Here is a 144,179-nt window from a genome sequence, read left to right on the forward strand (position 1 = left end):
AAGTACTGAGTAAAGGGTCTGAATACTTATGTAAATGTGATATTTCAGTTTTTTGGCAAACATTTCTATTAAAACACTTTTTTGCTTTATCATTATGGGGTATTCTGTGTATATTGAAAAAACAAAACAATTTAATCAATTTTAGAATAAGGCTGTAATGTAACAAAATGTGGAAAAAGTCAAGGTGTCTGAATACTTTCCAAATGCACTGTATATAGCTGCTTGTCTGTGGTATGGGCTAGCAGGAACTGCAGCAGGGACAGGGACAGCTGGTTAGCGTAAAGGACTTAATAAAAGAGAGAACATCCTGACATGCAATGGTTTAGTAGTGAATAATAACCATGTAACATACATCAGGTCCAACCTCTAGTGACCCTATTATAGCCATGTAACATACATCAGGTCCAACCTCTAGTGACCCTATTATAGCCATGTAACATACATCAGGTCCAACCTCTAGTGACCCTATTATAACCATGTAACATACATCAGGTCCAACCTCTAGTGACCCTATTATAGCCATGTAACATACATCAGGTCCAACCTCTAGTGACCCTATTATAGCCATGTAACATACATCAGGTCCAACCTCTAGAGACCATATTATAGCCATGTAACATACATCAGGTCCAACCTCTAGTGACCCTATTATAGCCATGTAACATACATCAGGTCCAACCTCTAGAGACCCTATTATAGCCATGTAACATACATCAGGTCCAACCTCTAGTGACCCTATTATAGCCATGTAACATACATCAGGTCCAACCTCTAGTGACCATATTATAGCCATGTAACATACATCAGGTCCAACCTCTAGAGACCCTATTATAGCCATGTAACATACATCAGGTCCAACCTCTAGAGACCCTATTATAGCCATGTAACATACATCAGGTCCAACCTCTAGTGACCCTATTATAGCCATGTAACATACATCAGGTCCAACCTCGAGTGACCCTATTATAGCCATGTAACATACATCAGGTCCAACCTCTAGAGACCCTATTATAGCCATGTAACATACATCAGGTCCAACCTCTAGTGACCCTATTATAGCCATGTAACATACATCAGGTCCAACCTCTAGAACAGCCAAGGAGATAAATTAATTATGCATAGAGTGGACAGGGCAAGACAGTTTTTATTCCATTATAGTCTGAGAATTCTACAATTGGACAGTTGGGTGGGTGGCTGAAATGTAATAAGCCGGGGGCTTGACGTACTACTGCATGTCTATAGCTCACCAAGTCTCACAGGAAAGCAAACAGTCTTTTGCAGATGGTCAACTGTGTAAAGTAATATGTCTCATCAGTCACTCAGGTCCAGGAACATGGTGGGAATGTTATGGCAGCTGCATGGTGGTCATGTACTGTAGGCTACAGTTCATCCACATGGACTTGATCCATCTCTACCCTGCCTAAGACCCCATTCAATATATTAACAATAAAATCTCAAGCTGCTGCCAACATCATCTGAATAGTATCTTTGGGCTGTAGAGAGTTAAAGAAGGGCTCTCAGGTAGGTGAGGAGGGAGTAGACACTTACTTGAGCACATGTGTGGAGCCGTTGATCTGTGTGGCCGAGCAGGGGGGCCCCGGCCCCAGTAAGGATGGCCGCCTGGCACTGTAACGCTTTCTCCCACAGCAGAGGATGATGAGGAAGGCACGGCGGAAGGACTTGTTCAGGAAGGCATAGAGAATGGGGTTAAGCATGGAGTTAATGTAGCCCAGCCACAGGCATGCTGCCCATAGCTGGCCCGGCACTGTGTAGTTTATAAAGGGGTCCACCACGTTGGTGATAAAGAAGGGGGCCCAGCACAGGCAGAAACAGCCCATGATGATGCACAGAGTTTTGGCCGCCTTGGTCTCTGTACGCATGCGGTGGTTGCGCTGGTGGTCGGCGCTGTCTGCCGAGGCAGCCCCCGCCCGCTGCAGCATACTGATTTGGCGTGCGTGCGCCCGTGCAGTCACATAGATGCGCTGGTAGGCCAACACCATCAACCCCAGTGGGATGTAGAAGGCCACCACGGAACACGTCAGAGCGTACGGCTTGTTGACCATGAAGACACACGCCGTCGAGTTGGCCGCGTCACCGCTGAACTTCCGTTCCTCTATCTACCAAGGGGTTGAGATGTGGTAACACCACCACCACACACACACCCACAGAAACACACACACAGAGACACATCACAGAAGAAAAACACACACATAGTTAATGTATCAGTTCATGAAACATTAGTTTCACGGACACAGTACAGTAATCATTCTGAGAATAATCCTATGACATGGCAAGTTGATATGGATCAGGTCAATACAGTTCGATGAAAGATGTGTCAATTAATAACATCCATGGTAAGAGCACTGAGCTTGTCAGGGTTGTCTACCATTTACAGTTGAGTCCTGTAGGCTCCTGTTCATTAAGTAGATTTTCTAAACCCTTAAACTTATCTAGGAGGGCAATAATGAATGGTGCACAAACCAAACTCCAATCAATGCTATTTCCAGAGAGTAGTGACTAGGTCCAGAGTGGGAAAGATGAGGGCTTTGAAACGGATCATTAATCACTGTCCTCCACCAGCACGCTTCCAGAACCTCAGGCCACCTCCGCTTACACCTGTCCCTACTCTGGAGTAAATAAATTACACTAGTCTACGATCGATGGGTATACGCACTGCATATATACAGTACACATTGCGTATGACTGCCCTGCTAATGTGCCTTGCTGGACCTTGTAAACTATCGAAAGTAGACCCATAACTGATCCAAATGTTTTACTAATCAAACATGTATTCAAATCACTGGGATTTTGAACGATTATCCAAATGGGTGTTTGGCAGAAAGTCTAGATCTTTATTCATTGTTTAATTATTCAAGGCACCCTTTGTTATTTCATTTCAAAATAAAATGCTTGTTTGTATTTAAAGGTACACTCAGCGATATAACGTACATGCAGAAAGCATAGTGGGTCAATTTCTGCAACAACTAAGAGAGTTGAAGCGTGAGACTCAACCTCTCCGCTGTTTTGGTGCCCTGGCTACCACTCGTGCACATGCACAGATACTGTGTGTGACTGTGTGAGAGCGAAGTCTTGCATCTCGCTCATCTCAATATTTGCAGTGCTGCTCGTGGCAATGTCATTTCGCTGAGTCTACCTTTAAATTATGAATGACTCGTATGCTGTGTAATGACATGAACGAATTATTGATTGATTATATTGAATCAGGCTAAGTTAGGTTAAGACAGATAAAACAGGACATGCCCTCAGCTTGATGGTGAATAGATTATATAAGACTACTACGTGAGTCAAGAGCAAAAAAATACACTTGATTTAGGCTACACTATTGCATTTTCGCAGCTATGTGGTAAATTTTCACAACTATGTGGTAAATTTTCACAACTATGTGGAACATTTTCACAACTATGTGGAACATTTTCACAACTCTTAGTGCACAACTCCAAACAGATCATCAAGGGGGCAGTTGTTTCAAAACTCTAAGCACATCAAATCAAATCAAATTTTATTTGTCACATGCACCAAATACAACAGGTAGACCTTACAGTGAAATACTTACTTACAAGCCCTTAACCAACAATGCAGTTTTAAGAAAAATAAGAGTTAAGAAAATATTTACTAAATAAACTAAAGCAAATTTTTTTTGAAAATACACAATAAAATAACAATAACGAGGCAATATACAGGGGGTACTGTTACCGAGTCAATGTATGAGGGTACGGGTTAGTCGAGGTAATTGAGGTAATATGTACACGTAGGTAGGTGTAAAGTGACTATGCATAGATAATAAACAGAGTAGCAGCAGCATAAAAGTACAACACAAAATCATGCAAAATCTAATCAACAATTTTGCTTAGAATCTGTGGACACCGTAGATCAAAATTCACTACAGGTCAAAGGTTTTAGAACACCTGCTCATTCAAGGGTTTTTCTTTATTTTTACAATTTTCTACATTGTAGAATAATAGTGAATACATCAAAACTATGAAATAACACATATGGAATCATGTAGTAACCAAAAAATTGCCACCATTTGCCTCCATGACAGCTTTGCACACTCTTGGTATTCTCTCAACCAGCTTCATGAGGTAGTCACCTGGAATGCATATCAATTAACAGGTGTGCCTTCTTAAAAGTTAATTTGTGGAATTTCTTTCCTTCTTAATGCGTTTGAGCTAATCAGTTGTGTTGTGACAAGGTAGGGGGGGTATACAGAAGATAACCCTATTAGGTAAAAGACCAAGACCATGTTAAGGCAAGAACAGCTCAAATAAGCAAAGAGAAACGACAGTCCATCATTACTTTAAGACATGAAGGTCAGCCAACATGGAACATTTCAAGAACTTTGAAAGTTTCTTCAAGTGCAATCGCAAAACCATCAAGACCCAGAGTTACCTCTGCTGCAGAGGATAAGTTCATTAGAGTTACCAGCCTCAGAAATTGCAGCCCAAATAAATGCTTCACAGAGTTAATGTATCAAACACATCAACTGTTCAGAGGAGACTGTGTGACTCAGGCCTTCATGGTCGTATTACTGCAAAGAAACCACTACTAAAGGACACCAATAAGAAGAAGAGACTTGCTTGGGCCAAGAAACACGAGCAATGGACATTACACCAGTGGAAATGTGTCCTTTGGTCTGGAGTCTAATGATCTCCGCATGTGTATTTCCCACCGTAAAGCATGGAGGAGGAGGTGTTATGATGTGGGGGTGCTTTGCTGGTGACACTGTCTGTGATTTATTTAGAATTCAAGGCTAACTTAACCAGCATGCCTACCACAGCATTCTGCAGCGATACGCCATCCCATCTGGTTTGGGCTTAGTGGGTCTATCATTTGTTTATCAACAGGACAACGACCCAACACACCTCCAGGCTATTAAGAAGGAGGACTATTTGACCAAGAAGGAGAGTGATGGAGTGCTGCATCAGATGACCTGGCCTCCACAATCCCCCGAACTCAACCCAATTGAGATGGTTTGGGATGAGTCGGACCGCAGAGTGAAGGAAAAGCAGCCAACAAGTGCTCAGCATATGTGGGAACTCCTTCAAGACTGTTGGAAAAGCATTCCAGGTGAAGCTGGTTGAGAGAATGCCAAGAGTGTGCAAAGCTGTCATCAAGGCAAAGGGTTGCTATTTGAACTCTTTTTTGGTTACTACATAATTTCAAATGTGTTATTTCATAGTTTTGATGTCTTCACTATTATTCTACAATGTAGAAAATAGTAAAAATAAAGAAAAACATTTGAATGAGTAGGTGTTCTAAAACTTTTGACTGGTAGTGTACATAAAGGCTTAATGATGTAAATACATGTACAGTGAGGAAAACAAGTATTTGATCCCCTGCTGTTTTTGTACATTTGCCCACTGACAAAGACATGATCAGTCTATAATTTTAATGATAGGTTTATTTGAACAGTGAGAGACAGAATAACAACAAAAAAATCAAGAAAAACGCATGTCAAAAATGTTATAAATTGATTTGCATTTTAATGAGGGAAATACGTTTTTGACCCCTCTGCAAAACATGACTTATTACTTGGTGGCAAAACCCTTGTTGGCAATCACAGAGGTCAGACGTTTCTTGTAGTTGGCCACCAGGTTTGCACACATCTCAGGAGGGATTTTGTCCCACTCATCTTTGCAGATATTCTCCAAGTCATTAAGGTTTCGAGGCTGACGTTTGGCAACTCAAACCTTCAGCTCCCTCCACAGATTGTCTATGGGATTAAGGTCTGGAGACTGGCTAGGCCACTCCAGGACCTTAATGTGCTTCTTCTTGAGCCACTCCTTTGTTGCCTTGGCCGTGTGTTTTGGGTCATTGTCATGCTGGAATACCCATCCACGACCCATTTTCAATGCCCTGGCTGAGGGAAGGAGGTTCTCACCCAAGATTTGACGGTACATGGCCCTGTCCATCGTCCCCTTTGATGCGGTGAAGTTGTCCTGTCCCCTTAGCAGAAAAACACCCCCAAAGCATAATGTTTCCAACTCCATGTTTGACGGTGGGGATGGTGTTCTTGGGGTCACAGGCAACATTCCTCCTCCTCCAAACACGGCGAGTTGAGTTGATGCCAAAGAGCTCAATTTTGGTCTCATCTGACCACAACACTTTCACCCAGTTGTCCTCTTAATCATTCAGATGTTCATTGGCAAACTTCAGACGGCCCTGTATATGTGCTTTCTTCAGCAGGGGGACCTTGCGGGCGCTGCAGGATTTCAGTCCTTCACGGTGTAGCGTGTTACCAATTGTTTTCTTGGTGACTATGGTCCCAGCTGCCTTGAGATAATTGACAAGATCCTCCCGTGTAGTTCTGGGCTGATTCCTCACCGTTCTCATGATCATTGCAACTCCACGAGGTGAGATCTTGCATGGAGCCCCAGGCCGAGGGAGAATGACAGTTATTTTGTGTTTCTTCCAATTGTGAATAATCGCACCAACTGTTGTCACCTTCTCACCAAGCTGCTTGGTGATGGTCTTGTAGCCCATTCCAGCCTTGTGTAGATCTATAATCTTGTCCCTGACATCCTTGGAGAGCTCTTTGGCCTTGGCCATGGTGGAGAGTTTGTAATCTGATTGATTGATTGCTTCTGTGGACAGGTGTCTTTTATACAGGTAACAAGCTGAGATTGGGAACACTCCTTTTAAAAGTGTGCTCCTAATCTCAGTTCGTTACCTATATAAAAGACACCTGGGAGCCAGAAATCTTTCTGATTGAGAGGGGGTTAACTATTTATTTCCCTCATTAAAATGCAAATTAATTTATAACATTTTTGACATGCGTTTTTCTGGATTTTTTTGTTGTTATTCTGTCTCTCACTGTTCAAATAAACCTACCATTAAAATTATAGACTGATCATTTCTTTGTCAGTGGGCAAACGTACAAAATCAGCAGGGGATCAAATACTTTTTTCCCTCACTGTACATAGACAGGGTTACCCCATCTCTACCAATACTTTTCATTACATCACCCTCTCCCCCAGTCCATTTGTTTTGGATTGGTACATAGTATAATTGGGTCTGACATTTCAATGCAGACTCCTTGTTGTTTCATTTGAGCATCATCATCACACAGTATCAGTCAGCCAATGTATTTCATTGAGTTTTCACTTCCAGCCATTGTTTTCATATGAGTAGCAGCAGGAGGTGGGTTTTACTGCTTCAGGATTGGCCCGATGCTTATTATGTACTCAGTATAATACCCTAGACACAGTTTCAATCTCAGTCTGGGGGGAGGTGATCCCATGAAACAGGTAGCATATGTCCTATAGCACATGGAACAGATCTACACTAAAACCCTTTTGGTTGTGTGAAGGTGTCATTGACATCTGTCACGCCCTGGCTCTGGGGACTCTTAAATGTTGAGCCAGGGTGTGGATTTGCTATATTTAGTTTTTCTATGTTTTTGTTCTAGATCGTTTTGATCTATGTTGGCCAGGGTGGTTCCCAATCAGAGGCAGCTGTAGCTCGTTGTCTCTGATTGGGGACCATACTTAGGCAGCCTGTTTTGCACTAGTCTTTGTGGGATCTTGATCCGTAAAGGTTTGTTGTGTTATAACCTCAGGACTTCACGTATCGTTTGTTTGTTGTTTTTGTCGTTAAGTAAGTTAAATAAAAGTATGTACGCTTATCACGCTGCGCCTTGGTCCGTGTCTTCAGTCAACGATCGTGACAGAAGATCCCACCATAAGAGGACCAAGCAGCGTGCCCAGGAGGAGAAGATGGCGATGTCGCAGGTGGGCAAATGGTGGTCTTGGGAGGAGATATTCGTGGGGAAAGGGCCATGGGCAAAGGTGAATGCCCAGGCAGGAGAGGAGACTGTGGAGGCGCGCTACAGAGAGGAGCAGCGGCAACGCAGAGGGTACCGGCCTGGGAGGAAGCCCGAGAGACAGCCCCAATAAAAAATTTTGGGGGGGCTAAAAGGGTGGTTGGCGGAGCCACGTACTGTGCCGCGAGTGTTCCGGCACAGTCCTGTACGTCCTGTGCTAGCACCACGCACGTGTCGTGCTAAGGTGGGCATGCAGCCAGGACGGGGTGTGCCGGCTCAACGCTCGTGGCCTCCAGTACCCCTCCTCGGTCCCGTATATCCTGCGCCAGTGCCACATGCTGTAGCGCCAGTACGAGTGCACAGCCCTGTACGTCCTGTGCTGATGCCTCACACATATTGTGTGGAAATAGGCATTCAGCCAGGACGGGTTGTGTCAGCTCTCCGCTCGAGACCTCCAGTCTGCCTCCACAGTCCGGCCCGGCCCGTTCCGGCTCCCCACACCAAGCCAATGGTGCGTGTTCCCAGTCCGGCCCGGCCTGTTCCTGCTCCCCGCACCAAGCCAGTGGTGCGCGTCGCTAGCCCGGTCCAGCCTGTTCCTGTCCCTCGCACCAAGACAGTGGTGCGCGTCGCCAGCCCGGTCCGGCCTGTCCCTGTCCCTCGCACCAAGCCAGTGGTGCGCGTCGCCAGCCCGGTCCGGCCTGTTCCTGCTCCCCGCACCAAGCCAGTGGTGTGCGTCGTCTGCCCGATCCGGCCTGTTCCTGCTCCCCGCACCAAGCCAGTGGTGCGCGTCGTCAGCCCGGTCCGGCCCGTTCCTGCTCCCCGCACCAAGCCAGTGGTGCGTGTGTCCAGTCCGGCACGGCCCGTGCCTGTTCCACCGGTGCCTGGTCCGGCACCGGTCAGCTGCTCCACTCTGGGGCCAGAGCAATCCGCTCCACCGGTGTCCAGTCCAGCTCCGGCCAGCGGGACCAGATCAGGGGCGCAACGGGGGGGTGGAGAGAGAGTGGTGGTCACGCCCGGAGCCGGATCCGCCTCCGAGGCGGAATGCCCACCCGGCCCCTACCCTCTTGTGTTTGTGTGGCGCGGTCACAGTCCGCGCCTTTGGGGGGGGGTACTGTCACGCCCTGGCTCTGGGGACTCTTAAATGTTGAGCCAGGGTGTGGATTTGCTATGTTTAGTTTTTCTATGTTTTTGTTCTAGATCGTTTTGATCTATGTTGGCCAGGGTGGTTCCCAATCAGAGGCAGCTGTAGCTCGTTGTCTCTGATTGGGGACCATACTTAGGCAGCCTGTTTTGCACTAGTCTTTGTGGGATCTTGATCCGTAAAGGTTTGTTGTGTTATAACCTCAGGACTTCACGTATCGTTTGTTTGTTGTTTTTGTCGTTAAGTAAGTTAAATAAAAGTATGTACGCTTATCACGCTGCGCCTTGGTCCGTGTCTTCAGTCAACGATCGTGACAACATCCTATGGAATTAGTTATGATATAGGTAGCATAGTCAAAACAACAAGTTTAATTTGACCCTGTTTTACTGCATGGTTTATGAAATATTACACATAAAACAGAAAATAGTTTTAACTCACCAAATGGTCTATTCCAATACTATTCCATCCTTGCATAATGGGTAGGAAGGATATAAAGGTGGGGATTACCCAGCATCCTCCTAACATTAGAGCCACTCTCAGTGATGTCATCTTTTTCCTGTAGACCAACGGCTGGCAGCAGATGGCATAGTACCTGGAGAAGGAGAGGAAACACTTACAAGGAAGATTTGATAGAGGAAATAGATATGATTAGATTCAATGAAAGCTTTTCTTTCAGCGGACAAAATCCTGGTCAACAAGTGTATCTTGCATGTGAAATTGACACCTTGTGAAAACCACATGATCCTTGTGAGAAACTCAGATAAAAGTTATATTTGTGATCTCAAAGAGTTTGATGCTGCTGTCTGAGATCTGTTTAAAGCTGTGTTTATGATGTTCAGAGCATAGCTGAGAGATTTGCTTAATCTCTGAGATTTTCAACATCAAACATCTCTACCTCTCTTCTGGGAATGTGATATTAGAGTGTACGTTTCATGATCATTAAATTATTTGCAACGAGCCAAAAAATCCCTGAAATGGCATCAGCCACAAATTGCTACTTGACCTGGCTGAACCCTCTGTGGAGCTTGAGAGGGTAATGTCCCAGAGGCCTCATTTGACTTGCTCTTCCTCTTTAAGGGACTTCTGGTTACTATGGCAACATGAACACACAGTAACCAGGTCGAAGCTCTCATTGTCTGACATAATTGCTTTCTGAGTGGTATTTAACTGTTTGTTGACGTTTGACAGTTCTATTAATTCCTATTCCACTAAACACTGATATCGATCATTCTTTGCGTACGTCGGCACAATTTCACTGTGTAAAATGACACAGGCTATCCACAATGGATTCTGATCAGACCCTACACCCAAATGAGGGCACTATGTTCATCCACCTCTGGCTTGCTAGCTCCCCTACCTCTATGGAAGCACAGTTCCCGCTCAGCCCAGTCAAAGCTATTCGCTGCTCTGGCACCCCAATGGTGGAACAAGCTCCCCCACGACGCCAGGACAGAGGAGTCACTGACCACCTTCCAGAGACACTTGAAACCCTACCTCTTTAAGGAATACCTGGAATAGTAGAAAGTAATCCTTCATCCCCCACCCCCCCTCCAAAATAAAGTATAAAAAAAAGAAAATAAAAAAAGGGGTTGTCCCACTGGCTATCATAAGTTAAATGTAAATGTAAATGATTAGCTGAAACATCACATGAATCGTCAACAGGATCACAGCGGTGGCCGTCCGGTGGTGGGTATGGGTCTCCAGCTTGTCATGTCAGCTTTGATACACAGTGGTTATAAAGTGTAAACCTTTCCCTCTCTGCATAACCTGGTCTCAGATCTGTTCTGTCTTGCCAACTCCTATGGTCATTGTCAAAGGGAGAAGACTACAGCCCTCTCTTCCAGAACGGACCTCCCCGCTGTAGTCGCTCGCCCCTAGGCTCGGTGTTACATTCCTGGCATGGGTTCCTCACACCGTGATTTCTCCTGGCAACACTGGCGCTGCCCACTGCAGCCCATTGCATTCTGTATCACTGTGCCACAGCCCATTGCAGTCTGTATCAGTGTACCACAGCCCATTGCATTCTGTATCACTGTGCCACAGCCCATTGCAGTCTGTATCAGTGTACCACAGCCCATTGCAGCCTTTATCACTGTGCCACAGCCCATTGCAGCCTGTATAAGTGTACCACAGTACATTGCAGCCTGTATCAGTGTACCACAGTACCACAGCCCACCATGTCTTCAAGGCACTACTATGTTTACTCTCTCTGTCAACCTTCATGACTCAGAGAGATGTTAACTGGAAACCACATATCCTGAGGCTGCATTTATTGTAGCCGGGGATTTTAACAGGAAAACCAGCCACGTCGCCAACACCAACGTCTCGCTTCCAGACAAGCTAAAGACCTTCTTTGCCCGCTTTGAGGATAACACAGTGCCATTGACGAGGCCCACTACCAAGGACTGTGGCCTCTCCTTCTCCATGGCCGACGTGAATAAGACATTTAAGCATGTTAATCCCCGCAAGGCTGCCGGCCCAGACGGCATCCCTAACCACGTCCTCAGAGTATACGCAGACCAGCTGGCTGGTGTGTTTATGGACATATTCAATCTCTCCCTTTCACAGTCTGCTATTCCAACATGCTTCAAGATGGCCACCATTGTTCCTGTACCCAAGAAAGCAAAGGTAACTGAACTAAATGATTATCGCCCTGTAGCACTCACCTCTGTCATCATGAAGTGCTTTGAGAGACTAGTCAAGGATCATATCACCTCTACATAAAAAATAAAAAAACATTTTTAGTCATTTAGCAGACGCTCATATCCAGAGCAATTTACAGTTAGTGAGTGCATACATTTTCATACTGGCCCCCCTGGCCCCCCGTGGGAATCAAACCCACAACCCTGGCGTTGCAAGCGCCATGCTCTACCAACTGAGCTACACGGGGCCTACCTTACCTGTCACCCTAGACCCACTTCAATTTGCTTACCGCCCCAACAGATCCACAGACGATGCAATCGCCATCACACTGCACACTGCCCTATCACATCTGGACAAGAGGAATACCTATGTAAGAATGCTGTTCATTGACTATAGCTCAGCATTCAAAACCATTGTACCCTCCAAGCTCATCATCAAGCTCGAGGCCCTGGGTCTGAACCCCGCCCTGTGCAACTGGGTCCTGGACTTCCTAACAGGCCGCCCCCATGTGGTGATGGTAGGAAACAACATCTCCTTTTCGCTGATCCTCAACACTGGGGCCCCACAAGGGTGCGTGCTCAGCCCCCTCCTGTACTCCCTGTTCACCCATAACTGCGTGGCCAAGCACGCCTCCACCTCAATCATCAAGTTTGCAGACGGCACAACAGTAGTAGGCTTGATTACCAACAATGACGAGACCGCCTACAGGGAGGAGGTGAGGGCTCTGGGAGTGTGGTGCTAGGAAATAATCTCTCACTCAACGTCAACAAAACAAAGGAGATGATCGTGGACTTCAGGAAACAGCAGAGGGTGCACCCCCCTATCCACATCGACGGGACCGCAGTGGAGAAGGTGGAAAGCTTCAAGTTCCTTGGCATACACATCACCAACAAACTGAAATGGTCCACCCACGCAGACAGTGTGGTGAAGAAGGCACAACAGAGCCTCTTCAACCTCAGGAGGCTGAAGAAATTCAGCTTGGCACCTAAAACCCTCACAAACTTTTACAGATGCACAATTGATTATCGGGGGCAAAACAACGCATTATCGGGGGCAAACTACCCACCCTCGAAGACACATACAGCACCCGATGTCACAGGAAGGCCAAAAAGATAATCAAGGACATCAACCACCCGAGCCACTGCCTGTTCACCCCGCAATCATCCAGAAGGCAAGGTCAGTACAGGTGCATCAAAGCTGGGACCGAGAGAATGAAAAACAGCTTCTATCTCAAGGCCATCAGACTGTTAAATAGCCATCACTAGCACATTAGAGGCTGCTGCTGCCTATTGAAATCACTTGCCACTTTAAGAAATGGAACACTAGTCATTTTAATAATGTTTACAGTCACTTTAATAATGTTTACATATCTTGCACTACTCATCTCATATGTATATACAGGGGCGGTGTGTTCATTAGGGCGATATGGGCGACGCACTGCCAAACGGGAAAAGTAAGGGATTTTTTTTCTAATCAATTATATCACGGCAACAGTAGTTATCAGTGTTCTAATCTAGACGTCTGATCTGCCACTAAATGTCCAATCAGGCTAAAGTCGTGCTTCAAATGGCCCCGCCCCTTTTGGGGCGATTTCAGTCAGGTTGAAAATCGCCCAGGAGTCTCTCATAGACTATCATGTAAAATATATATTTTTTCAAATATCAGAGCTTTCAATACAATCTCTATGGGTTCCGGGAGGGCTTGCACTTACGCGCTTTCGTCATACGTAACATAAGTAACCATGAACATAACTAAGAAAAGAGCGGGTAGCAGCGTCAATCAATTCACGTACAACTGTCAAGATGGCTAGCTTTGCGAGGCAAAGATGAAACTGAGGGCTCCACCAACCCTGGTATTTTTCTTGGACTTGTCAACTTTGTGGCACAATTAGATGAGGTGTTTGATGACCATCTTAAAAATGCTAAAGTTTTCAAGACCATTCAAAACGAGCTACTGGAGTGTATGCTAGCGGTCATGAGGGAACATATTGTGGAGGAGGTGAAGTCGGCGAACTTCGTAGCTATCCAAGCTGACGAGACCACGGACGTTTCTACACAGACACAGCTGGTGCTTGTGCTGAGGTACATAGATAGCAACCACAAAGTGCAGGAGCGCTTTTTTGAGTTCCTTCCCATCTCGGAATCAACCTCAGTCTCAATCGCCAGTGTGCTTTTGGAGAGACTGAACGGTCTTTTTGCCGACTACGAGAAAGTCAAACTCATTGCGCAAGCTTACGATGGAGCCAGTGTGATGAGGGGAGAGAAGGCTGGTGTGCAGCAAAAGGTGCGTGAGCATTTCAAGAATGCCCATTACGTGCATTGCTATGCGCATCAGCTGAATTTGATCATGCAGCAAGCTAGAACAGTTTCAGTACAAGTAATGTAGCCTCTCTCTCTCTTTGTCCCTCCCTGTCTGTCTCTTTAACACACACACGCCCAAATCAGTTCACAGTTGATGTTGTTTAAAATAGTTATTTTTCATTTTAAAAAAAGTTTAAAAAAAAAAAAAATCTGTTCATGTTCATTTTTACAAATCTATACAATTGGCCAGAATATGGTTGTTCATATTTACAAATCTATACAATTGGCCAGAATATGGTTGTTCATTTTTACAAAGCCATACAGATAGCTGTGTTTACCTTTTCTATAAATTATTTTCAAATTCTGTTTTCAGGCAAAATGTCTATCACTGTTCATTTTCACAAATCTATACAAGAGGGCAGAATATGGAAGTCTATAAAAATGTCTTATTACCAATAACTTGCATCAATGTTTTCAGTAGCCTCTATCAAAAGCTCCTGCTTGCTTGTTGTGAATTATGCTCAGGTGCACATATTTCCAATTCAACCATGAGGCCTTTTTGAAGCAAGTAATGTGTATATCAGTATTGACTTGTATGCTGCCCCTGTCTTCATGTTGTTGCTGGACATATCTTTTTTAAAATGTGTGTAGGTCACCTAAATCATCAGAAAAATTGCCCCCCCTGAGAATTTTTTCAGGAGCCGCCACTGTGTATATACTGCATTCTATTCTATAATATTCTACTGTATCTTAGTCCATGCCGCTCTGTCATTGCTTGTCCATATATGTATATTTTCTTAAATTCCATTCCTTACTAGTTTTGTGTGTATTAGGTATATGTTGTGACATGGTTAGATATTACTTGTTAGATATTACTGCACTGTCGGAGCTAGAAGCACAAGCATTTCGCTACACCCGCTATAACATCTGCTAAACACGTGTATGTGACAAATACAATTTGATTTGATTTGATTTGTTAGTGAGGTCATTTCATATTTCATTGCAGGTCAACTGAACTGGAGCCCACCAACTGTTAACAACATAAATAAATAAGGAGACTGCTGCACAAAGCTGACACATCAGAAAGAAAATAGTTCCAGGCCAGTTTACCTAGTGTTTCCAGAGTTCAAAGAGGCATCTTCCATCAATTTCAGAAGACCAGGATGTCTTGTGTGCCTGCCCTGTATCTCTTGAGTAGTGAGTAATACGGCTCTGAAGCAGCATGACTGTATTAATAACATGTTTGTGAGTCTAGGTTAGATGGAGCATTGCTGTGTGTGTGCACTGTGTTGCTTTTCATCTCAGCTAGCCAAAACCCAGCCTGTCTGTCAGAGGGCCAGAGGCACAGCAGCCGTGTGGTGTGTTGACACCAGGCCAACCTTCTACATCTGTTCACCTGGCTTATTAAGCTAACTTTGGCCACCAATAGCCACTTAAAGGACGTACAACAGAGCCTCAATGGAAAACAGGTGGGATCAACAAACCAGGCACTTAAACTTCAATTCCATGTGATCCAGAATGCTGCTGTTAGTAATTCAGATTTAAGAGTTTTAACAATCCATCATTCATTTGAAATGTAAGTGCATTTAATCTTTTTTTCACCCAACTTTTAACCTAAATCCAATGACATGTTAAATGTTTTGTTGAGTTTACATTGAATTGACGTTAGTTGACAACTCAACCAAATGTAAATCAAAATTAGACGTTGAACTGACGTCTGTGCCCAGTGGGGGGCATTATAGGAACTTGTGTAAAACTCAATTCCAAGCTCTGCTGGCACCGCACAAATGTACATTATGGAGAAATTAACCTGAAGGCAAATGAAAAGCAGACATATGTGCTGCAAGAGCAGAGACCAAAGCGCTAACTACGAACACTTTATTTCAACCCTCTTCTATGAGAAACAGATTGTCCATTCAGGTTCACTGCACTTTCTTTCCCCTGTTAAATACACCACTCTTAGCAAAACAGTACTGCTCATCTAGCCTTTCTATTGTTCTGATACAGAGATACAGTATTTACTGGAAGACTGCTCCATTAAGAACGCACAGCAGTCTTTCTACACTCTTAGAAAAAAAGGTGCTATCTAGAAAAAAAAAGGTTTTACCTGGAACCAAAAAGGGTTCTCCTACGGGGACAGCCGAAGAACCCTTTTGGAAGCCTTTTTTCTAAGAGTGTAGTGTGCACTGTAGCTGTTTTTAGTCCTTTTCATTTGTATTCACTCACAGACAAATGAATGGCTGTATATCCTGAAGCTTTTCTCTATCTTTCTTGGCCAATGTCAAGGCCTTACTGTCACAGTAATATATGGTACCAGAAAAACGACGTATTGATAAAAAGTACAAGGTACAGTGGGGAAAAAAAGTATTTAGTCAGCCACCAATTGTGCAAGTTCTCCCACTTAAAAAGATGAGAGAGGCCTGTAATTTTCATCATAGGTACACGTCAACTATGACAGACAAATTGAGAAAAAAAAATCCAGAAAATCACATTGTAGGATTTTTTATGAATTTATTTTGCAAATTATGGTGGAAAATAAGTATTTGGTCACCTACAAACAAGCAAGATTTCTGGCTCTCACAGACCTGTAACTTCTTGTTTAAGAGGCTCCTCTGTCCCCCACTCGTTACCTATATTAATGGCACCTGTTTGAACTTGTTATCAGTATAAAAGACACCTGTCCACAACCTCAAACAATCACACTCCAAACTCCACTATGGCCAAGACCAAAGAACTGTCAAAGGACACCAGAAACAAAATTGTAGACCTGCACCAGGCTGGGAAGACTGAATCTGCAATAGGTAAGCAGCTTGGTTTGAAGAAATCAACTGTGGGAGCAATTATTAGGAAATGGAAGACATACAAGACCACTGATAATCTCCTTCGATCTGGGGCTCCACGCAAGATCTCACCCTGTGGGGTCAAAATGATCACAAGAACGGTGAGCAAAAATCCCAGAACAACACGGGGGGACCTAGTGAATGTCCTGCAGAGAGCTGGGACCAAAGTAACAAAGCCTACCATCAGTAACACACTATGCCGCCAGGGACTCAAATCCTGCAGTGCAAGACGTGTCCCCCTGCTTAAGCCAGTACATGTCCAGGCCCTTCTGAAGTTTGCTAGAGTGCATTTGGATTATCCAGAAGAGGATTGGGAGAATGTCATATGGTCAGATGAAACCAAAATATAACTTTTTTGGTAAAAACTCAACTTGTCGTGTTTGGAGGACAAAGAATGCTGAGTTGCATCCAAAGAACACCATACCTACTGTGGAGCATGGGGGTGGAAACATCATGCTTTGGGGCTGTTTTTCTGCAAAGGGACCAGGACGACTGATCCGTGTAAAGGAAAGAATGAATGGGGCCATGTATCGTGAGATTTTGAGTGAAAACCTCCTTCCTTCAGCAAGGGCATTGAAGATGAAACGTGGCTGGGTCTTTCAGCATGACAATGATCCCAAACACACCGCCCGGGAAACGAAGGAGTGGCTTCGTAAGAAGCATTTCAAGGTCCTGGAGTGGCCTAGCCAGTCTCCAGATCTCAACCCCATAGAAAATCTTTGGAGGGAGTTGAAAGTCTGTGTTGCCCAGCGACAGCCCCAAAACATCACTGCTCTAGAGGAGATCTGCATGGAGGAATGGGCCAAAATACCAGCAACAGTGTGTGAAAACCTTGTGAAGACTTACAGAAAACGTTTGACCTGTGTCATTGCCAACAAAGGGTATATAACAAAGTATTGAGAAACTTTTGTTATTGACCAAATACTTATTTTCCACCATCATTTGCAAATAAATTCATTAAAAATCCTACAATGTGATTTTCTGGATTTTTTTTCCTCATTTTGTCTGTCATAGTTGACGTGTACCTATGATGAAAATTACAGGCCTCTCTCATCTTTTTAAGTGGGAGAACTTGCACAATTGGTGGCTGACTAAATACTTTTTTTCCCCACTGTATATTGGTTTTAGGAGGAACAATTCAATTTGCATATTCAAAAAGTAATGCTACATAGCCAATCTCTGAAAAATGACTATGATTCTTCATCTTCTCAAAGCAATAGTGGACATGCCTTAAGATGGCTCCCCCCATGTACTTACCACAAATTCCTGGTTTTGCTAAATTTGCTGTATTATACATTGTTATCCGTTACTCTTTTTTTGTATCGGCATTAGCACAGTCTACATGATCCCAATTTTAGCTTCAATCCTTCCGTGGATAATTGTAAAACAATGACATTATATCTGAATTCTTCCATCTTTATGCACGATCGCCATTGTTCTAGAAAGAGTATGGCTGTCTGAGCATGTGCAAACACGGGAGACTAATAGTATACAGAGAAGCACAGAGAGCAGGGGTATGTGAACTAATAACATTAATCTACTATTCATGTACTGAACTACAAGACCCAAAATAATTTGGAAGCTCATTGAAATTCCTATACAAAAAAACACAACAAGAAAGACAAGAAGACCATTTGGAGAACAACACAATGACTCCAACCTACAGTAAACACACTACGCTTTCTAAAACAGTTTCATCGAGGAATAGAATTTGAACATTTAAGTTTTGAGAGGCAGATTGGAAATATGAGAGGACAGAGCCGTTTGGATTCAGGGTAGTCCATGTTTTACGCCATTGACATAGCTAATATTGTTTTATGCACTAACTAAGTGACTGCCCAAAGGACTGGCAGGCGAGAGACCATTTCTGTTGCATTTTTCTTCCTCATTGTAAACACTTGCAATGGTAAATTGGTTGTGAAATAGCCAAAAATAAGCTTCCTGCAAGATTCATGATTGTAGTAACTGGCTGCTAAAGGTCGTAGCTTACTGGAACTTCTCCAGGTGCCTGACGCACGCCACTATTAATCCACACACTGGAGTTGTGTAACGTACAGGACAAACGTACTTCCCTTCACTGAGCATTGAGGGACAAAACAATGAATAAATGGAACAGTCACACGTCCCACCGTTCATTCTCAAATAATGAAATCCGCTTTTCACCTTTCTTTTTCATATACACTCTTGTCTCTAGGGAATGGTGTTGTCTCTAGGGAATGGTGTCGCTCTCCCAAAAATATGTAGAATGGGACAGTGGTTTAAACTAACATTTAATTGAAGAGCTATCAGTGGTTTAAAATGCTTCTCTTCTCTGAGCTAAGGAGAGAGAGAGAGAGAGAGAGAGAGAGAGAGAGAGAGAGAGAGAGAGAGAGAGAGAGAGAGAGAGAGAGAGAGAGAGAGAGAGAGAGAGAGAGAGAGAGAGAGAGAGAGAGAGAGAGAGAGAGAGAGAGAGAGAGAGAGAGAGAGAGAGAGAGAGAGAGAGAGAGAGAGAGAGAGAGAAATGCACTTTTCAGGCTAAATCCTCTTTCTCTCTTTTTGTTTCTCTCTTCTCTCTCTGTCCTACGGTTTGACCTATGACCCCGGTAAGAACCATTATTATTGTAACATTGCTTTCATAATAATAACTGCAGGGGACGGAGTGACGCAATCCTATCTATCGCTGCACTCAGAGCTCAGCTGTCGTAATCCGGCCCCCTCTGTTGATAGAATACACTAATACTCAGCTCAGCATGGAACGCACTTTGAATGAACTAGCTACTATGCAATGCAGTGGAAATCATGGATCCTATAGTTGAGTATGATTAGAATCCTGAAACGCCAATTTATGCTTGATCCGAAAATGTGGTCAGAGGCTCCATATGGAGAATGTGACTCAATTGTGGAGCCTCCGGAGGCATGCAGAGGCCAAATTGAGCTCCCTAGCGCCTCCCAAATGTTGTAACAATGAGGAGGGCTCCGTGTAGCTCCGCATTGACATGATTGGTTGACAGTAGGTGGGGGCGGGAGGTCAAGTATAAACACAAACTCACTTCCTTGACAACTTCCTTCACAACAGCTCTGCTCAACAGCTATGCACTGCTCCATGAAGAGCAACAAGTATGAATGCCCTGACTTCTACAGAGGCCGTATCACCGTAAATGCTGCACGGCCAATGCAGACGTCAGATTGACCATGCAACGCGTTTAAGAGCTCATCCAGCTATTACACTGACGTGTTATCCACCATTTGATGTAAAACCTTGATTTTCCCAGCAGATTTTTTCAATACATTACATTACATTACATTTACGTCATTTAACAGATTTTTATTTTTTGTTAAATTTTTCTTGTAATTTATTATTTATTTATTTCGTTTTTTTTGTTGCTTTAATTAATATATTAATGTAATTCTTTAAAATAATTCTCTCTTCATGTCCCATTCACTTTCATCATCAGACTCATGAATCATTTTAATGTGGTCAATAAGGATGATAAATAAAGTGGGTCGTCACTTCAGAGGAAATGAAATCTAAATCATTTATGGCCAGCACATTGTGTTTCTCCACGCTGTAGCCAGTCAGTTACTATGAATGGCTGATAGTGCTGCCTATACACTCTGCACAGGCTTTGCTCTCCATCCATATCATTGAATAAAACAACAATTTCCTATTTTGCAGTGAGACAAGACCAAGAACACACGGGTCTGGTTGGAGAGCTGACGCATTGGGAAACAGAAACATGTAGGGGGGTGTTCGTATGTGAGCCCAGTAGACATTTTATGTTATCATAAAGCTGTTTCAATCTCTCATACGGTAGCCCTCCACATCTTGATAAAGTCAATTACATGAAGTGCTATCATAAATCAGTTAATTAAATAGTATTTAAAATGTGTTGATAGTGTTAGTACGATATTGAATACTATATCTACTGACTAAATGTTGACTGGAAGTATCTTTCCAAGCCAGGTGTTGAGCAGTGGTGCTTACCTGTCCAAGGCTATGCAACATAGGTGTAATATGGAGGCTGTTGTCAACAGAACATCTAGAGATGTCCGGACCAGGCAGAAGGTTTCTCCATAAATCCAGTTCTTGTGGATGAGTTCAATGGCACCAAATGGCATCACAAGCACCGACACCATCAGGTCTGCAAAGGCCAGCGATACTATGAAGTAATTGGTCTTGATTTTTCTGGGGGAGAAGTGAAATGAGAAGTATCTTATTGACTATATATCTAAATATGATTGCCATTGCTCACTTGAATCATAAGTGTATCATGTGTTAGAATGTATCGGCTCTGTTGGATGAAAACCTCCTAACTCTACTTTTGCCAAAAATACAGATTTTGTTGTATTTTTTTTTACATGAAAGCAGTAACGCCCCTCAATGTACTCTGAACATTTCATGACTATAGGACCAAGAACATTTATAAAAAATACTGTAGCTTTTGAAGTTTCGTAATTGTATGTTCGTTAATGGAATAATATGGCCTTTTTATCTATTTCCTGAAAAGGTTCTGTTTTGGAGATAAGATGTTTTCATCCGACGGCTACAGTATGTTAGAGGCATTCTGTGAAAAAATTCTACAATAATTCATAACACACTAAAAAGAAGAGAGCATACTGTCTACTAGGGGTAAATGCACATAAACATACCATTTTACAGGGATGTCAGAGTATGTACTGAGGTATGTGCTAAACAACATCACTGTTTGAAGGACCTGTTACCCATAACAACACATTCACCATATTTAGCCAATGGAACAATACTGTATAAGCATTCACTGTAAACACTTTAAATCGCCACCTTGCAGTAAATATCCGTGATAACTGTATGAGATTGAGGAAAAAGCATAAGAACAGAGAGAGAGACTCAGAGAGCAAAAGATATGAAATGAGAAGAGGTGAGAAGGAGAGAAAAGAGAGAGAGGAGGGAGAGAGAGAGAGGAGGGAGAGAGAGAGAGAGAGAACAAGAGAGAGAGAACGAGAGATAGAGAATGAGAGAGCGAACGAGAGAGAGAACGAGAGAGAGAACGAGAGAGAGAGAACAAGAGAGAGAGAGAAAGAGAGATAGAACGAGAGAGAGAGAGTGAGAGAGAGAGAGAGAGAGAGAGAGAAAGAGAAAGAGAGAGAGAGAGAGAGAGAGAGAGAGAGAGAGAGAGAGAGAGAGAGAGAGAGAGAGAGAACGAGAGAATCAGTGATGTAGAGCCACCGGGTGAGCCTCTGGTGTGGCGGCGTCCCCCCTCTCAGTCTGTTTGATATAGACCAGAGTCCTGGGCCATTAATGACTAATACAACTCTGGTTGAGGCAACCGCTCAGAGCCCGCTCAGCTAAAAATAGCTGACTGAGAACGGCTAATGGCTGTCAAATCAAATCACGTTGTCATTTTACAAAAACATGCAATAAAAGTTGTTTAACAGCCAGCTGTCTGTTAACAACATGCCTTCATGCTAAGCACAACATATAAAACATGTTCTACTCCACTAGCTTTCATTCAAAACTGGATGGACTATCTAATGAATGGAAGATCATGTTTGCATTGATGCAAATTTCTTAAATAAATCAGAATTTTTAAACATAAAAAGCTATCATCTTGTCACCAGTAGGGTTGCATGGGGAGGCTATATTACCGGAAACTTTGAAAGTTTACCAGTAAACTACCAGAATGTTGGTATCTTTCAAGGATCTTATGTAATCTATCACAATAGAACTAGTGGCCCTTTTAGGTACTTCAGATTATAACAGCCAGGTATCTGCAATTATCTCTGGCCCTCTGTGTGGCCTTATCACATGTAAAATATATGAAATAATTAAATATTTTAAAATAAAAAATAGAATGACTATGTCAATATGTATTTGTTGTCAATGTTTTGGATTTAAACTGGTGGCAGTTGTGAAAAAAGTAAATAGGGTGGCAGGTAGCTTAGTGGTTAAGAGCGTTGTGCCAGTAATCGAAAGGTCGCTGGTTCTAATCCCCGAGCCGACTAGGTGAAAAATCTGTCGATGTTTTCTTGAGCAAGGCACTTTACCCTAATTGCTCATGTAAGTCGCTCTGGATAAGAGCGTCTGCTAAATGACTAAAAAATAATAATAAATAAAAAATATTGGGACAAGTTGCAGAGTTAACTTAAAATAATGCCATTGTTGATTAGATGCTTTTTTCATTAATTAGGCAAAATGTGGGAGAGAGACAGAGAGAGAGCGAGAGAGAGAGAGAGAGAGAGAGAGAGAGAGAGAGAGAGAGAGAGAGAGAGAGAGAGAGAGAGAGAGAGAGCGTGGGAGGACAGGGCAAAAACAGGTCTAGATTGATAGTGTGGCATGATGATGATTTGAATTGCAATGCAATTCAATGTGTCAATGTCAATTAGGCCATCTCCAGTTTTCCATTTTGGTAATCAAAGGAAGTCACAGAGGTCGTCCAAATATAGGCTTGGCTCTGTGGCTCTGTGGCTCTGTGGCTCTGCCTCCAGCTGCACAATGTCTTCAATTATGGCTAAGCCGTCTTATGACAGCTCTCATTTTATAGATGGCTGTAACAGGTGTGCTATTAAAGGGTAAATTGGTGATTGCTGATTAATTCCCCAGGGTACGATGGTAGAGGTACTGCTTCACGTCACTGTTATTCTGAGCTGCTGGGAAGTCTTGGTGGGCAGTGTATTGGCAAAGTGGGGTTTTCAAGGTTTCTCTTATTCGAAGATGGTGTGATCTATGTGGTACAGTAGCATTTCCATATCAAAGATGATATCAACAGAACAGATGTGTGATCTTTTGGGGGCTTAACATTTTAATGAATGGGGATTTGAGGTTAACACTACCTGGAATCCCTTCTGGTGCTGTCATTTCCTGAGTGTGTGTGTGTGAGTGTGTGTGTTGTTGTGTGCATGTGTTGTGTGTGTGTGTGTGTGTGTGTGTGTGTGTGTGTGTGTGTGTGTGTGTGTGTGTGTGTGTGTGTGTGTGTGTGTGTGTGTGTGGGCTAAACTCTAAATGTCACAGCTACTTAACTTCTCTGAGGGTGAAATACTGTTACTCTAACTCTACATGTCTCCCTATGGAATACTGTCACTCTCTTTATCTCTACATGTCTCCATATGGAATAGTGTCACTCTCTTTAACTCTACATGTCTCCCTATGGAATACTGTCACTCTCTTTATCTCTACATGTCTCCCTATGGAATACTGTCACTCTCTTTAACTCTACATGTCTCCATATGGAATACTGTCACTCTCTTTATCTCTACATGTCTCCATATGGAATACTGTCACTCTCTTTAACTCTACATGTCTCCCTATGGAATACTGTCACTCTCTTTATCTCTACATGTCTCCATATGGAATACTGTCACTCTCTTTATCTCTACATGTCTCCATATGGAATACTGTCACTCTCTTTAACTCTACATGTCTCCCTATGGAATACTGTCACTCTCTTTAACGCTACATGTCTCCATATGGAATACTGTCACTCTCTTTAACGCTACATGTCTCCCTATGGAATACTGTCACTCTCTTTAACGCTACATGTCTCCCTATGGAATACTGTCACTCTCTTTATCTCTACATGTCTCCCTATGGAATACTGTCACTCTCTCTAACTCTACATGTGTCTCTGTGGAATACTGTCACACTCTCTAACTCTACATGTCAACACAACCATAAAAAAAAGGTCACGTACACCTACAGTAAGTAGAGGGAGAATGAAATAGCAAAAGTGACTCACTTTTAAGACGGTTGCCCACACAGCTCTTTATATGTACTGACACTGGCTTGGTGATTGACAGTAAATTCTACAGTAGATATATTCTAGTCTGAAGTATAAGCTGCAAAGCACAAGGGTGCTGAGGGATGATACTGTCCCCAGGTTATCAGACAGCCTGAACAGCCTTTCAGCATCAGAGAGTGTTGTTATGCCATAGTCACCGCATGCCATGCTGCTAACTCAACTACCAAGGGACTGGGATCACAATCGACCACTCAGTAGGAGGCTCTCTTTTAACGAGAAAACAATTACTCTATAATACTCTCAGAGCAGGATTATTCAAATTGGGGCTGATTTATTTAGTCTAGTGCAACCAGGTGATAAGGTGCTAATCAGAAGAAAGAACAGTATTTGCTTTGGCTAGAGCAGAATGAGAGAGAGAGTTAATTCAGAGACCACACTGTTCTGTTCACAGACAGACAGACAGAGAGGGAGAGAGGGAGAGAGACAGCTCTAATGAAGAAAGAGAGACAGAGAGACAGGGAGACATAGAGGGAGAGAGAGAGCTCTAGTGAAGAAAGAGAGACAGAGAGACAGAGACACATAGAGGGAGAGAGAGAGCTCTAGTGAAGAAAGAGAGACAGAGAGACAGAGAGACAGAGAGGGAGAGAGAGAGCTCTAGTGAAGAAAGAGAGACAGAGAGACAGAGAGACAGAGAGACAGAGAGACAGAGAGGGAGAGAGGGAGAGAGAGAGCTCTAGTGAAGCAAGAGAGACAGAGAGGGAGAGACAGAGAGACAGAGAGACAGAGAAAAATATATAAAGCAATAGTTGTACTAACCTGAGCTGGCGGTCATTGCAGACAGACACACAGACAGAGGGAGGGAGCAGAACGTAGGGAGAGACTAACCTGAGCTGGCGGTCCTTGCAGACAGCCGTCATGACCAGGAGGTTCCCCAGGACACTCATGAGCATCACCAGGGACAGGAAGCAGATGAGAGCAATGCTCTTCGGCATGCTGTTGCTGTGGTTACGACAGGAGAGGGGACAACCACTCAGTGAATATATAAAAAACAAGCCAAGATGAATAACTGATTGTAAAATTATTTCCATGTGGAATACATAACCTTCCATTTCTGAATATACGTCAATGTAAACTAGACAAATTAGTACACATTCTGGGTTATTGGAACATCATGATATTACAGTCACCTGTTACAAGGAAAAGTTTGTTTTGACACTATAATTTATACAGTGAGTTGAAGGAACATATTTGTTCAGAATTGCAGAGTGTACTGTAAATCAGGGTTTCCAAACTTAGTTCTGGGGCCCCCCTGGGTGCACGTTTTGGTTTTCTCTTTAGTGCTAGGGCAAGAAAAAAATACAACTGATTCTGTCATCTTTTTCCCCATGGTAACATGACTGTGTGGGCAGGCATTGTCCAGAAAACACTGTCAGAATCCAGGCTAATTTGTCATGTATGTAATATAAGGTAAGTAGCTGTCACGATGATGATTTAAAGCCCTCAAAATGACTTGTATGCTTGTGAATGTTTGACAACTGTAATACTTTACTGTAATCCCCTGACGTTTGTGGTTTTCACACTCCAGGTTTTATAGTCTACAGTATTCACACAAGATGTCACTCCTACAGTAGTCACTCCTGGTAGTTTATACAGAAAATAGTAGAATACATTTATCAACCCAGCAGTACAATATTAAAACATTTTTCAGGTATCAGTTTCAGATCAATCTTATCTGCTGCCTTCATTATGTTATGTCACTTTACCTCAAGTTACCTCAAATTTAAAAGCACCTCCATTAAGAATTTGTCTATCACCAAATTGTTCATGTAGCTACTTCCCAAGTAGGAATGCTGACAGCATTACAGCAACTTTCAAAGGAAATGTATTCCTGAACAAAAATATGAACGCAACATGTAAAGTGTTGGTCTCATGTTTCATGAGCTGAAATACAAGATCCCAGTAATGTTCCATACGCTCAGAAAAGCTTATTTCTCAAAAAAAAATTGTGCACAAATGTGTTTACATTCCTGTTAGTGAGCATTTTTCCTTTGCCAGGATAATCCATCCACCTAACAGGTGTGGCATATCAAGAAGCTGATTAAACAGCAGCATCATTGCACAGGTGCACCTTGTACTGGGGACAATAAAAGGCCACTCTAAAATGTGCAGTTTTGTCACACAACACAATGTCACAGATGGCTCAAGTTTTGAGGGAGCATGCAATTGGCATGCTGACTGCAGGAATTTCCACCAGAGCTGTTTCCAGAGAATGTAATGTTAATTTCTCTATCATAAGCCGCAACGTCATTTTAGAGAATTTGGCAGTATGTCCAACCGGCCTCACAACCGCAGACCACGTGTAACCACGCCAGCCCATGACCTCCACCTCTGGCCTCTTCACCTGCAGGATCGTCTGAGACCAGCCACCCGGACAGCTGATGAAACTGAGGAGTTTTTCTGTCTGTAATAAAGCCCTTTTGTGGGGAAAAACTCATTCTGATTGGCTGGGCCTGGCTCCCCAGTGGGTGGGTCTTTGCCCTCCCAGGCCTACCCATTGCTTCGTCCCTGCCCAGTCATGTGAAATCCATAGATTAGGGCCTAATTTATTTATTTCAATTGACTGATTTCCTTATATGAACTGTAACTCCTTGAAATTGTTGAAATTGTCGCATGTTGCATTTATAATTTTGTTCAGTATAATTTCTCAGAGATGAAGCATCCCTTTGATGTCAGCTCATACAAGTATGTTTTAATCAGAAACATTGTGAATTCTGACAGTTACTCAGCATCCAGTTCCTCTAGCATTACAACAACATGCACTAGGCCTAGAGGTGGAGAAAGATGCCGCATGCTGACGAGAATTTACATTCACATACAGTAGCATTTGCATTGTTTATCTAACGTCTAGCTGACTATGAAAGCAGACAAATAATACTGCCTTTCTTGGGATAGGTTTTTCATCTATCCTCTAACTAATACAAGTATTGTTTAGCAAGTGTTTGATTTCCATTTTAAATGTAGTTCTGATATTCTAAACGCAACTAATATGACGCCACACCCTTAGAAAAAAAGGGTTCCAAAAGGGTCCTTTGGCTGTCCCCGTAGGAGAACAGATATTGGTTCCAGGTAGAACCATTTTGGGTTCCATGTAGAACCCTCTGGGGAAAGTGTTCTACATGGAACACAAAAGAGTTCTACATGGAACCAAAAAGGGTTCTCCAAAGGGTTCTCTTATTGGGACAGCCAAATAACCCTTTTAGGTTCTAGATAGCACCTTTTTTTCTAAGAGTGCATAAATGAAGTCCTACCCAAACCCCCTCAGATTAACTGAGGTTGAAGCCTATGAATGTCAAGCCTTCTTACCGTGATGCAGCTACATGTGTGTGATGATGACACCTGAAACGTTTTACCCTTGACCCTACAATTGAGCTATACGTAACAGGCAATCAGTGAGCAACAGGCTCAATCAACGTTCCAACTCCAAGACAGATGACCTAAGGCTCAATGAACACACCAGCCCAGTTGTATATATTAAGTGTTCTTTGATTTATGTAAAAGCTTAAAGGCAGAAATGCTTGGTTGATTGGGTGTTCAACATGGTGGTCTTTAAATCTGAAAAGCTCTCAAGTTTTGACCCCAGAATCTAACTCTGAGTGGCTTGTTTAACCCACATACTGTGCTCACGATACGGACAAGTGCAATTGGGTACCCTGTCACAATCAACCGCAATATGGTACTTTGCATATTCCTTTGTTATTATCACACCTAAGCCAGAGGCTTTATAAAAATTCATGTGGAAGTGACTTGGTTTATATTGGGGAATTTGGTCAATTTCACAAGCCTATCAAACCACAAATATACCCTTGGCCTTGCTGATGTCCTCGATGCAAATTGTTTATTATAAACAAAAGGTGTCTGGGCTTGAAAATTGAATTAGTTCTCCCTCTCAGCGGGAGTATCCTAGCGACCTATTATGTGGACCTCTACTGCAGGGCCAAATGTCTGTCTGTCGGTCTGTCTGCTCCAGATATTCACTCACTCACTACTGCAATCGACAGCGGCAAAAAGGTGGTCAGAGCCACACAAACTGACCATGCTTTAATGTTATACTGGTGTGACGTGGAGAAATTGAGGGCAGTACGTTCTCCTTAATTAAAAGTCCAAAGCAGCTGTTTTTATCTCAATATAAAATCATTTCTGGGTAACAATTAAATACCTTATTCTGATTGTTTTTCATTCAAATGGTCAAAAAGAAACTAAAATAGCTTCTTAGCAAAGAGCAATTTCTAAAGCAAGAATGTTGCTAGGACTGTCTGGGAGTGGTCTGAGTGGAAAACTGAAAACTATCAGATAGGTTTGGAACTTTCTTTCTTATTGGTCTATTAACTCATTTATCGCCTGGTGATGTCACCAGGCAGGCCAAAGCTTCATCCCACCAAAACAGGCTGACATTTCAGGCAGTCTTTTCAAACAGCTCTTACACTAAAAGGGCATTATCACCATTTTCACAATTTCACAGTATATTTCCAACCTTATAATGTGGACATATATATAAAACACAGGAAAATCAGGTTTTTGACTGCACTGGACCTTTAAGCTTAAAAGCTGTAAAGTAAAGTGCATTTAAGCAGAGAGTGGTGTATTTTGACAGAGAAATATAACTGAAATATAACTGAAGTCAATGAATCAAAGGGTAAGTGCTTGTTTCAACATGAACCAACCAGAGAAACTTCTAGACAAACTATCAGACGGAATCACTACCCTATTTACTCATACAGAGAGATTTCTCACAACCTGTCAGGAACAATGTATGTCAACACTAGCTAGGGTGATAAAAAATATATATATATAAAACCAACAATTTTCCTCTAAAATACCCCAAATCATTTTTTTGTCTATTTTCAGGAATGTTGCTATCTGTACAACTCAATATATACAACTCAATACATTCATGAATGTTTTTATGAGAAACATCAATCTGGGTGGTCACAGACATTGACAGATAAAAACACAAGAAGGGTAATCTTGCATTTACAATAGAGCCATGTTATTTATAGCTATAGTCAATCATAGTTTGACTCAATCCTTTATTTTTATAACACTTGTTAAGTTAAGTGGCCCCAGGCAGCAACCTATGTTATTCTAGTCCCAATGATTATTTTCTTTTCAAAGACATGGCCTTTCTGTGAGACCACTGCTGCTTACATTTTCCTCTTGTGGCACATTTATGTTCACACATTTAAGTGATGGAGAATGCTTCAGACAAGTGTTATTCTAATTTCCTACTGTTATCTTTACCTCTCGTCAAGTTTTCAGGCAAAAATTGTTTAGGAGGGGAGAAAATCAATGAATGCATGAAATACAATTTTGTAGAAACATTTTAAATGTCAAGCACACCAGAGCAAATGTATCAAAATACATGGTTCTGACTTTGAAGAGGTATATGGCTAAGCAGTTTTCTAGATGAAAATATTAAACCTCTGGCTCATAAAAAAAACAAAAAAAACTAAGGGTAAGAACTTAAATGAGAGATTCAGTCAAAACATTTGATACAAAATAAAGGTTTATGGAGAAAGATTACTATAGGTCAGCATATTGCTTTTAATGAGAGTTTATTCAAACTTAATGTCTATTTGCTTAGTGTTATGATTGCAAATGTCAAGTTTGAAAAAGACACGTTGTTTCTTTCTTCATTTGGTATTTTTGTATATATATATATATATATATATATATATATATATATATATATATATATATATATACAGTGGGGAAAAAAGTATTTAGTCAGCCACCAATTGTGCAAGTTCTCCCACTTAAAAAGATGAGAGAGGCCTGTAATTTTCATCATAGGTACACGTCAACTATGACAGACAAATTGAGAAAAAAAAATCCAGAAAATCACATTGTAGGATTTTCAATGAATTTATTTGCAAATTATGGTGGAAAATAAGTATATGGTCACCTACAAACAAGCAAGATTTCTGGCTCTCACAGACCTGTAACTTCTTCTTTAAGAGGCTCCTCTGTCCTCCACTCGTTACCTGTATTAATGGCACCTGTTTGAACTTGTTATCAGTATAAAAGACACCTGTCCACAACCTCAAACAGTCACACTCCAAACTCCACTATGGCCAAGACCAAAGAGCTGTCAAAGGACACCAGAAACAAAATTGTAGACCTGCACCAGGCTGGGAAGACTGAATCTGCAATAGGTAAGCAGCTTGGTTTGAAGAAATCAACTGTGGGAGCAATTATTAGGAAATGGAAGACATACAAGACCACTGATAATCTCCCTCAATCTGGGGCTCCACGCAAGATCTCACCCCGTGGGGTCAAAATGATCACAAGAACGGTGAGCAAAAATCCCAGAACCACACGGGGGGACCTAGTGAATGACCTGCAGAGAGCTGGGACCAAAGTAACAAAGCCTACCATCAGTAACACACTACGCCGCCAGGGGCTCAAATCCTGCAGTGCCAGACGTGTCCCCCTGCTTAAGCCAGTACATGTCCAGGCCCGTCTGAAGTTTGCCAGAGTGCATTTGGATGATCCAGAAGAGGATTGGGAGAATGTCATATGGTCAGATGAAACCAAAATATAACTTTTTGGTAAAAACTCAACTCGTCGTGTTTGGAGGACAAAGAATGCTGAGTTGCATCCAAAGAACACCATACCTACTGTGAAGCATGGGGGGTGGAAACATCATGCTTTGGGGCTGTTTTTCTGCAAAGGGACCAGGACGACTGATCCGTGTAAAGGAAAGAATGAATGGGGCCATGTATCGTGAGATTTTGAGTGAAAACCTCCTTCCATCAGCAAGGGCATTGAAGATGAAACGTGGCTGGGTCTTTCAGCATGACAATGATCCCAAACACACCGCCCGGGCAACGAAGGAGTGGCTTCGTAAGAAGCATTTCAAGGTCCTGGAGTGGCCTAGCCAGTCTCCAGATCTCAACCCCATAGAAAATCTTTGGAGGGAGTTGAAAGTCTGTGTTGCCCAGCAACAGCCCCAAAACATCACTGCTCTAGAGGAGATCTGCATGGAGGAATGGGCCAAAATACCAGCAACAGTGTGTGAAAACCTTGTGAAGACTTACAGAAAACGTTTGACCTGTGTCATTGCCAACAAAGGGTATATAACAAAGTATTGAGAAACTTTTGTTATTGACCAAATACGTATTTTTTTGCAAATAAATTCATTAAAAATCCTACAATGTGATTTTCTGGAATTTCTTTTCTCATTTTGTCTGTCATAGTTGGCGTGTACCTATGATGAAAATTACAGGCCTCTCTCATCTTTTTAAGTGGGAGAACTTGCACAATTGGTGGCTGACTAAATACTTTTTTCCCCCACTGTATATATAATATATATATATATATATATATATATATATATATATATATATATATTACATATTTTTTCCACCCCAGATACAAGCATACACATATGAACAACCACTTACAGACGGCCACAAACAACAACTACATCTCCTCTGCCCAGACCCGCATGCTCACACCCCCATCCCTAGTGCTGCATTATTGTTTGCCACACGGCCTTAAATTGTACAAATGTGTTTTTTTCAGTCGCCATGCTATTTCAATATTTCAATAATAAATCATTTGATTTTTCCATTGTGTTAACGATGGCGGATTGATTTCCAAGTTTTTACTATACGTCTTTTCAAGATGAGTGATGAGAAGAGAATCATCCAGCCCATTGGGTATCTCACTACACCCCCATTTGTCACGTCTTGAAATATGCAGACAGACGGATTCAAAGTAAATTTACATTTTAATACTTCTGACAGCCAACTTTCTAGGTCCGCCCATAACCTTTGGACTTTATAACATTCTCAGAAGCTATGGATTATTGAGTCATTATTAGTTTTACACTTAAGACATGACTCTGCATTTGTGCTGTAGAATTAGGGAATTTTGTCTCTTGTATAATAAATTCTATATATTAGTTTACACTGGATTAAGCGTACATTTTCATTAACTGTAACGTCGTTAGTTATGCTCCAACATTACTAAGAGATTGTCAGTTGGATAGGCTCTCTGCAAGGTTTTGTATATCTTCCCTATTATATGAACATCCTTTTCTGACAAATAAGATTCCCTTAAGGTTGCTCTGATTCTAAAATATTTCAAATCAACATTTCATGATATCTAACTTTTAAGTTGCATGTATTGGAAAATATTTACATTGGTCAGTCCAAAATTGCTTTTTAATTCTGTCATGGAAATAAATGTGTCGGTTTCTATGCCTTTAGTTTTCCATGTGGACCAATTTATAGGTGAATTCTGAAAAGCTATCCAATGATTGTTCTATAGGGTTGTGTTTTTAGGGAGTGATAGTGGTTCTTGTAGAATATGTTTCATTTTCTTCCATATTTGTTTCTTTATGTCATCACTTCATACAGATGAAAGAGAGAGATCTATATAATTTAGGTCTAGGAACTGATAAAACAGTCCAATTACATCACTGCTTGTTCAGATTTTAAGCCCTGGCAGCCAAAGGCAATATTCTAAAATATAAGATATGACTTGAGATTAGCCCTCAAAGGTCAAAGTTAGAATTTGACATCAATTACTAAAAGTGATCCAACTTCTTGTCCAAAAAACGATTAATGCAGTGTCTCTGTTACTATGGATGTTTAAATGGATGTCCTGGACAGAACTTTGTCCACATCCCAAATTGTACCCTATTCTCTACGTAGTGCACTACAGTGGGCTTTGGTCAAAAGTAGTGCAATGGAATAGGGTGCCATTTGGGATGCACCCAAATTTGATTCATATTTCCCAGTGCAGACCCAACAAAAGGACACAGGACAAGACCATAGGCATTCCATCCATAATGTCCCACTCTGTTAACTTGTGCTAGTCCTCTTCTCTGTAAAGACAGTTGACAAAGAGCCTATTCAAGTCACAGGGCTTCTGGCCCCCAAACCGCCACATGAAATGGTATAGCAGAGGCCATGTGCCAAGGCTGTCTTCCTATCTGTCAAGTGTGGCAGGCATGCTGGTTAAAACTAATGAACTGTGACTGAGAAAATCAACCTCTTGTATTTCATCATGCCAGACACTAAAACCGGCTAGCCATCTCACAGACAGACTGGTAGATAAGCTACATCTGATCTCTACTTTCTGTGAAGTGAATGTAACTGACTGACTGTAATAAGTTATTTGTTGTGATGAGAGCACTTTGGCAATTCTGTCTACAGAGGGAAAAATCTATGCGTTTTTAACTTTATAATACAAATTACAAATAATGCAACTGCTTTTGAAAGATTGATATTTAAATGTTGAGCATAATTCAAGGAACATAGTAATTCCAGGCACATGATTTATAAGAAAATACTCTCATCATGAGTAAAACTTCCAGCATTCAGTGAAACTAAATTTAGGTCAATTGAGCTGAACTCCACCAATCATATACGACGGATTCTTAGTAATACATTTATTTCCTTGCAATTATCCACTACTTATTTGCCTTATCCTGTTTGCAGCGTAGCATGTAATGGAAAAGAGATCTGTAAATGGCTTGCACCTGTGATGGGATTTCATTGCTCCTCATTTCATCTGTCTGTGAATGTGACTTATTCAGTCCCAGTGGACAAAGAGGTCCTTTAGGGGGAAACTAAATTAGTGTTGATGCTGAAAAGATGATTGGCACACTTTTAAATGGAATTATTTCTTATTTTAAGCCTTCCATTCTCTGTCTTCTATTGCTTTTTTCCGGATATAATTACCAACTGAATTCAGACGTAGCCAAGCCTACTATACCCCGTTATTCCACTACACCAACCTTATAGACACTGAACACAGTCAATTTGTTCACATTACTGTGTGAAATAAACATGCATACTTCACATTGTTGATGTTTTGCCAAACATTTCAGCAATGTGTCAAAATCCACATTTCCGCCTCTACTGTGATCATTATAAATGATGATAATGATGATGGTGATGTTTATGATTGACAATGATGATGATCACCATTCCTTAGCGATGTCATCCAGTGTCGTCAGTAGCAGCAGTGAAAGCAGCAGCATGCAGCGGAGCAGGGCTTTACAAGATCATACTGGACAGAAGTATATGGCAGTAATAAGGCAGTTTGTATACAGTGTCAGTGATACATTCTTTTATCACTTCAATGCTTGACATTCTGGTGAAATCACATCTATGTTGGCCATCATCATAAACCAGTATGAGTTGCCTAGCAACATTGCATGTTTGACATTGTGAAATGCAAGGCTACACTCTTAGAAAAAAAGGGCTCTTCATTTGTCACCCATAGGAGAACCCTTTGTGTTCCAGGTAGAACCCTTTGGTTCTCACGTCACGCCGCTCCTCCGCACACTCCACCGGCTTCCAGTTGAAGCTCGTATCTGCTACAAGACCATGGTGCTTGCCTATGGAGCTGTGAGGGGAACGGCACCTCCGTACCTTCAGGCTCTGATCAGTCCCTACACCCAAACGAGGGCATTGCGTTCATCCACCTCTGGCCTGCTGGCCCCCCTACCTCTGCGGAAGCACAGTTCCCGCTCAGCCCAGTCAAAACTGTTCGCTGCTCTGGCACCCCAATGGTGGAACAAGCTCCCTCACGACGCCAGGACAGCGGAGTCACTCACCACCTTCCGGAGACACTTGAAACCCCACCTCTTTAAGGAATACCTGGGATAGGATAAAGTAATCCTTCCCTTACCCCCACCCCCAAAAAAAAAAAACATATTGTAAAGTGGTTATCCCACTGGCTATAAGGTGAATGCACCAATTTGTATGTCGCTCTGGATAAGAGCGTCTGCTAAATGACGTAAATGTAAATGTAAATGTGAAATAGGTTCTACTTAGAACCTTTAAGTGGTGAAAGGGTTCCATGTATAACCTTGTATTAGTGAAAGGGTTCCACTTGGAACCAAACATTTCTTTCCAGATGGTTATCCTATGGGGACAATTGAAGAACCCTTTGTGGTTCTAAATATCACCTTATTCTCTAAGAGTGTACTTTACTACCCATACAATGCAAGAAAGACCTCACCATCCAACAGTTTGCCACAAGTCTGTCTACAGGGACAATCCATACACATTCTGCCTCTATTCCTGGCCTATCTGGTACCGTCTGCAGCTCAACATCATGAACTAGACACACATTAAGAAGACCTCCTGCCATAAAGCCCATCCAGAAAGTCATCACGATGAATACTGGACAACATGGTATCATTGCTATGCATCACATTTACATGGTTTTACAAAAAGGAATGCCCCATGCCAGGCTGCAGATCGTACAATACTCCTGGGTGGGAAAAACAACTCGAGCCAATGATAGGAGGAGAGACCAAGGAAACCGCTTCTGCTCTCTCTGTGTGGAAGGACATCATGATCAAAATAATGACACTAAACTCAGAAATCTGTGTGTGCTGAATGTTAGGTATCAGAGTCTGAGCAGTCACATCCCTTATGGTAAAAACATGTGAAGTGTTCCAAAAACACATGATTGCTCATGTGATTTACCACATGTGAAATCATGGTTATTCTGTAAGGGATTACAGCTAGTGAGTCATATTCTCCAAGAGAATGGCTAGATAAGACAAGGGCTACCTTTCTGTTGCTTGGATACGTCTTCACCTTGGTAAAGGACAGACAGAGTTAAACCAGCACTTTCCATTTGTCCTTTTAAAATTGGATAATGTGCTTAGTGCTTGTCTCGATCGGAAAGTTCAAGCATATAGTCAAATGAAAACTGAACTGGGTGTGTTGTTCCCACTGACCTGTTCTAGACTGTACTGGCCTCTAACGACTTTCCATATTCTATTAGGAGTTATCTGCCAATGGAAACACTATCTCTTTAGTTTTTCACCATCCTGCTTATTATTAACCTACAAAGCAATACATGGACTTGCTCCTACTTATCTCTCAGATTTGGTCCTGCCGTACATACCTACTCGTACGCTACGGTCACAAGACGCAGGCCTCCTTATTGTCCCTAAAATTTATAATCAAACAGCTGGAGGCAGGGATTTCTCCTATAGAGCTCCATTTTTATGAAATTGTCTGACGATCAATGTGAGAGACGCAGACTCAGTCTCAACCTTTAAGTCTTTACTGAAGACTCATCTCTTCCGTAGGTCCTATGATTGAGTGTAGTCTGGCCCAGGGGTGTTAAGGTGAACGGTAAGGCACTAGAGTGACGAACTACCCTTGCTGTCTCTGCCTGAACTATACTGTAGATTAAAATCTATAGTTGACTTCTGAAAACCTCAAAGGGGGGAAATAACAAGTGGAGAGGGGAACTGTTTGCAGGGGATCCACCACTAGGATTCTCTGCCTCTGACCCTATTACATGGGCTGAGTCACTGGCTTGCTAGTGCACTCCCATGAAGTCCCTGAGTGGATTGCATCACGTCATGCCAGGCTTTTTTTTTGCAATACTCGACTTGAGTGGGTTGAGTCCGGCTGATCTTCCTGTCCCCTCGGGCTCATGCGGTTTGGGAGATCTTTGTGGGATATACTTGGCCTTGTCTCAGGGTAGAAAGTTTGTGGTCTGTTGATATCCCTTTGGCAGTGTGGGGGCTGTGCTTAGGGAAAGTGGGTGGGGTTATATCCTGCCTGGTTGGTTCCAAAAGGGTTCTTTGGCTGTCCCCACAGGAGAACCTTTTTTGGTTCAAAGTAAAATCATTTTTGGTTCAAGGTATAACCCTTTTGGGTTCCATGTGGAACCCTCTGTAGAAAGGGTTCTCGTTCTCTCTCTCTCTCTACCGCACCTGCTGTCTCGACCTCTGAGTGCTCGGCTATGAAAAGCCAACTGACATTTACTCCTGAGGTGCTGACCTGTTGCATCCCTTTATAACCACTGTGATTATTATTATTTGACCCTGCTGGTCATACAATTTTGAACATCTTGAAGAACGATGTGGCCTTGTACTCTTATGGCCATGTACTCTTATAATCTCCACCCGGCACAGCCAGAAGAGGGCCCGCCAACCCTCAGAGCCTGGTTCCTCTAGGTTTCTTCCTAGGTTCCTGCCTTTCTAGGGAGTTTTTCCTAGCCACCTTGCTTCTACATCTGCATTGCTTGCTGTTTGGGGTTTTAGGCTGGGTTTCTGTATAAGCACTTTTGACAGCTGCTGATGTAAAAAGGGCTTTATAAAATAAATGTGATTTATTTGATTGATTGATGCTAATGGACTTTCAAATGAACCCATTTTCATGAATAATCACACCAATTAATTTAACCAATACAATTTCCATTTAACGTAGACAGGACATATACAACTGCATATTTGAAAAGCTTTGTTCAGTAATGCACAACACAAATTATACTATAAAAACTGATTAGATTAATTTAAATTAACATTGGCAATTCCATCAATTCCTTGCATTCCTTATGTTCCATAGGAACAAAAAGGAATTAACGTCCCTTATCTGAGTGTAAGCAGACAGACGATACTGAACATGTATGACGGCCGCCAGAAGAAATGACTCTGTTGTCTATAGGGATAATCATGTCATAAGTGACTAAACAGCAATTATCCCCCCCAAAAAACATGGATAATTATTCAACAAACATGCCTTTGCATAATCTAAACATAAAGGTTCAATTTGATGCAAGCCTTTGATTATACTCCTCTTTTCTCCTATCATTCCAACACATGAGAAACTCTCTCTCTGTCACATTTCAGGAGTTATTGACTTGGAACCGGGTCTCTGTTTACATAGAGCTGTGTTGGACCTCTACACACTATCATTCCAATGACCCACACATGAACTCCCACTGCAATGTCCATAGAGGAAGGAGACAGAGCAAGTTCACTGCATTCAACTGCTCATTGAATCCATTAACTGGATCTTAGTAATAATGTGTGATATTTCAGGATGAGACTAAATAAGCATACAATATAGACTGTTAGTTTCATAATTGTTGAGGAAATGAAAGATTAAGAAAAGGAACACAAGAACAGATTGGCTACCTACAGTATATAATTACTGGGAAACAGCATGAGTTGTACTATGGATATGGACAAATCAGCATAGGTTTGACCTAATGATTTAACTTTATTTTAAATGAAGACAATAATAATTTGATACAGATTTTGAGGTACATGTAATGTTAGTGTCAATAATGAAAAAGCTGACAAAGCAAACATTGTGGCCTCCAGAAATCACCAAGTCAGTTGGTATGAGCAGCACATACTGCCAGTAGGTAGAGTTACTGTAATAGTATGAGCAGCACATACTGCCAGAAGGTAGAGTTACTGTAATATCATGAGCAGCACATACTGCCAGGAGATAGAGTTACTGTAATATTATGAGCAGCACATACTGCCAGGAGATAGAGTTACTGTAATATTATGAGCAGCACATACTGCCAGGAGGTAGAGTTACTGTAATGTTATGAGCAGCACATACTGCCAGGATATAGAGTTACTGTAATATTATGAGCAGCACATACTGCCAGGAGATAGAGTTACTGTAATATTATGAGCAGCACATACTGCCAGGAGATAGAGTTACTGTAATATCATGAGCAGCACATACTGCCACGAGATAGAGTTACTGTAATAGTATGAGCAGAACATACTGTCAGGAGATAGAGTTACTGTAATATTATGAGCAGCACATACTGCCAGGAGATAGAGTTACTGTAATATTATGAGCAGCACATACTGCCAGGAGATAGAGTTACTGTAATATTATGAGCAGCACATACTGCCAGGAGATAGAGTTACTGTAATGTTATGAGCAGCACATACTGCCAGGATATAGAGTTACTGTAATATTATGAGCAGCACATACTGCCAGGAGATAGAGTTACTGTAATATTATGAGCAGCACATACTGCCAGGAGATAGAGTTACTGTAATATCATGAGCAGCACATACTGCCAGGAGATAGAGTTACTGTAATATTATGAGCAGAACATAGTGTCAGGAGATAGAGTTACTGTAATAGTATGAGCAGAACATACTGTCAGGAGATAGAGTTACTGTAATGTTATGAGCAGCACATACTGTCAGGGGATAGAGTTACTGTATTAGCGTACTATTATCTACCTCTAGTCTTTTACTCTGATTAACTCACAAATAATCCCCCCTCCTGGTGCGGCAACCCAACCAGTTAAATCTCAATAATCTGAACACAGGGAAGTCACAGTGGTTAGACAGGCATTAGTGTGTGTCTCTATCTGCAAGATCATTAACATTCACTCAGTAATACAGTAAGGCTTTATAATACAGTTGCAGTCCTGAGAGGCTGTATCAAATACATCTGGAATAAAAACATGCAGCAGACCATTGCATAACTTCACTTGTCACCAACACCTTAGTTAGAGATGTAGGATCTTAATTTGATCACTATTTTCTTGCTAAAATGTAAACTTGTAGTGTATTCGAGGTTTAAAAAGGCTTCTAAAGTTTATAATTTCCACTTTAAAATGTCAGACTTGATTTACCCTAACGAAAACTGTATAAACCCCTAATAACCGCCACATAATAATTAACATTTCCTGTTGCTGCAGGATTATTTTCCTGCTGTAGCAAACTGGCTCAAATTAAGATCCTAGATCTGTAATTGATCTGAACAGGAATGATGATGAATCGCAGCAAAGTTGTTAGTCTGTGTTCAAACTTTCTCACAACACTAGCTTCTTGTACTACCAAATGTCTTAGATGGGTTCATTTTTCATTGCTTACCCATTTCTGAAAAATTGAGAGTGACTCTCCCAAAAAATGTAAATAAATAACTAGAAAAAGGAATGACGATACCGTACATGTGGTGTACTCTGATATCACTGACAGATGCCATAAATCATGCCACAAGACATGAATAAAAATGTGTCCTAAACAATGTCTAATGGAACACTCAGCCCTCCTCTACCTCTGTCTTCTCGCCGCTGCTTGAGATGATAACAGTTTGCTAGCTGAGCCCCAGGGGACATGCATTTATCAATGGAGATTTTGACAGTTTTGTTAGCCACATTCCTATAGCGATTCAGCACCTCAGGCTGGACCCATGGTTGTTGTTGTTGTCTCATTCTTCGATAGGTTTCAGCTTATCAGGACCACATCAACATGAGCTGAATGAACACAATGTCTATGAAAGCAGACTCTAGAGAATATGTTTCCTACACACGTTTCAAATCAAATCAAATTGTTTTTTGTCACATGCTGCGTAAACAACAGGTGTAGACTAACAGTGAAATGCTTATTTCCCAACAATGCAGAGAGAAAAATAGAAAAAGAATAGAAAGATAATAACATGAGGAATAAATCCACAATGAGTAACGATAACTTGGCTATTGCCGTGCGGTAGCCGAGAGAACAGTCTATGACTTGGGTGGCTGAAGTCTTTGATAATTTTTAGGGCTTTCCACTGACACCGCCTGGTATAGGTCCTGGATGGCAGGGAGCTCGGCCCCAGTAATGTACTGGGCCATGTGCACTACCCTCTGCAGCGCCTTGCGGTTGGATGACAAGCAGTTGCCACACCAAGCGGTGATGCAGCCAGTCAAGATGCTCTCATTGGTGCAGCTGTACAACTTTTTGAGGATCTGAGGGCCCATGCCAAATCTTTTCAGCCTCCTCAGTGGGAAGAGGCGTTGTCCTGCCCTCTTCACGATTGTGTTGATGTGTGTGGACCATGATAGCTCCTTAGTGATGTAGACACCGAGGAACTTGAAGCTCTCGACCTGTAGTCAACGATCAGCTCCTTTGTCTTGCTGACGTTGAGGGAGAGGTTGTTGTCCTGGCACCACACTGCCAGGTCTCTGACCTCCTCCATATAGGCTGTCTCATCGTCATTGGTGATCAGGTCTATCACCGTTGTGTCGTCAGCAAACTAAATGATGATGTTGGAGTCGTGCTCAGCCACTCAGTCGTGGGTGAACAGGGAGTACAGGAGAGGACAAAGCACACACCCCTGAGGGGCCCCCGTGTTGAGGGTCAGCATGGCGGACATCTTGTTGCCTAACCTCACCACCTGAGGGCAGCCCGTCAGGAAGTCCAGGATCCAGTTGCAGAGGTACGTGTTTAATTCTAGGGTCCTTAGCTTAGTGATGAGCTTGGAGAGCACTATAGTGTTGAACGCTTAACTGTAGTCAATGAACAGCATTCTCACATAGGTGTTCCTTTTGTCCAGGTGGGAAAGGGCAGTGTGGAGTGCAATAGAGATTGCGTCATCTGTCGATCTGTTGGGGTGGTATGCGAATTGGAGTGGGTTCAGGATGTCTGGGATGGTGGTGTTGATGTGAGCCATGAACAGAATTTCAAAGCATTTCATGGCTACAGATGTTAGTGCTAACGGGCAATAGTAATTTAGGCTGGTTACCTTGGCGTTCTTGGGCACAGGGACTATGCTGGTCTGCTTGAAACATGTAGGTATTACAGACCTCGATGTGGGCATTGAAGGTATTTAGCTGGTCTGGTAGGCTCGTGTCACCGGACAGCTCGCGGCTGGGTTTCCCTTAGTAATCCGTGATAATTTGCAAGCCCTGCCACGTTTTCTACTGTACACATGATTCTGGAAAGCCATTGCAAGCGCATTTTTTCGATGCCAGCTATTTCTAATACCAGCCATGTATACAATTATTTATATGTCATACAGTCAAAAAAGATGACCAGGTCGAGAGGGCAATGGGTCTATTTGTAACATATACTCTTGTCATTTAAGGTTTATGTTCTGTGTAATGCTATTTTCTATAGAAACCATTCCTCCTAATAGGAAGCCTGTCACAGGATACCACATGAGTACAGTGAGAAGGCAACCAGATATAAAATACAAAAACAGGGAAAGATGATTCCCGGGTAAGAAGCCTCTGGTTCCTGCAGAGCTGTTCACAGTGCATGTCCTTCCCCAAGGACTATAGTCTGCGTCCCAAATGGCACTCCTTTCACTATATAGTGCACAGAGCCCTATAGGCTCTGGTCAAAAGTAGTACATGATGTAGGTCAGTGGTTCTCTCCTCGGGGACCCCCAGCCATACCATGTATTTGAACTATTCCAGAGCTAGCACACCTGATTCAACTTGTCAACTAATCATCAAGCCCTTGACTAGGTGAATCAGGTGTGCTAGTTCAGGGCTACAACAACATGATGAAATGTCTGGGGGTCCCAGAGGAGAGGTTGGAGAACCACTGATGTAGGGAATAGGAAGCCATTTTGGACGCAGGCTTAGACTACCCATAGCACCACCATCCCTCACGCTACCTTATGCGTGTATGACACCTAGCCACTCCTGTACGTGTGCCAACACCTGAATGAATGAAAGAATTATGAATTTACCTTTTCATTTGAACCGTTATCCCTTTTCATGCTGATGCTATCAAGGATTCCTAATTCCATTCCATTGACTACCATAAAAGTCATGTGTTCATGGATGGAGTGTACTGTCCTTACCTCTCACTGTTGCTGATATCTACTTCCTCCATCACAGGCATCGGGCCCCCGGAACTTAGATTCATGTACCCATAAATGCAGAAACTCCCTATGAAACAAGGAGAAATAGAGGTTACTCAGGCAGTTAGGATTCATTCAGATATGCCCCGGAAATTACTCACTACACCACATTTTGTAAGGCTGTCAACAGCGATTTATTGTTGAACAACTGCACAGATTTTGAACCTATGATTTAATTGATTTAGGAGACAGAGGAAAATAAAATAGTGTTCTTTAATCATTGTAACAAAAAAATCAAAATGAAAATATGCCTCTAATTACTCTACAATAACATATCCACTAACAGCATGTGGATTCAACAACATTATAGGCAGAACATAGCCTTGGATTTACTGAATGGAATTAATATGAATATGACACTTCATGTGAGCCAATGCTAAATGATTGTGCTTCATTGTTTAAGCGCATGCAAGAATAATGTAGCAGATATTGTATTATGCTTTCACTTGCCATAGTCGTATGAGCTATTGTTTGCATTACTGGTTGGGTCACATAATCCCATTTTGTTCAAGAAATTCATTGCGTTCACGTCTCCTTTTGGGATACATGAATACAACAGGCTGCCACAGGGGCTATGCAGCAGTCCTGCAACACAAGCAACAGCAGGAGGTAGTGGTTAAAGATGCGGAGAGGACACTTCACTTCTGTTTTTTCACCTTTAGTGGAGTGAACAGATAAATATATATCTGTACCATCGCTGATATGTTCTCCATGTATTAAAATATCAGCAATTCCCTTTTGGGAAATGGACAAGGAAAATCTCCAGATGACTTGTCACAGTGTTGCACATCTGCATTGACCGTGACTGCATCTGGCCACTTGGGCTTTGCCCTGTACAGTGTGTAAATATATCCCTATGGACTTTGAATGTATTTACATAATATGAATATTTTCATCATACAGAGTATTTCCATACTATGTCGTCAGAAGGATTACCTCTTGAGTAATAATGTAGGTGTGTGTAATTTATCTCCATTTCTTGTAATCGTGTCAGTTTGATTTCTGAAAACATTATTCAAATACAATTTATACAAGGTCCCTTGTCGCTCAGTTGCAAGGCCAGGGTTGTGGGTTCGATTCCCACGGGGGACTAGTACGAGAAAAAATAAGTATGAAACTGTATGTTCTCACTACTGAGTGTCTGCTGGATGACTAAACTGTAATGTAAAAATGAGTTTAAATATTCCACAGTTCACATTGTGTTTGATTGGTGCAATTGCAGTTCTACTGAATATACCAGAAATATAGTAAACCCTTTTCATGAACTTCAGTAGTGCTCAGGACATCATCACAGGCTTCTGAAATGATTCTGAACAGAATGAGGATGCACCCCAGACAACTGGACATTGGACTGAGGAGGTCAGTGGGTTGATGATGATAATGATGCTATGGTTTGTGCAACTCATTCTAATTATCTCCACAAATGTATGAGATTAAATGACCAAGGTCCATAGTGCTCTGCTTCATCTGCAGTATAATCCATTTTTCTCTCATTCTGCCACTGGTTTTGCCTTACTATGACTAAGCCTGAATAATTCAAATGGTTTGTTGCTGGCTCACAGTAAACAAAGTACAAGTACCTTGTAGTACTGTTGACATTAAAACTGACCATGTGATATTAAGATAATCTCTTCTCATTCATACATAAACAATTGTTACTGTTGTTTATGAATGAAACACTGGTGTAAGGTTTGATTAGAACTGACAACCGATGACACCCTTCCACCTTGAGAGCTGATCTGATTGATTCTCCTCTGAGCCCCGAGGCAGCAGGCAGGTCTCGAAGAAGGACCCCACTCTGATATGTGTTTTTGGTTTAGAATGAAGTGATGTGTAGCAGTCCGCAATAAACACCTGGCTCCACACACAAACACATCAGTTAGCATCACTGGGCCGTTCAGCTCGAAAATTGACATCTCTGATGTGCGTGAAAGGCAATATTTACAAGGAAACACATGAGGCTAATGGCTTTCTCAAAGGGACGGTATGGGCCGGAATAGCGTCATTCAACGCTCTAGGTGGAGAGACTGTCCAGCGGGGGTCTCTGACTCCATATCCTCCAGACGGAGTGGAACTCTCACAGGTGGTCTCTCTCCAGACACATTGAGGACGCAGACAGACACACTACACACATGTATATGTTACAAACCCACACATGCTGCGCACACACATTGCACACGTGCACACAATCCACACACACAGACAAGAATGGACCTGCCACAGAACCAGCTCAATACACACAGATAAACAATAGTCAGCACACTGAAACTGTGTCAGCTGCAGCACTGTTAAACCAGCAGAAGGATACCAACACTGAGTGCTGCTAGTTTGGCTGACTGTCTGCATGGAGTCTGGACTGTCTGCATGGAGTCTGGACTGTCTGCATGGAGTCTGGACTGTCTGCATGGAGTCTGGACTGTCTGCATGGAGTCTGGACTGTCTGCATGGAGTCTGGACTGTCTGCATGGAGTCTGGACTGTCTGCATGGAGTCTGGACTGTCTGCATGGAGTCTGGACTGTCTGCATGGAGTCTGGACTGTCTGCATGGAGTCTGGACTGTCTGCATGGAGTCTGGACTGTCTGCATGGAGTCTGGACTGTCTGCATGGAGTCTGGACTGTCTGCATGGAGTCTGGACTGTCTGCATGGAGTCTGGACTGTATCAATTTGGGAAAGAAAAGGTAGAGCAGACAGGGTTTTGTCTACAGTCGCATCACAGACCATTCTGCTCTTGTTTTCATTAAACATGTTTTGTCACTTTCAAGATCATTTTCAGAATTTCTTTATTTCTCTTCTATTTTAATAAGTGAAAACCATTCGGTATGAGCCTGATGTATTTGACGTTTGAGATCCTGTGATTTTATAATGTGTTCATCCCTTTTCTTCACCATACAAACACATCTGACAGAGTGAGCCTTGCAGCATTCTTTGACTTCATTACCAGTCTGTCTGAAAAAATGTCAAATGTGTTTGCTAACACAGTGTGCCCAAGCTACGTTTCTTTGCTTACATTAATAATTTAAGAACTGACATAATGTATACCCATTTCATACATTATACTGTAGGTATAATTGGAACTTCTGAGTGGTGAGGTCAAAGGTGTCAAAGTGCTTAATTACTTATCCTATAATAACCAGATATCAAAAACCTTTTGAGGAGCAGAGAGAAATTTCTTTCATTTTAAGATGAAGACCAGTTAAATACTAACACCCTTTGATCTAAATCACCCATTCTCTTTTACAATTACACATTTCAAACTCCAATGTGTTTTGTAGATAATGTCTGTCTCATCTGCTTTTCCATCACACCATATCTTCAGTCTTTGAAAAGTTCCACACTAACTGAAATATTATGCACAAAACCCATATGTCAAAAGCCATATATACAGCCATATATACATGTAAAAGTGAAATCTCACAAGTTAGGATGTGTCTTTGTAGTCTCATCTGAGTGCAACTCCGACCTCTGTTAGTTGATGCTGGAAATAAGATCATCATTACTGAGTTTCCAGACTGCAGCCAATGTTTATCATATTTGAGAGCTAAGAGTCTGACTGACGGTGGTCCAGCGGTGTGTTGTGGAGGACACCTTGCCATCTGGGTCAGGTTTCTCATGTTGGTACAGAGCTCATTAATCCCCCATCCTAATCAGGGAACATGACGTCTGACCTCTGACCTCTTACCAGACTCACACTTGCCACATATTTCCAAACCATTGGCTGTTTCCTGTTCCTGAACTGAGGTTTGTCCCAGACAGCGTATCATTTCGACCTCTGACTGATCTCTGATTTCAAGTGTCCCCTTTACTAAATTTCTATATTCATTCAATCACTATTAACAATTTTCTGATATTCATAACTTTTCACTTACCATGATATAATGATATTTAATATATTACGACTCAACACATTTAAGACACTTTCCTTTCAACTTTTCCCTAATCTAACTCTGTGGACTAATGCACAGAGGGACCCATGTGTGTCAGGTAGAAGCCAGCCTGTTACTGTTGGAGGTGGGTGGGGAGTGCCGCATGCCAAAAAAGCAGCATCATTTCAAGGAAGCTTTCTCATTATACTGAAGACTACACACACTCTCCCTGATGGATTTCCAATGTAATTTAAATGCTAATTTGGGTTTAATGATGGTTTTGGGGCTCCTAACGCTCTTCTTTGTGCTCCTCCTGATGTCATATTTACTGAGTTCTCCTGCTCGGCACCAACGCCCTCAGCTCTGCTCTGGGCATGTGGATGCAGCCGAGTATTAAAATAGCAATTTGCCAAACCATTAATAATGCACATCATGTGGATACAGTGTGCAGCCATGCCTCCAGAGTGTCTCTTTATACCCCAAAACAGACATTAATTCCTCTAAGTATAGAACAACTATTTAAAATTAATTAGGAGAGTATAATGATTGATTATGGAATCTGTAGGCTAACCAATAATCCACTCAAGTCATGGGGAGAGATTACAGAGAGAAGTTTCTGCTATGACTGACTTTCTAAAACCCCTCTCAGGTTGTTTATCAGAATGATATTGATTAATTATAATAGAAATCATTAGATTATATTTCATAGACCTTTGCCCCCCGAATGTCAATGACATACGGTTCAGGGCACCAAAAAGAGTGCAGGAGATTTTAGAAAACAGAAAGAAGCTAAACATGGGGCTTGAAAATGCTTTAGCAGGTATAAATACAACACCTGAGATGAATGTCAAACCATTCACTAAAGCAAACACTCAGATTGAAGCGATCACCAAATGTTCAAACTAGCAATAAACTGTAGTAGTGTGTTTCAACAGTATTACCTAGAGCTGCTAATATTAGAGAATGACTCTTCTGTTGATAGAATACCAGCTACAGGAGTAGGGCCAATAAAAACACTGGACTTTCCAGAAGTGCTTTGATAGGAATAAACTCATTGTAGGCCTCAATATTCTGACTCAGAGCCTTTACAAATTCAAAAAAGTTAAACTGCACCTCTGGGCTTGAACGCAAGGGCGGATTTTGATGACCTGGCTGAAGACACCTTAGAGTGGTTTTGGAAATGTGGCTATTGTTGAAGGGATTGTGGTGATGGAACAACTAAAGCGGTCCCATTCAGAACTTGGTACCCTCTCATTCCAAAATAAGTTATGCTTATTGCCTAAGGTATGCTCATTGCCTTGACTACTGAAAAGCCACACATTCAATTCAGAAGTATAATTTATACACACACACACACACACTCCAAAGCACCCTCACCACTATAGTAATACAATCTATTGTATATATCCCATTTATTGTTTGCATGTCAAAGTGGAAGAAATCCAAAGAAAAGTGACATAAAAAAACCAGAAGGTCTAAGAGCACGGGGCTGGGTTTCAACTAAGCTAACATATGGAATTGCTTAAAAATGGTCAATTTTAGGACCCCTGTAGATATTTTTTAAAAATATATTTAAAAATGATTTGATGAAACATTGAATTTGGCCTTACTGCTATTAGCCAATAGAAACGCATTGAATAACAGACTCATACATGGAAAAACAGATAGTCCAAAAATAAATAAAAAGGAAATATGTTTTGAAGTGTCTGTATTATATGTGAGAGATATAAGAAAGCTAGAAAAAAAAGGAAAAAATATATACTGTGGAATTACCCGTATACCTTTGACGTGGAAATGCCCTATTCACTTCCATTCATTTTCCGGTCTGGTACCAGGTTACCTTCAGACCACAGGAGGTTGGAAGCACCTTAATTGGGGAGAACAGGCTCATGATAATGGATGGAGCGGAATTGGTGGAATGGTATCCCAGCTGTTTGATGCCATTCCATTTACTCTGTTCCAGCCATTATTATGAGCCGTTCTCCCCCTCAGCAGCCTCCTGTGCTTCAGACGAGTCCCATGACGCTTGTGGGGGTTGTAGAGCAAAACGGAGAGCACCATCGTGTTCGTGAGAGTCTCATATTTCCATAGAGGGGTTTTTAGCCCAAACCATTTGGACACTACAGACGTTTTCATGAGAAGACCGATTTTCGGGATGTCTCCAGGTCTAATAAACAGCGCTGTAGCTCTGCCACCTTCCACCGCAGATACAAAAGGCCGACGTCCGCAGATGCGGTGGATTGAAAGGCAGCCCATGCATAAAAACAGATCTCTAGCTTAAACAGACGGATTTTGATGGGTATTGTTGTATTATGCTAAATATATTTCTGAAGGGTCACGGACATTGACTCTAGTGGGTTTTGGAACAGCAAGGTAGTGCTAAAGTTATATATCGTTAGGTTTGAATTGGGCCTCCCATCTGGAATGCAGTATCTTTATGGGTAATTCTAAAATCCCTATAGGTCCCTCTCATGTCTACGTTTTTAAAACCTCCACAGACATAAACACTAATAACCTCAGTAATATTCCCAGTAGATGGTATTCCTGTCTAACCATTTGAGTGGTGTTGACTTGTACTTTCACCAAGACCATAAAAGGGTGTAAATCCAAGAACTCCTACTAATATGGCATACGATATCATTATAATGTGGTGCTGATCGAGGTGGTCTTACAGTAACACGTTAACAAGAGCACAGTGGCAACTTCACAGACCTGCTCACCAATACAGTGGAGGGAGAATGCCTTGTAAAGGAATTTCTATTTAACCACAAGCTGACTGCTTCACCTCAGAACAATACAACCTCCTGTCTCACACTGATTTGAATGGATGACATATTTTTACAACCTAACACGCCCTACAATTTTGCGATTCACTAAGAAACAGTCTGGGTTCCCTTCTCTGCATTCAAGACCTCTGAGCAAAGTCCAAAGTCTCCCAGATTTTCGATCATTTCCTATTCAGTATGACCGTCCTATAGGCCATACATTGGCCATATTCTAATTATTTCAAAAGCAAGCAAATCATTATTGTGGTCCCTGACTGTTCTGAATAAAGCAATCCGAGAAGCAGTCAACAAATAAACAATCAACTTCCCTCAAGGGTTAAGTATCTTTAATAATGATGTATGCTGTCAGAGCATCTTAAGAGCCTGCACATTAAATGTATAAAAAGGCTTTATCAAGTGTGTAGGGTTTCTAAAACCCAACCTGGCATCCTGAAATGGGAAAGATACTACTTTGTTTATCCCATTATACTTTATTGCCCATTACATCAGTAATAATTGTTTGATAGCGACAGACATAAAGGTAGCCCCTACACTGCATTATATGATATTACTGGGCCATATTCACAAGTACAATGACAACCATTACACTGATTAGCGTAACAAAAAAGTAACAAATAAGAGTTGTAGGGTCTATTACTTGACAATTACATGGTGCTTGATTTAAAGGGCTCCAAATAAAATGGAAAAGGGGAACGGCAACAGCAACGTCATAACATTCATATTCATATACACTAGTCGTCAGGTTGCCAGTTTGATGTAGACATGTTGACAAGTATGTGAAATCCCTTGATCCTGTGACACAAACAGGTATGTAGGCTACACTAACAATCAAATTAATGTGTATTTCTAACCTGACTGTATATAATACAAAGCCATATAATAAAGCAATTGGGGGCAAAGATGAATGAGTCGGTTTATTGGTGCCATAATCCTGGTGACATTATGCAAGCAATACAAGTGTTGCATGACTGTGCGGCTGGCTTATAGACCTAATTAAAGACAAATGACTAAAACGGGAGATTCATGTGACTGTCTGTCCAAATGTCATGTAGTGTGCAGTTATGAATGCACTAATAATCCCAAGACTAGAAATAACTCCTTTGGTAAGTGTTGGAAACTTGTAACAATGAACCAATGAGGCTCTGGCCCGTTGGACTGTGCCAGCTGGTTTAACATGGAGAAGCAGGAACTGGAAAGATAATAGCTAATCCTGATGACTGCATGAGCACCCAAAAACATTCGGTTTCCTGTTTGGTTAAAATTAAATATTAACATATAAACAAATGTCTTAGTATACATTTTTCTGTCTTCATACTGGGGTGAATGTGAACCTTTATGGACAACATTTCAAATTGATTAATAGAACATTTATGGAAAGTATGGTTTCTGGTCTATGTCTGTCAAAAATGTGCAGTATTTGACCATAAAACTGACTAAAGGACAGGGAAAGCTCAAACGGAGGATCAGAAAATACCACAGCCTTTCAAACACAGACACAGGTGGTCTGAATAGTGAATTGTATGACTCAGCCAATGTCAGCAGCGTCACCATTCACCACAAAGCCTCTAAAATCAGTGGCTTAAACAAATCAATAATGGCAGCTGGCATCAGTATCACTCCCATTGGGAGCATGCTGAGGCTCTTTGAGCTTCATAAAATGAAACAAGTTTGCTATTGATGTGAAATTTAGACATTTCCTTAGACATTTCCTCTAATAGAATATTTTCTCTTTCCCCTGAACCTTTTTTTGCTAATCAAAAATAGAACAGAAAAATGAATCGTACATACAGCAAACCTTTCTCATGGGCAAACCATATTTATTAAAAAGAACATGAGCACATGATAAGGATATTGGGAGCATTCGCTATTTAATATGTTTCATGTGTCCGGATGTAGGATGGATCCACCACCATCTAGGTCTAGTCAGGAGCTGTCCAGACAACTCTGTTGCATTGATCACTTTGAAAACAAGCAACATTCTTCACAATATTAAAAATAATACTAACAAATGAAAGCTTCTTTTTTTTTTTTTTTTTCAAAGAAACACAATAACATGACAGGAATTTCCACAGAACTGACCAAAATAAAGCGCTTGCCTATTTTATATGTATCCTGCACACTACATCTTACACATCTATCAACATGATATCCTAAGATAGCACTCTGGGATCTTAAGCACAACAAATTTGTAACATATTGCACAAATTGGATTTGTAACATATCACACAAATTGCAAAATTTGACGTAGTACACAAAAAACGGGGACCCACTTTCAAAACTAATGGCTGTGTGCATCTTTAACTTTAACTTTTGATAATTGTTAAATAACTGTAAACAACTCCAGCCTCCTCTAAACTCTTTATGGGAACTGACATTGAACCTGTGTCATCCTGAATCAGACTAGAGTGGACATTTTCTCTCAAAATAATGTCCCATAACCTTTGTACAGTAGGCTACAGTGCATATTTGTGATATTACTGATGCAGCTCACAGGGGAGAATGCTGTGGGTTGAAATTGAGTTGAACAGTCCAGGGAGGACATAGCGATGTGTATTTATAGCATAGTTCAGAGGTCATGGGGTTGAGGACAGAGTGATAGGCATCTCATCTTGGGGTAATAAACTAGCATGATTTCTCACTTGCATTGCATTAAGGGTAAACACAGCTCACAGTTTGCTGTCTGGGTTTCATGGACTCCTGTCTATGTCACGACTTCTGCCGAGAGTGCCTCCCCTCCTTGTTCGGGCAGGTTTCGGCGTTCGGCGTCACCGGCTTACTAGCTACTGCCGATCCATTTATCATCACTCCATTTGTCTTGTCTTCAATCACACACACCTGGTCCTTATTCCCTCATTAGTCATTGTATAAGTGTTACCTCTGCTTCCTTGTCTGTGTGGGTGATTGTTTATTGTGGAGGTTAGTGAAGCTCGGTGGAGCTTGTGTATTTTGTATCGACGGGAGTATTTTCCCGTGTGCCTTGTATTTTCCAGTGAGCCTGTTTTGTGCCCTGGAGTATGTTTGACGCATTTCTGCGTAAACCTGTATTTTGTGGATTAAAGCCTGTTATTCTGTGATTTACCCTCCTGCGCCTGACTCCTTCAACACCACCTCATTACAGTCTAACTGTTATTCTGATGTTGCAAGGCCAAGGAATTTAGCCTGATCTCTACTCTGCTCCGTGCCTCCTGTGCAAATTTATACAAACCATCCCACTGAGCAGAGCAGAGCAGAGTAGAGGGGAGAAGGTTGTGATGGATTATAGAAAGAGGTACTCTGCCTCTGTCTGCTGTGTATGAAGCCCTGTCTCTTCTGCCGGGGTCTAAGAGAACTTGGGAGACTTGTCCTGGCCAGTCAGGGAGTAGAGTAAATGAGTGGTTTGGAGTCTGGACCAGAGAGAGAGAGAGAGGGGGGGGGAGATAAAAAGAGCGAGAAAGAGAGACAGAGAGAGAGAGAGAGAGAGAGAGAGAGAGAGAGAGAGAGAGAGAGAGAGAGAGAGAGAGAGAGAGAGAGAGAGAGAGAGAGAGAGAGAGAGGAAGATAAAATGAGCGAGAAAGAGAGACGGGAAGAGAGCAAGAGCGAGAGAAAGAGCAGGAGGCAGCTGCTGTTGCTACAGCTTTGTGCCAGGCATTTCCTTGAAAACTTCAGCTCATATTTCGGCATATAATTTATTTTTACACTCGGTGTAGTTAATGCTATTTCACATAGCATTAAATACACTGAGTGTAAAAAAAGGTGTATTAATCTAATGTATGACTGGTCTCCTAACAACAAGCTTCTGATGTATAAAAAGAGCTATTCACGCTCTGGTACAACTTTTCATTAAAGGATTGTCAATACTATTAAATTGCTGATGTTCTACATTGAATAAATAATGTATTTACTTAATGTAGAGAAACTTCTTTCAACTTTCAAGATAGGGGAAAAGATAAGAGCCATTTGTTTGGGTGAATACATCACTGACTAAATGTTTAAGTTTATGTTGCCATTACTTGACGTCAGTATAAGAGCAGGTGCTGTAGAAACAAAGCTGATTAATAAAGGCAATGACGTGTATAACGAAAATCAGATAAGGTTCTCCTTAAAACTTTGTTATCCCTGTGGCATGCTATCCCCGTGGCATGCTATCCCTGTGGCATGCTATCCCCGTGGCATGCTATCCCTGTGGCATGCTATCCCCGTGGCATGCTATCCCCGTGGCATGCTATCCCGTGGCATGCTATCCCCGTGGCATGCTATCCCATGGCATGCTATCCCTGTGGCATGCTGTCCCTGTGGCATGCTATCCCCGTGGCATACTATCCCTTGGCATGCTATCCCGTGACATGCTATCCCTTGACATGCTATCCCATGGCATGCTATCCCTTGGCATGCTATCCCGTGGCATGCTATCCCTTGGCATGCTATCCCGTGACATGCTATCCCTTGGCATGCTATCCCGTGACATGCTATCCCTTGGCAGAGTATTTAGCTCCAGCTCTAGTGCTCCCATTGGCACTTATCTCTCTCTCTTATGAATTTCACCAAATTTACATATGAATTTCAGAACAGCTGACAAATGAATCTGGCACATAGCATAACGAACGCTTTAACATTCCAGACAAACCTATAAACTGGAGATTTGTTCAGTCAAGTCTAGCTCAGACAGAGCACAATAGATCTCAAGAGAGGAGAGTGAATCACCCGAGTTTATGCAGGACTGGGCTCTGAGAGTCTATGGGCCAGGCTCTGGGAGTCTATGGGCCAGGCTCTGGGAATCTATGGGCCAGGCTCTGAGAGTCTATGGGCCAGGCTCTGAAAGTCTATGGGCCAGGCTCTGGGAGTCTATGGGCCAGGCTCTGGGAGTCTATGGGCCAGGCTCTGAGAGTCTATGGGCCAGGCTCGTGGAGTCTATGCAGGGCCAGGCTCTGGGAGTCTATGAAGGGCCAGGCTATGGGAGTCTATGCAGGGCCAGGCTCTGAGAGTCTATGCAGGGCCAGGCTCTGGGAGTCTATGAAGGGCCAGGCTCTGGGAGTCTATTCAGGGCCAGGCTCTGGGAGTCTATTCAGGGCCAGGCTCTGGGGAATACATGCGGAAGTACAAGTACTTGGTTCCTGAGTTTGTTTTCTATCTACTGGCTATCTGAGGCTGACAGCAGCACTGTTTTCTCCGTATTTGCCCTGTTATTTTCTTCTCTCCCAGTCATTCCAAGTAACTAATGTTACACAGTGAAGTGGACAGATTAGCACCACTGCTGCTCTTCTGCTCTGCTCTCACTACTGGATGTTATTGGGCTAGCAGGCTAAAAGCTTAGGTTCCCTTTTATTTCTACAGTATAAACAATCCCTAGTGGTTTTTAACAGGGACTCATTTCACATACTAAATTCCAAAGTTCATTACACCCACGTATTCAGATGCACCCTGAGAGTACTTAGACTTCCATAGAGAAATCAATATCATAATCTGAATTGGCTGTTTTTCCACACGTGTTGTCATTGATTTCCATTATTTACACGTTGAAAAACATACACTGCTGAGTCTCTAGGGCTTAGATCAACTCTAGGAGAAAGTCGATAAACAGTCGATACCAATATGTCCACCATTCCAACCCCAAACGTCTCGAAAAAATACATTATTTGCAATAACATATTATTTGCAGTAACATATTATTTGCAGTAACATATTATTTACAGTAACATATTATTTACAGTTACATATTATTTTGGAACTCTGAGAAGGTTCTAATGGCAAAAACATAGTATTACCCTCATTACAGTCTACACCGCCTGCTCACTCAGGTGTACTGTGATGGTTAAGTGACATCATTATATTTATGTGTGATAAGCATTACTTAGAGGTGTCATACAGGACTTGTTTTATGTCAACAAGGGCCTCAATTCATTATTTTCATTCATAACATTTACAGTAGAACTGTAACTCTCTATCATAGCATATCATATTATTTATGTATATGTAAATATACATATTATGTTAATTCAGTGTGTGTGTGTGTGTGTGTGTGTGTGTGTGTGTGTGTGTGTGTGTGTGTGTGTGTGTGTGTGTGTGTGTGTGTGTGTGTGTGTGTGTGCGTGTGTGTGTGTGTGTGTGTGTGTGTGTGTGTGTGTGTGTGTGTGTGTGTGTGTGTGTGTGTGTGTGTGTGTGTGTGTGTGTGTGTGCCAGCTTATCTGTTTAGTGCAAACATCTCTAAAAATAGGCTTTTCATAATAAGGACAGTGCCTGTGGCGATCCACTACTTACTTGCTTGTCTGAGTTTTAGAAATGCTCACTAAAATAACATTTTTCTCTCCACCCAGGGCAAATACAAGAGATGGAATCAAAACAGGAAAGCACTCAGGGATAGTACAGCACTGCCATAACGGAATAAAAAAAATCATTGTCTGTTTATTCCTCAGTGCCTGATTTTGGTTGCTCCACAGGGATGGAAATGATTTAACTTAATCAATTACTGAATATGTTTATTGAGGATTAACAAAAGGGACTGTTACAGTGTGCTAGCTAAATAGCTACTGTCCCCTCTTGTGGTTTTCCTACAAAATGTGATTGGGTCATGACATTCTCTTTTCTAATAAATGAGCCACAACTAATGTATTATTTTAAAGCTGTTTTCACAAGCTTTATGGAATATTTGAAATTGTTTATGAAAACTTATTTTCTTTTTGAAAGGTTCTCCAGTCTCTCAAGTAATCTTATGATAATTGCTTCAGTGACACAGTCAGTAGAGGCTCAGTTCAGTAATTATAACCGATAGTAGGAACACTTTTAGTAAACAATTCATAGCAGCACCTTCACCCAGCAAATCTGTCTACAGTACTGAGGTTGTATCAATAGGAGAAATTGTGAGAAACCGCAGAGACAGGAACATCTCTAACTGTTCTCTCACTGTTCATTTCTGGGGTCAGCACAAATGGTCTATAATTAGCAACTGGGGTGAAACAAAGTCTCATATTCAGCTTTCATGTTCCACTCTTCACACTGATAACGGTATTCAGGAGTAATTGTGGAAGAACTGGCCATGCAGAAAGTCATCAGACAAGCCATTCTTATTACGAACTGAGTATAAGGAAAGGAATCACATACTTCCTCTGCCATATCCATGAACTCACTTCTACAAAGTGGACATGTGGAGTAGTTTCTGCAAGTCCTCTACCTATCAAATAGACATTTGATAAAGCTTGATATGTCTACACTGAGTCCTGTAATCGAACAGAGAGAAATCTCCCTTTCTCCTCAGCTCAACTCATGGGACAGGACAGGACGGTGAGAGTCTTGGCTATGTACGTGCCATGAGACAGACAGAGAGCTTCAGATTATATAGAACTTCTCAGGGAGTTCTGGGACTGGGAGTAAAGTGTATATAGGAATGGAAGCTGTCAGAGTTTGTTTTCATGTCTAACCTTCAGCTCCACAGAGTTCTAATGTGATGTGAAAGTGGAGACTATTGATCCTCCAACAAGGCCCTCTCCATTCCGTGCCATTAATCAGGACACATCCTCTCTCTAGTATCTACCATGCCCCTCGCCTGGCACCGCCACCACCTTATTGACTGGCTCATGGATAGTTGCGTAAGCTCACTTTGACCAGGCAGACAGGCAGTCAGGCAGATAGACAGACAGACAGACAGACAGACAGACAGACAGACAGACAGACAGACAGACAGACAGGAAGGAAGGAAGGAAGGAAGGAAGGAAGGAAGGAAGGAAGGAAGGAAGGAAGGAAGGAAGGAAGGAAGGAAGGAAGGAAGGAAGGAAGGAAGGAAGGAAGGAAGGAAGGAAGGAAGGAAGGAAGGAAGGAAGGAAGGAAGGAAGGAAGGAAGGAAGGAAGGAAGGAAGGAAGGAAGGAAGCTCACATTGGAGCAGAGATGAACACCCTTCTAGTCATCCCAGCTAATCATCAGAACACACTTGCCTTGCCTTGACCCCTGGCTCTCAGTCTCAGCTTTATACACCTCTGATCTCTGTCTGTCTGGGAGAATCAGCCAAACAGACATGACCACATGTGATCTATAACCCCAGCATCATCAGAAGCATGGATGCTGTAGATACTGATTAAGAATTCATGAACAGCGCCCAAAGATCTATTTTGGTTTGTCAGAGGTGTACTCTTGTGAAGCTTTTAGGCGTAATACATTTTATTTGATGAGTCAGAGAGTGGAATTACTGCCCAGTGTAGCATAGGGGGGGTAATATAGACCTGCATTACAGATAGATACGGAACTAAACTAACAGGGTGTATGATGATAATCAGGATGTTATCAGAGCCAGGTGAAGAGAGGCATGTCTGTAGAACCTTTGATCAAGGTACATTGGTTAACCTTGATTGCTCCATCAAATAGCCTGCATGGCTAACAGGGCTAACATAATGTGTCAGTGTACATTTGTCAATGTTAGTATCAGATGTAATGTTACTGCAGTGTTCATATAAATACATTTTAAAAAACACACTAATAACAATTAGTTATTACATAGTACTGTAGGCAACATGTGGACAAAATGTGTGTAGTTAAATTAAGAGGGTTTTGCTACATTGAAACCATCTAAAATGTGACTATTCTAATTATTGATTTTAAGTAGCTATTGGCATGCAGTGCTGTTTTAATATTTTTCAATATAGATAGTTTCCAGTACTCCTTGTATACATTTGGTCTGGGTTTTTAATAACTATGATACTGTGATGGTCTAATGTAACAGCAGTCCATAATCCATAACCCATCAATATTTGTGCTATCTACAGTAGGCTAGAACACCTTATGTCAGTGCTGGAGGCCACCTCCAACATACAGTAGCTCTCACAACATGTGTATGAAAAGCTGGAGCAATACCACAGCATGATTCCTAAACAAATCAATAAATGGATGTACAACTTTAGCATAATGGCAATTTCATAATTAGAGTGTAAAGGTTGGGGACAACAGCAAATAGTAGCTGTCCTGTCCTCCTTCCTTAAATTAACTTTCATAATAATGTATATATAGGCGTCAATAATACACACTTTATACAATACAAATATGACTTAAGCTATTTCCATATAAAGGGCTAACTAATAATGTACAATTATAATCCTACAGTACACTTACCATGTCCTTGTGGAGACGCCGTGTTCCAAAACCATGGTACGACGCTATATCCCCATGAGAGAAATCACATTTTCGACTTGTATCAAAACACAGTTAAGAAGTGAACAGTTATTCTGTGACTACAATTTCAGAGATGTTCCCTGCTGACATTCACAAAGCGAAAAAGTTGTCCATGTATCCTGAGCGCAGTCGGAAGTATGAGCGCAAATGTGAACGGCTGGACAGTTTCGTACGCGTGGGGCACCGCGCGCTGTTCTGTGGATGAAGTAATGCTTGGAAAGCGAGACCTCGGTATTCCCAGCAAATTGCACCTTCAAGTCCCTCCTCTTTCGCTTGGTCTTTATTGATGTGGTAAAATCGGCTCGGTTTAAAATTGTTTGCTGCAGGTAGGCCAGGCTATAAATGGCTGTGAGTGACATTCATTGTAAAATTAATTGCTTGAACATGTGGACTTGCAAGGCAGATTCCCAGAGTAAATTGCTCTGTCATATCACTTTTTTCTGATAATTTTGTATCTCTTCATCTTTCAATTAAAATAGGTTAAGCCTACTATTAATCACTGTGATATGGACTGCTGGAAAAGCAACCCTTATGTAAGATTTAACTAAGAATATGATGTATTCTCAAAATAGAAGAGCCTTTGGCAAGATATTGTTTATATAATTGTGTTTCCTTGTTTACACTTTGACTCATCATGACTGAAAAACCTGGCTACCAATTATTCAAAGTAAACATTATTAATTAGTGTTACATGTATGGATCGAAATGACAAAATATTCAGACAATGTGAGATGTGATCAGTGCAAGCTGAAATAAGTCTTCAAGTAGTAGCCTAATTACAGAAGCTTAGTCATTCACTTGTGTAATGTACAACTTAACATACATACTGAAATAAGTCTTCAACCAGTAGCTTAATTACAGAAGCTTAGTCATTCACATGTGTAATGTACAACTTAACATACATACTGAAATAAGTCTTCAACCAGTAGCTTAATTACAGAAGCTTAGTCATTCACATGTGTAATGTACAACTTAACATACATACTGAAATAAGTATTCAACCAGTAACCTAATTACAGAAGCTTAGTCATTAACTTGTGTAATGTACAACTTAACATACATACTGAAATGATTATTCAACCAGTAGCTTAATTACAGAAGCTTAGTTACTAACTTGTGTAATGTACAACTTAACATACATTAGCTGTTGTGAAAGCAGCAGCTACTCTTCCTGGGGTCAACACGAAACATGACATAATACAAAACATGAATAGAGAAGAACAGAACTACATCAATAAAAAAATGTCACATGTAGTCTAAATATCAATACATACACACAAACTATCTAGGTGAAATTGCATGAGTGTGAGGTGTGATTTGAAGGAGTCAGGCGCAGGAGGGCAAATAAAAGGTTTATTATGAACACAGTAGTTCGCAGCAACGCGTCAAACACTTAAGTGCGGAAAAGAGGCGCACTGGAAAACAACGTAGCACACGTGTGAAAATAACCCGGAGATACAAAATAACAAAGAGCTCCACCAAGCTAATCCAACCTCCACAATATACAACCACACACAAAGACAAGGGGGCAGAGGGAACACTTATACAGGTACTGACGAGGGGATATGAACCAGGTGTGTGGAATAAACAAGACAAAACAAATGGAATGATGAGATGAGGAGCGGCAGTGGCTAGAAGGCCGGTGACGACGAACGCCGACGCCTGCCCGAACAAGGAGAGGAGACAGCGTCGGAGGAAGTCGTGACAGTGAGTAATAAAACCATACTCATCTTGGAGAAATAATTACTACTTTAGTAATTGTGAGATCAGACACACATCTTCTTGATGTGTTAAAAACATGTTTCTATATCATGACTCTTACAATTATCATACAGATACAGTTCCTGATTCCCCAGTTAGTGACTATTTAGAATGATGTAAATGATGTGAAATAGAGAGGGCCGTCAGTATGTAAACTGCTATCCTCCTGATGACGTGGCCATTGAAGAGAAACGAGATCACACGAAGCCATGTTCTCCCTGCATATTCTGTTTCAGGATGACGCACACAGGCTGCATCCCAATTAAATGGCACCTGATTCCCTATAGTGTGCACTACTTTTGACCAGGACCCACTATATAGGGTGCCATTCCGGACGTAGCCACAGAGAGGTAACTCTGGCGGCCATCAAGCAGCCACATAGTGTTTTTCGTTCTCTGCCTAATCATCTTGCATAATGCCCTTGATTTGTCCTCCCTCTCCACTAACAATGCATTGACATGGAGATGAACTCAGCCGGCAGTCTCAGAGACGAGAGGTCTTGTTTTTGTCTCATAACTGCCAATCAGTCTGAGAAATCAGTCACTGTTCAGATTCCAGCGCAGTACGTAAAAATACCATTATTCTGTTTCTAACATCCCATCTCCAGCCCCTGTGCAAATTGGAAAGTGCTTCTTACTATGTAAACCAAACAGGAGGATTGGAACAGTACTGAACTTTTTCCTCAAGTCACCATATTGCTAATTTTCCTGGGTCTTGGTAGTCCAGTGATTAAGTGGCATGGTTGATGTAGCTCTCGCTCACACCTTGTCCTCCTTTCTAATTTCTCAATTTCTCTCATACCTCTCTTTCTCTCTCTGTCCCCCTTCTCTTCCCCTTGATAACCTCACACAGAGGAAGGCATGCTCATTTGCACAATGTCAGCGAGATCTAATTTATCTGGTTTTCCATCTCAAGAGCACACAGAAAGTTGCTCACAGCCAGTCAACCAATCCTCTGTCCCTGTAAATTCTCATTCTCACTCCAGAAGCAGTGGTGACAGTGAAGAGAGAATGATCACCCTCAGAACCAGTCCTTACTTCACCTTTAGTGTTATGAGAGGTCCAATCTGAATGCTTCAACGGTTCCTATTCCATGTCTATCGTCATGATCAGTTCTCCTGTGTGCTGCGAAATGCGTTAGCTGAATAAAACAAGGAGGATGCATAATATAAATAACATCATGACAGTACAAGCACATAACCACGTCTGGAATGCTGTACACACTCTTGTGTGTAAAGATAGTCATCCAGGAATCCCAGGCCGTCCTGGAAAGCAGTAGCACTTGTTACTGAGTGGACTATCCTGACTCATTAATGAATCCCAGGACTTCCTGGAAAGCAGAAGCACTTGTTACTGAGTGGACTATCCTGACTCGTTATTGAATCCCAGGACTCCCTGGAAAGCAGTTGTTACTGAGTGGACTATCCTGACTCGTTATTGAATCCCAGGACTCCCTGGAAAGCAGTTGTTACTGAGTGGACTATCCTGACTCGTTATTGAATCCCAGGACTCCCTGGAAAGCAGTTGTTACTGAGTGGACTATCCTGACTCGTTATTGAATCCCAGGACTCCCTGGAAAGCAGTTATTACTGAGTGGACTATCCTGACTCGTTATTGAATCCCAGGACTCCCTGGAAAGCAGTTATTACTGAGTGGACTATCCTGACTCGTTATTGAATCCCAGGACTCCCTGGAAAGCAGTTATTACTGAGTGGACTATCCTGACTCGTTATTGAATCCCAGGACTCCCTGGAAAGCAGTTGTTACTGAGTGGACTATCCTGACTCGTTATTGAATCCCAGGACTCCCTGGAAAGCAGTTATTACTGAGTGGACTATCCTGACTCGTTATTGAATCCCAGGACTCCCTGGAAAGCAGTTATTACTGAGTGGACTATCCTGACTCTTTAATGAAATGGCATTAATGTCAAATAGATGTATTTTTTCTTTTCATTTAAATGTTTTGTCATTTAGCAGACACTCTTAACCAGAGCGACTTACAGTAGTGAGTGCATACTTTTTCATTCGTACTGGTCCCCCTTGGGAATCGAACCCACAACCCTGTCTTTGCAAGTGCTATGCTCTACCAACTGAGGCAAACAGTTCTGGATATAAATAGGAGTGTTGACCTCTTGAACACACCTCTGAGGAAGACAGATACCAGTGCTACCGTCTCCCAGATGTTTATTGGATCCTTACTTAACCAACAGAGCCCCCCACCCACCCAGTAGATTGACAGAGGCCTCGTATATGCCACCCAGTAGAGCTGACAGAGGCCTGTATATCCCCCAGTAGACTGACAGAGGCCTGTATATCCCCCAGTAGACTGACAGAGGCCTGTATATCCCACCCAGTAGACTGACAGAGGCCTGTATATCCCCCCAGTAGACTGACAGAGGCCTGTATATCCCCCAGTAGACTGACAAAGGCCTGTATATCCCCCAGTAGACTGACAGAGGCCTGTATATCCCCCAGTAGACTGACAGAGGCCTGTATATCCCCCAGTAGACTGACAGAGGCCTGTATATCCCCCAGTAGACTGACAGAGGCCTACAGTATATGCTAGAGGATGGCTGAGCTGTAGCTCAGAGACTCTGAGTGGACACGCTCTCAGGCCTGTAAATTGGCTAAAAATGAAGAAAGTTCCCCTATCTGCAGTCAGAGCCCTGGCAGTGAGACTGAGGAGAGGGACATTCACAGGCTGCAGGCTGCAGTACAGCGCTGGTCAGCCAGGCACAGAACCACTTCTCCAGACCTGGCTGGCTGGAACACACACTTCCCTCTACTCTTTCCAGGCTATCGAGTGGACCGAGAGTCTCTTTATTATCCACACCTGGCAGAAGTGCACTCAATGTGAAAAATAGAATGATGGCAGCAGTGAGAGTGCCATGTGATTCTTGTTGAACCGTAGGAGAGGTTTCGGCTAAGGATAGCCTAGCTGTACTATATTGATATATAGTAGGCTGTAATGCCAACACATAACTTAGTGTTTTGTGCTTGTTTTAATTTAGGGGCGTTGTTGGTTAAGTAAGGGTCCAATAAACATCTGGGAGACGGTAACACTGGTATCTGTCTTCCTCAGAGGTGTGTTCAAGCGGTCAACACTCCTATTTATAGCCGTATTAATAGTTAAGCAAAGGAGGTAACACATATTTTACATAAACATTACAAAGTCAACCAGAAACATGCCACAACATGAATGTGCTGTTACTCAATGGACCATTAGTAACTGATACCAACTGACACTTTTCTTAGATGACCCAAAGCACAGCTCCAAACTATGCAAGAACTATTTAGGGAAGAAGCAGTCGGCTGGTATTCTGTCTATAATGGCGTGGCCAGCACAGTCACCGGATCTCAACCCTTTTGAGCTGTTGTGGGAGCAGTAAGAAGTGCCCATCAAGCCAATCCAACTTGTGGGAGGTGCTTCAGGAAGCATGGGGTGAAATCTCTTCAGATTACCTCAACAAATTGACAACTAGAATGCCAAAGGTCTGGAAGGCTGTAATTTATGCAAATGGTTGATTCTTTGACGAAAGCAAAGTTTGAAGGACACAATTATTATTTCCACTAAAAATCATTATTTCTAACCTTGTCAATGACTACATTTCCTATGCATTTTGCTATATTTCCTATTCAAACTCATTTCATGTATGTTTTCATGGAAAACAAGGACATTTCTAAGTGACCCCAAACTTTTCAACGGTAGTGTATGTGTACTGACTGCATTGATTCCACATTTCGGCAACAATTAGACAAAACCAAAAAACAACAGATCAGATTCGGAAAACTAGAAAGGCACCTGACATCTATACTTCTCTGAACATTGATTGGCACATAAAGCATGTCTATAAACATCATTATAGTCTTTTTTTTAAACTAAATATCTTCCTCAACAAAACAACCTTTCTAATTCTAGCTGTCTGTTTAAGCTTATCTAACTAGGGCTGGCAGACATAGGCGGTAGACATACTGTGGAGGTGGTATCGTATTAACAGTGATAATGACTTTCGGTTTGTGTGCTGGAAGACGAGCCAGTTAGCTTTGATCGTCTGTTCTGAGGCCCACCAGCTCTCTCTCCCTCTCTCTGTCTGGCATGATGGCCATGGAGCTGCACCCCACAGACTACACCAACTCAACTCAACACATTAAAACTAACAGAAAAACATCAGTAGAATGACAAATAGGAATAGTTTACTTTAGATCAAAGTAAATATAATTACAAAAAAGGTTCACTTTAGAGTGATCCATATACACTTTGGAAGCATGGTCCTTGCTCAACAATCCTAGGACCTAGTAATAAACTCTTCACCCAACTATGACCCCAGCTAAATAAAAGCCCAAAACATCCCTACTACGAGTCCCTGCTTTCTGCTTCCTTAGTTGAATCAGCAGCCATTTTATTTTACAGTTTCTTTGTCTCGTGTGACTACATTCAGTTTACATTTTAAACCAAGAGACACTCTGAAGAAAGAAAAGAACAGAGTGAAGCCGTCCTTTCCAGCTGATGAAGAGGGCTGATTTATATTCAACCACAGCAGTGACAAAAATACCTGACGTTAAAGTGGAACTGACAGCATTTTAGCAACATGAAATCTTATCCAAATCTGTCAATATACACCCCCAGGAAGAATATGACACTTGTTTAAACATTTTCTGACAAGCGAGCACTTAGATATGGTCATTTTCACGTTTTCATAAATTCTTAGAATGTTTGGGAATTACGTACAGTGGGGAAAAAAAGTATTTAGTCAGCCACCAATTGTGCAAGTTCTCCCACTTAAAAAGATGAGAGAGGCCTGTAATTTTCATCATAGGTACACGTCAACTATGACAGACAAAATGAGAAAGAAAAATCCAGAAAATCACATTGTAGGATTTTTAATGAATTTATTTGCAAATTATGGTGGAAAATAAGTATTTGGTCAATAACAAAAGTTTCTCAATACTTTGTTATATACCCTTTGTTGGCAATGACACAGGTCAAACATTTTCTGTAAGTCTTCACAAGGTTTTCACACACGGTTGCTGGTATTTTGGCCCATTCCTCCATGCAGATCTCCTTTAGAGCAGTGATGTTTTGGGGCTGTCGCTGGGCAACACGGACTTTCAACTCCCTCCAAAGATTTTCTATGGGGTTGAGATCTGGAGACTGGCTAGGCCACTCCAGGACCTTGAAATGCTTCTTACGAAGCCACTCCTTCGTTGCCCGGGCGGTGTGTTTGGGATCATTGTCATGCTGAAAGACCCAGCCACGTTTCATCTTCAATGCCCTTGCTGATGGAAGGAGGTTTTCACTCAAAATCTCACGATACATGGCCCCATTCATTCTTTCCTTTACACGGATCAGTCGTCCTGGTCCCTTTGCAGAAAAACAGCCCCAAAGCATGATGTTTTCACCCCCATGCTTCACAGTAGGTATGGTGTTCTTTGGATGCAACTCAGCATTCTTTGTCCTCCAAACACAACGAGTTGAGTTTTTACCAAAAAGTTCTATTTTGTTTTCATCTGACCATATGACATTCTTCCAATCCTCTTCTGGATGCACTGTAGCAAACTTCAGACGGGCCTGGTCATGTACTGGCTTAAGCAGGGGGACACGTCTAGCACTGCAGGATTTGAGTCCCTGAAGGCGTAGTGTGTTACTGATGGTAGGCTTTGTTACTTTGGTCCCAGCTCTCTGCAGGTCATTCACTAGGTCCCCCCGTGTGGTTCTGGGATTTTTGCTCACCGTTCTTGTGATCATTTTGACCCCACGGGGTGAGATCTTGCGTGGAGCCCCAGATCGAGGGAGATTATCAGTGGTCTTGTATGTCTTCCATTTCCTAATAATTGCTCCCACAGTTGATTTCTTCAAACCAAGCTGCTTACCTATTGCAGATTCAGTCTTCCCAGCCTGGTGCAGGTCTACAATTTTGTTTCTGGTGTCCTTTGACAGCTCTTTGGTCTTGGCCATAGTGGAGTTTGGAGTGTGACTGTTTGAGGTTGTGGACAGGTGTCTTTTATACTGATAACAAGTTCAAACAGGTGCCATTAATACAGGTAACGAGTGGAGGACAGAGGAGCCTCTTAAAGAAGAAGTTACAGGTCTGTGAGAGCCAGAAATCTTGCTTGTTTGTAGGTGACCAAATACTTATTTTCCACCATAATTTGCAAATAAATTCATTAAAAATCCTACAATGTGATTTTCTGGATTTTTTTTTCTCAATTTGTCTGTCATAGTTGACGTGTACCTATGATGAAAATTACAGGCCTCTCTCATATTTTTAAGTGGGAGAACTTGCACAATTGGTGGCTGACTAAATACTTTTTTTCCCCACTGTATACTAAGGCATTTGTGAGAATTATATAGCAATATAGAGTGGGAAAGTGGCCGTGCATTTGGACAATTAATAGACACTGCAGTAAATAAAATCTAATAAAAACATCTGTTTTGTCCAAGACCGGAGTCTACGCAGACCAGTGCACTATAGCCAATCAGAGCTACAGTAGGCCTTTATACAAACAAGCCATTTGCCACACGGGCCTGCCATCATTCAATTTGAACTGGACTGTGTGTTTACAGGCAGTTGCAACATCGCGACTTTAGATCATTAGAACGCATTCCCCAAAAGCCACAAAATACACCTGAATGGATTTCTGCAAATATATAAATACCACGGGAGTCATCTTACATTTGGGAACAGTACAGTCCTATTGATCAAACAACAGTGCTTCTACATCTGCATTGCTTGCTGTTTGGGGTTTTAGGCTGGGTTTCTGTATACCACTTTGTGAAATCTGCTGATGTAAAAAGGGCTTTATAAATAAATGTGATTGAACCATGAAAAGATGGGCACTCAGTTATGCACATAAACAACAACAAGATCAACAACTAATGCTAGCCAGAGCAAGATGAGCTAAAATCTAACGAAGGAACATTAGATAAACCCTCTCAAACTTTTTCAGCTAGTTGGCCATCAAAATTTCACTGATAACGATGGGGAATTGTAGCCTACTCGTCCTTCTGCAGCTTGTCTGCCGATACATGCTTGTCCCAAAAAAGCACCCACGCTAACTGGCTAAAGTTGGCTAGCTTGCTAGCTAGCTACTTCCAGACACAAATGAGAGAACACCTCAATCTGACCATTTTACTCGTTGTAGCAGAGCTGGTTAGGCTGTTTACATGTTATCTAGAGCGTTCTTGACTAACTATTACTTTTTTTGACACCGCTCATATTCAGCAGGTGTTGTGCATTCATAAATTCATGAGTTATTCTGCGCTTTGGCACACTCAGATGAGAGTGCTCTGAAATCGGAGTAGATAGCCAGAGTGAATTTGCGAACGCAAGAGATATGCTAACTGGATAACAGTTGCTGAAGTTCTTGCTAGCTAACCAAATGACACCTGCATCTCTAGCTTTGTACAGCCACCAAAAAAACGATATGAGGGGAAAATGTCAGTCACTCACCCACTCCTCCAATGGCATGACATGACATCCTCCTAGCTAACGTTAGGCTCCGTGTTTTTAGCTTGCTACATAAATAGATATGCTAGCCTATTAGCCACGTTATGACTGACTTGTGATCATTGTCCTTGCTAGTTTGATTGTATTGACATTCTTAGCCTTAGTTCAATTTGTCAGTTTTTGTCCAAAATATTGAGTCATTGAAATTGAAACAGTGCATCCCGAATGGAGGAAGCAAACAATGTACCTGGCCAGATGTGATTTACAACCTGATAGCAATATTTTTGGGAATACCAAGAAATGTATTGGTGAATTATATTAATCATGCATTGAACTGCAATCATCTATTCTGCCAACAATGCCTTCGTGTACGTCATGGAATGTTGAGTCAACTAGAACCTATTTTTAAAACCTCTTATAAAGTTGGTTGTGTAGCATAAACTTAGAATTTGATATTTTTGACTGATATTATGATTGTCTGTTTGTTTAATATCTGCAGTAGTTAAAACACTGTCAGTTCCACTTTAACACAGCAGGGTGCCGCTAATGGTTATGCACATAGAAATATAATGAATAGAATCGACGTATTTCTATGGTTAAGCACTCGCCGTTCAACATCTGCAGCTGGTGGAGGCTCCCTGGGAAATAAACCTTGTGTTGTCATATTTGCAATTAAAGTATGTCAGTTAATATTCTGAACAATCCTACCATGAATTACTTAAGCAAATACAATATGGCTGATTAGGCCTATACCTGTAATTATTACTGTAGCCTATGATTTCTGTAACTTCATCTATCAGATACACTAGGTCATTGCCATCACTAGCCGGCTACCACCTGGTTACTCATCCCTGCACCTTAGAGGCTGCTGCCCTATATACATAGACATGGAATCACTGGCCACTTTAATAATGCAACACTAGTCACTTTAACAATGGTTACATACTGCTTTGCTCATCTCATATGTATATACTGTATTCTATTCTACTGTATTTTAGTCAATGCCACTCCGACATTGCTCGTCCTAATATTTATATATTTCTTAACTCCATTCTTTTACTTTTTGATTTGTGTGTATTGTTGTGAATTGTTAGATACTACTGCACTGTTGGAGCTAGGAACACAAGTATTTCGCTACATCCGCAATAACATCTGCTAAATATGTGTATGTGACCAATAAAAATCTATTTGATTTGATTTGATTTTACCTGTGAAAAAATACTTCCAGTAAGTGATTAAAAAATAACAATAACCTTGTATCATTCTCCAAAAAGCTGTGTTGTCTAATCAGAGTAGATAATGGTGAAGGTGCATGAAGATGGAGGAATTCAGATATATGGTCATTGTTTTTAGCACTACCCACAGAGTTCTTAAACTACGGCACGCAACATGGTCCAATGTGCCAGTAAATCAGCACCATCTACTGTTTCAGTTTTTCAAATTGCCGCTGTCTTAGAGCAAGAATTGGGGTCAGTATACGCTCCTAATGCCGATACAAAAAAGGGTAACAGAGAGCAATGTACAATACGGCGAACTTAACAAACTAGGAATTTGTGGTAAGTACATGGGGGCCGACATCTTTATGCACCTTCATCGTTGTTGCTGTATACTGTCTCTGTGTAGAACAAAATGTCCTATCTCAATATCCACAGTCCACAGTGCTGGTGTAAGCTTCTCTAAAACCCATTCTGCTGACATATCTAGTCGACGCAATGATGGGCACCAGCTAGGATGGATAATTAGCTCCTTAATCTGATGCTCTGTACTGAAATGCAGTAGCAGTGCGTGAGTAAAATCACCGGGGAAGCCAAGCCAGAACAAAAAAGCCATATTACAACCTATGTGTTGTGATAATTGCGTTGTTTGCTATATAAACTGTTAGTTCATATGCCTTGACACCGTGATATATAGGCCTAAGGACGAGACAATAAGAAGACACAGTGGCAGAATAAATTCAACCACACAGTGTCCGAATAAATTAAACCGGTGAGCAACATCTGTCCGGTGGAGTCCACAAACCATATTGCATGTAACAAACAATTACATGACCTACTGCATGGTCAATGTTTCCGACATCTTCGGACTACTAAACAACTATTGATTTAGAACACCGGACTGTTACCCAAGTCACAATGAAAACAGGAGCTGCTTCCACTATTCCAGCACCATTTCAAGTTCAACATTTCAATATCATCAAATCACCTAAGCTTAGACTAATACACGGACAACTAAAAGATACCAAAAACAATTTAGTCCAATCAACGTAAGCTGAATATCATGTGGCTGTCCATGGTAATGATTTATGTGTGTGTGTGTGTGTGTGTGTGTGTGTGTGTGTGTGTGTGTGTGTGTGTGTCTGCGTAAGTAGAAATTACATGTTGACTCAACCTACTTGTAGAGAAATGCCAATGCCATCCTCCTCTCTTTCATGTTGCCGAAACGGTCTATCACTCTGTCATACAGTACACGCTTTTAGTTTTTGTTGTCCTAGGCTACCTGGCTAAAATGCTTGCTCACTAGCCTAACTTCCATTCATGGGCAACATTAGCTAGTTAACATTAGCCTTCTACATCTAGCTACATATTGAGCTTCCATCCTCTCAGGCCAAGGGCACAATGTATGAATTAATGGTTGGATTAGAATCGCCGTTAAAATCATTGGCCAGTACGGAGAATTAAGTAAAACCCCAAGTCCAATTCCCTATCGCCATCCATGGCTAATTTAGGAAAGGGACAATTTTAGCTAGCTAGCCACCAGAGGACAACAACACAACGAGATACAACAATTTAAGTTGTGTCTGTCAATGACGTATTGCTCTCGATGTGACGTGAATCAAATCCAAACTGGTTTCCCTTGACACTGTATTTTGGTGCACCAGGACCATTCACAGTTGAGATCGCTCAGTTTAGATCAATGCTGATTGGATATTATTCTATACTTTTTTTTATCAAGGGAGGCCAAATGCTCGCTGGCTTCCCTTGGATTCAATGTTACGGGCGGCAACAATATCATACTCTTTTTGACCAGACAGCCTCAGATAGATGGGCTACACATACAGAGACAGAGGGGCACTGTTTTGCTCGCTCGGATACTTTCTCCAAAGAGATACACTACATGAATAGAAGTATGTGGACACCTGCTCGTCGAAAATCTCATTCCAAAATCATGGGAATTAATATGGAGTTGGTCCCCCCCTTTGCTGCTAAAACACCCTCCACTCTTCTGGGAAGGCTTTCCACTAGATGTTGGAACATTGCTGCGGGGACTTGCTTCCATTCAGCCACAAGAGCATTAGTGTGGTTGAGCACTGACGTTGGGCGATTAGGCCTGGCTAGCAGTCTGTGTTCCAATTCATCCCAAAGGGGTTCGATGGGGTTGAGATCAGGGCTCTGTGAAGGCCAGTCGTCAAGTTCTTCCACACCAAACTCGACAAACCATTTCTGTATGGACCTCGCCTTGTGAATGGCAGCATTGTCATGCTGAAACAGGAAAGGGCCTTTCCCAAACTGTTGACACAAAGTTGGAAGCACAGAATCATTGTCATTGTATGCTGTAGCATTAATATTTACCTTCACTGGAACTAAGGGGCCTAGCCCGAACCATGAAAAACATCCCCAGACCATTATTCGTCCTCCACCAAACTTTACAGTTGGCACTATGCATTGGAGCAGGTAGTGTTCTCCTGGCATCCGCCAAACCCAGATTAGTCCGTTGGAGAGCTTTACACCACTCCAGCCAACGCTTGGCATTGCATATGGTGATCTTAGGCTTGTGTGCAACTGCTCGGTCATGGAAATCCATTTCATGAAGCTCCCAACGAACAGTTATTGTGCTGATGTTGCTTCCAAAGGCAGTTTGAAACTCGGTAGTGAGCGTTGCAACCGAGGACAGGCGATTTTTACGTGCTTCAGCACTCGGCGGTACCGTTCTGTGAGCTTGTGTGGCCTACCACTTCGCGGCTGAGCCGTTGTTGCTCCTAGACGTTTCCACTTCACAATAACAGCACTTACAGTTGACCGGGGCAGCTTTACCAGGGCAGAAATTTGATAAACTGACTTGCAGTGGTGGAAAAAGTATTAAAATGTCATACTTGAGTAAAAGTAAAGATATCTTAATAGAAAATGACTCAAGTAAAAGTGAAAGTCACCCATTCAAATACTACTTGAGTAAAAGTCTAAAAGTATTTGGTTTTAAATATACTTAAATATCAAAAGTAAAAGAAAAAGTATTAATCATTTCAAATTCCTTATATTAAGCAAACCAGACGGCACAATTTTCTTGTGTTTTTAAAATTGAAGAATAGCCAGGGGCACACTCCAACACTCAGATATTTCTTTACAAACGAAGCATTTGTGTTTAGTGAGTCCGCCAGATCAGAGGCAGTAGGGATGACCAGGGATTTTTTCTTGATAAGTGCGTGAATTTGACCATTTTCCTGTCAAAATGTGACAAGTACTTTTGGGTGTCAGAGAAAATGTATGGAGTAAAAATAAAATTATTTTAATTAGGAATGTAGTGAAGGAAAAGTAAAAGTTGTCAAAAATATAAATAGTAAAGTAAAGTACAGATACCCCAAAAAACAACTTAAGTAGTACTTTAAAGTATTTATACTTAAGTACTTTACACCACTGCTGACTGGAAAGGTGGCATCCTATGACGGTGCCACGTTGAAAGTCACTGAGCTCTTCGGTAAGGCCATTCTACTGCCAATGTTTGTCTATGGAGATAGCATGGCTGTGTGCTCAATTTTATACTCCTGTCAGCAATGGGTGTGGCTAAAATAGACGAATCCACTAATTTGAAAGGGTGTCCACATACTATTGGTGATGTAGTGTACATTCAGCCTCCTGCGAATTGAAGGAAAATTATGAAACACATTATTTTACATGTTGTTGTTGTTGTTTTTTCTGTGTTTTTTTTGTTAATGGCTTCCATTGGCACCATGAATACACGCCACTGCTGAAATGACCGAGATTTGAGAAAGACCGGCCGTTCCATTTGCTCCATTTGTTTGTTGATTCGAAAATAGAAACAAATCTGGTATTCTCTGATAGTTCTGCTAATTGTCATGCAGAACATTCATTATGAAACCTATGCATGGCATTATATGAGCAACTACAGATCACTGTTCCTATAGTGATCACATCTGCAGGGAGATTGGCTCACTCTAAGTGGTTAATTATGATAACTGCATTAAAGCGGAGTGCACTGCATTATAAAGTTTAGGATGATGAATAAGAGAAAAATCTATCCATCTCAGTGAGGACAACTGTAGCGTTACTGAATTTACCACAGGTGGACTCCAACAAAGTTGTAGAAACATCTCAAGGATGATCAATGGAAACAGGATGCACCTGAGCTCAATTTCGAGTCTCGTAGCGAAGGGTCTGAATGCTTATGGAAATGTGATATTTTGACCTGTTTTTGCTTTGTCATTATGGGGTATTGTGTGTAGATTGATGAGGGGGGCAAACCATTTAATCAATTTTAGAATAAGGCTGTAATGTAACAACATGTGGAAAAAGTGAAGGTGTCTGAATAGTTTCCGAATGCACTGTAGATGAATGAAGTTCAACTTTATGGCATGACTAACCTTGCAGGAGGGCTAAAAGTTAACATAGTGTCATTGTTCAGCCGTGGGTAGTGATAAATAACGATGTGACGCAACAGAATTAGGCGGATCCTGACTGCAGGTCTGGCACCCTTTCAACTTCAGTACACTACACCCACAGTACCAGAGGACTTAATGTGCTTTTAAATTAAAATGAAAAAAATGGCTGCCACAGAGAAAACATACAAGAAAAGGCAGTGAATAGACACCAGGATTACAGGAGGGTTCTTGAGTTCTTCTGTATATAATAATAGGACAATGTTAGACCTCTAGTCAATCAATGCTCTATTACTGCTCCTCTGTCTGTCAGACACAATTTATTTAGTGAAGTCACATCACTGTAGTACACTGATTCATCACCTGGAACAACCTGGTGGATGCCTGAATGAAGGACAATACCAGCTGGCCAATGGGCTATGTGTCTTTGTGTGTCTATAAATTATGTTTGACTCCATTTCGATGAAGCAAAGTGCACCATTAGGGCTTGTATGCAGCACAAATACTTGTTAATGACCTTAGTAAATATTGAAAAGTCTTAGAATGTTTGAGAATGGTGACTTCTGGACTTTGGCAATGTGCTAAGAAGTGTTTGAGAAAAAAGGAGCGAGAGCAGATGTAGATTTTTTCCCCACATTTGTTTAAAGGCCCAGTGCAGAATTTTTTTTGTTTTTCCTATTACAGTAAAGTACTTAATTGTTACCCAGAAATAATTTGATATTGATATAAAAATGGCTGCATTGGGCCTTTAACCGAAATGCATTGTACAAGGACACAATACTTCCCTCATAACGTCTAGTCCAGTCACTCACAATAGTGAGAAAGAAAAGGATGCTTCCTTTGTGGTTGGACAGGAAGTGGTAGTGTTACATAGTGGATTCTCTATGAGATCACTTGTTAGACAGGAAGTGGTAGTGTTACATAGTGGATTCTCTATGAGATCACTACAGTGACCTCTCTACCACTCCTGTTGCTGGAGCTAAACAGGTTCCTATTTACACATTATTTATTGGAGGATTATCTGTAAAAAGCTAACGCATGCCTATTGTCTAACCTGTTCCCATTGTATGAACTATGTCCAGCTCCATAGTATATTCCTCCCATCCCTGTAGGGAGATATGCCCGGGTTGGATATTGAATTATACGACGGCTCACTCCCACATAGTTAATGGCATAATTAACCCAAAACTGGTTACGTCAGAGGAGGTTACAAAGTTGCCTTAGGGGAGGATTAAACCTTACTATATTTAGAATCCAAAAATGAATAAAATAATTAATGGAAAATGTGAACAGTTGTCCAATCAATGAAGTGTATTGACCTTTGTGCCATAGCCTCTTAATGAGTTTTTCTATTCCACTGTATGCATTCTACTGTATGTTTGTAAAGTAGCAGCATCAATATATTTGTTGTTATAGTGTGTTGAGTCTCTAGTGCGGAGCGGGGTTCTCCAGGCCAGCTGTAAACAGGCTGACATGCAGGAGTGATCAGGCCTTACCGCCTTCAAACTGCAGGGGAGGAGAGACGTCATGCAGGCAGGGAGGGAGGGCAGCTCAGACACCGGGCCCAAGCTCCCAAGCTCCTGCAGCCCAGACACCAGGCTTAAGCTCCTGCAGCCCAGACACCAGGCCTATGATCCTGCAGCCCAGACACCAGGCCTAAGCTCCTGCAGCCCAGACACCAGGCCTAAGCTCCTGCAGCCCAGACACCATGCCTAACCCCAGGATCCTGTTGACCCACTGCAACCATGCAGAAAATGAGAAAGGACTGATAGTTACTGAAAACAGGAATTGAATAATTTATTTGTTTTGACCAAGTGCCTACGACGGTGGGAGAACAGTTTTTAAAGGACGGCGGGCTGCTACTTACTTGGACGCACCTACTCATTCAAGGGTTTTTCTTTATTTTTACCATTTTCTACATTGTAGAATAACAGTGAAGACATCAAAACTATTAAATAACACATATGGAAGCATGTAGTAACCAAAAAAGTGTTCAACAAATCAAAATATATTTTACATTTTAGATTCTTCAAAGTAGCCACCCTTTGCCTTGATGACAGCTTTGCACACTCTTGGCATTCTCTCAACCAGCTTCACCTGGAATGCTTTTCCAACAGTCTTGAAGGAGTTCCCACATATGCTGAGCACTTGTTGGCTGCTTTTCCTTCACTCTGCGGTCCGACTCATCCCAAACCATCTCAATTGGGTTGAGGTCGGGTGATTGTGGAGGCCAGGTCATCTGATGCAGCACTCCATCACTCTCCTTCTTGGTCAAATAGCCCTTACACAGCCTGGAGGTGTGTTGGGTCATTGTCCTGTTGAAAAACAAATGATAGTCCCACTAAGCTCAAACCAGATGGGATGGCGTATCGCTGCAGAATGCTGTGGTAACCATGCTGGTTATGTGTGCCTTGAATTCTAAATAAATCACTGACAGTGTCACCAGCAAAGCACCCCCACACCATCACACCGCCTCCTCCATGTTTCACAGTGGGAACCACACATGCGGAGATCATCCGTTCACCTACTCTGTGTCTCACAAAGACATGGCGGTTGGAACAAAAAATCTCAAATTTGGACTCATCAGACCAAAGGACAGATTTCCACCGGTCTAATGTCCATTGCTCATGTTTCTTGGCCCAAGGAAGTCTCTTCTTCTTATTGGTGTCCTTTAGTAGTGGTTTCTTTGCAACAATTCGACCATGAAGGCCTGATTCACGCAGTCTCCTCTGAACAGTTGATGTTGAGATGTGTCTGTTACTTGAACTCTGTGAAGCATTTATTTAGGCTGCCATTTCTGAGGCTGGTAGCTGTAATGAACTTATACTCTGCAGCAGAGGTAAATCTGGGTCTTCCTTTCCTTTCCTTTGAGAGCCAGTTTCATCATAGCACTTGATGGTTTTTGCAACTGCACTTGAAGAAACTTTCAAAGTTCTTGAAATGTTCCATATTGACTGACCTTCATGTCTTAAAGTAATGATGGACTGTAGTTTCTCCTTGCTTATTTGAGCTGTTCTTGCCATAATATGAACTTGGTATTTTACCAAATAGGGCTATCTTCTGTGTACCACCCCTACCTTGTCACAACACAACTGATTGGCTCAAACGCATTAAGAAGGAAATAAATTCCACAAATTAACTTTTAACAAGGCACACCTGCTATTTGAAATGCATTCCAGGTGACTACCTCATGAAGCTGGTTGAGAGAATGCCAAGAAAGTGCAAAGCTGTCATCAAGGCAAAGGGTGGCTACTTTGAAGAATCTCAAATATAACATTTATTTTGATTTGTTTAACAGTTTTTTGGTTACTACATGATTCCATATGTGTTATTTCATAGTTTTTATATCTTCACTATTATTCTACAATGTAGAAAATAGTAAAAATAAAGAAAAACCCAGGAATGAGTAGGTGTGTTCAAACTTTTGACTGGTACTGTATGTCAACAGTGTCCGGCGATTGATTTCAGCTCAGGTATAGGGAATCAGGGGGTCTGAAAACGACCCAACTTGTCTACTTCTGTTAATAGATACCAGTCCGTGCATTGGCGTGAAGAGAGAGCAGAATACATGACTCCCAGACATACTGTATCAAGCCCAGAGGTGTATTATCCCCGTTATTCATTCAGTAATCAACCTGTCAACTCTCTCTACCCACACTTATCCTAATGCTCCGTACCGTAATGTAGGAAACCGTCCTTAACCTTGTTTGGAATGTGGCTGCTGCTCACCAAATGGCCAACATCTATTAACTTCAATGTACAAAGGCTCCTTTTCTTACTCTGCCATGACTTTAAAAAAACTCATCCATGCAATTTTGACCACTTTTACCGCCGCCATTTCAAGTGGATCAGGTTTTAACCATTACACCCCTCACTTTTTATTTTCTTCAGTTTTTCCAGTTATACAAATATTTTTGTACTTAGAGGCAATCACTTTCTATGAACTGCAGGAGGAAAATATTGGAGTTTGACATGGACCAGAAGCTGACATGCACCTGATACAGTTGATTGAGTATTGGCATAAGAGATTTCCATTCAATTTAATGTATTGTTATAGTAGTCTTTCAAATATGGTTTCTCTTGTTACACTGCTGAAGTTCTCATTTTCAAAAAACATTTTGATAACTTATGTTCCACCCTTGAATTCTTTGTAAACACCATCTTTGCAGTGTAAGTGGTTGGATAATACATTTGAAACGTGACATTTATACATTTTCCATTTTGAGAAAGATGATTGAGAACATTGGTGACTCAGAGTAGTGTTGCTTCCTCATCAATCCCTCCTGATTCCTCTTCCCTCAGTTTCTACTTTTATGAGCCTGGCATCGTCAGCACTGTGTAACACTTCAAAACAAGTAAATTATACATTATTTCTCAAAAGAGTACAAATGCTACATCTATGGGAAATCACCAGTTATCTGGACACCATGATGGACCATAGAGACAAATGAGTCAAATATTCAATGCAAACAATGTAAATGTTCCCTAGATATTTTTGTATTGTATTGAGATAATGAAGTTAAAATGACTTGTTTTGAGTTTATCCTGCTCACCAACAAAATGCATGTACTTGTTGTGAGTCGATTTAGCATACCCAGAAAATGCATCCAGATCATTTGTATTGGTTTAAGATATTCTGAATTGTTTCAAGTATTTCTTTAGGTTAAAGTCAGCAAAATTATCTGCAAGTGCACTAAGATAATTTACCTTGGTAAGACGTCAAGTCAATGCATTCTAATGGTAAGATTTTTTTTTAAATGCAGTGCAGTCATGTATTCAGCCGGTGTTGATTTATTTTCCCATATTCAACTCCCTTGAAAATGTATGTCCAGTTTCACGGAGGCACACTAGCTACAGTGCCTTTCTCCAGGGCAAACAGCCACCGCAACATAGGTGGAGGTCACAGCTCAGCCCCCGAGCACTGGTCACATCCCCACCAGGACTACCGTTATACCACATCCTCTACTGCTGCCTGCCTGGCCCAAATGGACACCATAAAGTATTATATGGGCCCACAAGGCATTTCTATTCCTAGTTTATTCAGCCAAATGTCACTGATAAAGGGTTACTATACAGTGAGGGAAAAAGTATTTGATCAACTGCTGATTTTGTACGTTTACCCACTGACAAAGAAATGATCAGTCTATAATTTTAATGGTAGGTTTATTTGAACAGTGAGAGACAGAATAACAAAAAAAAAATCCAGAAAAACACATGTCAAAAATGTTATAAATTGATTTGCATTTTAATGAGGGAAATAAGTATTTGACCCCCTCTCAATCAGAAAGATTTCTGGCTCCCAGGTGTCTTTTATACAGGTAACGAGCTGAGATTAGGAGCACACTCTTAAAAGGAGTGCTCCTAATCTCAGCTTGTTACCTGTATAAAAGACACCTGTCCACAGAAACAATCAATCAATCAGATTCCAAACTCTCCACCATGGCCAAGACCAAAGAGCTCTCCAAGGATGTCAGGGACAAGATTGTAGACCTACACAAGGCTGGAATGGGCTACAAGACCATCGGCAAGCAGCTTGGTGAGAAGGTGACAACAGTTGGTACGATTATTCGCAAATGGAAGAAACACAAAATAACTGTCAATCTCCCTCGGCCTGGGGCTCCATGCAAGATCTCGCCTCGTGGAGTTGCAATGATCGTGAGAACGGTGAGGAATCAGCCCAGAACTACACGGGAGGATCTTCTCAAGGATCTCAAGGCAGCTGGGACCATAGTCACCAAGAAAACAATTGGTAACATGCCGTGAAGGACTGAAATCCTGCAGCGCCCGCAAGGTCCCCCTGCTCAAGAAAGCACATACAGTGGGGAGAACAAGTATTTGATACACTGCCGATTTTGCAGCTTTTCCTACTTACAAAGCATGTAGAGGTCTGTAATTTTTATCATAGGTACACTTCAACTGTGAGAGACGGAATCTAAAACAAAAATCCAGAAAATCACATTGTATGATTTTTAAGTAATTAATTTGCATTTTATTGCATGACATAAGTATTTGATACATCAGAAAAGCAGAACTTAATATTTGGTACAGAAACCTTTGTTTGCAATTACAGAGATCATACGTTTCTTGTAGGTCTTCACCAGGTTTGCACACACTGCAGCAGGGATTTTGGCCCACTCCTCCATACAGACCTTCTCCAGATCCTTCAGGTTTCAGGGCTGTCGCTGGGCAATGCAGACTTTCAGCTCTGGCTAGGCCACTCCAGGACCTTGAGATGCTTCTTACGGAGCCACTCCTTAGTTGCCCTGGCTGTGTGTTTCGGGTCGTTGTCATGCTGGAAGACCCAGCCACGACCCATCTTCAATGCCCTTACTGAGGGAAGGAGGTTGTTGGCCAAGATCTCGCGATACATGGCCCCATCCATTCTCCCCTCAATACGGTGCAGTCGTCCTGTCCCCTTTGCAGAAAAGCATCCCCAAAGAATGATGTTTCCACCTCCATGCTTCACGGTTGGGATGGTGTTCTTGGGGTTGTACTCATCCATTCTTCCTCCAAACACGGCGAGTGGAGTTTAGACCAAAAAGCTATATTTTTGTCTCATCAGACCACATGACCTTCTCCCATTCCTCCTCTGGATCATCCAGATGGTCATTGGCAAACTTCAGACGGGCCTGGACATGCGCTGGCTTGAGCAGGGGGACCTTGCGTGCGCTGCAGGATTTTAATCCATGATGGCATAGTGTGTTACTAATGGTTTTCTTTGAGACTGTGGTCCCAGCTCTCTTCAGGTCATTGACCGGGTCCTGCCATGTAGTTCTGGGCTGATCCCTCACCTTCCTCATGATCATTGATGCCTCACGAGGTGAGATCTTGCATGGAGCCCCAGACCGAGGGTGATTGACCGTCATCTTGAACTTCTTCCATTTTCTAATAATTGCGCAAACAGTTGTTGCCTTCTCACCAAGCTGCTTGCCTATTGTCCTGTAGCCCATCCCAGCCTTGTGCAGGTCTACAATTTTATCCCTGATGTCCTTACACAGCTCTCTGGTCTTGGCCATTGTGGAGAGGTTGGAGTCTGTTTGATTGAGTGTGTGGACAGGTGTCTTTTATACAGGTAACGAGTTCAAACAGGTGCAGTTAATACAGGTAATGAGTGGAGAACAGGAGGGCTTCTTAAAGAAAAACTAACAGGTCTGTGAGCCGGAATTCTTACTGGTTGGTAGGCGATCAAATACTTATGTCATGCAATAAAATGCAAATTAATTACTTAAAAATCATACAATGTGATTTTCTGGATTTTTGGATTACGTCTCTCACAGTTGAAGTGTACCTATGATAAAAATTACAGCCCTCTACATGCTTTGTAAGTAGGAAAACCTGCAAAATCGGCAGTGTATCAAATACTTGTTCTCCCCACTGTATATAATAATAATAATATGCCATTTAGCAGACGCTTTTATCCAAAGCGACTTACAGTCATGTGTGCATACATTTTTACGTATGGGTGGTCCCTAACCCACTACCCTGGCGTTACAAGCGCCGTGCTCTACCAATTGAGCTACAGAGGACCACAAGTCTGAAGTTTGCCAATGAACATCTGAATGATTCAGAGGAGAACTGGGTGAAAGTGTTGTGGTCAGATGAGACCAAAATCGAGCTCTTTGGCATCAACTCAACTCGCCGTGTTTGGAGGAGGAGGAATGCTGCCTATGACCCCAAGAACACCATCCCCACCTTCAAACATGGATGTGGAAACATTATGCTTTGGGGGTGTTTTTCTGCTAAGGGGACAGGACAACTTCACCGCATCAAAGGGACGATGGACGGGGCCATGTACTGTCAAATCTTGGGTGAGAACCTCCTTCCCTCAGCCAGGGCATTGAAAATGGGTCGTGGATGGGTATTCCAGCATGACAATGACCCAAAACACATGGCCAAGGCAACAAAGGAGTGGCTCAAGAAGAAGCACATTAAGGTCCTGGAGTGGCCTAACCAGTCTCCAGACCTTAATCCCATAGAAAATCTGTGGAGGGAGCTGAAGGTTCGAGTTGCCAAACGTCAGCCTCGAAACCTTAATGACTTGGAGAAGATCTGCAAAGAGGAGTGGAACGAAATCCCTCCTGAGATGTGTGCAAACCTGGTGGCCAACTACAAGAAACGTCTGACCTCTGTGATTGCCAACAAGGGTTTTACCACCAAGTACTAAGTCATGTTTTGCAGACGGGTCAAGTACTTATTTCCCTCATTAAAATGCAAATCAATTTATAACATTTTTGACATGTGTTTTTCTGGATTTTTTTGTTGTTACTCTGTCTCTCACTGTTCAAATAAACGTACCATTAAAATTATAGACTGATCATGTCTTTGTCAGTGGGCAAACGTACAAAATCAGCAGGGGATCAAATACTTTTTTCCCTCACTGTATGTACATGTCAGTCAGCCGCAAATGTCTGCATGTTTTAGTTTAGTCAACGTGAAAAGAGCAAGATGAAAATGCTTCCTCTCCCCAGAGAGCCTGATATGATGCCAGTCCATTAGTGAATGTCAATGTCAACCACATTCTAGATCTACACTACTGTGAAGAGCCATTGGTTATTGGTTTATTCATGATGACAGGTTGCCTGACTACCCAGACTCCTTGCTCCGGCCACGCCCACGGACGTTAGTTTCTTCTCCTCCATGAGTCTGGATCTGAGTACCTCCCCGACCCTTCACCGAATGCAAACACATTCGGGGCCATCTGATTGGTCCAGAAACCGATAGGTTGGGCAAGAGCCAGAACACACGTGGGTAAAGTGGCGGTTTGAAAATGTGTCATTGGCTTTGATAATTTGATTGGTTAGAGATGATCCAATCGATGATGACTTTGTTTTGTACAAGGCCCTTTTGCCCTCGTCACCACAAAGGACTTCAATGATGGCAGTCTGAGACTAAAGTATGTAGCGAACGACAGAGCAGCAGAATAATTTAGTGTGAGTCATCATATGACAGGAGCATGAAAGCAGAAATCTCATAACCAGGGATATTAAAACCTCTTGAATAATAGGGCAACATTTAGATCTCCTACTAAATAGACATACCCAAACAAATAATTCTTCATGAGATGGCCATAAACAATAACTGGTAATGTTGCATAGTTTTTTAAAGGTCTGGAATTCACCTTTCTGGTAAAAATAGTTAGAAATTGCTGAAGTGTACTCACTTTTGAGGACACAAGCTCAAGTACATAGTACAAATATTACCAAAACATGAAAATATGAAAAATAATACAGTATATGATTTTTTTCCTATTCAACAAAAGTGTGGAAATAGGGCTTGAAATGACTGAAACGCTTTCTAAATATAGTAACAATCAAATGATAAATGACTTACTATAAGAGTTGACATTTCACTGAGCGGCGCAGAGACACTACTCAAATGTGTGCAGAATGGTTTCAACTTCAGATTTAAGCACGAAGTGGTCTTTCAATTCTATGAAATTATTTAGTATTTTTTCACGTTGACAGCTCTAAATCCGGCTGAGAATATCACAGCGACAGAAACCACAATGGCTGGATCCGCTTGACTGTCACCGTTCAGATGCCATCTACCAAGCTGGGCTCACTCGCTCAGAGGAAGAGAAAATTGATTATTTGTCTGGATAGGCCAGAAAATATGGCACGTCACTCCCTTTGTAAATGTAGGGTGTGAAATCTGACACTTCAAGTCAGCTCCACCGAGAGAGTGGTAACAGAGAGCAGACAGATGGGGCTTTCTGCCACTATAAGAAACTGGACCCTACGACATTCACAGAGTGCTTTGTACACAAAACTCAGTCGGAACCGGTCCACAACAGCTCAAAGTCCCCAATATTCTCTCTCTCTCTCCAGGCCCGACTCAATTCCTCAGCTTTTTGGCTTGAGAGTGTGGATTCATCTGCTTCATCCAGAGGATATGAGATCTCTCAGGCAGCCTGGTACTCAGATGTGACATTTACCAGAGAGAGATTCTCAGACTGCTCTCCATCAGAGGACCACACTTAAAGAAGATTGTAGGGGAGTCTGAAGAGATGAGACAGCATGACAAGGGGTCTACCATCAAAGTCCTGCTGTAGACTGCAATCTGACTATCTGTTCTTAGGAATGATTGTTTTTGGACTATTCGTTTTTCAAATAGGATTGAAATTCAGACAAATTTAGGCAATCTCACACATGCATGCACAGGCGTACACGCATGCACGCACACACACCCACACGCACACATACACACACACACACACACACACACACACACACACACACACACACACACACACACACACACACACACACACACACACACACACACACACACACACACACACAGGTCTGGTATCGGAGCATCATGTCTGATACCAACAGGCTCAGAGACAGCCATCAGACTGCTGAATACTTGAACTGGACTGATCACCTGCATTGACTCTCCACACCTTAGCACACATGCACTCACCCACTCTGATACACACTCATCCACACACACACACACACACACACACAAACACACACAAACACACAGTACCAGTCAAACGTTTGGACACACCTACTCATTCCAGGGTTTTTCTTTATTTTCACTATTTTCTACATTGTAGAATAATAGTGAAGACATCAAAACTATGAAATAACACATTTGGAATCATGTAGTAACCAAAAAAGTGTAAAACAAATTTTTAAAAATGTTATATTTGAGATTCTTCAAATAGCCACCCTTTGCCTTGATGACAGCTTTGCACACTCTTGGCATTTTCTCAACCAGCTTCATGAGGTAGCCACCTGGAATGCATTTCAATTAACAGGTGTGCCTTGTTAAAAGTTAATTTGTGGAATTTATTTCCTTCTTAATGCGTTTGAGCCAATCAGCTGTGTTGTGACAAGGTAGGTGGGGGTATACAGAAGATAGCCCTATTTGGTAAAATACCAAGTCCATATTATGGCAAGAACAGCTCAAATAAGCAAAGAGAAACGACAGCCCATCATTACTTTAAGACATTAAGGTCAGTCAATACGGAATATTTCAAGAACTTTCTTCAAGTGCAGTCGCAAAAACCATCAAGTGCTATGATGAAACTGGCTCTCATGAGGACCGCGACAGGAATGGAAGACCCAGAGTTAACTCTGCTGCAGAGGATAAGTTCATTAGAGTTACCAGCTTCAGAAATTGCAGCCCAAATAAATGCTTCACAGAGTTCAAGTAACAGACACATCTCAACATCAACTGTTCAGAGGGGACTGTGTGAATCAGGCCTTCATGGTCGAATTGCTGCAAAGAAACTATTACTAAAGGACACCAATAAGAAGAAGAGACCTGCTTGGGCCAAGAAACATGAGCAAAGGACATTAGACAGGTGGAAATGTGTCGTTTGGTCTGGAGTCCAAATTTGAGATTTTGGGTTCCAACCGCCGTGTCTTTGCGAGACTTGGTGTGGGTGAATGGATGGTCTCTGCATGTGTATTTCCCACCGTAAAGCATGGAGGAGGAGGTGTTATGGTGTGGGGGTGCCTCGCTGGTGACACTGTCTGTGATTTATTTCGAATTCAAGGCACACTTAACCTGCATGGCTACCACAGCATTCTACAGCGATACACCATCCCATCTGATTTGGACTTAGTGGGACTATCATTTGTCTTTCAACAGGACAATGACCCAACACACCTCCAGGCTGTGTAAGGGCTATTTTACCAAGAAGGAGAGTGATGGAGTGCTGCATCAGATGACCTGGCCTCCACAATCCCCCGACCTCAACCCAATTGAGATGGTTTGGGATGAGTCGGACCGCAGAGTGAAGTAAAAGCAGCCAACAAGTGCTCAGCATAAGTGGGAACTCCTTCAAGACTGTTGGAAAATAATTCCAGGTGAAGCTGGTTGAGAGAATGCCAAGAGTGTGCAAACCTGTCATCAAGGCAAAGGGTGGCTATTAGTAGATTCTCAAAAATAAAGTATACTTTGATTTGTTTAATACTTTAATGTTTACTACATGCATATGTGTTATTTCATAGTTTTGATGTCTTCACTATTGTTCTACAATGTAAGAAATAGTCAAAATAAAGAAAAACCCTTGAATGAGTATGTTTCCAAACTTTTGACTGGTAGTGTACATACACACACACAGACACACATTCATGCTACACATACTGTACATCACAATTACTGCTACCTGACTCTTATTTACTATTGCTAATACTGCTCAATTTAAACACTTGCCCCCCAAACCCAGCTTTCTCTGATACATGTGTAAAGTCTGCCTTCCTGTATTATACTAATGCTAAAATGTCTATTCTATTCTACTGACCCATTTACTTTATGTTAGTATTCTAGTATTTTATTATTTCGTATTGTTGTTGCATTGTCGAGAAGGAACCTGTGCATTCGACAAATCAAACTTGAAACTTAAAACACACACACACACATCTAAAATAGGAAACCTTCTGTTATAATAGAACAAAAAAAGACAGACATAAACTGTCTGTGATTCTGACTAGGAGCTCTCATGAATTTACATGACATCCTGCAGAGTGGTAGAAAGAAAAACATAATGTGATTGCTCTGAGAACAATATGGCAGTGGCGGTTGGTTGGGGAGAACTTGGCAGGGCCATCCCATCCCACTCATGTCTCAGACCTTTACACAGCCTGAAATAGCAACAGTGTTAATGGGATTGGAAGAGACGGTTTAAATGCCAGCCACTAAACAAGCATTTATCTGGCTTTTCATTGCTGTTTAGCATCCTAAGCATTAACTGCACTCCTCCATGTCCCCTCTGGGCTTGGTTGAAATTAATCCAAATGTACTCTTCAACAACATTTACATTTACGTCATTTAGCAGACGCTCTTATCCAGAGCGACTTACAAATTGGTGCATTCACCCTATAGCCAGTGGGATAACCACTTTACAAATATATATATATTTTTTTTTTTTTTTTTTTTTGGGGGGTAGAAGGATTACTTTATCCTATCCCAGGTATTCCTTAAAGAGGTGGGGTTTCAAATGTCTCCGGAAGGTGGTGAGTGACTCCGCTGTCCTGGCGTCGTGAGGGAGCTTGTTCCACCATTGGGGTGCCAGAGCAGCGAACAGTTTTGACTGGGCTGAGCGGGAACTATGCTTCCGCAGCGGAAGGGGAGCCAGCAGGCCAGAGGTGGATGAACGCAATGCCCTCGTTTGGGTGTAGGGACTGATCAGAGCCTGAAGGTACGGAGGTGCCGTTCCCCTCACAGCTCCATAGGCAAGCACCATGGTCTTGTAACGGATGCGAGCTTCAACTGGAAGCCAGTGGAGTGTGCGGAGGAGGGGGTGACGTGAGAGAACTTGGGAAGGTTGAACACCAGACGGGCTGCGGCATTCTGGATGAGTTGTAGGGGTTTAATGGCACAGGCAGGGAGCCCAGCCAACAGCGAGTTGCAGTAATCCAGACGGGAGATGACAAGTGCCTGGATTAGGACCTGTGCCGCTTCCTGTGTAAGGCAGGGTCGTACTCTCCGAATGTTGTAGAGCATGAACCTGCAGGATCAGGTCACCGCCTTGATGTTAGCGGAGAACGACAGGGTGTTGTCCAGGGTCATGCCAAGGCTCGTCGCACTCTGGGAGGAGGACACAACGGAGTTGTCAACCGTGATGGCGAGATCATGGAACGGGCAGTCCTTCCCCGGGAGGAAGAGCAGCTCCGTCTTGCCAGGGTTCAGCTTGAGGTGGTGATCCGTCATCCATACTGATATGATTCGCCACCTGGTTATCAGAAGGGGGAAAGGAGAAGATTAGTTGTGTATCGTCAGCGTAGCAATGATAGGAGAGGCCATGTGAGGATATGACAGAGCCAAGTGACTTGGTGTATAGGGAGAAAAGGAGAGGGCCTAGAACTGAGCCCTGGGGGACACCAGTGGTGAGAGCACGTGGTGCGGAGACAGCTTCTCGCCACGCCACTTGGTAGGAGCGACCGGTCAGGTAGGACGCAATCCAGGAGTGAGCTGCGCCGGAGATGCCCAGCTCGGAGAGGGTGGAGAGGAGGATCTGATGGTTCACAGTATCAAAGGCAGCAGACAGGTCTAGAAGGACAAGAGCAGAGGAGAGAGAGTTAGCTTTAGCAGTGCGGAGAGCCTCCGTGACACAGAGAAGAGCAGTCTCAGTTGAATGACCAGTCCTGAAACCTGACTGGTTTGGATCAAGAAGGTCATTCTGAGAGAGATAGCAAGAGAGTTGGCTAAAGACGGCACGCTCAATAGTTTTGGAAAGAAAAGAAAGAAGGGATACTGGTCTGTAGTTGTTGACATCAGTGGGATCGAGTGTTGGTTTTTTGAGAAGGGGGTGCAACTCTCGCTCTCTTGAAGACGGAAGGGACATAGCCAGCGGTCAAGGATGAGTTGATCAGCGAGGTGAGGTAGGGGGAGAAGGTCACCGGAGATGGTCTGGAGAAGAGAGGAGGGGATGGGGTCAAGCGGGCAGGTTGTTGGGCGGCCTGCAGTCACAAGATTTTATCTGGAGAGAGGGGAGAAAGAAGTCAAAGCATAGGGTAGGGCAGTGTGAGCAGGACCAGCAGTGTCATTAGACTTAACAAACGAGGATCGGATGTCGTCAACCTTCTTTTCAAAGTGGTTGACGAAGTCATCCACAGAGAGGGAGGAGGGGGGGGGGGGGGGGGCTTCAGCAGGGAGGAGAATGTGGCAAAGAGCTTCCTAGGGTTAGAGGCAGATGCTTGGAATTTAGAGTGGTAGAAAGTGGCCTTAGCAGCAGAAACAGATGAAGAAAATGTAGAGAGGAGGGAGTGAAAAGATGCCAGGTCGGCAGGGAGTCTAGTTTTCTTCCATTTCCGCTCAGCTGCCCGGAGCTCTGTTCTGTGAGCTCGCAATGAGTCATCAAGCCACGGAGCTGGAGGGGGAGGACCGAGCCGGCCGGGAGGATAGGGGACACAGGGAGTCAAAGGATGCAGAAAGGGGAGGAGAGGAGGGTTGAGGAGGCAGAATCAGGAGATTGGAGGGAGAAGGATTGAGCAGAGGGAAGAGATGATAGGATGGAAGAGGAGAGAGTAGTGGGAGAGAGAGAGCGAAGGTTGCGGCGGCGCGTTACCATCTGTGTAGGGGCAGAGTGAGTAGTGTTGGAGGAGAGCGAGAGAGAAAAGGATACAAAGTAGTGGTCGGAGACATGGAGGGGAGTTGCAGTGAGATTAGTAGAAGAGCAACATCTAGTAAAGATGAAGTCAAGCGTATTGCCTGCCTTGTGAGTAGGGGGGACGGTGAGAGGGTGAGGTCAAAAGAGGAGAGGAGTGGAAAGAAGGAGGCAGAGAGAAATGAGTCAAATGTAGACGTAGGGAGGTTGAAATCCCCCAAAACTGTGAGGGTGAGCCATCCTCAGGAAAGGAACTTATCAAGGCGTCAAGCTCATTGATGAACTCTCCAAGGGAACCTGGAGGGCGATAGATGACAAGGATATTAAGCTTAAATGGGCTAGTGACTGTGACAGCGTGGAATTCAAATGAGGAGATAGACAGATGGGTTAGGGGAAAAATTGAGAATGACCACTTGGGAGAGATGAGGATTCCTGTGCCACCACCCCTCTGACCAGATGCTCTCGGGGTATACGAGAACACATGGTCAGACGAGGAGAGAGCAGTAGGAGTAGCAGTGTTTTCAGTGGTAATCCATGTTTCCGTCAGCGCCAGGAAGTCGAGGGACTGGAGGGTAGCATAGGCTGGGATGAAGTCAGCCTTGTTGGCAGCAGAACGGCAGTTCCAGAGGCTGCCTGAGACCTGGAACTCCAGGTGTGTGGTGCGTGCAGGGACCATCAGGTTAGAGAGGCAGCAGCCACGCGGTGTGAGGCGTTTGTGTAGCCTGTGCGGAGAGGAGAGAACAGGGATAGGCAGAGGCATAGTTGACAGGCTGTAGCAGATGGCTACAATAATGCAGAGGAGATCGGAATGAAATGAACTAAACATCTGGGAAAGGAGAGAGCAGGGCCTCCCTCACCAAAAAAATAAATAATATAACTCTCCCAACTTCCACCTCAGAAACTATAATTGTTTCACTGAACCACCCGAATAACAACATTGATTAATGATTTTCTCATACGTTATCAATGTATAACTTTAATTCCATTCACTGTGTTTGCAATAGCGATTTTAGCATGTACATCTTGGTGGGGTAAACAAACAATAAAATGTGTGATGCATGCCAGCAAAGCAACTACATAACATAACACAACACTAAACAATACATTAATTGCACTATAACGGAGACAAATGGTGCCCACCAACTGTTAGGGCCTACATAAAACTGTCCCAGCAGCAGAGTTCCAACAGCAGTCCCAACATCTTACCACTGCTACACTTGGCTATCAGCGGAGCCTTGTCTGGCAGCGAAACAGTTCATTCAGCATCATTTACTGCCTTTTAAAAAAACATAGCTGATATGGCTGACTTGATTAAACAAATGTGGTTTCTAATGACAATTGAGATGTACAAACTATGGCATAAGGGGACGACAAGCGGATAAGAGGCTATCCGTAATTTCGATTAAGACTTTAAGCGAGCTAGGACGGACGTAGTCATTATAACTATTTATTTAGCACTTTTGAAATGTACAGCGACAGAATTCAGAACATGGGCCGTTCTTACAGTGTTCTCCCTGTACACCAAGTCAGAACCGTAGGATAAATAAAGGGGGCATATAAGCAGACAATGAAAGCTCTTACAATATTTGATGATTACATTTCTCTAAAACAGGTTATAGGCTACATGTGCACCACCAAGTCAGAACAGTAGGCGAAATTAAGAGGGGAAAATAGACCAAATTATTATGGTGAGGCACATGGGCTACTAACAGCTTACTACACAACATACACTTAGTATTACTTTCTTAGCTACAGTATACATATCTCCCTGGCATATTACATCATTTATGCAGCAGCATACAATACATTTTTGGAATCACCTTGTTGTGCTGTGCTCACTTGAACAGGAAGGTGGAGTGGCGGTCCTTCAAGGGCAAATTTTGTCATCAAAGTCTGGCATTCTCTGGATTTATGGTGCTTTCAAGACAACTGGGAACTCAGGTTGAATCATGATGACGTAATTTATCTTCAGGTCGTAGCTCTTGAAAGAGGTCAGAGTTCCGGATTTACAATTCCGAGTTGGAAGACCGTTCAAAACTTTTTTTTCCAGTTTTTCCCCCAGTTCCCAAGTTGTCTTGAACTCACTAAAGTCAAGTTTTCGCAGTTCCGTGTTAACAGTTGTTTTGAGCGCGGCACAAATCATGATTCATTGACAGCATGGCCAATGTTGAATGTTTATCATTTTAAACTTGGAAAAGAGACCCTTAATCCCAGATTTGTGACCACACAGCCACTCCACTGAATAGCAGTCTAGTGATTGCTTTGAAATGCTTGCAGTTAGCCACTGATTCCTTCCAAACCACTCATTGTTGAATTTGCGATTTCTAACTTGTTGTGTAATATTTATGCCCAATGGCCGAGGAGCACCGATACGTTTTATCTATAATTTCTCTCCATTATTTATCTTCATATGACAAGGATTAAAAAGGATTTGCCAGTAGATTGTCAACTTGATTCATGATGATGACTGCTAGCTAAGATTTTGAAAGTATGATGTTGACATGATCAGTCCAATCAAAGCTACGGTAGATATAACAGGATTTGACGTCATTTTATCTTTGGCCAATGACCTTGAGCCTTCTTGGATGGGCACTTCTAATGTAACTCTATGGCAGCACCCAAGGGGCTTGAATTATCGAGCTCTACCCTTAGACTTGGCGGTGACATACTGTCCCCACGAGTAACAGAACACTGAGCTAATCACGGCGCAACTAGAGAACATTACCAACACCTACGCTCTGTATTTTCTGCTGGCTGCCCCACCACCACAGAAAGCACTGAGCTAGGCTGAAACACCTGCATTTTGGAGCTGCCTTACTCAAGAAAGCAAAATAGAGACCATGTTTGTATGTGGCTTTATTAACTCAATGATTATTAAAAAAATTATATATATTTACTTTTTTTGCTAAAAATGTGGGGCTGTGCCCCACCTGCCCTGAATGACGGGTCGCCACTGTGTGTTTGAATGTTTGGCCCCACTGGTCTTTGGCCACCTCTCCACTAGATATTCAGGCTATATTTTCTATAGCCCAGGGCATTGATGATAAGGCTATATTTTATATAGCCCAGGGCCTTGTAAAGGTGTACAGTACACATTCTACTCTGTGTTCTAAAAACAATCAAATCAAATCAGATTGTATTTGTTGCATGCTTTGTAAACAACAGATTTATACTAACAGTGAAATACTTACTTCCCAACAATGCAGAGAGAGAAATAGAAAAAAATTATAGAAATATAATTACACGACGATGACCAACATCTCTGTGTTGTCACAACACACTCCCCAGGTAGCAGGCAGCGTGTGGTGGAATTTAACCTGAGATGAATTCCTAACGTGGGGGGTTCTAGATTTATTTTCAAACCGTGCACATTTTGGTGTTAGCAATAAACTGGCCACATTAATCATTTGGTTAGCACTAAATGCATGTAGCTCTGACATGAAGCAATGGCAATAGGCAATTATGGAGGAACTTTAATTATGTATTGATAGAACAGAAGGTGCAGCAGACGGGGTACATAACAAAAAATCCAGAAGTTAACTTGTGGACTTTGCAAAACTAATACTACCTAAATTAAGTTAAATTAAGTTATCCAACTTTAGCCATTTATTTGTGAAAATGTAAAATGACAGTTTAAGGTGTCTAGGACCAGCATTCAAACATTGTACTGTACTTTACTTTTAAAGGCAATTTCTTTGACAATCGCAGAGATAGCGTTCGCAGTAAATGCTGCAGGTTGATGTTTATTGTCTTAAGTCTTGCCCTGGAGGCAGTATTGAGCGGTTTCCGCTAGATGAGCCAGCTGCAAAGTCAAAATTGGCTATATCGTAAAAATTCATTTAAAAAAAATGTGCTTTTTTGTCTTCATTTTAAGGTTAGGGTTATCAGTGTGGTTAAGGTTAGGGTAAGGTTTAAAATCAGATGTTATGGCTTTGTGGCTGTGCCAGCTACTGACCGCTGCACAGCTGCCTCCAGTTCAAGATTCATCCCAATAAATGCCAACCTGCTTAACTGCTGTGGATGTCAGCTCATATATAAATTGCCTTTAAAAGTCAAGTTCAGTGTGATGTGGGTGCATTGTGGTTTATTTGAATGACAGCCTAAAACTACTGTATACTGATGAGCACAGCATTCATGGAGCATAGTATATCATCGTAAAAGAGGTCCCACTGAGCACAGATGTCAGTTCAGCCTCTAGTTTTGATATACATTTGGTTGAGTTGTCAACTAATGTGAAGTCAATGTGAAATAAACCAAAACATTTAATTTGATTTAGGTAAAACGTTTGGTGAAAGAAATACAAAATTCCCTTACGTTGATAACTTTTTTCAAATCCAACAGTTTTCCACATTGATTCGACGTTATCACATTGAATTTTTGGGTTAGAATTATGTGGAGACAACAGTGATTCAACCAGTTTTTGCCCAGTGGGGTAGCAGCAAAACTGTACCTCTGTCCAATAAGTCTCTCCAAGTGAGTCAGGAGCCATGTTAAGACATGAGACATATTGGACTGGGAGAGACCAGGAGGAGAGACCAAGAAGTTAATGAGTGTTTAGAAGTTAATGAGTCACATCTGTTGGTCAGGAAGCAAACAAATTCATGCATCACATCACTGTATTCCAGTAAAGCCAGGCGTACTATATGTAAACCTTCAGAGAGCATTTCCCCCAGCTCCTCGCTGAACCATGGACCTTACAGGAGCTCTCATATTTAGTTGTTGTTCTCAGCCCAGGAGGAGCCCACCTACTGTATATAAAGTGATGTTTCTGTGGAGTAAAACAAATCAAAGGGCAATGAAGGATAGCCAAGTGTCTTGGACAAAAATACCCCTCTCAGTTGTTAGACTACATTGGAGCCGAACTATAATGAACAAAAATATAAACGCAACATGTAAAGACCACAGCAATTGCCCATACACACAAAAAGCTTATTTCTCTCAAATGTTGTGCCCAAATGTGTTTACATCACTGTTAGTGAGCATTTCTCCTTTGCCAAGATAATCCATCCACCTGACAGGTGTGGCATATCAAGAAGCTGAATAAACAGCATGATCATTACACAGGTGCACCTTGTGCTGGGGACAATAACACTGTATAATATGCAATTTTGTCACACAACACAATGCCACAGATGTCAAAGTTTTGAGGGAGCGTGCAATTGGCATGCTTACTGCAGGAATGTCCACCAGAGATGTTGCCAGAGAATTGAATGTACATTTATCTACCATAAGCCGCCTCCAACATCATTTTAGAGAATTTGGCAGTATGTCCAACCGGCCTCACAAACGCAGACCACGTGTAACCACGCCAGCCCAGGACTTCCACATCCGGCTTCTTCACCTGCGGGATCATCTGAGACCAGCCACCCGGAAAAGTTGATGAAACTGAGGAGTATTTCTGTCTGTAATAAAGCCCTTTTGTGGGGAAAAACTCATTCCGATTGGATGGGCCTGGCTCCCCAGTGAAAGGGCCTGGCTCCCAAGTGGGTGGGCCTTTGCCCTCCAAAGCCCACCCATGGCTGTGCCCCTGCCCAGTCATGTGAAATCCATAGATTAGGGCCTAATGAATTTATTTCAATTTATTGATTTCCTTATATGAACCGTAACTCAGTAAAATCATTGAAATTGTTGCATGTTGCGTTTATATTTTTGTTCAGTATACTTTCGAGCTATCCCATTACCCTTTGCAAGAGACGAGACAGATCAGTGAAGGCAGAATCGACGCGCTATCTGACGTAAGACAATGCCTCTCATTGGGAAAGGCTGGATGCTAATGTCATCAGGGGACTGATGCTAGCCAGTGAGGCATGATTTTGGACTGGGTGAATTACTGCAGGGGGACATATTGCGGCCATACTTTCACAGGTCATTAACTCTGTAATGTTTTCCCATGTCATGTTGGTGATCTTCACATCATGAAATGCATTTGTCCTTGAAAACTATTTTTCCCCACTTTCTTTGCTTTAGTAGTGATCATGACATCATTTCCTGTTGTGAGCTAGGTTGAGTCCACGTTGAGTGAAAGCGGATGGTGATGTCTGTTCAGCCTGACATTTCACATTCAAATACTGGAAATACTGTGTGGACTTCTGAATTATACAGTGGTCTCACACAGAGCTCCATCTGGTACTCTTACAGCATTGAACCATCCAGCTCATTGTCCACTACAGAGCCAAAGCCAGGGGGAGGACGAGACCTTGAATTTGCCAGTGGCAACCAGTCACCTGTTTAGCAAAATATAGCTTTATTTTTATATATTTCTTTGTGTGCCTGTTTTACATGTTATTTTGGCATTAATACGTGTCACATATCAGATTGCAAACAATGTAAAAAAAACAATAACATTGAGTTAGTAAAGCTGCATACAAACATGGTCTCTTTTTTGCTTTCTTGAGTAAGGTAGCTCCAAAATTCAGGTGTTTCAGCCTAGTTCGTGCTTTCTGTGGTGGTGGGGCAGCCAGCGGAAAATATGGAGCGTAGGGGTAGGTAATGTTCTCTAGTAGCGCCGTGATTGGCTCAGTGTTCTGCCACTCATGGGGACACTACGTTGCCGCAAAATCTACAGGGAGAGCTTGAAAATTGAAGCCACTTGTGTGCTGCCATAGAGTTACATTAGTGCCCAACCAAGAAGGCTCAAGGTCATTGGCCAGAGATAAAAACATTGCAGTATTGCAATGCTTCACTGGATCAATCTGAAACTTTGCGCACACACGGCTGCCATCTTGTGGCCAAAATCTAAATTGTGCCTAAACTGCAATATTATATTGTGGCCTTTCTCTTGCATTTCAAAGATGATGGAGAAATGTTTGTTGGGGGTAAATACATGCTTTTTTTTTTGTGTATTATCTTTTACCAGATCTAATGTATTATATTCTCCTACATGAATTTCACATTTCCACAAACTTTAAAGTGTTTCTTTTCAAATGGTATCAAAAATATGCAAATCCTTGCTTCAGGTCCTGAGCTACAGGCAGTTTGTCACGCCCTGACTCAGGGGACGCTTATATGTTGAGTCAGGGTGTGTATATTCCTTGTTGTGTTTGGTCATTGTTTGTCGATCTAGTATGTATGGTTCTATGTTGGCCGGGGTGGTTCCCAATCAGAGGCAGCTGTCGTTCGTTGTCTCTGATTGGGGACCATACTTAGGCAGCCTATTGGCACTAGTGGGTTGTGGGATCTTGTTCCGGTGAAGGTATGTTGTGTCGCCTACCTTGGACTTCACGTTTCGTTGGTTGTTTTGTCGTTGTGTTTAACAGAAAATAAACATGTACGCATATCACGCTGCGCCTTGGTCTGTCCCGTCCTTCAACGGACGTGACAGAAGATAATAATAATATGCCATTTAGCAGACGCTTTTATCCAAAGCGACTTACAGTCATGCGTGCATACATTTTTTTGTGTATGGGTGGTCCCGGGGATCGAACCCACTACCTTGGCGTTAGAAGCGCCGTGCTCTACCAGCTGAGCTACTGAGGACCACCAAACGAGGACCAAGCAGCTTGTTCAGGAGCAGACAGCCTGGACCTGGGAGGAGATCCTGGACGGTAAGGGATCCTGGACTTGGGAGGAGATTCAGGCTGGGATGGATCGCCGTCCTTGGGAAGAGACAGTGGAGGCCCGGTATAGAGAGGAGAAACGGCGCCAACAGTGCCGACGACGGAGACCCGAGAGGCAACCCCAATAAAAAAATTGGGGGGGGCAAATGGTGTGGACGATGAGGCAGCAGGAGGCCGTTAAAGGGCGGGTCTGCAGGTTAGGAGAGGAGGCCACCATGTTACGGGGGCTATTGGTTCAGAGGGAGCAGGAGTTATTTGGTCAGAGGGAGGCGCTACAGGAGGATAAAAGGGAGAAGGAAAGTGTAGAGGCACGGCGAGAGGAGCTGGTTAGGCAGCAGAAGGAGCGGGGGTTAATAAAGGAACCCAGTCCTGCTCCTCGCACCAAGCAAGTGGTGCGTGTCGCCAGTCCGGTCCGGCCCGTTCCTGCTCCCCACACTAAGCCAGTGGTGCGTGTTCCCAGTACGGCCTGACCTGTTCCTGCTCCTCGCACCAAGCCAGTGGTGCGCGTCGCCAGCCCGGCCCGGCCTGTTCCTGCTCCTCGCACCAAGCCAGTGGTGCGCGTCGCCAGTCCGGCCCGGCCTGTTCCTGCTCCTCGCACCAAGCCAGTGGTCCGCGTCACCAGCCCGGCCCGGACTGTTCCTGCTCCTCGCACCAAGCCAGTGGTGCGCGTCGCCAGTCAGGTCCGGCCCGTGCCTGGTCCTCGCACCAGACCAGTGGTGCGTTTGTCCAGTCCGGCACGGCCCGTGCCCGTTCCACTGGTGCCTGGTCCAGCACCGGTCAGCTGCTCCACTCCGGAGCCAGAGCAGTCCGCTCCACCGGTGCCTGATCCAGTTCCGGTCAGCCGTTCCACTCTGGAGCCAGAGCAGTCCGCTCCACCGGTGCCTGATCCAGCTCCGGTCAGCTGCTCCACTCCGGAGCCAGAGCAGTCCGCTCCACCGGTGCCTGATCCAGTTCCGGTCAGCCGTTCCACTCCGGAGCCAGAGCAGTCCGCTCCACTGGTGCCTGATCCAGCTCCGGTCAGCGGCTCCAGTCCAGACCATGACGTCAGCCCCTCTCCAGGTTCGGGGTCTCCCACACCAGGGTCCAGACAGGGCCTGGCGTATGGTGGGAGGAAGGAGAGGGGAAGCAGCGGCTCCAGACCAGACCAGGGGCGCAACAGGGAGGCGGAGAGTGAGAGGTCGTCACGCCCCGAGCCGGATCCGCCTCCGAGGCGGATTGCCCACCCGGCCCCTACCCTGTTATGTTTATGTTGTGCGGTCGGAGTCCACACCTTTGGGGGGGGGGGTACTGTCACGCCCCAGGTCCTGAGCTACAGGCAGTTTGTCACGCCCTGACTCAGGGGACGCTTATATGTTGAGTCAGGGTGTGTATATTCCTTGTTGTGTTTGGTCATTGCTTGTCGATCTAGTATGTATGTTTCTTTGTTGGTCGGTGTGGTTCCCAATCAGAGGCAGCTGTCGTTCGTTGTCTCTGATTGGGGCGCATACTTAGGCAGCCTATTGGCACTAGTGGGTTGTGGGATCTTGTTCCGGTTAAGGTATGTTGTGTCGTCTACCTTGGACTTCATGTTTCGTTTCATTGGTTGTTTTGTCGTTGTGTTTAATAGAAAATAAACATGTACGCATATCACGCTGCGCCTTGGTCTGTCCCGTCCTTCAACGGATGTGACACAGTTAGATTTGGGTATGTCATTTTAGGCGAAAATTGAAAAAAAGGGTCCAATCCTTAAGAGGTTAAGCAAGTCAGCCATATCAGCTATGTTTTTTTTAAAGGCAGTAAATGAGGCTGAATGAACTGTTTCGCTGCAAGACAAGGCTCCGCTGATAGCCAGGTGTAGCGGTGGTAAGGATTGACTCCATTGTGCTGAAAATAAAGCTCTGCTGTTGGGACAGCTTTAAGTAGGCCCTAACAGTTTGTTTGTCACAGTTATAGTGCAATTAATGTATTGTTAAGTGTTGTGTAGTGGCTTTGCTGGCATGCAACAATTTGTAAAAAAAAAATAATAATAATAATTGCCCCACCAAGATTTACATGCTAAAATCGCCACTGGAGTTTGCACTATCAATGAACTGACAGTTCTTCATCTATCAGCCACATACAGTCCTTAATCCATCAGCCACAAATAGTTCTTCATCCATCAGCCACATCAGTCTAAGTTAATATCACAGTGTAGACTGCTGCTGCACGGTCACCACCACGTCCACTTCAATCAACACAGCCCCGACATGGACTGATGACTAGACTGACGGCTGGCTGTCTTAGGCTGAAGTAGAGAGAGACACATTTCACTCTGACGCACGTCTCCTCTGTCTCTGTGTCTGTCTGACGCAGCAGGTCCACCCTGGGAGGCAGAAATGACCAGGATAGGCTACTTACCTCATACGAGTCATACCCTCGGGGGAGAGACTGGCCACTGGATGATCCTCAGGGCCTGGGGGATCCACCCTGAGAGCAAAAGAAGAAACATCTTTAGGAACTTAGTCGGACAGAACAACCCTTACTCATTACAGATACTGGGGCTTAGGCTGGGGCTGGGGCTGGGGCACAGTGACTGGGGTTTAGGCTGGGGCCTGGGGCACAGTGACTGGGGTTTAGGCTGGGGGTGGGGGTGGGGCTGGGGCACAGTGACTGAGGCTGGGGCCTGGGGCACAGTGACTGGGGCTTAGGCTGGGGGTGGGGCTGGGGCACAGAGACTGGGTCTGGGAGGGTAGTTAATTCAGAGATCACACTGTTCTGTTCTATTCTGGTAATGTAGTTTGTGCTAGTCTCCTGCCTCTCAATATACGTTACATCTCAGAGAGGAAAAAGACAGATTTCACTGAGGATTAAATTCTTCCAGGGCTGGAAGCCTTTTTTGGGTGTGAAAGTTCCGCATCAGCTGGGTGGGAAAGTTTCTCACCAACAGACAGACAGAGCCAAGTGTTATGGCAACACAGGATGTATGGTAATTCCACAGGGTCCATGTTCTGCACACACATCTATAGGTTGTGAATAAGGAAATAAGATGCAGTTCCAATCAATCATTACAAGTTATACATATTTAATATATTGTCTAGTCTTGTTTCAAACAGACGATCACTGGACAGGATGTGCATGAATCAACACAATCTCCAGAGTTTGGTCTGGCATGAATATATATTTTCATCAGATATCAAAATGATTTACCCTGTTAGATGTGCTCAATCATCTTTTCACTTATATCAGCTTTGCATTCTGTTCAGAAGCCTGTTCATTGTCAGATGTCATTCAACTAAGCCTTGGATGCTGAATGTGCTTTCATTAAAACAGATATGCAGGATGAAACACAGTATAACTGAAAGCAGATGAGATCAAATTAATTGTGTGTGGGTGTAGAATCTGATGCCTGCCCACACATCCAAACAGAACAGTTTAAAAACAATGTTTTCTTTTTAAGTGGCAGATTTTCCATGAGCGTACGTAGTCCATTTTGAGAGCAAACAATTGATCCATCCACCAGGTCACTCACTTTATCTATTTGTACTGATGGCCAGTACTGGTTATTGAAATGAGTAATCAGCCTGGTTATTAACTATGGGACATAAGACCTGAGCACACGCTGCTGATGAATGGGTTGTTCAATGCTTTTGAAACAACCTCTTCTCTCAGATTGGTAGCTATGTCTCCATGACAAGTCTGTCCTATGGGTTACTAAGGCAGAACTACTGTGGGGTGAAGGTTTTCAAGTGTTCTGAATAAATGTAAAAGGTGTGACAATGAGCCTCCATTGCTTATCATGCATGTTTCTGCCTTGCTAATTGAATGATTGATCCTGTAATTTCATTGGCTGACTCTTTAAATCCCATCTCTTTTTTGTTTGAGGTGTGGCCGCCCAGGGGAAGGTGCAGGTAAGTTGCCATGGGGGAAGGTACAGGGAAGTGACTGGTTGTTTGTTTTTGACTGTCTTACTAAATTGAGAGAATATATTTGATTTACCTTGATTTGAAGTTGAATTAATGTTTAGGTAGTGCTTCCCTCGACCCTGCACCAGAACCTGTGTTTATTTGTGTGTATATCTCATTGTGTTCTCCTATGTGCTCCATGTCCTTTGACCAGGCTTAAGACAGAAGTCTGAGATTTTGATTAATGGTGGAGAAGGAGAAAATAAAACGTATAAACTTGTAACCTGTTGTTGACTTCTTTATTTTGCCACTCAACCTGAACGTTGTATGTTGATTGTTAACTTACAGACATAGGAGAAACCAGACCCAGTCTCAGGGATGGCTAAATCTGGAGATCCCTTCAATCTCCACTGAGTTAGGTAAATCAGCTTTTAGTTTTTCTGCACCTTACTTGTGGAATAATCTCCAAGGCGCTCTAAAATTGGATGAATTGGTGCCTCTAGGGCAATTCAAAAGGCTGATTGATGACCTTTATACTGAAAAACGTGTTTGTTTTCTATGTTTGTGTTTTGCTTTTTGTGTATTGTTGTGAATATTGATGTGTGTTGTGTATTGTTGTGGATATTGATGTGTATTGATGTTTATACAGGGCTCATCTGTGAAAGAGACCTTAGTCTCAGTATGACTCCCTGTCAAAATAAAAGTTAAATTAAATATGTTAGGCAGAGCTCCTCATGCTTTTGTTTAAGCCTGGGGTGGCGTAGGAATGGCTGCACTTATTTCTCTACTGCCTTACAAAAATATGAAGTTAGGTATGCTCAATGCAGTACATACAGCACATAAATAAATAGATAAATGGAGACAGTCACACCAGCCTTCACTTTGGCTCCCCCTCCTGTCCAGCTGAGAAGTTCGGCGTAGCCGGCCTTCTAGCTGCTGGCAAACGCCCTTCACTCATCAACACCGGACTTGTCTTGTCATAATTACACACACCTGGTTCCAATCCCCACTCTATCACTGTATATATACTCCCACTGCCATTTGTCTTTGTCGGTCATTGTATATGTAACTTGTTTTAATTCAGTAGTCCTAAACCTGCGACTGCCTCCTGCCTACTCCTCTCTACACCTGTGACAGAATGACTGACCCAAGAAAACAGGAAGCAGCAGGACATCCCAACCTCTCCGCTGTAGGAGCGAAGCTCCTCCACCACGACTCGTGCCTGGAGCGCCTCGGGACTGCCATGGACGAGGTGCTCCGGGCCATACGCCAACTGCAGGCTACACCACCACCTTCCCAGCTCCCCGCGGTCGTTTCAGCCACCCCACCACCATCTACATCACCCGGTCCGATCAGCCCTGCCCACCTTGACGGCACCCCAGCTCGCTGTAGGGCGTTTCTCCTGCAGTGTGACCTCCACCTTGCCCGTCATGCTGGGACGGCCTCCGAGAGGGACAAGGTGGCCTTGGTGATCTCGGTGCTGACAGGCCAGGCTCTGGAGTGGGCGCACGGCGTCTGGGAGAGGGACAGTCCAGAAGTGCAGTCCTATGAGCGCTGCACCCAACTCTTCCGGGCCGTCTTCGATCACCCAACAGAGGGCCGAGAGGGAGGTGAGCGTCTCCTCTGTCTACGCCAGGGGTCCAGGACAGCGTCGGAGTATGCTCTGGATTTCCGGACGGTGGCTGCGTCCACTGGCTGGAACGACCAGGCCCTGTTGACGGTTTTCCGCAACGGGCTACAGGCGGACGTCCAGACCGAGCTGGCCTGCCGCGATGAGGACCTCACGCTCAACCAGCTCATTGCCATGGCCATCTGCCTGGATAATCTCCTGCGTGCCCGTCGTCGCCCATCCCGTGGGTTCGGGTCTCTCCCAGGAACCTCCAGCGAGACTGAGCCCATGGAGGTGGGCACGATGCACCTTCCCTCAACAGGGTCTCTGCTCCTACTGCGGGGAGTCGGACCACCCCTGGAACATCTGTCCCAGAAGGAGAACCAGGCGAGGAAGCGACAGGCTGAGTAGCACTCCTGCACCTTCCCAGGTAGCCGTGGACGTGCCTTCCTCCTCCCTGTCACCTTCCCTGACTATCCTGGTCCCCCACTGAGTCCTGGACTCAGGTGCTGCAGGCAATTTCCTAGACTGGTCAGTGGCCTTATCATTACGCATTCCACTAGTCCCTTTACAACCCCCTATCCCAGTCCATGCCCTAGACAACCGTCCCCTAGGAACAGGACTGGTGCGCCAGACCACGATTCCCATTTCCCTCACAGTTAATCACAACCACCATGAACGCATCACTTTCCTCATCTTAGACTCTCCTGCACACCCCGTAGTTTTAGGTTTCCCCTGGCAACAGTTGCATAACCCCAGTATTTCATGGACAGACTGGAGGTTGTTGGGTTGGTCGCAGGTGTGTTAGGGGAGTTGTCAATCTGTGTCACCTCCGTGTAAAGTCAGGACCAGGCCACCCACATCCCTATCCGGGAGGATCGGAGGGAGAAAGTGACACCCATTATTTTCCTGTCCCGCATTGTGGCTCCTGTCGTCTGGAATGTGGACGTGGACATCCGTCGAGCCCTGAGACAGGAGCCCTTACCTGCCCACTGTCCCGAGGTATGTATCTACGTGCCCTCTGATGTGCAGGACCGTCTCCTCGCCTGGGCACACACAGCACCTGTTTCGGGGCACCAGGTATAGCCCGTACTACCGACTGTCTCTCCGCCAAGTACTGGTGGCCCACCTTGGTCCGGGACGTCCGGGTTTACGTCTCTTCCTGCTCCACCTGCGCACAGAGCAAGACACCTAGACACCTCCCCTATGGCAAACTCCACCCGCTGCCGGTTCCACAACGACCCTGTTCCCATCTCTCTGTGGACTTTGTCACAGACCTTCCCCCCTCGGAGGGGCACACCACCATCCTGGTCGTTGTGGACTGGTTTTCCAAAGCCTGTCGTTTGATTCCTCTGCCTGGTCTCCCTACGGCCCTGCAGATCACGGAGGCTCTCTTCTCTCACGTCTTCCAGCACTACGGGATCCCGGAGGACATCGTGTCTGACCGTGGTCCTCAGTTCACCTCCCGTGTCTGGAAGGCCCTCATGGAACGACTGGCGGTCACAGGCAGCCTCATCTCCGGGTACCGTCCCCAATCTAATGGGCAGGTGGAAAGGGTAAATCAGGAACTGGGTAGGTACCTTTGTAGTTACTGTCAGGACCGGCCGGGGGAGTGGGCTGCGTCACTCCTCCACTAACCTCACACCCTTTCAGTGTGTTCTAGGCTATCAGCCGGCCCTGGAACCGGAGTCAGTTCGAGGCTCCTGCGGTGGACGATTGGTTCCGGTGCACCAAGGAGGTATGGAACACAGCGCACACCCGTATCCAGCGCGTCATCCTCCGGCAGAAGGCGCAGGCCAATCGTCACTGCAGTGTTGCCCCGGTCTTTCACCCCAGTGACAGGGTCTGGCTTTCTACGTAGGACCTGCCCCTCTGCCTGCCCTGCCGGAAGCTGAGCCCACGGTTTGTGGGGCCATTCAAGGTCAATGAGGTGACATACAGATTACAGCTCCCCGTCAATTACCGTATCTCACCCTCATTTCATGTATCTCTCCTCAGGCCGGTGGCAGCTGGTCCCTTGGCTAGTGCTGGACCCCACGACGCACCTCCCCCTCCCTTGGACGTCAAGGGAACCCCCGTCGTACTCCGTCCGCAGCCTGTTGGACTCACAGCGTTGTGGGGCGCTTCTCCAGTATTTTCTATTTATTTTTATTTAACCAGGTAAACCAGTTGAGAACAAGTTCTCATTTACAGCTGCGATCTGGCCAAGATAAAGCAAAGCAGTGCAGTAAAAACAACAACAACACAGAGTTACATATGGAATAAACAAAACGTACAGTCAATAACACAATAGAAAATCTATATACAGTGTGTGCAAATGTAGTAAGTTATGGAGGTAAGGCTATAAATAGGCCATAGTGCAAAATAATTACAATTTAGTATTAACACTGGAATGATAGATGTGCAGAAGATGATGTGCAAATAGAGATACTGGGGTGCAAATGAGCAAAATAAATAACAATGTAAATAACAATATGGGGATGAGGTAGTGTTGGGTGGGCTAATTACAGATGGGCTGTGTACAGGTGCAGTGATCGGTAAGCTGCTCTGACAACTGATGCTTAAAGTTATTTGCAGCAGAGAACTGGAAGGAATGGCGGCCAAAGGAGGTGTTGGCTTTGGGGATGACCAGTGAGATATACCTGCTTGAACGCATACTACGGGTGGGTGTTGCTATGGTGACCAATGATCTTAGATAAGGCGGGGATTTGCCTAGAAGTGATTTATAGATGACCTGGAGCCAGTGGGTTTGGCGACGAATATGTAGTGAGGGCCAGCCAACGAGAGCGTACAGGTCACAATGGTGGGTAGTATGGGGCTTTGGTGACAAAATGGATGGCACTGTGATAGACTACATCCAATTTGCTGAGTAGAGTGTTGGAAGCTATTTTGTAAATGACATCGCCGAAGTCAAGGATCGGTAGGATAGTCAGTTTTATGAGGGCATGTTTAGCAGCATGAGTGAAGGAGGCTTTGTTGCGAAATAGGAAGCCGATCCTAGATTTAACTTTGGATTGGAGACGCTTAATGTGAGTCTGGAAGGAGAGTTTACAGTCTAACCAGACACCTAGGTATTTGTAGTTGTCCACATATTTTAAGTCAGACCCGCCGAGAGTAGTGATTCTAGTCGGGCGGGCAGGTGCAAGCATTCGATTGAAGAGCGTGCATTTAGTTTTACTAGCGTTTAAGAGCAGTTGGAGGCCACGGAAGGAGTGTTGTATGGCATTGAAGCTCGTTTGGAGGTTTGTTAACACAGTGTCCAGTGAAGGGCCAGATGTATAAAAAATTGTGTCATCTGCGTAGAGGTGGATCTGAGAGTCACCAGCAGCAAGAGCGACATCATTGATATACACAGAGAATAGAGTCAGCCCGAGAATTGAACCCTGTGGCACCCCCATAGAGACTGCCAGAGGTCCAGACAACAGGCCCTCCGATTTGACACATTGTTACTCTATCTGAGAAGTAATTGGTGAGGCAGTCATTTGAGAAACCAGTATCTGGTCGACTGGTAGGGGTACGGTCCCGAAGAGCGGTGCTAGTGAGCACAACCACGTTTGGGTTTCGTCCCACTTTGATCTCTGGTGCTTAAATAAATTATGTAGTTCTAAACCTGTGACTGCCTGCTCCTCTCTACACCTGTGACAGAGAGAGAGAGAGAGCGAGAGAGCAACAACAAGATAAAATTAGAAAGAGACCTTGCAAGTGAAGCTAGTGAAACAGAGCATCACCCTCTCCTGCTGTTGTGAGACCATAGACATGTTGTTCTGTGAGCAGGCTGACAACAGGGACTGGCCAGGGTCAGCTGTGAACCTCCACAGGGAAAGGTCAGGGCCCACCCCTCTGGGTCCACCTAGTTTTCTTCTTTAGTGTATGGTGTGCAACAGTCTCTGCTGCCCTCATCATTGCATGGAGCATTGATTGGTCCACACATGCACACACCAAAACCTGAATCTTATGTTTTAACTGTTTGTGCTCTTGCGCTACGTATATGGCTGAATCTAGAAATGTATTCTTATAGGTTTTGGGGTAGGTACATGATATTGTGTTTGTAGGAGGGGAATCCCCTTAGCTTGTAAACAGATCAAAGAGCTAGTTTGTTTTTAGCTATTTCTAAGTACAAGATTAACCTAATAAAGATTAATTTGAGGATGCAGAATTCATTCCAGAGTATTCTGCTGTCTAATAATCCTTATATGGCAGCTTTATGGCAGGGGCAAGGTTTCCCAGCACTATTATCTGAAATGGAATGCTCTCCGTTGGAACAATATCCTGTCTCTCTTCACCATTGGGTAACATTCATTATTTTGTCTAAAATCTTATATCTTTAGCCATGCTCAGGGGAACAGAATTGGTTTAGAGAATTTTATTTATTTAAAAAATCTGTTTTTTTGCAGAACGTTTTGCCCACTTATAAACTAATCATGTGTAATATTTCACCAATAAACTAATACCTCCCAATGGTTTGTTTTAAGGTGATGTGTTGACATACTTTCAGAAGGTCAGAAAGTTTATGTTCCCTCATAATTCATCCTGGTTGGTAAACAGCACTTTGTTAGACAGTTTACACAAGGACCTTCCAGCCTATTGATACCTCAAAGGTGAGTTCAGGCTGAAGAGCGATGAAGGCAGTGTAATACTAAAGGTCCCCAGCCTCTTCAGAGCAGATTACGTCCCTTCATGATCCTATCTTACAGCTCAGGTACGATCTACTCACTAGCATCACAAACCCCAAAAGCCTTTAAAGGTGACAGACAAAGGTCTCCTTAGAAACCACAACACAATGATACTGCTCTTTAAAGATTCATTAAATAAGCCTTAAAATGTTTTGCTGTCTATTTTTTATGCATGATTGTGTAATGATGGCAAGAAAAAAAACAGGTCAAGAGCATTATCTATATAGAGGTTAACTTTCCCTTTTACATTGTCACTGTCATTTATCGACAGTTCTTTAACAGTCTTTGCGGTCGGTCGGTCAGTGTTAAAAGTATTTCTGTAATCAGTTGGATGAGTTGTGCTTGAGGGGGTTTCATCACAGAGATAGGTCGATGGGGTTTCATTCTATTTGAAGCATTGAGGACTCCAGTGCTCTTCAGAGATGACACAGGGCTGGAATGTTGCCCCTGGGTAATCAATACCATGACCTATTACTAATATCAAATAATTAGAAGGGTGTTTGAGGGTAAGTATCCTTGCAGTGTACAATGTTATCGTAGATCAGGGTTCTTCAATTCCGGTCCTGGGGGGCCGAAACACCTCTGTTTTTCATCCTCTCGTTCTAATCAGGGGCTAATTCAGACCTGGGACACCAGGTGAGTGCAATTAACTACCAGGTAGAAATAAAAAACAGAAGTGTTTCGGCCCTCCAGGACCGGAATTGAAGAACCCTGTCGTAGATGTTAGCTAATCAAATTGATTTCTTCAACATCAGCCGAAATAAAAGCTCCCCACTTGGCACGCACAACAAGAGAATACCATGTTCACCACAAACAGGGGTTCATGTTTTTGAATGCTTTCTAGAAATGTTCTTTACTGTTTGCCCATTGTTATAGCCCAACATTGATTGTGTTTGCCAAGTATTTCCCATCATTGGCCTCCTGTATGAGAGGAAATCTATCTGGATCTGTAATTGAAATAGGTTGGCCCTACATACTGTAGCTGTGTCCCATGGGTCATGTACAGTACAGTACACTGACTGAAGACAGGACATCTTGTGCATTTTGAATGATGCATGTTTGTCCTCTTTTACTCTACCCTTTGAGAAAGAAGGCTGTGATGTATGTGGTGAAGTAGAAGTTGATACTGGCACTCCAGACATGTCCCCAGGGCTCATAAAGGACTGTATCAGCCTCTCCTGGTGCACTCCAGACATGTCCCCAGGGCTCATAAAGGACTGTATCAGCCTCTCCTGGTGCACTCCAGACATGTCCTCAGGGCTCATAAAGGACTGTATCAGCCTCTCCTGGTGCACTCCAGACATGTCCTCAGGGCTCATAAAGGACTGTATCAGCCTCTCCTGGTGCACTCCAGACATGTCCCCAGGGCTCATAAAGGACTGTATCAGCCTCTCCTGGTGCACTCCAGACATGTCCCCAGGGCTCATAAAGGACTGTATCAGCCTCTCCTGGTGCACTCCAGACATGTCCCCAGGGCTCAGAAACGACTGTATCAGCCTCTCCTGGTGCACTCCAGACATGTCCTCAGGGCTCATAAAGGACTGTATCAGCCTCTCCTGGTGCACTCCAGACATCCCAAGGGCTCACAAAGGACTGAGCTGAATGAGCTGACATACTCTACGGCAGAGGCTTTTAACGATGTAGCCTGAGGCTTGACTCCAATGGGCTCTCCTGCAGCCTGCTCTCCGCTGGCTAATCTTGTTGTAAATCATCACAGTGGTTTGAGTGGGAAGTGGAAAACTGAAAAATAGCTGTTATTGGCAGTGTGGTTTGGAACTCTCTTTCTTCTCTTTCCCACCAAAATCGTTTGAGATTTCAGGCCGTCTTTTCAAACAGCTCTTACACTTAAAGGGCATTATCATCATTGTCACAATTTCACAGTATTTTTCCAACCTCATAGTGTGGAAATATATATAAAACTAAGGAAAATCACATTTTTGACTGCACTGGGCATTTAATAATGTTGTAGCATAAGGTTAATGACAGTGAACCCCAGCGAAATGTACATTAACCTGGTTTTACCACTTGTGATGCATGTGCAACCCATTGGTCCCCCAAGAAATAGTCTATTTGTGCAACCCTCAGGAGTCACATACATAAACACACATACAAACGCATGCGCACACATGTGCCAGGCCAAACTCCTAGCAGGCAAATTAGCAGCTAGCCAGTCTGTGTGTGTGTGTATGTGTCCCACAGCCACAGCTGTCCTACCGTGAGTAGAGGACTTTGCCTCTTACCCCGGAGGACCACTTGCTGTGTGTGTTGTGGCAGGCAGGAAAAACCGGAGGTGCCTTCCCCCATATGCTCCCTGTCACCATGAGTCACTGAGCTGAAATCGGCTCATTTGCATCCGCTGAAGCAGAACAGTAGACCAGATATTATTTATCTCTCTCGCTCTTTTTCAAAGGGACATGAGACTGTCCACAGCCGTAATGTACCTTGTCCATTTTCTCCATACATAGAATAATAGTTTGAGAATGTTAAATCTGTATTTAATGTACTGATACTAAATGAATGAGGCAGATTGAGTAGCCCCTGAATGGTCTGATAGGGGGGTGATTTGGTATTTAAAAAGTTGAACTAGGTAGGAAATCGCACTGTGATTTAATTAAAGCTTTGTTGAGGCTCCGGAAGCAAAGTCCATCTGACATTTTGAGCTGGTACAATTGATTACCTTTCAGTGAAAAGAATCAGACTGATTTGAGAAACTCAATTTTTCTTGTGTGAAGGTGTGAGTGCTTGCAACCACGAGTCAGTGTATTACTGTGTGTGTGTGTGTGTGTGTTAATCTAGCACAAGCTCCACCCCCCAGCTCCACCCCCCGCTCCAGACCTCAGCTCCACCCCCCAGCTCCACGCCCCAGCCTCAGCCCCATCCACACAGCACAGCACCCCCTCTCCCCCGTACGGCTCAGAGGAAAAGGTATGACTAAATGACAGTCTTGCTGCTTCTGCAGGACCCTGATATCACCAGCTCCTTGGGCAAGGGAATGAATCATACTCTAATGACTGAGCTTTGCCAAATGCCAGGGTAAGTTTCCCCAGCCAAAGCACATGGATGCCTTGTTCACGTCAAGATAATTACCATGGCAGTGGGTGTCAGGTATGCGTGATTGAGAGGCATATTTCCAAAAGGAGGAAGTTTATAGACCTGTTGCTTTCTCCAGATTAATTACAGCCCTTCATTGTAAAGAATAAGTCTTCTCGGTATGTCTCCTGAATACCTCAGAAAATCTTATCTTTCAGTTTAACAGCAGTGTCTACCCCCTCCATCTTTTTTTGTTCTCTGAGTCAAGCTCTCATAGTCATGGCAACGGCTCAAACCGTCACCGTCGAACACAGTATGATGCAAAAACCTAATTTCTCCAATTCAGGGTTCTCTCAGAGTGTGTTGTGCCACGTAAAGCCGATAAACACATACCTTTATAAAGTCAATGGGAGAGCAGAAAGAAAATAGAAAAGAAAAGAAACAAACAACTCATGTAACCTGGTTCAGGAGGATTTCCTTGACAATAACCATTGAGGTTAGGATGCTGTTATTTCTACTCTATATAAATGTGATATACTAAAATGCCCAAGAGTCGAAGGGGTTAGTCATAATACATGCACACAAACTACACTTTCATAATGTACTGTGACTTGGTCTCCCTTGGCCTCCTGCTGAAACGCTACAACATATTCCCATCATGTTTCATTCAGGGGGAGTAGGCCCATCGTGTTTCATTCAGGGGGAGTAGGCCCATCGTGTTTCATTCAGGGGGAGTAGGCCCATCGTGTTTCATTCATAGGGAGTAGGCCCATCATGTTTCATTCAGGGGGTGTAGGCCCATCGTGTTTCATTCAGGCGGAGTAGGCCCATCGTGTTTCATTCAGGCGGAGTAGGCCCATCGTGTTTCATTCAGGGGGAGTAGGCCCATCGTGTTTCATTCAGGGGGAGTAGGCCCATCGTGTTTCATTCATAGGGAGTAGGCCCATCATGTTTCATTCAGGGGGAGTAGGCCCATCGTGTTTCATTCAGGGGGAGTAGGCCCATCGTGTTTCATTCAGGGGGAGTAGGTCCATCGTGTTTCATTCAGGCGGAGTAGGCCCATCGTGTTTCATTCAGGGGGAGTAGGCCCATCGTGTTTCATTCAGGGGGAGTAGGCCCATCGTGTTTCATTCAGGGTGAGTAGGCCCATCGTGTTTCATTCAGGGGGAGTAGGCCCATCGTGTTTCATTCAGGCGGAGTAGGCCCATCGTGTTTCATTCAGGGGGAGTAGGCCCATCATGTTTCATTCAGGGGGTGTAGGCCCATCGTGTTTCATTCAGGGGGAGTAGGCCCATCGTGTTTCTTTCAGGGGGAGTAGGCCCATCGTGTTTCATTCAGGGGGAGTAGGCCCATCGTGTTTCATTCAGGGGGAGTAGGCCCATCGTGTTTCATTCAGGGGGAGTAGGCCCATCGTGTTTCATTCAAGGGGTGTAGGTCTGTCTATCGTGTTTCATTCAGGGGGTGTAGGTCTATCGTGTTTCATTCAGGGAGAGTAGGTCCATCGTGTTTGTCTATGACGTACTAAAGGTGAAGTATGGAACCAACCTAGACATCATTAACACTCTCATGGGATCATCACGGATACTGTAATGACAAAGGCAGATGTGGTCGTAAGCGTGAAAAGTGACATAACGTTTACTACATTAATTGATTGTACCCTAGTCATTAGCTGTTGCCCAATAACTTCCACTGAGGCATGACAGAGGATACATTCTATCACAGTCTAGGGATTGGGAGGAATGGAAACTGTTGGACGATTATTGGTCAACGGGTCCTAACCTCACCAAAAAAGGAGGTTGTTGTCCGGTCCAGTGTTAGGGAGTTAGCTGTGTTGTGCTGAAGACCATGTTATGTGATTGGGATATGGGGAGAGTGAGTTTACAGAGTCTCTGCAGAATGTGAGGGATGAGCAGCTGAGGCGAGTTGAGGTCAGATGCCTCTAATGAAGTCAAGCAGTTGATTTCAATCACCTCAGAGAATTCAGTCAGTTTCTATATTCAGGTGTTCCAAGATCCAGTTTTTCCTTTCTGTAAACTGATGTGTATATAGAGCGGGGTACAACATTGTTGACACCCTTGGTAAAAATGAGCAATAATGACTGTATAAAATAAATGCTGAAAGAAATTGGGGAAATTATATTATTTCATACTAATACAGTTGCTCAGAGAATGAGATTTAGTTAAACAAGTAAGATTTTTTGCCTCAAAATGTTAAGGGTCAAAATGATTGACATCCCTAAAGATTATTATAAATAAAGTAGTCAAAAGTTTAGTATTTGGTCCCATATTCCTAACACGCAATGACTACATCAAGCTTGTGACTCTACAAACTTGTTGGATGCATTTGGAGTTTGTTTTGGTTGTGTTTCAGATTATTTTGTGCCCAATAGAAATGAATGGTAAATAATGTATTGTGTCAATTTGGAGTCACTTTTATTGTAAGAATAGAATATGTTTCTAAATACTTCTACATTAATGTGTATGCTACCATGATTACTGATAATCCTAAAATAATCGTGAATAATGATGAGTAAGAAAGTTACAGATGCACAATTATCATACCCCCAAGACATGCTAACCTTCCCTGTTATTGGTAATGGTGAGAGGTTAGCATGTCTTGGGGGTATGACCTTTGACCCTCTGTAACTTTTTCATTCAGAGAGAGAGAGGGGGAGAGAGAAAAAGAGAGAACAAAAGAGAAACAGAGAAAGAAAACGTTTTGAAAAACAGACATTGATTTAACTAAACCAACAACCATAGAAGAAAAACTAATTTTCTCAACGATGAAAAAAATGATACATCTGAACGTTCTATCTGCGCAAACACCTTTTAACTTGGTGCTATAAGGTTCTATCTGAAATCCAATCACAGAATGCTAGGTTGTCAATCAAAAATAATTGTGTGTATATATTGAGTCATGGAAGAGGCATCACAAAACAGTTCTGAGATCTGGGACTTGAAAAATACTCATAATCTAAAAACGATACATTTGCAGATAGAACCGTATAGGTTATTGTCCTCCTTTTCAATTACTAGGCTACCTCACCACCCTCCTGGTGTGATAAAAACAACAATGACAACCCACGCAGAAATTACCTGGCTGAAATCAGATCCATTTACCCAAGACCCACGCTGACATGTGAAATGACAATGACATCAAACGTGTAACCAAAGTTATTCACACCTGCTGTAAGTGCAGCACATAATTAAAAATACACGCAGAGTTCAGAAAGAACTGTTTGATGCAGTTAGACACATAACTCTATATTTAGTGTCTATTCTGTCTGAATTCAAACAACACGAAGCAAATATCGGAACTGTGAAATTTGACGTAATTATGCTTTATCTGACCATCCTTGGCATATAAAAGTGTATCTCTGTGTATGGCTTATAGAATGATGATTTGTGACCTTGAACTAGTCACATGTTGGGATCATTAACTGAAAAGGAATTGCAGATATGAAAGATAAGTAAATAGAGATCCCAGACCTGGACACTCATTATTAGTTGTGTGTATTTACATTGCTAACGACCGTGCATTTCAGAGAATGCTTTAAGGGTTTTTCCAGAGACTATTTGCCAATTAAGGGTTATGATGCTCTGCGTTAGAAACTATTAATGGTTTTATTTCCCCTGAAACGGGTTGTCTATTCTGAGTCATACTGTGCCTGTAGGTCTAATGTGAAAACATAATATAAGGACAAATTGTCTCGTTAAAACAACTATTTTTTTATTTTATTTTGGTGCAAAGGGGGGATGTCTTAATAGAGAGAGTAGCCGTATCTTGAAGTTCTCAGTGTTTGGTGAGTGTTTTGACAGATAAAACCTGGCTCCTCTGGATCTAAATCAGACATATTATTGGGGGTTGGAATGGGAGTTTTTTGGAATGTGTCATCCTTCTTTTATGGTGCAAAAAACATTCACCTGATGATACAAGAACGTTCCCAGAACACATTTTGTCTATACTTTAAATGTTCCCAGAACATTTAATTAGGTTGTGGGAACAGTGTGGGTATATGACAAGCAATAGGTTCCCAAAACACTGAAACTGTCCAGTTGTGCTGACATTCAGATAATGTTTGTATCAGTGTGCACAAAACACTCCTATAATGTTGTAAGAATGTTGACAGAACACCTTGTCTAAGTTCATTAAATGTTCCCAGAACATTTTATTAAGTTATGGGAGTTGTCTGGGATGTTGCAAGAATATTCTTATGATATTCACATAGGCTGCACAGAACATTCCCACAATGTTGCACAATGTTCCACAATGTTCCACAATTTACAAATAAGTATGACATTCATAGCATATCTGTTTTAGGTTTAACATAATATTCCATTGCTGTTCATGCAATATACATTTTACTTTGTCTTAGAAAATGTTATATTTAAGTTTTACCTAATATTACCACAACATTATCAGCATGCAAATGTGTAGCTCCTTAAAGCAGATTGGAATACAATCCCAATATGTTTACCTCCAGATTTAATGGCAATTCACATTTGAAGGTGACATAGAGCACTGTTTCCCAACCCTGGCCCTTGAGTACCCCCAACAGTACACTGTTTCGTTGTAGCCCTTGACAAACACACCTCAATCAACTCATTGAGGGCTTGTAATTTGTTGACAAGTTGAATCAAGTGTGCTTGTCCAGGGTTACAATACAAATGTGTACTGTTGGGGGTACTCGAGGACCAGGGTTGGGAAACTGATATAAAGACATATGGCATTTTCATTTCATTCATAGGACATTTAATCATAAAGATACAACCATATTTTGACACTTCATATGTTGACAATTTGCACATTGTCTTCACAAGACATTTGAACAACATTTAATCATACAAATACTACCATATTTTGTACACATCATATGTTGACAATATATGTTCAATCCCACAAATTCTTTAACCATGTTTCTTTGGAGAAAAAAAAACCCATGGTAGTATTTGTATGATTAAATCGGGTTTGGATCTGTAATGTTTGGATGCCAAGCCAGGTCTTTTATCCTCTGCACCACCAGGGAAGTTTTCTTACAGCTTATTTTTTCAATATATAGACATGGCAGTATGGTCAATCAGGAATGCAAGGCAATGCAAATAGTCCGGGTAGCCATGATTAGCTGTTCAGGAGTCTTATGGCTTGGGGGTAGAAGCTGTTAAGAAGCCTTTTGGACCTAGACTTGGTGCTCCGGTACCGCTTGCCGTGTGGTAGCAGAGAGAACAGTCTATAACTAGGGTGGCTGGAGTCTTTGATAATTTTTAGGGACTTCCTCTGACACCGCCTGGTATAGAGGTCCTGGATGGCAGAAAGCTTGGCCCCAGTGATGTACTGGGCCGTACGCACTACCCTCTGTAGTGCCTTGCGGTCGGAGGCCGAGCAATTGCCATACCAGGCGGTGATGCAACCAGTCAGGATGCTCTCGATGGTGCAGCTGTATAACTTTTTGAGGATCTGAGGACCCATGCCAAATCTTTTCAGTCTCCTGAGGGGGAATAGGCTTTGTCGTGCCCTCTTCACAACTGTCTTGGTGTGTTTGGACCATGATAGTTTGTTGGTGATGTCGACACCAAGGAACTTGAAGCTCTCAACCTGTTCCACTACAGCCCCGTCGATGAGAATGGGGGCGTGCTCAGTCCTCTTTTTTTTCCTGTAGTCCACAATCATTACATTTGAGTCATTTAGCAGACGCTCTTATCCAGAGCGACTTACAGTTTGTGAGTGCATACATTCTTTCATACTGGCCCCCCGTGGGAATCGAACCCACAACCCTGGCATTGCAAACGCCATGCTCTACCAACTGAGCTACACGGGACCTCATCTCCTTTGTCTTGATCACGTTGAGGGAGAGGTTGTTATCCTGGCACCACACGGCCAGGTCTCTGACCTCCTCCCTATAGGCTGTCTCATCATTGTTGGTGATCAGGCCTACCACCGTTGTGACGTCGGCAAACTTAATTATGGTGTTGGAGTCATGCCTGGCCATGCAGTCATGGGTGAACAGGGAGTACAGTTGGGGACTGAGCACGCACCCCTGAGGGGCCCCCGTGTTGAGGATCAGCGTGGCAGATGTGTTGTTACCTACCCTTACCACCTGGGGGCGGCCCGTCAGGAAGTACAGGATCCAGTTGCAGAGGGAGGTGTTTAGTCCCAGGGTCCTTAGCTTAGTGATGAGCTTTGAGGGTACTATGGTGTTGAACGCTGAGCTGTAGTCAATGAATAGCATTCTCACGTAGGTGTTCCTCTTCTCCAGGTGGGAAAGGGCAGTGTGGAGTACAATAGAGATTGCATCATCTGTGGATCTGTTGGGGTGGTATGCAAATTGGAGTGGGTCTAGGGTTTCTGGGATAATAGTGTTGATGTAAGCCATGACCAGCCTTTCAAAGCACTTCATGGCTACAGACGTGAGTGCTACGGGTCGGTAGTCATTTAGGCAGGTTATCTTAGTGTTCTTGGCACAGGGACTATGGTGGTCTGCTTGAAACATGTTGGTATTACAGACTCAGTCAGGGACATGTTGAAAATGTCAATGAAGACACTTCCCAGTTGGTCAGCGCATGCTCGGAGTACACGTCCTGGTAATCCGTCTGGCCCTGCGGCCTTGTGAATGTTGATCTTTTTATTTTATTTTTTATTTTGCTTAAAGACCTGTTTAAAAGTCTTACTCACATCGGCTACAGAGAGCTTGATCACATAGTCATCCGGAACAGCTGATGCTCTCATGCTAAAATGCAAATCAATTTCTAAAAAAAAATCTGGATTTTTTTGTTGTTATTCTGTCTCTCACTGTTCAAATAAACCTACCATTAAAATTATAGACTGATCATGTCTTTGTCAGTGGGCAAACCTTCAAAATCAGCAGGGGATCAAATACTTTTTTCCCTCATGTAGATTATATCTGAGTTTTTTTTTCCAAAGAAACATGGTTAAAGAATATGTGGGATTAAACCTACAATCTTCAGCTCTGTAGTCAGATCATTAACCCTCTGCGCCACCAGGAGGTAATGTTTTTGGGGGGTTTTCAGTCTAATGTGGTCAATCAGGACACAGAACACAATTTCTGAGTTCTTCAAATGTTCCAATCCTCTTCATATGCTATGTACTTGTAACACTGTATTTAGTACATATACAGTGCCTTCGGAAAGTATTCAGACCACTTGACTTTTTCCACATTTTGTTACGTTACAGTCTTATTCTAAAATGGATCCCAAAAAAATTATCCTCAGCAATCTACACACAATACCCCATAATGACAAAGCGAAAACAGGTTTTTAGACCTTTTTGCAAATGTATTAAAAATTAAAAACAGAAATACCTCATTTACATAAGTATTCAAACCATTTGCTATGAGACTCGAAATTGAGCTCAGGTGCATCCTGTTTCATTGATCAGCCTTGAGATGTTTCTACAACTTGATTGGAGTCCACCTGTGGTACATTCAATTGATTGGACATGATTTGGAAAAGCACACACCTGTCTATATAAGGTCCCAACGTTGACAGTGCATGTCAGAGCAAGAACCAAGCCATGAGGAAAAAGGAATTGTCCGTAGAGCGCTGAGACAGGATTGTGTCGAGGCACAGATCTGGGGAAGGGTACCAAAACATTTCTGCAGCATTGAAGGTCCTCAAGAACACAGTGGCCTCCATCATTCTTAAATGTAAGAAGTTTGGAACCACCAAGACTCTTCGTAGACCTGTCTGCCCGTCCAAATTGAAGAATCGAGGGAAAGGGCCTTGGTCAGATAGGTGACCAAGAACCCGATGGTCACTCTGACAGAGCTCTAGAGTTCCTCTGTGGAGATGGGAGAACCTTCCAGAAGGACAACCATCTCTGCAGCACTCCACCAATCAGGCCTTTATGGTAGAGTGGCCAGACGGAAGCCACTCCTCAGTAAAAGTGTCACGCCCTGGCTCTGGGGACTGTTGAGCCAGGGTGTGTAGTTTCTGTGTTATATTTTCTATGTTGATGTTCTAGATCGTTTAGATCTATGTTGGCCAGGGTGGTTCCCAATCAGAGGCAGCTGTATCTCGTTGTCTCTGATTGGGGACCATACTTAGGCAGCCTGTTTGGCACTAGTCGGGGTGGGATCTTGTTCCGTTAAGGTTTGTTTTGTGTAAACTAGGACTTCACGTTTCGTTTGTTTGTTGTTTTGTCGTGAGTTAAGTACTTAATAAAATGTACGCTTATCACGCTGTGCCTTGGTCCTTCTCGTTAATGAGCGATCGTGACAGAAGATCCCACCAAAAGAGGACCAAGCAGCGTGCCCAGGAGGAGAAGATAGCGATGTCTCAGGTGGGCAAATGGTGGTCATGGGAGGAGATATTCGCGGGGAAAGGGCCATGGGCAAAGGTAATGCCCAGGCAGGAGAGGAGAAACGGCGCCAACCGTGCCGACGACGGACACGCGAGAGGCAACCCCAAGAAAAAAAATTGGGGGGCACACGACGTGGACGACGGGGCAGCAGGAGGCAGCTACAGGGCGAATCTGCAGACTAGGAGAGGAGGCCACCAGGATACGGGGGCTATTGGTCCAGAGGGAGCAGGAGTTAATTGGTCGGAGGGAGGAGCTACAAGAGGCGTTAAGGGAGAGGGAGAGTGTAGAGGCACGGCGAGAGGAACTGGTTAACAGCAGAAGGAGCGGAGGTTTATAAGGAAACCCAGTCCCGCTCCTCGCACCAAGCAAGTGGTGTGTGTCACCAGTCCGGTCCGGCCCGTTCCTGATCCCCGCCCTAAGCCAGTGGTGCGTGTTCCCAGTACGGCCCGACCCATTTCTGCTTCCCGCACAAGGCCAGTGGTGTGTGTTCCCAGTACGGTCCGGCCCGTTCCTGATCCCCGCACTAAGTTAGTGGTGCGTGTTCCCAGTACGGCCCGACCCGTTCCTGCTCCTCACACTAAGCCAGTGGTGCGTGTTCCCAGTCTGGCCCGGCCCGTTCCTGCTCCCCGCACCAAGCCGGTGGTGCGTGTTCCCAGTCCGGTCCGGCCCGTTCCTGCTCCCCGCACCAAGCCAGTGGTGCGTATTCCCAGTCCAGCCCGGCCCGTTCCTGTCCCTCGCACCAAGCCAGTGGTGCACATCGCCAGCCCGGTCCGGCCTGTTCCTGCCCCTCGCACCAAGCCAGTGGTGCGCGTCGCCAGCCCGGTCCGGCCTGTTCCTGCTTCCCCGCACCAAGCCAGTGGTGCGCGTCGTCAGCCCGGTCCGGCCCGTGCCTGCTCCCCGCACCAAGCCAGTGGTGCGCGTCGCCAGCCCGGTCCGGCCTGTTCCTGCCCCTCGCACCAAGCCAGTGGTGCGCGTCGCCAGCCCGGTCCGGCCTGTGCCTGCTCCCCGCACCAAGCCAGTGGTGCAGCGTCGCCAGCCCGGTCCGGCCCGTGCCTGCTCCCCGCACCAAGCCAGTGGTGCGCGTCGCCAGCCCGGTCCGGCCTGTTCCTGTGCCCTCGCACCAAGCCAGTGGTGCGGCGTCGCCAGCCCGGTCCGGCCTGTTCCTGCCCCTCGCACCAAGCCAGTGGTGCGCGTCGTCAGCCCGGTCCGGCCCGTTCCCGCTCCCCGCACCAAGCCAGTGGTGCGCGTCATCAGCCCGGTCCGGCCCGTTCCTGCTCCCCGCACCAAGCCAGTGGTGCGCGTCGTCAGCCTGGTCCGGCCCGTTCCTGCTCCCCACACCAAGCCAGTGGTGCGTGTGTCCAGTCCGGCACGTCCCGTGCCTGTTCCACCGGTGCCGGTCAGCTGCTCCACTCCGGAGCCAGAGCAATCCGCTCCACCGGTGTCCAGTCCAGCTCCGGCCAGCGGCTCCAGTCCGGAGCCTGTAAGGTTTGATCCACCGTCGTCGGGTCCAGCTCCAGTCAGCGGTGCCAGACCAGATCAGGGGCGCAACGGGGAGGTGTAGAGAAAGTGGTGGTCACGCCCGGAGCCGGATCCGCCTCCGAGGCGGAATGCCCACCCGGCCCCTACCCTGTTGTGTTTGTGTGGCGCGGTCGCAGTCCGCGCCTCTGGGGGGGGGGTACTGTCACGCCCTGGCTCTGGGGACTCTGAAATGTTGAGCCAGGGTGTGTAGTTTCTGTGTTATATTTTCTATGTTGATGTTCTAGATCGTTTAGATCTATGTTGGCCAGGGTGGTTCCCAATCAGAGGCAGCTGTATCTCGTTGTCTCTGATTGGGGCCCATACTTAGGCAGCCTGTTTGGCACTAGTCGGTGTGGGATCTTGTTCCGTTAAGGTTTGTTTTGTGTAAACTAGGACTTCACGTTTCGTTTGTTTGTTGTTTTGTCATGAGTTAAGTACTTAATAAAATGTACGCTTATCACGCTGCGCCTTGGTCCTTCTCGTTAATGAGCGATCGTGACAAAAAGGCACATGACCGCTCGCTTGGAGTTTGCCAAAAGGCACCGAAAGACTGTCAGACAATGAGAAACAAGATTCTCTGGTCTGATGAAACCAAGATTGAACTCTTTGGCCTGAATGCCAAGCGTCACGTCTGGAGGAAACCTGGCACCATCCCTACGGTGAAGCATAATGGTGGCAGCATCATGCTGTGGGGATGTTTTTCAGCGGCAGGGACTGGGAGACTAGTCAGGATTAAGGCAAAGATGAACGGAGCAAAGTACAGAGAGATCCTTGATGAAAACCTGCTCCAGAGCGCTCAGGACCTCAGACTGGGGCGAAGGTTCACCTTCCAACAGGACAACGACCCTAAGCACACAGCCAAGAAAACGCAGGAGTGGCTTCGGGAGAAGTCTCTGATTGTCCTTGAGTGGCCCAGCCAGAGCCCGGACTTGAACCCGATCAAACATCTCTGGAGAGACCTGAAAATATCTGTGCAGCAACTCTCCTCATCCAACCTGACAGAGCTTGAGAGGATCTGCAGAGAAGAATGGGAGAAACTCCCCAAATACAGGTGTTCCAAGCTTGTAGCGTCATACCCAAGATGACTCCATGCTGTAATCGCTGTCAAAGGTGCTTCAACAAAGTACTGAGTAAAGGGTCTGAATACTTATGTAAACATGATATTTCAGTTTTTAATTTTTTATAAATTAGCAGACATTTCTAAAAACCTGTTTTTGCTTTGTCATTATGGGGTATTGTGTGTAGATTGATGAGGGAAAAAAACAATTTAATCAATTTTAGAATAAGGCTGTAATGTAACAAAATGTGGAAAAAGTCAAGAGGTCTGAATACTTTCCGAAGGCCCTGTATATATTTTTACAGTTTTACAGAGTTGAGTCCTCATTCAAAGGAGAGGGCAGCGTAAATACAAAGAGAACTGAGTACTTTTACTTTTTTTGAGCCCAGAGTTCACTTTAAAGAGAACTGAGATTGGTTATTTTAAAGAGGACTGTTTGTGAAAACACCCTTATATACAGTGCATTCGGAAAGTATTCAGACCCCTTGACATTTTCCACATTGTGTTACGTTACAGCCTTATTCTAAAATGGATTAAATAGATTTTTTCCTCATCAATCTACACACAATACCCCGTAATGACAAAGCATATTGTCAACATATAAAGTGTAAAAAATATGGTTGTGTTTGTATGATTAAATTCTGTTTGAATTAACTTAAAATGCTGTTTGTCTATATGACATTGTAGTGGGCCTACAATACAGTCCTCAAATGCGAATTACCATTACATCTGGAGAGAAACATAATGGAGATGTATTCCAATCTGCTTTCCTATGCTTCAAGGAGTTACACATTTGTATGCTCAGAATGTTGTGGTAATATTAGGTGAAACTTAAATACAACATTTTCTAAATGTTTTGAGGACCTCCAAGACAAGGTAAACTGTATATTGCGTGAACATCAATGGAAAATTACAGTGCCGTGAAAAAGTATTTGCCCCCTTCCTGATTTTTTTGTGGCAGGACTTGAAACGAGCAGGTCATGCTTGAAAACCCACAAATGTCGCTGAGTTAAAGCAGTTCTGCATGCAAGAGTGGGCCAAAATTCCTCCACAGTGATGAGAGAGACTGATCAACAACTACAGGAAGCATTTGGTTGAAGTCATTGCAGCCAAAGGTGGCACAACCAGTTACTGAGTGTAATTACTTTTTCGCACAGGGGAATTGGGTGTTGCATAACTTTGTTAATTAAATAAATAAATAAAATATTTTATCTAATATTAGGTTTTGGTTGAAGAGCTGATGACATTGTGTGACGAGTACTGAGGATACGAAGAGGCAGGACGCAGACATCAACAATGTAAAGGTTTACTTAACACTGAGCAAGAGAACAACAAAGAGCGAGTACACGACATGACACTAACAATCACACACAACACAACGCTGAACAGTCCAGGGCTATATAGGGGTGGTGATGAGATGATGAGGTGCAGGTGTGCTGGAGGTGATTAGGGTGCGTTGGGTTTCCATTCCGGTGTTGCCGAGGTGGTGCGCTCAGACCGGTGGCTCAGTAGACCGGTGGCTCAGTAGACCGGCGAATCAGAGCGCCGGAGGGGAGCAACAGGAGGAGACGTGACACATTGAGTATAAAAAATACACAAAAATAGAGAAAATCAGAAAGGGGCCAAATACTTTTTCACGGCACTGTATGTTAAACCTCAAAACAATATGCTATGGTCATAATATGCAAGATTGTGGGAATGTTCTGTGCAACCTTCATGAATATCACAATAATATTCTTGCAACATTAAGGGAATGTCCTGTGCAACTTAACTTAAACATTGTATGAATGTCATCACAACTGAGCATATTTTGTGTTTTGGGAACCTATCTCTTGCAATGTATCCACAGTGTTCCCACAACCTAATAAAATGTTCTGGTAACCTTTAAAGAACTCAGAAAGGCTGTTCTGTTTACATTCTTGCAACATCAAAGGAATGTTTTTTGCACCCTGATACAAACATTATCTGAACATCAGCAGTTTTAGTGTTTTGGGAATCTCTTGTCATATCCCCAGAATGTTCCGCCAACCTAAAGAAACATTCTGGGTACCTTTAAAGAACAGACAAAATGTGTTCTGGGAACGTTCTTGTAACATCAGATTAATGTTTTTTGCACCCTAAAATAAACATTGTAGAATCATCTGCACAACTGGACAGTTTTTGTGTTTCGAAAACATATATTTTGAGATGTCTCCACAATGTTCTCACCACACTATTCCCACAACCTAATGAAACGTTCTGGGAACCTTTAAAGAACAGACTAAATGTGTTCTGGGAACGTTCTTGCAACATCAGGCGAATGTTTTATACAATCATTGTATGGTCATACGCACAACTGGACAGTTTTTGTGTTTTGGGAACATATATTTTGAGATGTCTCCACAATGCTCTCACCACACTATTCCCACAACCTAATGAAATATTCTGGGAACCATTAAAGAACAGATGAAATGGGTTCTGGGAACGTTCTTGTAACATTGGATTAATGGTTTTTTGCACCCTAAAATAAACATCTGCACAACTGGACAGTTTTTGTGTTTTGGGAACATATATTTTGTGATGTCCCCACAATGCTCTCACCAGACTGTTCCCACAACCTAATGAAACATTCTGGGAACCTTTAAAGAACAGACAAAATGTGTTCTGGGAATGTTCTTGCAACATCAGGCAAATGTTTTATACAAACATTGTATAATCGTCAGCACCACTGGACACTTTTTGTGTTATGAGAACATTTTTGTGTTATGAAACAGATGTTTTGGAAACTTTCACAGAACCAATTTTGGTTTGCTGAGAAAACATTACTGGTACATTCTGTTATTACCTTACCTGGAAACCTAATGAGAACTTTTGGGGAATGTTTTGTAGTGGTTGTTACAGATGTTGTGCCCAACATTTTAGTGAATGTTAGAACATTCCAATAATATTTCATTTAAAACATAAAACATAAAAAAAAATGTTTTATCAAAAACATCATTTGAATGTTTTTGGGATGTTATCATCCTAATGTGAGATAAGCCCTAACTACATCTTATCTAATGTTCTGGGAATGTTCCCATTTTGCTGGGTGGTCTCTAGTCTAGGCCTTGAGCTATTGTGGGTCTAGTATGTGATTTAGTAGCAACAATCCACAACTGAGACATATATATATATGGCGGCAGGTAGCTTAGTGGTTAAGAGCGTTGTGCCAGTAATCGAAAGGTCGCTGGTTCTAATCCCCGAGCCGACTAGGTGAAAAATCTGCCGATGTGCCCTTGAGCAAGGCACTTAACCCTAATTGCTCATGTAAGTCGCTCTGGATAAGAGCGTCTGCTAAATGACGTAAATGTTATATATATATATATATATGTACATATCTCCCTTGCTGCCTGCACCTAAGCTGTTTTGGAAAGATGTGCTGACTGACTGAAGCTCACAGACATTATGACCAAATATGGGCTTGACAAGTCAACAGAACGTCAGCTGGAGGGTATTTATCTTCATTCATTTCTTGACCGTGTGTATTTTACTGTGTTATCTCCACTAGGAACACATGGGTACAAAGGTTATTGACTCCTAATTGATCCAGTCACAGTGATGTCAGTATACAGATTAAGGATCCTGCAGACTGATGGATCTACTTACAGTGCACTCACCGCTGATTACATTTGGCAGTAGCTCATTTGAAGCATCTGCGTCTCAGTTCACCCTCCTCTGCACCTTCCTCCACACTGTTTGATAATGACTGAACTGAACAAAAACACAAATAAATCCTGAACAGAATGTCCTTGTAAAACAGACTTGCAAACTGTTATGTTCTCTTTTAACATTTAAATCTTATTGTATCAGCCACTTCGGATTCAAGAGTTGTCTTTTTTATTCCCGGATAGATATAATATACACTACCGGTCAAAGGTTTTAGAACACCTACTCATTCAAGGGTTTTTCTTTATTTTTACTATTTTCTACATTGTAGAATAATAGTGAAGACATCAAAACTATGAAATAACACATTTAGAATCATGTAGTAACCCAAAAAAGTGTTAAACAAATCAAAATATATTTTATATTTGAGATTCTTCAAATAGCCACCCTTTGCCTTGATGACAGCTTTGCACACTCTTGGCATTCTCTCAACCAGCTTCATGAGGTAGTCACCTGGAATGCATTTCAATTAACAGGTGTGCCTTCTTAAGTTAATTTGTGGAATTTCTTTCCTTCTTAATGGGTTTGAGCCAATCAGTTGTGTTGTAACGAGGTGGGATGGGGGGATAGCCCTATTTGGTAAAAGACCAAATCCATATTATGGCAAGAACAGCTCAAATAAGCAAAGAGAAATGACAGTCCATCATTGCTTTAAGACATTAAGGTCAGTCAATACGGAAAATTCCAAGAACTTTGAAATTTTCTTCAAGTGCAGTCGCAAAAACCATCAAGCGTTATGATGAAACTGGCTCTCATGAGGACCACCACAGGAATAGAAGACCCAGAGTTACCTCTGCTGCAGAGGATAAGTTCATTAAAGTTACCAGCCTCAGAAATTGCAGCCCAAATAAATGCTTCACAGAGTTCAAGTAACAGACACATCTCAACATCAACTGTTCAGAGGGGACTGTGTGAGTCAGGCCTTCATGGTTGAATTGCTGCAAATAAACCACTACCAAAGGACACCAATAAGAAGAAGAGACCTGCTTGGGCCAAGAAACACGAGCAATGGACATTAGACTGGTGGAAATTTGTCCTTTGGTCTGGAGTCCAAATTGGAGATTTTTGGTTACAACTGCCGTGTCTTTGTGAGTCGCGGTGTGGGTGAACGGATGATCTCCACATGTGTATTTCCCACCGTAAAGCATGGAGGAGGAGGTGTTATGGTGTGGGGGTGCTTTGCTGGTGACACTGTCTGTGATTTATTTAGAATTCAAAGCACACTTAACCAGCATGGCAACCACAGCATTCTGCAGCGATACGCCATCCCATCTGGTTTGCGCTTAGTTGGACTATCATTTGTTTTCAACAGGACAATGACCCAACACACCTCCAGGCTGTGTAAGGGCTATTTAACCAAGAAGGAGAGTGACACAACAGTAGTAGGCTTGATTACCATCAATGACTAGAACGCCTACAGGGAGGAGGTGAGGGCTCTGGGAGTGTGGTGCCAGGAAAATAACCTCTCACTCAACATCAACAAAACAAAGGACATGATCGTGGACTTCAGGAAACAGCAGAGGGTGCACCCCCCTATCCACATCGACGGGACCGCAGTGGAGAAGGTGGAAAGCTTCAAGTTCCTTGGCGTACACATCACCGACAAACTGAAATGGTCCACCCACGCAGACAGTGTGGTGAGGAAGGCGCAACAGAGCCTCTTCAACCTCAGGAGGCTGACGAAATTCGGCTTGGCACCTAAAACCCTCACAAACCTTTACAGATGGACAATTGAGAGCATCCTGTCGGGCTGTATCACCACCTGGTACGGCAACTGCACCGCCCGCAACCACAGGGCTCTCCAGAGGGTGGTGCGGTCTGCCAAACGCATTATCGGGGGCAAACTACCCGCCCTCCAAGACACATACAACATCCGATGTCACAGGAAGGCCAAAAAATATCATCCAGGACATCAACCACCCGAGCCACTGCCTGTTCACCCCGCTATCATCCAAAAGGCGAGGTCAGTACAGGTGCATCAAAGCTGGGACCGAGAGAATTAAAAAAATAGCGTCTATCTCAAGGCCATCAGACTGTTAAATAGCCATCACTAGCAAATTAGAGGCTGCTGCTGCCTATTGAAATCACTGGCCATTTTAAGAAATGGAACACTAGTCACTTTAATAATGTTTAGTCACTTTAATAATGTTTACATATCTTGCACTACTCATCTCATATGTATATACTGCATTCTATTCTATAATATTCTACTGTATCTTAGTCCATGCCGCTCTGTCATTGCTTGTCCATATATGTATATTTTCTTAAATTCCATTCCTTACTAGTTTTGTGTGTATTAGGTATATGTTGTGAAATGGTTAGATATTACTTGTTAGATATTACTGCACTGTCGGAGCTAGAAGCACAAGCATTTCGCTACACCCGCTATAACATCTGCTAAACACGTGTATGTGACAAATACAATTTGATTTGATTTGATTTGATGGAGTGCTGCATCAGATGACCTGGCCTCCACAATCCCCCGACCTCAACCAAATTGAGATGGTTTGGGATGAGTCGGACCACAGAGTGAAGTAAAAGCAGCCAACAAGTGCTCAGCACATGTGGGAACTCCTTCAAGACTGTTGGAACAGCATTCCAGGTGAAGCTGGTTGAGAGAATGCCAAGAGTGTGCAAAGCTGTCATCAAGGCAAAGGGTGGCTATTTGAAGAATCTCAAATATAAAATATATTTTGATTTATTTAACACTTTTTTGGTTACTACATGATTCCATATGTATTATTTCATAGTTTTGATGTCTTTACTATTATTCTACAATGTAAAAAATAAAGACAAACCCTTGAATGAGTAGGTTCTAAAACTTTTGACCGGTAGTGTACAAGTACAGATGCAGGATCTTAATTTGAGCCAGTATGCGACAGCAGGAAAATAATACTGCACGAACAGGAAATGTGAATTATTATGTGAATCATAATTAATGGACATTTCTTGTAGGGGTTGATACATTTTTCGTTAGGGCAAATAACGTGTGACATTTTAAAGTGGAAATTACAATATTTAGAAGCCTTTTTAAACCTTGAATACACTACAAGTTTGCATTTCGTGCTGTGCAGGAAAATTCTCAGCAACAAAAGAGTGATCAAATTAAGATCCTACATCTGTACCAGTAAATGGTTGACGACTGCACAAGTATGCATTGTAAAGCACGCCTGTCAATCATCAATTGTCACAGTGTTGATGATGGACAAAAACATTGAAAGGTCCTGAGTCACTGACTATCTCCCTACAGTAGACTTGCCTGTGCTGGATGAATGTCAATGACTTTTCCAGGAAGACATGTGATGATCGCTAGAAAGTTGGAACATGGGCGTGCTCATAAAATCTATTTTTCATTCTTATTCGAGAAGGGGGTGTCTGCTACTCTGCTTCTTCCACTTAATGGAGCTGACCAATTAGAAGAGTTGATCTCCATGCCTTATGGAGGGAGGAGTTGATCTCCATGCCTTATGGAGAGGGAGGACCTGACTGTAAAAGAACCAGGAATGATCTGATCTGAGAAGCTTCTCGGTAATGATAGGGAGGGTCCCTCTGTCCTTTTTACCACCACAAGGCAGTCATTTATTTCCCTCTCTTCCATCTTTCTCTCTCCCTCCTCTACAGCTGTCACACTCATCCCCTAGCCAACAGCATGCCAGCTGGATAGCCCTCTGGTCCTGAGAGACACGGGGAGCAGGCAGGGCCCGGCCCGGCTGTCGGCCGTATTTCTCTTTTTGGAGGCAGGGCTGGGGGGTGAAGGGCTGGATGGAGGGAGTGCAGGGCTGGGCTGGGGGGAGTATAGCTGGAGGGAGGGTTGGGCTGGATTGTGCCTCAGCTGTGCCCTGTAGAAGAGTCTGGGGGGGCCAGGGAACGAACACTGCCTCTCCCCAGCAGACGGCGGGGGACAGCAGGAGAGGGCAGCCACACAGTGACCCCATACTGGCACAGGTACAGCATGAGAGGGCAGCCAGACAGTGACCCCACACTGGCACAGGAACAGGAACACTGGTTCATCTGCCGACTCATAATGAGGGGATCAACAACCCTCGGCAACAGCATAGGAATCGGTCACAGATATCTATCAACCAAGTCATCTGGTCTGAATACCCCTCAAAGAGACTCAACAGGATGTACAAGTAATGGAGTACAGAAAGAGGTTAGCAACCTCAGCCTATTGAGGCATCCGCATACATAGGTTCGGTTTTCTCTTAGCAGATCGAAGCGACCGTCTGTGCTCTCTTACCCCCTAAAGACCATGACAAACGAGAAAAAGTAGCATTATTACAGTTGTTTGTCCCTCTTGAGCCACCGTAGCAACAACATAGCCAGAAACAATACCTCAAAATAGTCTGAATTAATCTAAGACAAGTCAAGAAATCTGTCATTCATTTTGACGTTTTTGCGGAGGAGGTCTTAGTCGTGCAATTTTACATCCAGCTAAGATGTTTGGTGCAGTATTTCTCAAGAGAAATTTTTTGCATGAAAACTAGTCATATCTCATTGAATGACAACAAACACTTCATGTTCTTACTCCTATTAGGAGTAGTACTGTTGACCAATCACTGAAGAAGTGTAAATACGATAATTTTGGTCATGAAGTCAGTCTCGTCTAAAATGGAGTTTGGAACATCCGTGCGTCACAACGGGTAAATTAAGGTTGGGTTTTGATTTAATGATGTCCATTTCTCCACGAACATGGGGTGAACAGCTGTGGTGGTTGTTCTCTATCCAATAGCATAGACAGACCTGCCCAGCAGCTTCGACTTTGTTTACACATTTTTTGACTTGAGAAATACCTGCACCAAACACCTCTAAATGAATTACAGATTTCTTGAGTTACAGTGCCTTGCAAATGTATTCATCCCTCTTGACGTTTTTTCCTATTTTGTTGCATTACAACCTGTCATTTAAATTGATTTTTATTTGGATGTCATGTAATGGGCATACACAAAATAGTCCAAATTGGTGAAGTAAAATGAAAAAAATTACTTGTTTCAAATAATTAAAAGAAATAAAATAACGGAAAAGTTGTGCATGCATATGTATTCACCCCCTTTGCTATAAATCCCCTGAATAATATCTGGTGCAACCAATTACCTTCAGAAGTCACATAATTAGTTAAATAAAGTCCACGTGTGTGCAATCTAAGTGTCACATGATCTCAGTATATATACACACCTGTTCTGAAAGGCCCCAGAGACTGCAACACCACCAAGCAAGGGGCACCACCAAGCAAGCGGCACCATGAAGAACAAGGAGCTATCCAAACAGGTCAGGGACAAAGTTGTGGAGAAGTACAGATCAGGGTTGGGTTATAAAAAAATATCAGAAACTTTGAACATCCCACAGAGCACCATTAAATCCATTATTAAAAAATTTAAAGAATATGGCACCACAACAAACCTGCCAAGAGAGGGCCGCCCACCAAAACTCACGAACCAGGCAAGGAGGGCATTAATCAGAGAGGCAACAAAGAGACCAAAGATAACTCTGAAGGAGCTGCAAAGCTCCACAGCGGAGATTGGAGTATCTGTCCATAGGACCACTTTAAGCCGTACACTCCACAGAGCTGGGCTTTACGAAAGAGTGGCCAGAAAAAAAGCCATTGCTTAACGGAAGAAATAAGCAAACACGTTTGGTGTTCGCCAAAAGGCATGTGGGAGACTCCCCAAACATATGGAAGAAGGTACTCTGGTCAGATGAGATTAAAATTGAGCTTTTTGGCCATCAAGGAAAACGCTATGTCTGGCGCAAACCCAACACCTCTCATCACACCGAGAACACCATCCCCCCATTGAAGCATGGTGGTGGCAGCATCATGCTGTGAGGATGTTTTTCATCGGCAGGGACTGGGAAACTGGTCAGAATTGAAGGAATGATGGATGGCGCTAAATACAGGGAAATTCTTGAGGGAAACCTGTTTCAGTCTTCCAGAGATTTGAGACTGGGATGGAGGTTCACCTTCCAGCAGAACAATGACCCTAATCATACTGCTAAAGCAACACTTGTGTGGTTTAAGGGGAAACATTTAAATGTCTTGGAATGGCCTTGTCAAAGCCCAGACCTCAATCCAATTCAGAATCTGTGGTATGACTTAAAGATTACTGTACACCAGCGGAACCCATCCAACTTGAAGGAGCTGGAGCAGTTTTGCCTTGAAGAATGGGCAAAAATCCCAGTGGCTAGATGTGCCAAGTTTATAGAGACATACCCCAAAGAGACTTGCAGCTGTAATTGCTGCAAAAGGTGGCTCTACAAAGTATTCACTTTTTTGAGGGAGTGAAGTAGGCTTCCGCTTCTACAGTGTCTCATGGGGGACAAACATAATTAACCAAACGTGGAATCGGTAAGGAAACACACCTCCAAGACTGAAATAAAATGTTTCTAAAAGCAACAGGAAATTTGTGCCAATCAGCGTGTTCAGTGTCTCTTTAATACTGCCCCTGCTATGAGAGAAATCACTGAGAACACAGCGAAGCTGCTGCTAAGTGGTGGGCCCGGTGCAACATGTTTTTAGACCATACATAGTATCCCTAAACCATACCTTATGGAAATACATACATTGTCACCCATGGCTATGGAGCAAACTACAAAAAAATAATTCCTTATCTTCTTACCTGACAGTTTCTTGGAACCAAGGTCACTACAAAATGGTGGTTCTGAGCGTCATTGTAAATCACGGTGCTTTGATTAAAATTTTACAGTCCTGGCCATGCCCAATCACATGCTGTTGTTCCGTTAAACACCACAGAATAGCACCACAGAATAGCTGATTTCTCTTGTCCATCGATTCTGTAGTAGTAATAAGGTAAAAGGAACCAGCTGTTGTGTTGTCAGACTAAAGACTGAGTCTCACCTCAATCTCACCTCAGCTCCTGTCACACGGCCCCAGACAGACCCAGGAGAGGGAGGGTCAGATCAGGGTTGTATTCATTACAGCACACCGTAGGTTAAATTTTCGCAACTGGAAACGAAAACGAGAGTTTCTTATTGGAAAAGGTCAGTTAGTCACTTCCTGTTTAAGTGTATTTCTTCTGTTTGGTGCCTAATGAATATGATCCAGAACAGAGCTCTGTGGACAGAACAGCTCATGACCACTAATCAATTTAAATTACAATTACACTTCATTAAAGGGCTAAGCCCCACAGCACCTGTAGGGGGAAATCAATACTGAATCCTCAGTCCTAGCCACTCTGCTGGCACAGACACATTAGTCCAGGCTCCCTAATCAGCACAAATAACCTTCCTCTGGGTCCTCCTTAAAGAGAGAAGAAGAGGGGAGGAGAGGGGGTCATTAATCAGCCAGGAGTCAGATGAGACTGATGTCCCAGACACCACCACAGTGAGGAGAGGAGGGTTAGGGGAGGAGGAGAGAGGAGAGGAGGGTTAGGGGAGGAGAGGAGAGGAGAGGAGAGGAGAGGAGAGGAGAGGAGAGGAGAGGAGAGGAGAGGAGAGGAGAGGGAGAGGAGAGGAGAGGAGAGGAGAGGAGAGGAGAGGAGAGGGAGAGGGAGAGGAGAGGAGAGGAGAGGAGAGGGAGAGGAGAGGAGAGGAGAGGAGAGGAGAGGGAGAAGAGGAGAGGAGAGAGGGGAGAGGAGAGGAAGAGAGAGAGAGAGTTAGGGGGAGGAGGAGAGAGGAGGGTTAGGGGAGGAGGAGAGGAGAGGAGGGTTAGGGGAGGAGGAAAGGAAAGGAAAGGAGACATTAGCCTCGCTGCTGCTGTTGCTGATGTCATTGAGATGTGAAATGCCTGGAAGACAGAAATAGGGGTATAGATAGGCAGTGCCAAAAGATGAGAGATGGATCAAATGCTCCTTGACAGCAAACATACAGTCCTGGTTCCTCTATCTGAACTGACATGATGAAATATAGAAATGTTCCTACACGGGGAGTTAGGATCTTGAAAACCAATGTCCTATTGGAAGATAATTGCTTTGCTTCATCTGTCTGTGTTCTCAATGGAAAATCAAGCATAAGGATGACTGTGAATTATAGAATTGATGGGTTAAATTGTGTGTAATATTTTGGTCTGGGTGTCCATGCCAACATCTGCAGTAAAGAATGGGACATACCTGTTTCGTGTGGAGACATTCATTCCTTCTTAACTCAATGAACCCAGGTCCACTATCATTCTTCAGATAAGACAGTGTGATAAGACTGCCTCAATACCCTTTTTATCTGAACTACAGTGAGGGAAAAAAGTATTTGATCCCCTGCTGATTTTGTACGTTTGCCCACTGACAAAGAAATGATCAGTCTATAATTTTAATGGTAGGTATATTTGAACAGTGAGAGACAGAATAACAACAACAAAATCCAGAAAAACACATGTCAAAAATGTTATAAATTGATTTGCATTTTAATGAGGGAAATAAGTATTTGACCCCCTCTCAATCAGAAAGATTTCTGGCTCCCAGGTGTCTTTTATACAGGTAACGAGCTGAGATTAGGAGCACACTCTTAAAGGGAGTGCTCCTAATCTCAGCTTGTTACCTGTATAAAAGACACCTGTCCACAGAAGCAATCAATCAATCAGATTCCAAACTCTCCACCATGGCCAAGACCAAAGAGCTCTCCAAGGATGTCAGGGACAAGATTGTAGACCTACACAAGGCTGGAATGGGCTACAAGACCATCGCCAAGCAGCTTGGTGAGAAGGTGACAACAGTTGGTGCGATTATTTGCAAATGGAAGAAACACAAAAGAACTGTCAATCTCCCTCGGCCTGGGGCTCCATGCAAGATCTCACCTCGTGGAGTTGAAATGATCATGAGAACGGTGAGGAATCAGCCCAGAACTACACAGGAGGATCTTGTCAATGATCTCAAGGCAGCTGGGACCATAGTCACCAAGAAAACAATTGGTAACACACTACGCTGTGAAGGACTGAAATCCCTGCTCAAGAAAGCACATATACATGCCCGTCTGAAGTTTGCCAATGAACATCTGAATGATTCAGAGGAGAACTGGGTGAAAGTGTTGTGGTCAGATGAGACCAAAATGGAGCTCTTGGTCATCAACTCAACTCGCCGTGTTTGGAGGAGGAGGAATGCTGCCTATGACCCCAAGAACACCATACCCACCGTCAAACATGGAGGTGGAAACATTATGCTTTGGGGGTGTTTTTCTGCTAAGGGGACAGTACAACTTCACCGTATCAAAGGGACGATGGACGGGGCCATGTACCGTCAAATCTTGGGTGAGAACCTCCTTCCCTCAGCCAGGGCATTGAAAATGGGTCGTGGATGGGTATTCCAGCATGACAGTGACCCAAAACACACAGCCAAGGCAACAAAGGAGTGGCTCAAGAAGAAGCACATTAAGGTCCTGGAGTTGCCTAGCCAGTCTCCAGACCTTAATCCCATAGAAAATCTGTGGAGGGAGCTAAAGGTCCGAGTTGCCAAACGTCAGCCTCGAAACCTTAATGACTTGGAGAAGATCTGCAAAGAGGAGTGAGACAAAATCCCTCCTGAGATGTGTGCAAACCTGGTGGCCAACTACAAGAAACGTCTGACCTCTGTGATTGCCAACAAGGGTTTGCCACCAAGTACTAAGTAATGTTTTGCAGAGGGGTCAAATACTTATTTCCCTCATTAAAATGCAAATCAATTTATAAAATTTTTGACATGCGTTTTTCTGGATTTTTTTGTTGTTCTTCTGTCTCTCACTGTTCAAATAAACCTACCATTAAAATTATAGACTGATCAGTTCTTTGTCAGTGGGCAAACATACAAAATCAGCAGGGGATCAAATACTTTTTTCCTTCACTGTATATTATTTGGAAACCATTTCCCCCAACTTATTTCAGTCACACAATAATTCAGTATGCCCACATCTTTGACCATGGCATTCGTCAGAGTTTCATCTTTATTTCTCAATAGAATACAATAAACCCTTCTGCAGTACACTGTCCTTGTTCATTTCAGGATTTTGACCAATTTTATGAATGTAATTGAATATTGTTGCTTGGTGAAATTAAATAAACAAATGCACTTAGACAATTATCTACTGGCTCTTGTATCTCTCTTCCCATCATTTTTACCAACATCGGACTCCACAGTTCAATGTAGCCTACTCAATTATATTTACACAAGATCCTCATGGCTATGCTGCTCTCTGGTGGTGAAAAGCGATAACTGTATAATAATGATGTATGTTCTACAGTATGTACAGTATGTCGGTAGAACTGTGAGTAGTTTGAAGCACTTTGGCTGAGTGACATATAATGTATTGGTGCTTATCTATGGTCTTCTTTTTTTTCATATATCATTAAACTTGAATATAAAAGGGACAAAAGGAAAGTGTCTTTAAAGCAACATTTTATTAGTAAAGCATATATAACATGTATAAAGCTGTAGAAAGTATAAACAGATACAGCAAGGCTCTGATTCAACAAGGAGGGGATTTGTTATACCCTCATAAAATGTTATCAGCATTGAAGTTTTTCACAAGTCAGTATAGCAGTTAGTAGACCACATTAAAAACAATGAAACACTGGTAAATGAATACAGTCCTTTAAAATACAATAATAACTAGTAATTAAAGCATATGGCAGCTTAAAGGCCTAGTGCAGTCCAGTGGGGTAGGCAGAAATTCGTTGATGGGTTTGCCTGCAAAAATGTGAATGCCAAAAAAATGATGTGCCGTTTTATAGCAGATCTCATGCTATTTTACATATTTTGTCATGAAGCTGAGAGAACATGTAGCATTTTTTTTTAAGCTAATTAAAACTAAAATATAGGTATGTTGACTGTGATAAAAGACTTGACTTTTTCCACATTTTGTTACATTACAGCCTTATTCTAAAATGGATTAAATTGCTTGTTTTTTTCCCCTCTTCAATCTACACACAATACCACATAATGACAAAGCAAAAACAGGTTTTTCAAAATTTGTGAAAATGTATTAAAAATAAAAACTGAAATATTACATTTACATAAGTATTCAGACCCTTTACTCAGTACTTTGTTGAAGCACCTTTGGCAGTGATTACAGCCTCAAGTCTTCTTGGGTTTGACGCTACAAGCTTAGCACACCTGTATTTTGGGATTTTCTCCCATTCTTCTCTGCAGATCCTCTCAAGCTCTGTTAGGTTGGATGGGGAGCGTCACTGCACAGCTATTTTCAGGTCTCTCCAGAGATGTTCGATCGGGTTCAAGTCCGGGCTCTGGCTGAACCACTCAAGGACATTCGGAGACTTGTCCCAAAGCCACTGCGTTGTCTTGGCTGTGTGCTTAGGGTTGTTGTCCTGTTGGAAGGTGAACCTTCACCCCAGTCTGAGGTCCTGAGTGCTCTGGAGCAGGTTTTTATCAAGGATCTCTCTGTACATTGTTCCGTTCATCTTTCCCTCGATCCTGACTAGTCTCCCAGTCCCTGCCGCTGAAAAACATACCCACAGCATGATGCTGCCACCACCATGCTTCACTATAGGGATGGTGCCAGGTTTCTTCCCGATGTGACGCTTGGTATTCAGGCCAAAGAGTTCAATATTGGTTTTATCAGAACAGAGAATCTTGTTTCTTATGGTCTGAGAGTCCTTTAGGTGCCTTTTGGCAAACTCCAAGCGGGCTGTCATGTGCCTTTTACTGAGGAGTGTCTTCCGTCTGGCCACTCTACCATAAAGATCTGATTGGTGGAGTGCTGCAGAGATGGTTGTCCTTCTGGAAGTTTCTCCCATCTCCACAGAGGAACACTGGAGCTCTGTCAGAGTGACCATCGGGTTCTTGGTCACCTCCCTGACCAAGGCCCTTCTCCCTTGATTGCTCAGATTGGCCGGGCAGCCAGCTCTAGGAAGAGTCTTGGTGGTTCCAAACTTCTTACATTTAAGAATGATGAAGGCCACTGTGTTCTTGGGGACCTTCAATGCTGCAGAAATGTTTTGGTACCCTTCCCCAGATCTGTGCCTCAACACAATCCTGTCTCGGAGCTCTACGGACAATTCCTTTGACCTCATGGCTTGGTTTTTGTTCTGACATGCACTGTCAACTGTGGGACCTTATATAGACAGGTGTGCCTTTCCAAATTAAGTCCAATCAATAGAATTTACCACAGGTGGACTCCAATCAAGTTGTAGAAACATCTCAAGGCTGATCAATAGAAACAGGATACCCCGAGCTCAATTTCGAGTCTCATAGCAAAGGGTCTGAATACTTATGTAAATACGTTTATATATATATATATATATATATATATATATATATATATATATATATATATATATATATATATATACATTTGCAAACATTTCTAACAACCTGTTTTCGCTTTTGTCATTATGGGGTATTGTGTGTAGATTGATGAGGATTTGTATTTATTTAATCAATTTTAGAATAAGGCTGTAACATAACCAAATTTGGAAAAAGTCAAGGGGTCTGAATAGTTTCTGAATGCACTGTATGTAAATGAGATATATTAGTAAATGTACTAACATTTCAAAAAACATGCTATCACTTTGTCATGTTGTGTGTAAATGGGTGAGAAAAATATATATTTAATACATGTTTGCAACACAACAAAATGCAGAATACGTCAAGGGGTATGAATACTTTCTGAAGGCACTGTAGCCGATGTATTGTATCCAGAGGGTGAACAGTGTATACAATGTGTTTTCTTTTTGGACATTTAAGCAACTTTTGGAACAATTTTATGTTAGTTTTGCAGCTTTTTTTCAATAGGATAAACCAAGGGAAGCTTTTTGAGTTTGATTATATACACTTTAGGGAATGATTTAAGGAATAATAAGGACATTACAATGTTGCAATTCATTTGCCGGTCAAAGATGAATTGATTCTTATTGTCGGAGTGATACTTCCCGCTGTTTGCAGCCTCCATATGTTTGTAGCCAGTAGCAGACTATTGTTTTCTGTCACTGGATCTTAACTCTCTCCTTTTCATGAGCTTGTTTAGAAAGTTTCCTATTTCGGCCAGCAGGAACAGATATCACAGGCTCCAAACTGTTGAAGGGTTTCCTAACCAAAAGCTCCGCGACACTCAAGAGTTCAAAGCGTAGCCAGCGCGCGAACAGCTGAGAGTAACGGGTAATGGTGCACGACTTTGGGATTTTTGGAGTGGCCTCCGACTCCTGTGGTTGGAGTCGAAGGAGTCGACTCTGGCTCGACTCCCAAAACAGCCTAAAACGGATGCGCACACACGTACACACCACCTAATTATTGCTGATGTAGTCCTACTAGGAAGACTACATCTGCGTTCTAGAGGACTGACATGAGCATGATGCTGCCCATGTGCTCTTTCTACTGTGCGCAGCCTTGACGGATCCCATGGGATGATGGGGCGCACTCTACGCTGATAAGCATATTCTTTGCCATATTATAGCCCTATTCGGACAGTTATTACTAGAGACGTTGGTTATGTAATTATTATCCAGGCATGTGCGTTACTCCAGAAGACCATTCACACAGGATTAATTTTTCCAAACTGCCCCCTGTAATTATATATATTTTCACATTTAATTTACTCTTATGACGGAAGCCTGGATGTTTTTATTGCAGGCGTGAAAATATTTCAACGTCATGTCTGGACGATAAAAGGCTACCCTGATCACTTGTGCTTGGCTGCCAAATGTACAGGTGTCCCCATAATATTTAAATTCATAAAGTGTGATCATAATCATTATTTTAGCGATCCATCCGAACTAATAACAATGCCATCCCATCCTGCTGAACCGTACTTGTACTTGAGATGCGTTTATGGATGAGAAAGTGAACTTGGTATTTCCCAAAAGTTTAGCGGGGATCCCGTTTTGCGATCTATTGCCTAGGACTGGGTTCTCCAACCCTGTTCGCGGAGAGCTACCATCCTGTAGGTTCACTCCAACCCTAATCTAGCGCATTTTATTCAATAATTAGCTGGTTGATAAACTGTATCAGGTTAGTTAACTGGGGTTAGAGTGAAAACCTACAGGAAGGAAGCTCAACAGTAACCGGGTTGGAGAGCCCTGACCTAGGACATTAACAGCCAACAAGGGTTTTATGAAATAAGATATAGGCGCACAATACCTTTTATTTCACATTTAGTCCTAATTAAACTGATGCATTTGGCGATGTTCAACTTCAATTCACTGGCACTATGAAGAATAGCTTAGCCATTGTCATTGATAGCCTAATATACACTTTAATATACTTTTGGTGAATTTACTAGGCAGATTACCAACATATAGCCTATGCGCACGGTTCCGATTGTCTGTCTGCCTGTTGGTTCTGCCTTCCAGATTCACTCTCTCGCTCGCTGGCTCGCCTGCTCTTTCTCTTCGCAATGAAAAACGCTAGTGTGTGTTTGGTCTTCAGTCTGTTGCGTGTAGAAAAGCTCAGCCTACTCATTGATAGCTCCTACTTTAGTGAACTTGCGCGAGACATTGTAAACCAAGAAATTGCGAGATACAGCATTGCGATAGCCTATATATATTTTGATTACCGATGCACGGTTCTGACCGTCTACCTGGTGGCGGACATGCCTACCTATGCCTGGTTGTGGGCTGTGCTCCTCCAACCTCTCTCACTTGCTCGCTCTTTCTTTGCTGTGAAAGATGCGATAGTTTATGCTCTCGGAAGTAGCCTACGGCAACTAGTTTCATCTGTTGCAAAAATATTATTTTAAGATTCGAGGAGTCAGCTAGACACCCAGAAATAGAAGTCGACTCCACTCAACTAGTAATTGGTCGTATATACTATAGAGTGGCAGGTAGCCTAGCGGTTAGAGAGGCAATTCGAATCCCGGGTCCGACAGTATCAAATCCTATATATCGTTGTGCCTTTGAGCAAGGCACTTAACCCCCCACAACAACAGCTCGCAGTGTGGCAGCCACCCCCACCTCTCCCGAACCTGTATGTGGGTGTGTCTTTTGGAGGGGTTGGGTTAAAAGCAGAAGTCACATTTCGGTTGGACCTTGTGTGTAATTGACCAATAAAGTGATAAAATAAAAATAGTAATAATTTGCCAAGTGTTGCTTCAGCCGCACAGAGTAGCTCGCCTGTTGGTAGCATATAGCAGCACGTTCTGTTGTCCATCAAGAATTGAGCATAGCAAATGTGTCTGAAAGTCTGGCTATTAAATGGGTAAATAGTTTAATCCATTCTCAAAACATCGGGAATATTGTTCATTATTTTGTTTTTCTAAGGACCCAAAAAAGAGAGGCAGTGGGAGAACTGGGCAGGTACTTTTGTGTAGTTCCAGTCCCTACAGAGAAAAACTGAGGACAGAGATAATAGCAACATATTATTCGGTGCTGTCTAATTTGAGTATAATGCAAATCAAATCCAATTTTATTGGTCACAAACACGTTTAAAATATGTTATTGCGGGTGTAGCGAAATGCTTGTATGCAGCCTGTTTCGTTGTGATGTTTTCTGTCCTCAGATACAGAGAGCTGTGAAAGCCTGTCTGCAGATGAAGAGGTCCCAATGAATGTCCCAAGAGCAGTGGTTCTCAATCCTGGTCCTGGGGACCCAAAGGGGTGCACGTTTTTGTTTTGCCTTAGCACTACACAGCTGATTCAATTTATCAACTCATTATCAAACTTCAAGTGGTATTTATGTATTCATTTGTGATGCTATCCTTGATATGATCCTTCTGTAGTCACATGCTACAAATGCACGTGTGTGCACATGCACCCATCTATCCAATGTTAACATGATTTGTAATGAGAGATTCTCTACTTTAGTAATCTACAATGACCTGGTGATGTAAAAGTATAATAATTACAATATCCTCCATATTCCTACAGATACTGTACCTTGCAACTGGAGATTCCTTCAAAACGATTGCCTACAGTTACCATGTAGGGCACCTCACAGTTGGGTGCATCAACGCGAGTGCGACCATTTATTTGTATGTATTCTTTATTTAACCTTTATTTAACTAGGCAAGTCAGTTAAGAACAAATTCTTATTTACAATGACGGCCTACCAAGAGGCAAAAGGCCCTGCGGGGACAGGGGGCTGGGATTAAAAATAAAAATGTAGGACAAAACGCACATCACAACAAGAGAGACACCACAACACTACATAAAGAGAGACACCACAACACTACATAAAGAGAGATGCCACAACACTACATAAAGAAAGGCGCCATAACACTACATAAAGAAAGGCGCCACAACACTACATAAAGAGAGATGCCACAACGCTACATAAAGAGAGACGCCACAACACTACATAAAGAGAGACGCCACAACACTACATAAAGAGAGATGCCACAACACTACATAAAGAGAGACGCCACAACACTACATAAAGAGAGATGCCACAACACTACATAGAGAGACGCCACAACACTACATAGAGAGATGCCACAACACTACATAGACACCACAACACTACATAAAGAGAGACCACAACACTACATAAAGAGAGACCACAACACTACATAAAGAGAGACCACAACACTACATAGAGACGCCACAACACTACATAGAGACACCACAACACTACATAAAGAGAGACGCCACAACACTACATAAAGAGAGACGCCACAACACTACATAAAGAGAGACGCCACAACACTACATAAAGAAAGACACCACAACACTACATAAGGAGAGACAACACAACACTACATAAAGAGAGACGCCACAACACTACATAAAGAGAGACCACAACACTACATAAAGAGAGACGCCACAACACTACATAAAGAGAGACACCACAACACAACATAAAGAGAGACCACAACACTCCATAAAGAGAGACGCCACAACACTACATAAAGAGAGACCTAAGACAACAACACAGCATGGCAGCAACACATCATGACAACAACACAGTAGCAACACAACATGGTAGCAGCACAAACATGGTACAAACATTGTTAGGCACAGACAATAGCACAAAGGGTAAAAAGGAGAGACAACAATCAGTGCTTGACTTGGGATGAAAGAAGTACAGGAGCTGTCTTTTTCCAAGTTGGTCCATTACTATGTTCACCGAAATTCACAAATGACATATAGAGACCTCTTATTATTCACGGTTAAGGGTTCATACACATTTTCCATGACTTCTCCATGACTTTTAACTACATTTGCATGACTATTATTAGTATAGCCTACATGAAAAAGTAAGATTATCGACACTGGAAGGCTGATGTGTCTGATCCCATGTTGACCTACCATCTCCTGCCGTTGTGCCCTTGATCAAGGCACTTAACCCCCCACAAAGTAGAACTGCACTGTTAATCACAGGTTGTCAACATGTGGATAGCTCCTGGGTGTGCAGGTTTTTGATCGAGTCCTGAAAACACCCAAGTCTGCTTCTCAAGGTCCGGTTGAGAAGCTGATGTTTAGGCTACAATGTGGTTATACCAGGTCTTGAACAAAAGCCTGCAAACCCATGCAGTAGCTATCCAGGAGGATGGTTGCCACCCTTGATATAAAATATTGCAACATTACAACCAAATTCTTTATAACATTTTTCCCTCATTCAATAAATCAGGGATCAAATTGATAAGGTAGGCTACCTAACTGCCCAGTGCCTTTCCATAGCCCCCTTACTGTGCTGACACAGCGCAGTGGAGATGCAGATTTTTATTTGCGCCAACCTGTCATTCAATCATTGAAACTTTTTTTTGATATTTTTATATAGGCACATAAAACTAAAGGGGCTAACGTTTGAACTGAGGGGGCTAAGCCCCCTTTAGCCTCCTCCCTCGTGGATCCGGGCCCGGATATAAATGTACAGTAGTAGTCCCAGAGTTAATGATCCAAAGTCAGTTTTGCATTTCACCTCCTGATGATTATGATGACTGACATAGTGTTAGAATTAAAAAGGCATAATCATGCCATCTCTCTCTCCATCTGTCTCTCATCTGCAGGTACACTATGTTTTGATGTGAGAGAGGATGCCAACCCCCAGTCCCGTGATCGCCACCTCACCCGCTCTAAGATAACACTCAGGCCAACTGGGGGCTCAAGGCTGGTTAGGAGACACAGCTAGAGACACTATTATGTAATTGTGATGACCTGAGAGAATATGACGTTTAGTAGCCCTGTAATTCATTAATCATATGCTGCCTTCCCTGCTCCTCTGTTCTTATCTCTTTCCATTTCTGTCTTTGACCCTCTTTCTCACACCTCTTTCCCCACCTCCTCTTTCTCACACCTCTTTCCCCACCTCCTCTTTCTTCCTCTGTTTTTATAAAACACACCAGATGTGCATTGATGGCCAGATTGAACTTGTATTTATAATATAATAAATATTACAATTATAGTATTATGTATTTATAACATTTGGATAATGAACTTATTTCAATAAAGCTTTTCACATTCTCTACATTCTTTAACATTAAGTCTCTCATTTGATGAAATACTACACTTATCCTGTGTCCTCAGATCAGTGCAGATGAAGGAAATGAGATGGTGAAATGAACCTGTTTTAGAGTATTTACATGATGCATAGGAAGTGTACTCTACTGTTTTTTATTATTATGGTCCTGTATATATGAATTACAAATCAGCCTTTAACTAGTTAAATCATGTGTTCTAGTCTACTGCAGAGTTACATTGTGTAACCATTGATGTCCCAGGACCAGGATTGGTAAACACTGTTGAAGTGTATAATTGTAATACATACATACAGCATCATTGAAAGACTGGAGTTTAATAATTTCCACTAGATGTTGGAACATTGCTGCGGGGACTTGCTTCCATTCAGCAACAAGACCATTAGTGAGATCGGGCACTGATGTTGGGCGATTAGGCCTGGCTCGTAGTCAGCGTTCCAATTAATTCCAAATGTGTTTGATGGGGTTGAGGTCAGGGCTCTGTGAAGGCCAGTCAAGTTCTTCCACACCAATCTCGACAAACCGTTTCTGTATGGACCTCGCTTTGTGCACGGGGACATTGTCATCCTAAAACTGGAAAGGGCCTTCCCCAAACTGTTGCCACAAAGTTGGGAGCACAGAATCGTCTAGAATGTCATTGTATGCTGTAGCGTTACGATTTCCCTTCACTGGAACTAAGGAGCCTAGCCCGAACCATGAAAAACAGCCCCAGACCATTATTCCTCCTCCACCAAACTTTACATTTGGCACTATGCATTCGGGCAGGTAGCGTTCTCCTGGCATCCGCCAAACCCAGATTTGTCTGTAGGACTGCCAGATGGTAAAGTGTGATTCATCACTCCAGAGAACACGTTTCCCCTGCTCCAGAGTCCAATGGCTGCGAGCTTTATACCACTCCAGCCGACACTTGACGCTTGACATTGCGCATGGTGATCTTAGGCTTGTGTGCGGCTGCTTGGCCATGGAAACCCATTTCATGAAGCTCCCGATGAACACTTCTTGTGCTGATGTTGCTTCCAGAGGCAGTTTGGAACTCGGCAGTGAGTGTTGCTACCAAGGACAGATTATTTTTACGCGCTACGTGCTTCAGCACGCTGCGGTCCCGTTCTGTGAGCTTGTGTGGCCTACCACTTCGCTGCAGGGCCGTTGTTGCTCCTAGACGTTTCCACTTCACATAACAGCACATACAGTTGCCCAGGGCAGCTCTTGCAGGGCAGACATTTGATGAACTGACTTGTTGGAAAGGTGGCATCCGATGACAGTGCCATGTTGAAAGTCACTAAGCTCTTCAGTATGGGCCATTCTACTGCTAATGTGTGTCTATGGAGATTGCATGGCTGTGTGCTCGATTTTATACACCTGTCAGCAACACACATCGGCTGCAATAGTTACACAGCCATAGGCATACAGGTATGTTTATCCTCCACTACACAACAAGCAAGAAAATAGTTAGCTAATTACAGTGCCTTGCAAAAGTATTCAGCCCCCTTGGCGTTTTTCCTATTTTGTTGCATTACAACCTGTAATTTAAATGGATTTTTATTTGGATTTCATGTAATGGACATACACAAAATAGTCCAAATTGGTGAAGTGAAATGAAAAAAATAACTTGTTTCAAAAAAGTATCAAAAATAAATAACGGAAAAGTGGTGTGTGCATATGTATTCACCCACTTTGCTATGAAGCCCCTAAATAAGATCTGGTGCAACCAATTACTCTTCAGAGGTCACATAATTAGTTAAATAAAGTCCACCTATGCGCATTCTAAGTGTCACATGATCTGTCACATGATCTCAGTATATATAAACCTGTTCTGAAAGGCCCCAGAGTCTGCAACACCACTAAGCAAGGGGCACCATGAAGACCAAGGAGCTCTCCAAACAGGTCAGGGACAAAGTTGTGGAGAAGTACAGATCAGGGTTGGGTTATAAAAAATATCAGAAACTTTGAACATCCCACAGAGCACCATTAAATCCATTATAGAAAAATGGAATGAATATGGCACCACAACAAACCTGCCAAGAGAGGGCCGCCCACCAAAACTCACGGACCAGGCAAGGAGGGCATTAATCAGAGAGGCAA

The 144,179-nt window shown here is 43.1% G+C and overlaps 1 protein-coding gene across 1 annotated transcript; it reads right to left on the reverse strand.

Moving 5' to 3' along the window:
- Nucleotides 1-1,544: 1,544 nt before the first annotated feature.
- Nucleotides 1,545-58,818, reverse strand: LOC123482742 (5-hydroxytryptamine receptor 4-like). The gene is made up of 6 exons (XM_045211449.1): nt 58,575-58,818; nt 42,794-42,881; nt 25,287-25,400; nt 20,672-20,872; nt 9,363-9,516; nt 1,545-2,117 (listed from the first exon to the last, which is right to left on the reverse strand). The coding sequence occupies exons 2-6, from the start codon at nt 42,856-42,858 to the stop codon at nt 1,545-1,547; spliced, it is 1,107 nt and encodes a 368-aa protein (XP_045067384.1). The 5' UTR covers nt 42,859-42,881; nt 58,575-58,818.
- Nucleotides 58,819-144,179: the final 85,361 nt, after the last annotated feature.

The sequence above is a fragment of the Coregonus clupeaformis genome, chromosome 37 (assembly GCF_020615455.1).
Source record: "Coregonus clupeaformis isolate EN_2021a chromosome 37, ASM2061545v1, whole genome shotgun sequence".
Taxonomy (NCBI): Eukaryota; Metazoa; Chordata; class Actinopteri; order Salmoniformes; family Salmonidae; genus Coregonus; species Coregonus clupeaformis.

Coding starts and splice junctions, on each gene's coding strand:
- LOC123482742 (XM_045211449.1), bottom strand. CDS start 42,858: ATGAATCTAAGTTCCGGGGGCCCGATGCCTGTGATGGAGGAAGTAGAT. Junction 20,873..25,286: donor TGCAAGGACCGCCAGCTCAG/GTTAGTCTCTCC, acceptor CTTCTCCCCCAG/AAAAATCAAGACCAATTACT. Junction 2,118..9,362: donor GTATTGGAATAGACCATTTG/GTGAGTTAAAAC, acceptor ACCCCTTGGTAG/ATAGAGGAACGGAAGTTCAG.